The sequence below is a fragment of the Chelonia mydas genome, chromosome 2, assembly GCF_015237465.2.
Source record: "Chelonia mydas isolate rCheMyd1 chromosome 2, rCheMyd1.pri.v2, whole genome shotgun sequence".
Lineage (NCBI taxonomy): Eukaryota > Metazoa > Chordata > Testudines > Cheloniidae > Chelonia > Chelonia mydas.
Genome location: NC_057850.1, coordinates 92579904 through 92724082, shown reverse-complemented (window position 1 = coordinate 92724082; position 144179 = coordinate 92579904). Strand labels below are relative to the sequence as shown.

At 42.9% G+C, this 144179-nt stretch overlaps 1 long non-coding RNA gene across 2 annotated transcripts; it reads left to right on the top strand.

Annotated features, from left to right (window-relative positions):
• The first annotated feature begins 30013 nt into the window (after positions 1 to 30013).
• Positions 30014 to 107853, top strand: LOC122464505. 2 transcript variants are annotated; one of them, XR_006288597.1, is made up of 4 exons: positions 30014 to 30218; positions 67684 to 67878; positions 103276 to 103383; positions 107727 to 107853. It is a non-coding gene; the product is annotated as an uncharacterized LOC122464505 (long non-coding RNA). The 2 variants fall into 2 exon arrangements; XR_006288598.1 differs by lacking the exons at positions 103276 to 103383; positions 107727 to 107853 and adding an exon at positions 68651 to 68744.
• The last annotated feature ends 36326 nt before the right edge of the window (positions 107854 to 144179 follow it).

Below are 144179 nucleotides of genomic sequence, written 5' to 3'. Positions count from 1 at the left end.
CCGTGGCCTCGTCATCGACCGCGGCGCCCCTCCCCGTAGTTCCCTCCACCAGCTCTGCGAGTGCCCCTCCCCCGGGCCCCAGGACGTATGCCCGGGCGGTGGCGGGTTCCCCCTTGCCTGCCGCCTCGTCATCTCGCCCACCCACTGCCTCCGCTACCATCACCAGCAGCTGGGGCCCCTTCCCCGCCTTGACCAGGAAGCACGGTGTCCGTTGCCTCCTGGTGCCCACCTCGCCCCACGTGGAGACATACGTGCAGGCGTTGGCGAAGGTGGTGGGACCCACGGCTATCGTGGCGGCCTCCAAGATGTATGGGATGGTCGTTTTTTTCTTAGCTTCAGAGGCTGCCGCCCAGGAGGCGGTGGAGAGGGGCCTGGTGGTGGTGGGGGGGGGGGGTTTGTCCCCCTAGAGCCGCTAGAAGACCTGGGCGTTCGCCTCGTCCTCACCTCCGTTCCTCCCTTTTTACCCAATGCTGCCCTGTTACCCGCTCTCTCCACCCTGGGGAAACTTGTCTCTGTCATCAGCCCTCTCCCGTTGGGCTGCAAGGACCCCACCCTCCGTCACGTCCTTTCGTTCCGCTGGCAAGTGCAGCTTCTACCGCCGGCAGCGGTGCGTGACAGAGAGGCGCTTGAGGGGTCCTTCCTAGTCCCCTACCAGGGAGCCCGCTATCGGGTCTTTTACTCCACCGGAAAGGCCCGGTGCTACCTCTGCCGCTCAGCGGGGCATGTCCGCAGAGACTGCCTTTTGGCCCGGGGGGAGGGGCACCCGAGACCCCCGAGACCCGGCAGGACACCGGCCCCGTCGTTGCCAACGCCCCTGGCCACCCGGCACCTGAAACCAACCCTCCTCCTGCTCGACCCACCGCTGCTCCTGTCTGGGCCCAAGAAACACCCTCCCTACAACGCCCAGGCAAGCAAGGGAGTCCCACCCTTGCTATTACCAATCCGGCAGAGCCTATGGAGGAGGGTGTGGCAAAGATATTACCGGGTATAGGAGAGGGCCCGCCCCAAGGAGAACCCCCTGCCCCTCATGCTGCCTCACCGTTACCCCCCCGAACCCCTGAACCATCGCCTCCGCCCCCCGACACGACCCCTGCTAACCAACCCCCAGACGACGCTATGGAGGGCTGGACCCTAGTCCAGGGGAAGCGAGGCAAGCGGAAGGCTCGAGCTCCACTGCACCCATCCGATGCGGAAGCCCCCCGGAAGACCAGGAAGGGAGACACTGATATTGAGCCTTCCGCTATGGCCACGAGTGAGATCCATCCGCTGGTGTCAGGAGGGGAAGACAGACTGGCTTTGGAGGGCAGGACCCCCCCTCCACGGGAGACCCTCCCCTCCGAGGCCCCTGAGGAATGCCCCTTCTGCCCGGATACCATCCGAACCCCCCGCGAATCCCTGAGGCGACCTGCTTGAAGCGGGCCCTAGAGGAGAGGCCCCCGGGGTAGCAGGCGTTGGCCTCTCCTCCGTGTACTGCGGAGATTGAGGCCCTAGATTTGACCCCGGTCACCTAGGGAGAGGATGATCTACTCCCAGGCTGGCCTCGGATCTGGGCAACCTTCACCCCAGCCCCCTTTTCCCCAGGCTCCCTCCCCCTGCTTGCCTTCCCGGGCGAGCACCATGCAGAAGGTGGTCCACCACCTGATGCCACTGGCCGCCAAGACCACCAGCGGAGTCCATGCCTAGCATTACTGGGAGCCCCCTCCCTTACCCCTTAACCCTCGACTCTGCTCAGGAGGCACCTTCTTTTAGCTGCTCGCCTCCTGAAGCCCAGAGCCTTACCTCTGCCCCTGCCCCCACCCCTGTCCCTGCCCAATTCACCTCCTCCTGCAATGCTATTGCCGCCCCTGGGGTTATTTTTTTCCCGCCTTTCGCAGATTCCCCCCAGGGAGCAGTCTTTGCACTTTCTAGTCGTGACCTATTAGGAGTTGCAATTTTTCCCCAGCCATCCCCTTCCACCCCAAGGCGTGAAATGGATTTAATAACCCCAGCCTGTCAGACGCCCCGTTGGTGGTCCGCACCCTACCTACTCGCCTTAGCAGACCACGAGGCTGCATTAAGAGCCCCATCAGGGAATACCCCGGAAATCATAACCCCACCCCCCCATGAGCTGCGGCATGCACTACAGAAGTTCCTAGAACACACCCGTGGCGCCCGCAATAGGGTACAGCTGGCTCTTCAGCTATGGGGGGACTTTGATCAAATTCTTCAGGCCACAAGGGCCCTTATACAGGAGGGCAGGGGGCAAGGAAAGTGCGGTGCTGCGGCCTACGAGCGGGCCTGCGGCTTCCGAAAAGATCTACTCATCCACGGGATGGGTCACGGGTTGCTGCGAAACCCGCCGGGGGCCACGAACACCCCCACCAATGAGAAACCCCCACCTCCCCAGCCCTCCTCATGACGCCTGTTATTATTGCAACCTTGAACACCAGGGGCTGTAGGATGGCTCTCCGCAGGTCCCAGGTGCTCTCTTACCTTCGGGAAGGGGGGTACTCTGTAGCTTTCCTGCAGGAGACCCATACGGACCCGACCGTCGAGGACAGGTGGCGGCTGGAGTGGGGGGACGGGGTATACTTTAGCCACTCCAGGACTTGGCAAGCTGGAGTGGCGACCCTGTTCCCCCCCACCCTACGGCCCGAGGTGCTAGGGGTCACTGAGGCCGTGCCGGGCCACCTGCTGCACCTTTGAGTCCATATGGAGGGGCTCGTGGTCAACCTTGTTAACATCTATGCCCCACAAACAAGCCCAAAGCGGCCACAATTCTATCAGTGGGTGTCTGACTTTCTCGGCACCCTAGATTCGCACGAGTGCCTGGTCCTGGGAGGGGACTTTAACACCACCCTCGAGGAACAGGACCACTTAGGGGCCGAGCCGAGCCCAGCCGCCGCAAACATTCTCCGAGGAATAGTCGAGCATCACTCCCTAGTGGACGTCTGGCGTGACCATCACCCAAATGACACTTCCACGTTCACTTTTGTCCGGGTGGAGGCCCATCGGTCACACCACTCTCAGTTGGACCGTATTTACTTATCCCATTTCCATCTTTCACAGGCCCACTCCTCCACCATTCGGCCAGCCCCATTCTCCGACCATCATTTAGCCACCATAATAGTCTCCCTCCGTGCAGAGAGACCGGGGCTGGCCTATTGGCACTTTAAGAACAGCCTGTTGGAGGACGAGAGCTTCGTGACATCCTTCCAGGAGTTTTGGCTGGCCTGGCAAGAGCAGTGGTGTGCCTTTCCCTCGGTGCGGCGATGGTGGGATCTAGGGAAGGTGCCAAGCTCTTCTGCCGTGACTACACTCGGGGCACCAGCCGACGGAGAAATGCGGTGACAGAGCAGTTGGAACAGGAGGTTTTAGAGATGGAGAGGCGCCTGGCCGCCAACCCCGAGGACCCATTCTTCTGCGGAGCATGCTGGGAGAAGCGGGAAGAGCTCCGGGCCCTTGAGGACCACCGAGCCCGAGGTGCCTTCGTTCGGTCCCGCATCCGCCTCCTTTGGGAGATGGACCGCGGCTCTCGCTTCTCCTATGCCCTGGAGAAAACGAGGGGGGCCAAGAAACACGTCACCTGCCTTCTAGCGGAAGACGGCACCCCCCTCACGGATCCGGAGGAGATGTGTGGGAGGGCCCGCGACTTCTACACAAGCCTTTTCTCCCCGGATCCGACCGATCCTGGCGCTTGCGGGGTGCTCTGGGAGGAACTCCCCACAGTCAGCGTGGGCGACCGAGACCGGCTAGAGCTGCCTCTCACCCTGGCCGAGTTCTCGGAAGCCCTCTGTCGCATGCCCACCAACAAATCTCCGGGCATGGACGGGCTGACCGTGGAGTTTTACCGCGCGTTCTGGGCCATCCTCGGCCCAAACCTAGTCACTGTCTGGGCTGAGTCCTTGTAGGGCGGAGTCCTCCCTCTGTCGTGCAGGTGAGCGGTGCTCGTCTTGTTGCCGAAGAAGGGGGACCTCCGCGATTTACGAAACTGGCGTCCCGTCTCACTCCTTAGCATGGATTACAAAATCATAGCAAAAGCAATCTCGCTGCGGCTAGGGTCTGTGATGGCGGACGTGATCCACCCAGACCAGACCTATACTGTCCTGGGTCGCAGCATTTTTGACAACCTATTTCTATTCCGAGACCTTTTGGAACTCGGGTGGAGAGATGGTCTGTCGTTTGCCCTCCTGTCTCTTGATCAGGAGAAGGCGTTCGATAGAGTAGACCATGGGTACCTCCTGAGCACTCTGCAGGCGTTTGGATTCGGACCTCAGTTTGTGAGTTTTCTCCGGGTGCTGTATGCCTCCGCGGAGTGTTTGGTTAGGCTCAACTGGACCCTGACTGAACCGGTCAGCTTCGGGCGAGGAGTGTGGCAGGGGTGCCCCCTCACGGGCCAGCTGTACGCTCTAGCGATCAAGCCTTTCCTCTGTCTCCTCCGCAGGAGGTTGACAGGGTTGGTGCTGCGGGAGCTGGAGCTGCAGCTGGTCCTGTCGGCGTACGCCGATGACGTACTCCTCATGGTCCAGGACCCAGGCGACTTGGCGCGAGTGGAGGCATGCCAGGCCATCTATTCGGCAGCCTCCTCCGCCCGAGTCAACTGGGTCAAGAGCTCTGGCTTGGCGGTGGGGGACTGGTGGCAGGTAAGCTCCCTCCCACCCGCGCTTCAGACCATCCGGTGGAGCGCGGGTCCACTGCTCTATCTCGGCGTTTACCTTTCCACCACGCACCCTTCCCCGCCGGAGAACTGGCAAAATTTAGAGGGCGGGGTGATAGAGCGGATCCGGAAATGGACGAGGCTACTCCGATGTCTCTCCCTCCGAGGGAGAGCACTGGTGCTTAACCAACTAGTCCTGTCCACGCTCTGGTACTGGCTCAACACCCTGGCCCCGGCCCCGGGTTTCCTGACCCACCTCCGGAGATTGATTCTGGAGTTCTTTTGGTCAGGAATGCACTGGGCCCCTGTTGGAGTTCTTCATTTACCCCTGAAGGAAGGAGGGCAGGGCCTGAAGTGTCTGTACACTCAGGTCCGTGTCTTCCACCTCCAGGCCCTGTAGAGGCTCCTTTATAGTGCAGGTAGTTCGACGTGGAGCATATTGGCGCACGCCTTCCTGCGCCACTTCCAAGGGCTCCGATACGACCGGCAGCTCTTTTATCTTTGTCCGAGAGGTTTTCCGCGAGATCTCTCCAGGCTGCCGGTCTTCTACCAGGACCTCCTCCGGACCTGGAAACTGTTTCTAACGACCAGGTCCGTGGCGGCCACTGTGGGAGCAGATCTCCTCACGGAGCCCCTGCTACACAATCCCCAACTCCATGTGCAGGTGGCGGAGTCCCGCTCGGTGTGCCAGAGGTTGGTCCTGGCGGAAGTCACGAGGGTAGGAGACCTCGTGGACTACGACCGGAGAGACTGGCTGGATCCCCTGACGCTCGCTTGGCGCATGGGGCTCTCCAGCCCTCGTACCCCCCGGTGCGTACTTCAGGAGGTGAAGGCCGCCTTGACCCCCGCTGCTCGGGCTTATGTCAACCGAGCCTTGCGCAAGGGCGCACCCCGCCCATCCTCTACCCCAGGCCTGCCGGACCTTTCCATTGGGCCCCTACCCTGCCAATCCTCACCCTTTCACTGCAAGCCAGCTGCATGAACTGCAGCCGGTCAGTTTTCGAATTGCACCACCGAAATATTTATACACACTCATGCTTCACACCCTTCATGCCCACACCCTGGTATCCCGCCCCGATACAAAGTGGCAGGACCTCCTGCCACCTTTGGAGGGTGAGCAACCTCGGTGGGCCAGTCTGTATTCCACCTTGGTCCCGAGGCCAGTCGGGGACATCAGTTGGCGGCTCCTTCACGGAGCTGTGAGCACGGGCGTGTTTTTGACACGGTTTACCCCCATCCCGGATACTTGCCCTTTTTGTAATGTGAGGGAAACCCTGGGGCACGTATATTTAGAGTGTGCCAGATTGCAGCCCCTTTTCCGGCTCCTCACAAATATTCTATTGTGCTTTTGGCTTCATTTCTCCCCTCACCTTTTTATTTATACACTCCCCATCCGTGGCCCCACAAAATCGTGAGATCTCCTGGTTAACTTCCTCCTAGCCTTGGCTAAAACAGTCATTTATAAAACCAGAGAGGGGAGGTTGGCCCATGAAGCATCCTGCGATTGTAGGGCCTTTTTCCGATCCTCAGTACATTCACGTATCCGGGCAGAGTTCCTCTGGGCGGCGTCCACCGATTCCCTTGACGCCTTCGAGGAGCGGTGGGCGCTGTCCGGGGTTCTCTGCTCGGTGACCCCGTCCGGTTCCCTCCGTCTGACCCTTTGATTGAGGGGAAGAGCGGGAGACGCCAGCCTCAGCCATTGCCGCTGTGGATACCATCATTACTGTCATCTAGGAGGGGTCCTATAATACGTGGGTGTCTACCCCCCCCACCCCCAAACCGCCCACCCGCAGCCGTGCCCATTTTGTTGGGCACTCTCAGAAGAGGGATAATCGGTGACACTGGGCGTGGCACTAGGTAACTCGAGGGGGTGGAAGACCACAAGTGTCGAGGAAGCCCCCCCTCTCTGGGCCCAGGCTAGTCTGAACACTTCTCCCTCCTGAAAGCTGCTGTGTTATATCTTCTGTTTGCGTTGTTTTGTTGCATAGTTTGTTTTGTTTTCCTTGGTAACTCTTTGCAAGTGTTACACAATAAAATTCTTTTCTGTTTAAAAAAAAAAAAACCTTCCCTGTTCCCTGACCCCGGGAAAAGGGACCTGCTTTACTTGGAACCTATAGCTCTCTTCCTTCAATCACTCTCCCGTAGCCCTCTGGCCTGGAGGGAGAAGGAGGGAGAGGACTGCTGCTCCTAGGCCCTGGGTTCTTCCTGTAGCTACTGCTGCTCTAGCTGCTCCCCTGGCTGGGCCAGATACTACCCCCTCTCCTTCTCTGCTGCTACCTGGTTGCTGGACGGCTGCTGGACCCCCCACCTTTGGGTGCTGCTACTGCTCCAACTGCAGCCCTGGGGGGGGCTGCTGGCCTGCTCCCCAGAAGGGAGGAGTGAGGGACCCCAGCCTCAGCTGTTGCTGCTGTGGACACCACCACCACCACCTGAGAGGGGTCCTTTCTGCCTGCCTGGACCACCACCTGGAGTTCCTGGAGCTGCTGCTGCGGAGGTTACTGCCTGGAGCTGCTGAAGCCCCGAGGAGGAGAAGAGGACCATCTACCAGTGGGGAAGCATCTACAGACTTTGCAGAGCACCGTGGAGGGGGCCTTTGGAACTGAGTAACTTTCAAACTGTGCTCTTTTGGTAGGGGTCTTGACTGTGTTTGTAGGGACACAGGGGGTGTGGCATGGAGCTGCCCCCCGATCCATCTGTTTGTCCCCCCCCAACCTCCACCACTACCACCACCGCTTCCACCACCACCCCCACTGGCTGTTTACCATCTGCCTCAGCTCCTGCCTCTGGACTCAGCTGCTTGCTTGGCTTGCCACGCCCTGATTCCACCCTTTGGGCCAGAAGCAGCAGCCAGCCTAAACAGACTTTGTGCATGTTGGCGCACGTGCCCCCCCCCCCGCCGCACTGCCCACCCCAAAGCTTTGCCCTTTGCTACTGCCCCATTTGCCACTTGCAGCCTTTTGCGCCCCCCTTTGCCCCAGCCCTCCCTTACTAGCTTCACTTTGTTTGCCTGCCCCACCCATTTCCCTCTACAGCCTTTGTTTGTTTGCCCCGCCCCAGCCTCTGAAGCTAGCCCCTTGGTTTCCCTGCCCTAACTCCAGCCCGCTTAGCCCCTTGCTCCGTGCGCCCATGCCCCCTCCCATGTGCTTGTGCCACTCCCCATTTTAGTTTCAACCCTCTTCACTGCACCTGCAATGTTGTTGTATCCCCCCCGCAACCCCTAGTGCCGCTAGAGGAGCTGGAATTCCACCCCATGTTGGCGACTGCCCCCTAACCCCTGTTTTGTCCCCGCGTCCACCCCTTTTGGCGCCCTCCGCCCCTGCCTGCAGCCTAGCAGGGAGGAGTGGTCAACCTACTTCCCCTTTCCCCTTCCCCTTCCCCTTCTCCTTTTGGTGTCTCCCCTTCCCTCTCTGCTCACGATGGCGGGGGACGAGACAGGTGCGGCCCCTCCAGCAGCCCCAGCTACCCCTCCCACGCCTGCCCCTCCGTCACCCCCCGCCCAAGCCTCTACCTCCGCTGCCACTGTCGAACCACCTGTTACCACACCCGCGGTGACCTCCACTGCTGCCGCATCCCTCCCCAGCCAGCGGGAAAGGCCAGGGTAAGAAGAAGGGGAAGGGCCCCACTAAAAAGACCAGACCCTACATGGCAGGGGCTGCCCCCACTGCCGAGGCCCCACCACCGGCTGCGGCGTCCCTCCCCACTGTTACCTCCACCAGCTCTGCGGGTGACCCTCCCCCGGAACCCAGAGCATGCCCCCAGAGCATACACCCAGGTGGCGGCAGCCCCCCTGCCTGCCGCTACGTCATCTCTCCCGCCCACCACCTCCGCTACCATCTATAGTGTCTGGGGCCCCTTTCCCACCATGACCAGGAAGCATGGCGTCCGTTGCCTCCTGGTGGCTGCCTCGCCCCACGTGGAGACCTACGTGCGGGCATTGGCAAGGGTGGTGGGGCCCACGGCCATTGTGGTGGCCTCCAAAATGTCCAGAAAGGTCGTCGTCTTCTTAGCATCGGAGGCCGCCGCCCAGGAGGTGGTGGAGAAGGGCCTGGGAGTGTGGGGGGTGTTCGTCCCCCTGGAGCCGCTAGAGGACCTGGGCGTCCACCTGGTCCTGACCTCCGTCCCTCCCTTTCTTCCCAATGCTGCCCTGTTACCCACCCTCTCCACCCTGGGGAAACCCATCTCTGTCATCAGCCCTCTCCCGTTGGGCTGCAAAGACCCCGCCCTCCGTCACATCCTCTCGTTCCACCGGCAAGTGCAGCTTCAACTGCCGCCAGCGGCACTTGACGGAGAGGCGTTCGAGGGGTCCTTCCTGGTCCCCTACCAGGGGGCCTATTACCGGGTGCATTACTCTACGGGGGCGGCCCGGTGCTACCTCTGCCAGGCGATGGGGCACATCTGGAGGGACTGCCCCTTGCCCCAGCAAGGAGGGGCATCCGGGACCCCTGAGCCCCGGCAGGGCACTGGCCCCATCATCGCCTGCGCCCCTAGTTGCCCGGCCCCTAAAGCCACCCCTCCTCCTTCCCAGTCTACACTGCTCCCGCTCAGGCCCAAGGGGCACCTCCCCCACTATGCCCAGACAAGCAGGAGAGCCCCGCCCCTGCTGCTTGCAATCTGGCGGGGCCTGTGGAGAAGGGTGCGGCAGGGACACCGCCGGGCATGGGAGAGGGCCCACACCAGGGGGAATCCTCTCTCCCTCATGCTGCCCCACCTTTACCCCCCCCGAGTCCCTGAGCCATCGCCTCTGCCCCCTGACACGACCCCTGCTAGCCAGCCCCCAGATGATGCCATGGAGGGCTGGGCCTCAGTGCAGGGGAAGCGGGGCAAGTGGAAGGCTCGAGCTCCGCTCCTCCCATCTGATGCGGAGGCACCCCGGAAGACCAGGAAGGGGGGCACTGATGCTGAGCCTTCTGTTTGCCCACGGGTGTATTCCATCCACCAGTGCTGGCTGGGGAAGACGTGGCAGCACCAGAAGGCAGTATCTTCCCTCCACGGGAGTTCCTCCCCTCCGAGACCCCTGGGGGAGCCCCTTCTGCCCTGGTACCATCTGAAGCCTCTATTAGCCCTGAGGCGACCGTCACGTCGGGTGCCAGCGGGGAGAACCCCGGGGTGGCAGAAAGCGATCTCCCCTCCATATATGAGGAGATCGACGCCCTGGGTCTGACCCCGGTCACCCAGGGGGAGGACGACCCTATGCCAGTGGGCCTCGATCTGGGCAACCTCACTTCAGCCCCCCTTTTCCCATGCTCCCTTCCCCTAACCATTGCTTCCGCTGCCACCTCCGAGGAGCCCCTGGACTCCTCCATCAACCCGGCCACAGATGGCACCCCACCGACGGCCACTGAGCCTGTTCAGGCGACAGCCAGGGCCACGTGGCCGGGACCCAAGCCACCGCGGCACCCCTCGGTGTGGAGCAATCAACTTCCTTCCCAGGCGGGGGCCCTACAGAAGATAGACCACCTGCTGATGCCGTGGCTGCCAAACCCATCATAGAGCCTGCGCCCAGCATCGCTGAGAGCCCCCTCCCCACCCCCTTAACCCTTAAGCCTGATTGGGAGGTGCCATCATCCAGCTACTTGGCTCCCGAAGCCCAGAATCTAGTCTCTGACCCTGACCCTGTCCCTATCCCGTTCATCTCCCGCGATGTTATTGCCGCCCCTGGGGCTATCTCCTTCCCTTTTCCAGGAGATGACCCCCAGGGAGCGGCCTTTGTGTTCCCCTGTCCTGACCCACTAGGGGCTGCTATCCTCCCTCCGCTGCCCCCTACTGCCCCAGGATTCGAGGTGGGCCTAGTGGCACCAGCCCATCAGACACCCTGTAAGGGGTCCGCACCCTGTCTGCCCATCTCGGTGGGCCACGGGGCTGTACCAAGGGCCCCGTCAGGGGATAAGCAGGAGACCATAACCCCACCCCCCCATGTGCTGCGAGAGGAGTTGCGGGAGTTTTTAGAAGACATCTGTGGCTCCCGCAACAAGGTACAGCTTGCTCTCCAGCGATGGGGGGACATTCATCAAATCCTCCGGGCCGCGAGGGCCCTCATGGGGGAGGGTAAAAGGACCGTGAAGCAAGGCACCGCAGCCTAGTGGTGGGTCTGCGTCTTCTGTGACTCCTTACTCACTTACGGGGTAGGTCACGGACTGTTGTGCGGCCCGTCGGGAGCCGCAAACGTCTCTGCCAGCGAGGATTCCCCCCAGTCCTCCTCATGGCACCTCTCACCATTGCAACATTGAACACTCGGGCTGTAGGATGGGTCTCCACAGGTCCCAGGTGCTCTTCTTCCTTCGGGAGCGGGGGGTACTCTGTGGTTTTCCTGCTGGAGATCCATATGGATCCGACAGCTGAAGACAGCTGGCAGCTGGACTGGGGGGACAGGGTCTACTCCAGCCATATGAACTGTGATATGACTAAAGTGGCGACCCTGTTCTCCCCCGACCTACGGCCCGAAGTGCTGGGGGTCGCCGAGGCTGTGCCGGGCCACCTGCTGCACCTCTGGGTCCGTATGGAGCGGCTCATGGTCAACTTCGTTAACATCTATGCCCCAACATTGGGCTCTGAGCGGCTGCAATTCTATCAACAGGTGGTCCGCCTTCTTCGGCACCTTGGATCCTCATGAGTGCCTGGTCCTGGGTGGGGACTTTAACACCACCCTTGAGGAGTGGGACTGCTCGGGGACTGAGCAGTGCCCAGCCGCAGTGGACGTCCTCCGGGATATAGTCGAACACCACTCCCTGGTGGACTTCTGGCGTGACCACCACCCGGATGACATTTCCACGTTCACCTTTGTCCGTGTGGAGGCCCATCGGTCGCACCACTCCCAGTTGGACCGCATTTATTTATGACGTTTCCACCTTTCACGAGCCCACTCCTCCAGCATCCGGCCAGCCCCATTTTCTGACCATCATTTAGCCACCGTGACAGCCTCCCTCTGCGCGGAGAGGCCGGGGCCGGCCAATTGGCATTTTAACAACAGCCTGTTGGAGGATGTGGGCTTCGTGATGTCCTTCCAGGAGTTCTGGCTGGCCTCGCGAGGGCAGCAGCGTGCCTTTCCCTCGGCACAGCGGTGGTGGGACCTAGGGAAGGTGCACACCCAGCTCTTCTGCCGTGACTATGCCCGGGGCGCCAGCCGATGGAGGGATGCGGCGATAGAGCAGTTGGAACGGGAGGTCTTAGAGCTGGAGAGGCGTCTGGCCGCCACCCCTGAGAATCCGCCCCTCTGCGGACCATCGGGCCCGGGGTGCCTTTGTTCGATCTTGCATCTGTCTCCTTCGGAAGATGGATCACGGCTCCCGCTTCTTCTATGCCCTGGAGAAAAGGAGGGGGGCCAAGAAACATGTCACCTGCCTTCTGACAGAAGATGGCACCCCCCTCACGGATCTGGTGGAGATGTGTGGGAGGGCGAGAGCTTTCTACGCAAGCCTTTTCTCCCCGGATCCGACCGATCCTAACGCTTACAGAGTGGTCTGGGAGGAGCTCCCTATGGTCAGCGTGGGTGACCGAGACCAGCTAGAGCTGCCTCTCACTCTGGCCAAGTTCTTGGAAGCCCTCCATCGCATGCCCACCAATAAATCTCCGGGAATGGATGGGCTGACCGTGGAGTTCTACCGCATGTTCTGGGACGTCCTCGGCCCAGACCTAGTCACCGTCTGCACTGAGTCTTTGCAGAGTGGGGTCCTCCCTCTTTTGTGCAGGCGAGCCGTGTTCGCCTTATTCCTGAAGAAGGGGGACATCCGTGATTTACGAAATTGGCATCCCATCTTGCTCCTCAGCACAGAATACAAAGTCATGGCAAAAGCAATCTCTCTGCGGCTAGGGTCCGTGCTGGCGGATGTGGTCCACCCAGACCAGACCTACACCGTCCCTGGCCGCAGCATCTTTGACAACCTGTATCTGGTTCGGGACCTTTTGGAACTTGAGTGTAGGGATGGTCTGTCATTCGCCCTCCTGTCCTTGGATCAGGAGAAGGCATTTGACAGGGTGGATCACGGGTTTCTCCTGAACACTCTGCAGGCGCTTGGCTTCGGACCCCAGTTTGTGGGTTTTCTCCGGGTGCTGTACACCTCCACAGAGTGTCTGGTCAGGCTCAACTGGACTCTGACCAAACCAGTCAGCTTCGGGCGAGGAGTACAGCAGGGGTGCCCCCTCTCGGGCCAGCTGTATGCTCTGGTGATTGAGCCCTTCCTCTGTCTCCTCCGAAGGAGGTTGACAGGATTGGTGCTGCGGGAACTGGAGCTGCGGCTGGTCCTGTCGGAGTATGCTGATGACCTGCTCCTCGTGGTTCAGGAAAACTTGGCATGGGTGGAGGCTTGCCAGGCCATCTATTCGGCAGCCTCCTCCGCCTGGGTCAACTGGGTCAAGAGCTCTGGCCTGGTGGTCGGGGACGGCTGCAGGCAAGCTCCCTCCCACCCGCGCTTCAGGCCATCTGGTGGAGTGCGGGTCCGTTGCTCTATGTCAGCATTTACCTTTCTGCCATGCATCCCTCTCCGCTGGAGAACTGGCAAAATTTAGAGAGTGGGGTGATAGAGTGGCTCTGGAAATGGACAGGACTACTCCGGTGCCTCTCCCTTCGAGGGAGAGTGCTGGTGCTCAATCAACTCGTCCTGTCCATGCTCTGGTACCGGCTCAACACCCTGGTCCCAGCCCCGGGTTTCCTGGCTAACCTCCGGACATCGATTCTGGAGTTCTTTTGGTCAGGACTGCACTGGGTCCCTGCAGGGGTTCTCCATCTACCCCTGGAGGAGGGAGGGCAGGGCCTGAAATGTCTGCACACTCAGGTCCATGTCTTCCGCCTCCAGGCCCTGCAGAGGCTCCTTTATGGTGCAAGTAGTCCGGCGTGGAGCATACTGGCACACGCCTTCATGCGCCACTTCTGAGGGCTCCGATACGACCGGCAGCTCCTTTATCTTCATCCGAGAGGTCTTCCGTGAGACCTCTTTGGGCTGCCGGTCTTCTACCAGGACCTCCTCCGGACCTGGAAACTGCTTTCAACGACCAGGTCTGTGGCAGCCACCGAGGGGGCAGATCTCCTTGCGGAGCCCCTGCTACACAACCCCCAGCTTCACGTGCAGGTGGCGGAGTCCCCCTCGGTGCTCCAGAGGTTGGTCCTGGCAGAAGTCACAAGAGTCGGAGACCTCCTGGACTATGACCGGGGAGACTGGCTGGATCCCCTGAAGCTCGCTCAGCGCATGGGGCTCTCCAGACCTCGTACTCCCTGGCGCATACTTCAGGAAGTGAGGGCTGCTTTGCCACCCGTTGCTCGGGTTTACCTCGACCGGGTCCTGCACGAGGTTACCTCCTGCCCACCCTCCACCCCAGGCCTGCCGGACCTTTTCATTGGGCCCCTGCCCCGTGGAACCAACTGTCCCCCCCCTACACCTTCACTGTGAGCCGGCTGCATGAGCTGCGGCCGGTCCACTTCCAGACCGTGCCAAGGAAACATCTATACATGCTCGTGCTCCATACCCTTCATGCCCTCACCCTCCTGTCCTGCCCCAATACAAAATGGTGGGACCTTCTGCCACCTTTGGAGAGTGAGGAGCCGCGGTGGGCCAGCCTATATTCCACCTTGGTCCCAAGGCCTGCCGGGGATATCAGTTAGCGACTCTTTCACGGAGCTGTGAGCATGGGCATGTACTTGGCGCGGTTCACCTCTATCCCAGACACCTGCCCCTTTTGCGGCATGAGGGAAACCCTGGCACACACACATTTGGAGTGTGCCAGGCTGCAGCCCCTATTCCGGTTCCTCACGAATATTTTATTATGCTTTGGTTGCACTTTTCCCCTCACATTCTTATTTATACACTCCCCGTGACTTTGTGGGGCGCGGATAGGATCTCCTGGTCAAGCTCCTCCTGGCCCTAGCTAAAGCGGCCATCTATAAAACCAGAGTGAGGAGGTTGGCCGATGGAGTCTCCTGTGACTGTGGGGCCTATTTCCGATCCTCGGTCCGTTCACGTATCCGGGCATAGTTCCTCTGGGCGGCATCCACTGACTCCCTTGACGCCATTGAGGAGCAGTGGGCACAGTCCCCATCTGGTTCCCTTCATTTGACCCTTTGACCACACTCCTGTCTCTGTTTCATTAGTTGTCCCCCGTATTTATTTGGTGTCCAGGTCCTGTGGATCCCACTCTTGGGCTGGGGGGGATCCTTTAGCACTTCCCGGATCCCAATAGGATTACTCTCCTATAGCCATCTGGCCCGACCCTGTCACAATATATAATAAATCACCAGTGTTGACGGATTGCCTGTCCTGTTTCTTGAAGTCTGCCATGAATGTAGCATTCTCAGTGTGGCCCATACTAGGCACCAGTCACAGCTGGTTTTCAAGTGATTTACTTAGTTTGTCAAAATATTTCTGACTGAATATTTTTTCCATTGAAATGCTGATTCAACTAAATTGAAACAGTTTTTGAGACCACATCGATTTTGTCAACAGTTACTATGGCAAATCATCAAAACATCTTGTCTTAAGGTAGAAATGTTTAGTTAAGATTTTTGACATAGTTGAAATAATAATGTCAAAGCAAAATGTTTCAGCAAGGTTGAAATTATACATTTTGTAATATTTCATTTCATGAAAAATTCATAATAAATCACCAGTGTTGACGGATTGCCTGTCCTGTTTCTTGAAGTCTGCCATGAATGTAGCATTCTCAGTGTGGCCCATACTAGGCACCAGTCACAGCTGGTTTTCAAGTGATTTACTTAGTTTGTCAAAATATTTCTGACTGAATATTTTTTCCATTGAAATGCTGATTCAACTAAATTGAAACAGTTTTTGAGACCACATCGATTTTGTCAACAGTTACTATGGCAAATCATCAAAACATCTTGTCTTAAGGTAGAAATGTTTAGTTAAGATTTTTGACATAGTTGAAATAATAATGTCAAAGCAAAATGTTTCAGCAAGGTTGAAATTATACATTTTGTAATATTTCATTTCATGAAAAATTCCAAGAGTTCAAGGTTTCGTCCTGATTTAAGATGAAATGATATTTTGAAATCTTGGAATTTCCTATGGGACAGAAATGCCGTTTTTTGGCCAGCTCTACTTTGACCGTTTACAGCTCCCTTTGACTTCAATAGGAGCTGAGGGAGCTCAGCACTTCCAAAAATCAGACCCCGAAATCTCTGCTCCTCCCTGCCCACACTGTTCCTTCCCACTAAGACCCCAGTATAGCAAAGTACACAAGCACATGCTTAACTTTAGTTTTGTGTGTGAGACGTTCACTGCAAATATGGCTTATACAAATGCTCAAAGACTTAGACTAAGAAGCTTGTTTAAAATGTTGCTTGCTCAGAAAGTCACAACATGGTCCTAATTCAGCAAAATATGTCCATAAATCCTACTGACTTTAGTGGGACTTAAAGTTAAGCATATGTTTAAGTGATTTGCTGAATTGGGACCTGTAATATATACGAGAAACTCAAACAACAAAATTAAGTATCTAACTCTCCACTTCATTATGTTCAGTATTACACCAGTGTAACTCCATTGACATATATGAAAATAAACAGGCATAAAACTGGTTCAAAGGAATTGTGAATGAAACCTCATTCAAAATTGTATTCAGAATGCTATCTGAATGACTATGGGGCATATCATTATGTTTCAGTGAATATACTTTATGCATCTGAAGGGCAGACAATTAAAAGCTTTCTCATTGCTTGAGGATTTGAATGGCCTTTCAGGTTTGGGGGAAAATGAATCAAATTCTGACAAATGAAAAAAAAATCCAAACAAGAGCGAGAATAGTTTTGCCACTGGGTGCCTCATTTCTGTTCATGGATGTGGATAAGTCAATTAACTTATTTTTAGTAGAACAGGATGCATTCAGAGGGAAAGGAAGAAGCACTGATGCACTACTGTGCTGGTATGGAGGCAATCACCCTGATAGGGAATAAAAAAATATTCCCAGTCCATTCTGTGAATTATACAGACTTGTTGATGGTCACCTTTTCCCATAGTGTAGGAGGAGCTGGTCATTAAAGAGAATTTTTTTAAAAAATGGAAGCAACACTATGTTACACCAGTGAAAGAAAATGAGATGGAAGTTACTAATGCTTGAAAGTATAAGATCAGAGATACTGACAATTGGCATGACCTATTGCCAGGAGAGATAAGAGATGGACAGATTCAATCTGAAAGGAAGTACACAGTAGAGACAGGGACATGAAAAAATATTTTGTGTGTCAAGGGGCAAGCCTTGACTATATCAGGAAAAAAAAGTGGATAAAATTAAAGTTGCGCATGTGGATGAGTAAATCAAAGATTTACACACACAAAAATCTAAACTTCTACATCTGCTTATCGCTTTCATTGTTCCCCTTAGAAACCTCTTAAGACAAAGCTATTTTTCTTCTCTTGTATGCACAAGTCAGAGCTTGATTTCCAGGTTCCATAACCAGAGGATAGCCTGTGTATCAAGGGAGGCTAGGAGTTGTAAACTGCCCACCAGATATCAAGTTGGGCACTCTTCCACCAAAAGTCACAGCATCGGGAGGAAACTAGGCCAAGCCAGTGCATAGTTGCAGCAAGTCTGGAGGAGCCAGAGAGTACCTTCCTTGAACCTAGTTCAGAATCTGTGATCAAGAAGACAAGGAAGCAGGTGCAGCAGTGGACTCATGAATTTACTTAGTGTGTTAGACTGTCTTTCCCACCAATGCTTTCACTCTGTAACGATGTAGTTTTCCATTTCCTAAAAGTCCTGATTGTCTGCAACTTGAAGTCTTTAAATCAAGATTTGAAGACTTCAGTAACTCAGCCAGAGGTTATGAGCCTACTACTGGAATGGGTGTGTGGAATTCTAGGGCCTATGATGTGCAGTAGATCAGTGGTCCCCAAATTGTGGGGCATGCCCTCCCTAAGGGGGTTGTGGAGGAACATTCGGGACCAAGCCAGCTCCCACACTGTCCAGCCCCGTTCCACTCCCACCTCTGCCGCAGCTCCGGCTGCATCTCCACTCCCAGCCCCAGCCTTGGCCCCCAAATTCCTCTCCTGCCTCGAGCCTCAGCCTTCAGATGGCTCCAGGCCCCAGCCCCACTCCTGCCCCCAGCCATCAGCCCCTGGCTTCAGTTCCATTCCCAGCCCCAGACCCGCCCCTAGCTGTGGCCCCAGCCTCTGACTCCTTACCCCTGTCTGAGTGCCCCCTGGGGGCATGGACAGAGATGGGGGGCGGTGACCATGAAAAGTTTGGGGACCCCTGGACTAAATGATTGTGATGGTCTCTTCTGGCTTTAAAGTTTGAGTCTATGAGTCTGTGCATGGTAAAGGCCAGTAGCACTAGTGTCCAAAAGTTCATGAGCTGCCATAGTAAAGGGGCACCCAGAGATCAGCCGTGGTGTCATACCCTGGTCAACAAGAGTGGGATTCCTCTCTGTGGGTGGTGATCTACACCAAATGTACTCACACTCTTTATTTAATGTAAGTAATTTATTTTAAAATTTGTAAAATATCAGTTGTTCAGCCATCTTGATGGATTCAATAGCTGCATAGAAATGGGAGCAATTCTTTCTGTCTTGACTATTTAGATTGTAAGATCTCTGGGGCAGGGATTGTCTCTTACAATAAGGCGCTAATTTCAGGTGTGAGGGAGAAACTGGATAGCTATTAAAGCCCCAGTGTTTTCAGATACTTCATATAATGGCCTCCATTGTTATTTAGGGTAAACATACCTCTCCATACCTCAGAACAGGACTCACTGGTGGCCTCTGACAAGATCAGCCCATGACAAGTTTGAGCGGGATCTACGAAATTATCTCCAGGCTGCACATAAAAGGCGCTACAGAGCTGCATCATCAAACATCATAGATACGGACTTCCCATGCCCTCAGTGCGACCTGCTCTGTGCATCAGGATTCAGACTGTGGAGTTGTCATAAATATCAAGGGAAGGGTAAACACCTTTAAATCCCTCCTGGCCAGAGGAAAAACCCTTTCACCTGTAAAGGGTTAAGAAGCTAAAATAACCTCGCTGGCACTGACCAAAATGACCAATGAGGAGACAAGACACTTTCAAAGCTGGAGGGGGAGAAAACAAAGGGTCCTCTCTGTCTGTGTGATGCTTTTGCTGGGACCAGAGCAGGAATGCAGGTCAGAACTCCTGTAAAGAGTTAGTAAGCAATCTAGTTAGATATGTGTTAGATTCTGTTTTGTTTAAATGGCTGATAAAATAAGTTGTGCTGAACGGGATGTAGATTCCTGTTTTTGTGTCTTTTTGTAACTTAAGGTTTTGCCTCGAGGGATTCTCTATGTTTTGAATCTGACTACGCTGTAAGGTATTTCCCTTCCTGATTTTACAGATTTTCTTTTACTTTTTCTTTAATTAAAATTCTCTTTTAAGAACCTGATTGCTTTTTCTTTGTTCTTGAGATCCAAGGGTTTGGGTCTGTGTTCAACTATGCAAATTGGTGAGGATTTTTATCAAGCCTTCCCCGGGAAAGGGGGTGTAGTGCTTGGAGGGATATTTTGCAGGGGAGATGTTTCCAAGTGGGCACTTCCCCTGTTGTTTTTGTTAGACACTTTGGTGGTGTCAGCATAAGGTCCAGGGACAAAAGGTAAAACAGTTTGTACCTTGGGGAAGTTTTAACCTAAGCTGGTAAAAATAAGCTTAGGGGGTCTTTCGTGTAGGTCCCCACATCTGTACCCTAGAGTTCAGAGTGGGGAAGGAACCTTGACAGGAGTCATATGCGTAGCCATATATGAGAACTGTGACATAGCAGCAGCAGCAGCGATGGACTACCAATAATAATAATACCTCTCCATAGTTCTGAAGTCATCTCATAAGTTCATACTCAACTTTCAGTCAATGATCATCATACTAAAGCTACTATGAAAACGTAGGAAATGAAATGCATCTTAATCAAAAGTAGATATTCTGGGTCTAGTACTGCATGCAGTTTTCTAGGGTTCCATATGCTACTTCCATTTAGCCCACAGGTCTTGGTAGCTCACCTTGCCCTTTACCTGGTTTCAGGAAAAAGGCAGGTTGTGCTGATCACAGCAATGGTCTACATGCTCTCTCATATGCATGAGGCAGTGCAGGAAGCACTGAGCAAATGAACTGGTGCCTTCCATCCACAGGGAGTGTGGGATGGGGGGGTGGGGGAGGGGTGAAGACAAACCAATGGGATCACTCCTTCCCTTCAAAAAAGCCAAAGGAGAGGACAAGGAGAGAGAGAAATAAAAACTCCCATCCCATCCACTGTGAGTGAAGAGGTGGAAAGACACACAGGTGGTGGTATATGAAATGACACTGTCATGTATCAATGCACACATCAGAGTGTAATATTTGAATGCTATGCCTTCCTTTTTGGTGGCCAATTTTGCCTCCATTGAGGGATGAAGTGACTTTCCAGCTTTTCTCAGTTAAGAATGTAAGAATGATCCTACTTGGTCAGACCAATGATCGAAACAGCTCAGTTTCCTGCGCTTCCAACAGTGGCCAGTGGTAAATGCCTCAGAGGGAATGAACAGAACAGGGCAATTCATCAAGAGATCCCTCCTCTGTCATCCAGGCCCAGCTTCTGCCAGTCAGAAGTTTAGGGATGCTCACAGCATGGAATTGCATCCCTGACTATCTTGGCTAATTGCCATTGATGGACCTATCCTCCATTAAAGTATCTAATTCTTTTTTGAAGCCAGTTATACTTTTGGCCTTCACAACATCCCCTTGCTGCAAGTTCCATAGTTTGACTTTGCAGTTTGTGAAGAAGTAAATCGGCTGCCTATTAATATCATAGGGTGTCATCTGATTCTTGTGTTATATAAAGGGATAAATAACACTACCTTATTCACTTTCGCCATACCATTCATGATTTTATAGACTTCTATCATATCCCTCCTTACTTGTGTTGTTTCTAAGATGAACAGTCCTAGTCTTTTTAATCTCTCCTCATGTGGAAGCTATTTCATACCCCTAATCATTTTTGTTTCCCTTCTCCAATTCTAATATATTTTTTGGAAATGGAGCAACCAGAACTGCATGCAGTATTCAAGTTGTGGGTGTACTAGGGATTTCTATAGTGGTATTATATCATCTACTGTCTTATTATCGGTCTCTTTCCTAATGGTTCCTAACATTCTGTTAGCTTTTCTGACTGCACATTGAGCAGATGTTTTCAGAGAACTATCCATCACTCCAAGATCCCTTCCTTGAGTGGTAACATTTAATTTAGACCCTCATCATTTTGTAGGTATATTTGGGACTAACTTTTCCAATGTGCATTATCTTTCATTTATCAACATTGAATTTCATCTGCTATTTTGTTGCCCAGTCACCCAGTTTTTTGAGATCTTTTTGTAACTCTTCACAGTCTGCTTTGGACTTAACCGTCTTGAATAATTTTGTATCATCTGAAAACTTTGCTGCCTCACTGTTTACCCCCTTTTCCAGATCATTTATAAATATGCTGAACAGTACTGGTCCTGGTACAGATTGTTGGGGGACCCTGCTGTTTAGCTTTCTCCACAGTGAAAACTAACCTGTTATACCTACTCTTTGTTTCCTATCTTTTAATCAGTTACCGATCCATGAGAGGACCTTCCCTTTTATCCCATGACTGCCTACATTATTTAAGAGCCTTTGGTGAGGGTCTTTGTCAAAGGCTTTCTGAAAATCCAAGTATATTATATCCACTGGATCACACTTGTCCAGATGTTTGTTGACACCCTTAAGAATTCAAATAGATTGGCGTGGCATGATTTCCCTTTACCAAGGATGTGTTGACTGTTTCCCAACATTGTGTTCATCAATGTGTCAGATAATTCTGTTCTTGTCTATAGTTTTAATCAATTTACCTGGTACTGAAGGTTTACCAGCCTGTAATTGCCATGGTTGCTTTTGTAGCTTTTTTAAAAAAAATGGCATTACAATAGCTATCTGTCAGTCATCTGGTACAGAGGCTGATTTAAGTGTTAAGTTATATACCACTATTGGTAATTCTGTAATTTCATATTTGAGTTCCTTCAGAGCTCTTGGATAAATACCATCTGGTGACTTATTACTGTTTAATTTATTAATTTGTTCCAAAGACTCCTTTTTTGACACCTCAGTCTGGAATAGGTCCTCATATTTGTCACCTAAAAAGAATGGCTCAAATGTGGGAATCTCCCTTACAACTTCCGCAGTGAAGACTGATGCAAAGAATTGATTTAGCTTCTCTGAAACGGCCTTGTCTTCCTTGAGTGCTTGAATACCTTGAGCTTGAACACCACTGTTTTAATCAGATGCACAGAGACCTATTGGGAGGAATGTATTATGGATACTGTCTTCACAATCTTCACAGTCACATTTTCACCACACGAGCAAGTGAAATGTGTGTGTGTGTGAGTGTGAGAGAGAGAGAAGCTACAAAGTGATATCTAAGCCAGAACTGTTCTCCTTGTTTGAGCGTTGTGAAATATTGTAATTTAGAGAACAAGTTATGTGGTAAACAAAGCAGAAGAAATGAGGGCTTGCATTCAGCCAATGATTTATTAATTTTGTCTAGGTCTGTGCAGTCAGATATCAGACAGAATCACTTGCTCCACATAGTGGATCCTGTGATCATCTTCTATCAGTGCTCCAAATAAAAATAAAAAGGAAATGCAACATTCCCCACTCCATATCAAATCAAAGACAAACAGTTTTACCTTGAAACTAAGTAAGGACAAAAACATTGTTTAATACGATGGTTGAGTTTTTCTTCGTGTTATGAAAAAAATATTATTGTTATTGTTTTTGTCATGGTAATGTCTGGAGATCCTAATCAGGGATAAGATACCCGTTCTGGTAGGTGCTGTACCAACATGTAACAATATAACTGATTTGGGGCAGACACTATCTAGTGTGTAATGATAGAAAATAGCTGGATATAACACACAAATTGCTAAAGGGACAAGGAAACAGAGACTACTATAATTAGTAGTGGCCACAGCACACCAACAACTCAACCATGCTCTTAAAGTTAAATAAATTTTAGAATTTTTGTTCTGAGTATATTTTCAGTAAAAAAAACTTTAACAGAATTGGGCCAAATATGCCCAGTTGGATCAGGCTCTATGTGAAAATTTGTTTCCAAAGGCAAGAACTATTTCTCATTTAACACATCACATCAGAGATGACAGAATTGAAGGTCAAAGAGTAAATTCCAATTGCTTGGAAACAGGGGGTACATCTACACTGCAATAAATAAAACCCCAACACCAAGTCTGAGTCCGGGTCAATTAACTTGGGCTCAGGCTGCAGGGCTAAAAATTTCAGTGTAGACACTTGGGCTGAAGCCTGGGCTCTCAGCTCCTCCCCCATCATGGGAACTCAGACCCTGGACACCAGTCTGACCCTGAACATTGACAGTGCAATTTCTAGCCCCATGGTCCCCAGTCAGAAGGTGTAGGCCAGGTATAGCTGTTCTATGGATCTTTTATTGGAGCATTGATCTACCCATGCTGTCTATCTGAATCTTAACCCTATTGTGATGAGCATCTTACAATGTTTTTTTGAGAGGTGACTTTTGAGGTTTGAACAACAGAGCTTGCAATACTCTGCTGGTGTCCAGTAATACCCTCCTGATCTTGATTTTACTGCAGTTAAGTAGTGGAGGAAAATGTATGCACTGGTCAAGATATAATTGGAAATGCTTTCTACTTCCTCATCACATGAAGGGAATCCTCTAAACTCAGGATTTGTCTAAATGAACACTTAGTTTGCAATAAGCTTGGGTGTAAATCTACCCCGACCTAGCCTGCCACAATTCTAAGTGCACACTAAGTGCATGTATGGACCCTGCTGCTGCCCACTAGAAGTTCCCTAGTGCAGTTTGATCTACTCTGCTTTGAAATGGGAGTAGATCAAAGTGCACTAGCAAATTTTCAGTGTGTGACAGCAGGGTCCCCAGAGACAGTTAGTGTGTGACATACAGGTGTGTGGAAAATTCACACCCCACCTTGCTGCAAACTAAGTGTTTGCCCTCAGACAAAACCCTTATACTAAGGCTGCCTGGCAACATTCCGCCACATCTGTTTCCCTGAATTTCATTTTCAAGGTCACAAATGCCCTGTGTTTCTCTGTTGTCATATCTTAAATAAAACGAAGATTAGAAAATCAAGCCTTAAACTTCCTGTGCTATAAGAGCACAGTGCAATATTTGAACCCCATTGGGTTCATACAGTATTGCTACGTACGTAGGTAACACTTCAGAAAGTAGCCAGGCTGTGTGGGATTCTTCTGGAATTATGCATCACAGCAGCCTTAAAAATGAAAAGGGTTCATCATGATCAATGATAGTTTGATGAAAATGACTTAATAATCAATCTCACCCTCTCTCTCTCTTTCTGTCTCCCCTGCCCCAGTCCAAAGCCCAGGATCTGATCCAAAGCCCATTGAAGTCACTATGAGTGTGTTCATTAACTTCACTGGAGCAGAAGCAGGCTTATTCGGGGCAGAATGACTGGGATAATTAAGAAAAATGGCTGTGTATATCCACAGTGGAGTAAACCTCCCACAGGTTTTGTTTTGTGCATAATATACAGTCTGTTTTGTTAGAAAGGAGGCTATTGCCAAAATCATTTCAGCTATATCAACAATGAAACATATGTTTGGTTTCCCTTTAATAAGTGCAAGGTTGCTCCTTATAATTTAGTTATTTTTTTTACCTTGACTCCCCCTTTTTCCCCACCCTTTTTCAAGGTTTGTAGTCTTAACAAAAGATTTGTTGCTTGTGTTAGAATTCTGCCACATCTCCCCTTGAATTAATGCCTGACTATTACTCCCATATTACTGTGGCCTTGTATGTTTAATTTGCTGACCTCGCTCTCAGTAAATGTTTGTTTCTGACCCTAATGTAATTCCATAACTTTTGTTTAATTAGCACAGGCTGAGAGATCAGTGCTATCCAGTGGAAAGATTGCAAAGGCTGAAAAGAATTGTTAACTGCGAAACTAGTCACTCTGATGACATAATTGCCACTAAATCCCTAGCACTGTGGATGATTAAATTAAGGTGATTCTATTTGTTTTTGGCAGCTGGAGCAGATTACATTTGCTATGTTTTTCCTTATTTGTGCAATTTTCCTGATTTCTGTATAAAATGATGCCAGCATAGTAAGTAGAATTTCAACTGTCGAGTTGATTTTGTCATGAACTAAACCAATGTGGCAAAACTTAGTTAAGCAGATTTCAAACCTGAAATTGAAATGAAGATGATGTCACTAATGGCAAGATTACCTTCCAAGTAAATAAATCAGAACTATGAAAAATGACATCCTAGTCAAATCACCAAAACCTAAAGACTCTGAGAAGCATATAACATGTAGAGCTAAATGTACCAAAAATATGGAAAATTTAACATGTCCTAATGAGTGTAATGACCAGTGATTAGAGCACTCAGTTGAGAAGAAGGAACCTTGAGCTTAAATCCTGCTCTGAATCAGTGTTCTAACCACTCGGCAATTGGGTACAAGGAGGGCACTACCTCCTTGTCTGCTGTGCCTCGTGCAGGGTCTGATCCAGCTGGTGTGCTCTTAGATGTTCTATGAGAATGTCTACCAGATCTGCCCCCTCCCCACGCCTGGCAAGATAGGTTAGGGGATGCTTAGTTTTAGGATCCTGCCAGGGCTTAGGTATTGAGCAGCTTGGCAGTCAGGACTGAGGTGGCTATGTGCATGCTTACCAGTGGAAATTTAGGCACGTAGGAACTTTAGTCACATATAGGGTTTGGTAGAAGCAGAGCAGGGATTTTGAGTACCTAAATATCAGACTTAGATACCTGAAGTGGCAGTTAGGCACATAAATCCTCTTGTGAATCTAGCCCTCTGTGTTTGATCCCATAAAGCATTCAGCACCTGTTTCCTGAGCTGAATACCTTCAGCTCCCATTGATTTCGCTCAAAGCCCAGTGGCATTTATGAGATATTGATTTCCTAAAGAGAACTAATAGTTTAAATCACTAACTTCTACATCTATAAATTCTATTTTTTCCCTAGCCCTATCGAAGATTCTACTCAGATCTGAGAGAGCATGTAGCAGTCAATATATCACCGGCTACAGTAGAAGAATATCTTCAAAAACTAGGGAGGCGTGAATCACTTTATTTAAAATAAGCATAAAGTCAAACCTAAACTATTTTTGGACTTTCAGAATTGTTCATTTTAATGATGTATATCGGATTATCTTGTTTTTATGAATGGGCAAATTGAGACACAGAGAAGCTGTGCTTGTCCAGCTGGTGTTGTAGTCCAGCCTATTAGGCAAGTATCTGCAAAATATGAAGCCTCGGACACAATTTTAAAAAAGTGACACCTAAAGATAGACTTCAAACTCCATAATGAAGCACCTGAGTAGGTAGCCTAATTTTCAAAAGCACTGAGCACACAACAGCTCCTATAATTCAATCTCCTGGGTGATCATTTTCTGCTGGAAATCTGGCCACCTGCTTAGGTGTCTATAGACTTGAGCCTGATTATTTTTTAAACTCCTGGCTCTGAGTACTAATTCTGGTTCTGGCATGAATTTGTGAAACCTCAGTTTCCTCATCGCTAAAATAAGAATAATGTTTACTTATTCCACCAGGGTGTTATGAGACCTAACAAAATAATAGTGTAATTCTCTAGTATACAACTGCTATAGGGCGGTCAATGGCAGAGGTGGGTAATATACCATACCCATATATTTCTCTTAGTCTCTAAGGAGAAAAGGAAGTAAAGAAAATGTAAAAAATCGTATTTTACAAAAGCAAAAAAAGAAATACCTATATTATGCTTATTTCTGGAGCTGCTTTAAGATTCTTACTGAGACAACGACATTGCCAAAGGGCCAGTTCATCTGCAGTTTATGAAACATTATAAAAGCATCTTAAAATTTCAATTATTTGAAGTTAAATGCTTTTGATCTGAACCCCTGGGAAGATATTCAGACTAGGTATCTTCCCTCAGTGCTATTTTTAAAATTCAGCATAAACCTGTCTGAATAACAATATCTCCCTCCCTTGCCCCCCCGTATGCTTTCTTTCTGTGAAGAATTGCTTAAAGGAGAAGATCATGAAAGGAGTTGAGTGGCCTCTGTGAAGAAGCCTCACTTCCCATTAAAAGCAATTTCTGAGTAAGAATTCAATAAGAGCTGCTAAATGCTCAGCTTCTGACAGGATTAACTTCACAGTTGTTATAATTCCTGTTAATAATGGGAATTACATGCTTTCAGGCTTTTGCCTTAACGTTCCTGGGGGGGGGGGGGAATGTTTTCTTTATAGTTTCATGTGGACAAAGGACCTGATTTTGACCTGTTAGTTTAATATGGACAAAGGATCTGATGAAATGGCAGATTAAATTCAATATTGATAAATCTAAAGTAATATACATTGGAAAACATAATCCCACCTACACATACAAAATGATGGGGTCTAAATTAGCTGTTACCACTCAAGAAAGAGATCTTGGAGTCACTGCGGATAGTTCCCTGAAAATATCCACTCAGTCATAAAAGTGAACAGAATATTGGGAATCATTAAGAAATGGATAGATTATAAGACAGAAAATATCATATTGCCTGTATATAAATCCATGGTACGCCCACACCTTGAATACTGCATGCAGATGTGGTCACCCCATCTCAAAAAAGATAGATCAGAATTGGAAAAGGTTCAGAAAATGGCAACAAAAATGCTTAGGGGTATGAAATGGCTGCCGTATGAGGAGACTTTAATAAGACTTGGACTTCACAGCTTGGAAAAGAGATGACTAAGGGGTGATATGATAGAGGTCTATAAAATCATGACTGATGTGGAGAAAGTAAATAAGGTTATTTACTCCTTTTCATAACATAAGACCTAGGGGCCACTAAATGAAATTAATAGGCATCTGGTTTAAAACAAACAAATGCAAATATTTTTTCACACAACGCACAGTCAACCTGTGGAACTCCTTGCCAGAGGATGTTGTGAAGGCCAAGACTATAACAGAGTTCAAAAAAGAACTAGATAAATTCATGGATGATAGGTCCATCAATGGCTAGTAGCCAGGATGGGCAGGGATGGTGTCCCAAGTCTCTGTTTGCCAGAAGCTGGTAATGGGTGACAGTGGATGGATCACTTGATTACCTGTTCTGTTCATTCCCTCTTGGGCACCTGGGATTGGCCAGTGTCGGAAGACAGGATATTAGGCTTTGGTCTGACCCAGTATGGCCATTCTTATGTTCTTATTAATTGTTGTACTTTTTGTGATCTCTGGCCCCAATCCTCTGAATATCAGAGTTGAAAATTGTTTTCTCTCTATCTCTTCACTGGCATCTGCACCAGCAAAGCAGGGATTTTCCTGTAAAAGTCTTGACTATTAATGTTATAGCTTTTGTCAAGGTTCCTTCCCCACTCTGAACTCTAGGGTACAGATGTGGGGACCTGCATGAAAACCCCCCAAGCTTACTTTTACCAGCTTAGGTTAAAACTTCCCCAAGGTACAAACTATTTTACCCTTTGCCCTTGGACTTCCACTGCCACCACCAAACGTTTATCTGGGTTACTGGGAAAACGTGGTTTGGAAACGTCTTTCCCCCCAAAATCCTCCCAATCCTTGCCCCCTGCTTCCTGGGGAAGGTTTGGGAAAAAAAAAAAACCCTCACTAATTTGCATAGGTGAACACAGACCCAAACTCTTGGATCTTAAGGACAATGAAAAAGCATTCAGTTTTCTTACAAGAAGACTTTTAATAGAAGTAAAAAAGAATCACCTCTGTAACATCAGGATGGTAAATACCTTACAGGGTAATTAGATTCAAAACATAGAGAATCCCTCTAGGCAAAACCTTAGGTTACAAAAAGACACACAGACAGGAATATTCATTCTATTCAGCACAGCTATTTTCTCAGCCATTTAAAGAAATCATAATCTAACACATATCTAGCTAGATTACTTACTAAGTTCTAAGACTCCATTCCTGTTCTGTCCCCCGCAAAAGCATCACACAGACAGACTCTTTGTTTTTCCCTCCCCCCAGCTTTTGAAAGTATCTTGTCTCCTCATTGGTCATTTTGGTCAGGTACCAGTGAGGTTATCCTAGCTTCTTAACCCTTTACAGGTGAGAGGATTTTTCCTCTGGCCAGGAGGGATTTTAAAGGGGTTTACCCTTCCCTTTATATTTATGACAGCTTTCCTCTTAGTTAAAACACAATGATGCTTTTTGTATCCTAGCACATCTAAAACAATGTTACAAGTTTGAACTGTTTGCAAACAAAATAATTTGTTTTAAAATAATTTTGCAATAGGGAATTAAAATCTCTATTTTCCTAGTACACATTTTGCCACTAGGAAGGCAGTTGTCAGTAGAAAATAACTGCTCTGAGTGTGTAGTAGGTTTTACAGGGACAGCATCAAGTAGTTTAGATTCCTTGTCCCTGTAGATTTGCTTAGTAAAACTGTCCCTGATCCCGCAAACACTGTAATTTCGGTTGTTAAAATAATAAAGTACTGATCTCATGGTAGTAAAGGTAAGCATGTGCATAAGAGTAAGCAGGAATGGGACCTAACATTATAGAAAGCCCAATGTGAACAGAAATTTTGACATTCCTCTTGTAGAAAGTCCTCTAGAAGTTAGTAGTACATTTCTATAAAGATTCTAAACCGACCAGGGGTTGAATAGAGGAGGAAGGATGAGGTTAACAGTCATAGGAACAAGTGGTTACATTGTTGCTCATATATGTCTTGCTTGGAGTCAGATTCTCACATTACGGTGCTGGAGATGTTGTACCCTTCTGAGGGTTAGCTGGATCCATAATTGACTACTGTCACACTGAAATGTTGCAATTTAGAGGAAAAAAATAAATTGCTCTAGCTTTGGAATTTGTTTGAGAATTGGATATGCTGCATTTGGTAATTTTTGGTTTGTATGTACAGAAGTATAGGTACCAAAATAGAGATGTGAAAACGTTCCAACTTTGGACAGGAAGAGGTTCTTTAATATCAGAATGAAAAGATGGTAATGTACAGTCCTGTATTCAGATCTGGGTGGAACATACTTGTGCCTGTGTGACTTACATTTGTTGCAAAATGTGATTACAGCATGTATGTGAGTGTGAATAAAAATAATTACTCTGACAATGACAGAGTATATAAACACAAGAGACAATGAATTTCCACAGGGTTAAGGAAAGTAACCTGGAGCATTACAGGTTTCTCTCTCCTTCAGAAGTAATCTCAACTGATTGCTGTTAGAAATAACAGAATTCCTTCACTTCAGGTGAACTTCACTACTCTGTTGGGGGGCAGCAAAAGTCCTGTAGCTTCTACATTAATTACTTTGTGCTTACCCTCTGACCGGGTGGTAAATTTTACCATATGCATTTCCCTGCCCCCCATTTATCAAAACACTACTTGTGGGAGGAGCTTCCTCTATAAATGGATTGTCCTTCATTTTGGATTCTCTTCTCAAACAGTCCTAGCTGAAGAAAGAAGACACCACCCACTGAAGGCAAAATAAGGAGAAAGAACAGAGAAAAGAGTTGGTAAATACTGTACTGTATCCTCTCCAGGAAGAAAGAAGGGAAGAAAACCTTCCTACCTGGAATCTGGGATGCCACATTTCTCCAGCTTACCAGAAAACCAGCACAAAGTGAATATTACTGATCAGTAAGTTTTCTCCTTGATATTCTTGGGTTTAACCATGTACACAAACATCTTCCTTAAAAAGTGGTTACACCAAACAAAATACTGTGGTGTTCACAACAGTTATATGATTGCATTATCAGAAATTATGCTGCCATTCAAAGGAAAGATTACAACAGCTCTTATGTACTTCCCAGTAAATTTACAGTGACAAAATTATATGAACCCTAAAATGCAAAGATCAAATTACACAGTCTGCCTCACAAAACAAGTGCATAAAACAACAAAAAATCTTTATGAAAGAGGAAGAAATAAAAGGTAGGCACTTACGCTATCTGAGTAAAGAGGTGAAACTGAACTGTGAGAGGGTTTTTTTTTTTTGTTTGTCTGTTTTTGTGGAATAGCACAGAGCTTTATCTAAACAGCAGCTCTGGAGCTGGCTATGTGAAAAAGCAAGTTGGTGAACTTTAATGTCTCCTTTGGTTACTGTTTCATGTTCATCTGGCATTTTATATTTTGAGAAATTTGCATACCATCCTTCATCTGCTTGCTGACTGTAAGATATTGTCAAGATCCTATGATGGTGTATTCTGTCATTTGGAGATCCTTTTTTTTTTGTCCCTTAAATTGCATTTGCCTTCTGATTCTCGTGTATATTTTCTGTTTCGTGTGGTGTGAATTTGGTAGCAGAGGAGCGTGAAAGGTAGTGAACCATTCTTTTCTTGTTTTCTTTCTAAGTCATTGCCCTGTCCTATTTTTTATCCCACTAGAACTAGGAAATAAACTCATATGTATGTGTACAGAGCCCTGTGTAGGGATCTAGTGGTTGTCTAGAAGAGCCTTATTAGCCCATTCTTGATTAAATCACATGTGCAGCAAATTGGTAATCCTCCAGAACCTTGAGCACAGGACTCTGTAGGAATATAATGAGGAAACATAGGAGGTTTGTAGCCAGGAAAGTTCTGAAGAGTGGACTTAAAAACAGGTTCAGAGCTGGTTAGTAACTACCTACCATTTCTGGGCTAACTACTTTATGGTAATTGTGATATGTTTGTGATTGTTGCTTTGGATTTTTCCACAGAGTTGGGAAGTTAACACATTTTGTTTTATTTCTGTCTTGAGTATCATTTCTTTTCTTTTGTTTAAAGTGAACCCAGACTTTGTGACAGAACTGCCTTTGCCTCCTCTTCATAATTGTTGTTTAACATTCATATTGCATTAGCACTAACAGGACCGGTTCGGAGCCACATAGTGCCAGACACTGTGGAAATGTACAGAAAATTACAGTCCCTGCCCCCAAACAGCTAAGAGTCTGAAAGGCTCCTAAAAGGTTATCAGTCTCTTTTGGTATCAATTTAGTCTCAAGGTGTTATGTTGGGGTTTTTTGGGGTGGGGGTGTTTTCCATTATGCTGAAGCACTTACATCTAAGTTCACTTGAGTAGGCAATTTGATTGTAAATGAGCTGTGAACAACATAGTCTGATCTGCATATTACAACTGCATAATTTTTAAGATGTCTGCAGGCAGTAAATCTATTTTAAAAATAGTTACAACATGAATTCTTGAGTACAATATACTTATTTAAGTTTTTACAGTAAGAACTTAATTATTAGTAGAAAAATAATTTGCAACAAGAGAATAGATATTAGATTTGTGTAAATAAATGACAGGTGACACCTTCCTCATGCAAACACTTCTAACCTGTAGATAATTTACTTTGCAGTAGGTACGGTATGTTAGTATTATTTCCAGACAACACCAGCTTCCAATACATGGATTCATCAACTGTAGAGATGTACGCTTACTGAGCAACAAGCATAGTGAAATATAAGGGGATCAAAAATGTGAACAATTTTAAATGAATTGCCCATCTATATTAGGAATTGTAGGTCTGGCTATTGCCTTTGTTATAAACTGACAGATAGTTTCAGGGGCTTCAGAATAAAATCAGAACTGTGTTTCTGAGGAATGTGTGTCACACAGAGTTGCCATTTGGTTTCCAGTCTAAAGCCAAGCATTTCTCCATTACAGACTTCCGTTGGAATGGCTATGTCAGACATAGTTCCTAGTGTAGATGCAGTTATTCTGGCAAAAATGTGCCTTTACTGGTTTAGCTTGTTTTGCTCTAGAGTGGGAGACAGGGCTGGAATAAGATTATACTGGCAAAATAGCAACTACCTTAGGAGTACTGTACTAGGTTAGTATATAGTATACCAATATAGATACACTGGCAAAGTGCTCCTAGTGTAGACATGGCCTAACATAGTGTTTGAAATCCTTAACATCCATGTAGTTTGTGTGTCTCCTACCATGTCACTGGCATTTGCATTGCTATCATGTGAATCATGGAAACAAATCAAATAATGTCATCACCACTGTCAGCAGATGATAGCTCAAGTGAGTGTCATTGAGCTTTCATTGTGTTGGAATGAATGGCTGTGGATGGCACGTTCAGGAGACAGAGAGGATGAGAAGTAATGGGCCACGCAGTAGGTGCCATTAAAAAGTCAACATTTACCGTGTTGGAATATTTAACATTACTGCTAATACTTTAACTGCAATATTGCAGTGGGGCTTCATACCATACTAGAGTAAACGATAACTTTTAAGGGTGCTTGTTGTAAGCTCCCTTCTGTTGCACAGCAAGGAATGGAGCAAACATATGGAAGAGGGGCCAATAGGAACAGGCAGAGGCCAGTGGCTGTGAGATGCTTGCAACCCCTCTAAAGCAGTGTCAAGGTTCCTCCCCGACTCTGAACTCTAGGGTACAGATGTGGGGACCTGCATGAAAAAAACCTCCTAAGCTTATCTTTACCAGCTTAGGTCAAAACTTCCCCAAGGTACAAAATATTCCACCCTTTGTCCTTGGATTGGCCGCTACCACCACCAAACAAATACTGGTTACTGGGGAAGAGCTGTTTGGACACGTCTTTCCCCCCAAAATACTTCCCAAAACCTTGCACCCCACTTCCTGGACAAGGTTTGGTAAAAAGCCTCACCAATTTGCCTAGGTGACTACAGACCCAGACCCTTGGATCTTAAGAACAATGAACAATCCTCCCAACACTTGCACCCCCCCTTTCCAGGGAAATGTTGGATAAAAAGCCTCACCAATTTGCATAGGTGACCACAGACCCAAACCCTTGGATCTGAGAACAAGGAAAAAGCATTCAGTTTTCTTACAAGAAGACTTTTAATAGAAATAGAAGTAAATAGAAATAAAAAAAAATCCCCCCTGTAAAATCAGGATGGTAAATACTTTACAGGGTAATTAGATTCAAAACATAGAGAACCCCTCTAGGCAAAACCTTAAGTTACAAAAAGATACACAGACAGAAATAGTTATTCTATTCAGCACAATTCTTTTCTCAGCCATTTAAAGAAATCATAATCTAACACGTACCTAGCTAGATTACTTACTAAAAGTTCTAAGGCTTCATTCCTGGTCTATCCCCGGCAAAGACAAAATATAGACAGACACACATACCCTTTGTTTCTCTCCCTCCTCCCAGCTTTTGAAATTATCTTGTCTCCTCATTGGTCATTTTGGTCAGGTGCCAGCGAGGTTACCTTTAGCTTCTTAACCCTTTACAGGTGAGAGGAGATTTCCTCTGGCCAGGAGGGATTTTACAGGGGTTTACCCTTCCCTTTATATTTATGACACGCCCCCCAAATCTCAGCTAGGGTGAAACACTGGCTGGGATTTCTTCCTGGAGCTCTAGGAAAAACAGAGTTAATAAGACACATGCATCTCTAAATATACTACCAAGTACATAAAGACTAACAATATTTTCTACATCTCAAGGACGATTTTAACCAGTTGATTCTGGGAAACTTTCACGGGAGAGTGCATCAGCCACTTTGTTAGAAGCTCCTGAGATGTGTTGGATGTCAAAATCAAAATCTTGGAGAGCTAAACTCCACCGAAGAAGTTTTTTGCTATTTTCTTTGACCGTGTGAAGCCACTTCAGTGCAGCATGGTCGGTTTGCAGGTGGAAACGCCGTCCCCAAACATATGGGCGTAGCTTTTCCAGAGCGTAGACAATGGCGTAACATTCTTTTTCAGTGACTGACCAGTGGCTTTCCCTCTCAGACAGTTTTTTGCTGAGAAACACTACAGGGTGGAATTCTTGATCAGGTCCTTTCTGCATTAAAACTGCTCCCACACCACGCTCGGACGCATCTGTGGTTACTAGGAACGGTTTGTCAAAGTCTGGGGCCCTTAGTACAGGGTCAGACATGAGTGTCGCTTTAAGCTTGTTAAAGGCCTTCTGACACTTTTCGGTCCACTGAACCGCATTTGGCTGTTTCTTTTTGGTTAGGTCTGTCAGTGGGGCGGCGATTTGGCTGTAGTGCGGTACAAATCGTCTGTAATAACCGGCCAAGCCTAAGAAGGATTGAACCTGTTTCTTTGACTTTGGGACAGGCCACTTTTGGATAGCATCCACTTTGGCCTGTAGGGGGCTGATAGTTCCTTGACCCACCTGGTGTCCAAGGTAAGTCACTCTGTTTAGGCCTATTTGACACTTCTTAGCCTTAACAGTTAGTCCTGCCTCCCTTATGCGCTCAAGGACTTTTTGTAGATGTTCCAGGTGGTCTGCCCAGGAATCCGAAAATATGGCCACATCGTCAAGGTAGGCGACTGCATATTCTCCTAATCCTGCTAGGAGACCATCTACAAGTCTTTGGAAGGTGGCGGGTGCATTTCGCAGCCCGAAAGGGAGTACATTAAATTCATACAGCCCGAGATGTGTGGTGAAGGCTGACCTTTCCTTGGCAGATTCATCTAGCGGTACCTGCCAGTACCCCTTGGTTAAGTCCAAGGTAGAGATGAACTGGGCCCGTCCCAGTTTCTCTAATAGTTCATCTGTGCGTGGCATTGGATAGTTGTCTGGGCGAGTTACAGCATTTAGCTTACGGTAGTCCACGCAAAAACGTATTTCCCCATCTGGTTTGGGAACTAGAACCACTGGAGATGCCCATGCACTTTCAGAGGGGCGGATTACACCCATCTGTAACATATCCCGGATCTCCCGTTCTATAGCAGTTTTAGCTTGAGGAGACACCCGGTAAGGTTGGACTCTAATTGGGCGAGCATTACCTGTGTCAATGGAGTGGTATGCCCGTTCAGTCAGTCCTGGGGTGGCTGAGAACGTTGGCGCGTAGCTAGTGCACAGCTCCTGGATCTGCTGTCGCTGCATACGCCCAAGGGTCATGGAGAGGTTCACCTCTTCCACACCACCAGCACATTTCCCTTCGTAGTAGACACCTTCAGGCCACTCAGCGTCGTCTCCTCCCTGGGCTGTAAACTGACAAACCTTTAATTCTCTGGAATAAAAGGGCTTTAGAGAATTAATATGGTACACCTTAGGCTTTCGATTGGAGGTGGGGAATGCTATGAGATAATTAACAGCTCCCAGGCGCTCCTGGACCGTGAATGGCCCTTCCCACGATGCTTCCATTTTATGGGCCTGGAGCGCCTTTAAGACCATGACCTGGTCCCCTACTTTGAAGGAACGCTCTCTGGCATGTTTATCATACCAGGCTTTTTGTTCTTTTTGAGTATCCTGTAAGTTTTCTTTAGCAAGGGCTAAAGAGGTTCGGAGGGTGTTTTGTAGGTTGGTTACAAAGTCCAGAATGTTAGTTCCTGGAGAAGGTGTAAATCCCTCCCATTGCTGCTTCACCAACTGCAATGGCCCCTTAACCTCACGGCCATATACAAGTTCAAATGGGGAAAACCCTAAACTGGGGTGTGGTACAGCTCTGTAGGCAAAGAGCAACTGCTGCAACACTAGGTCCCAATCATTGGAGTGCTCATTTACGAATTTACGTATCATGGCCCCCAAAGTTCCATTAAACTTCTCCACCATGCCATTTGTTTGATGGTGGTAAGGAGTGGCAACCAAGTGATTTACCCCATGAGCTTCCCAAAGGTTTTTCATAGTTCCTGCCAGGAAATTAGTCCCTGCATCTGTGAGGATGTCGGAGGGCCAACCTACCCTGGCAAAAATGTCTGCTAGTGCCTGGCACACACTTTTAGCCCTGGTGTTGCTTAGAGCTACTGCTTCCGGCCATCGGGTGGCAAAATCCATGAAAGTCAGTATGTACTGCTTTCCTCTGGGTGTCTTTTTCGGAAAAGGACCCAGAATATCCACAGCTACTCGCTGAAATGGAACTTCAATGATGGGGAGTGGCTGGAGAGGGGCTTTGACCTGGTCTTGGGGCTTTCCCACTCTTTGGCACACCTCACAAGACTGGACATAGGTAGAAACATCCTTGCCCATTCCCTCCCAGTGGAATGACCCCCCCAAACGGTCTTTGGTCCTGTTCACCCCAGCATGGCCACTAGGGTGATCATGGGCTAAGCTCAAGAGCTTGGCCCGGTATTTAGTTGGAACTACCAACTGTCTCTGAGGATGCCAGTCTTCCTGGTGTCCACCAGAAAGAGTTTCCTTGTATAAAAGTCCTCTTTCTACAACAAACCTGGATCGATTAGAAGAGCTGAGAGGCGGTGGGTTGCTCCGTGCCGCCGTCCAAGCTCTCTGGAGGCTTTCATCTGCTTCCTGTTCGGTCCGGAACTGTTCCCTTGATGCTGGAGACATCAGTTCCTTATTGGATTGTGGACCTAGGCTTGGTCCCTCTGGAAGCGATATAGGGGATGGGGCTGTTTCTGTTGACTGTGAACCGCTCTCCGCTGGTGAACTATGTTGGGATTCAGGCTCCGGCTGAGCCTCTTGTGTCGGGTTATCGGCTGCTGTCGGTTCAGGGTCGGTGGGGCCCTCTGGTGTTGAGGTTGCAAGTACTGGATTCAGTGCTGGCAATGGGTCTGGTGTTGGTTGTTCGGCTGGTTCCGGTTCTGGGACTGGTTCCGTCTGGGTCTCTGGGACTGGATCCACTACTGCTGTTGCAGACATTGGTCTGGGGTCCGGATCCATCACCTCTGACCGGGTCCTGATAGACGTTTCCGGAACACAGCTAGGCCTCACGGCTTGGTTAGCCTGGCTGCGGGTGACCGTTCCCACCCTCTTGGCCTGCTTCACATGATTGGCCAAGTCTTCCCCCAACAGCATGGGGATGGGATAATCATCATAGACTGCAAAAGTCCACGTTCCGGACCAGCCCTTGTACTGGACAGGCAACTTGGCTGTAGGCAAATCGAAAGAGTTGGACTTGAAGGGTTGAATCGTCACTTGGATCTCTGGGTTGATTAAATTGGGGTCCACTAAGGAAGCATGGATAGCTGATACTTGTGCTCCGGTGTCCCTCCACGCGGTGACCTTCTTCCCGCCCACACTCACAGTTTCCCTCCGCTCCAAGGGTATCTGGGAGGTATCTGGGCCTGTGGACCTCTGGTGCGATTCCGGTGCAATGAACTGTAATCTGTTGGGGTTCTTGGGGCAGTTGGCCTTTACATGCCCCAGCTCGTTACATTTAAAACATCGTCCAGCTGACTGGTCACTGGGGCGAGGAGGGTTGCTGGAGAACGGGGTGGAGGGACGATAAGGGGTCTGGAGGGTTCTTTGGGAGGTAGGTGGGGCTTTGGGCGGCCCCCGGTAATAGGGTGTGGTCTGGGGTTGTCCCTTCTGGTCTCCGCTCCAACTGCGACCAGTTTTCTTCTTCTCTGCCACCTCCACCCATCTGGCTCCAATCTCTCCTGCCTCGATTACAGTTTTGGGCTTCCCATCTAGGATGTACCTTTCTATTTCTTCAGGAACACCCTCTAAGAATTGTTCCATTTGCATTAGGAAGGGCAAATTTACTGGAGATTCAACACTTGCTCCGGATATCCAGGCATCCCAATGTTTCACAATGTGGTAGGCATGTCGGGTAAATGACACGTCTGGTTTCCACCTTAGGGCTCTGAACCTCCGACGAGACTGCTCGGGTGTTATCCCCATTCTGACTCTCGCCTTGGATTTAAACAGTTCATACTTGTTCATGTGTTCTTTAGGCATTTCAGCCGCCACCTCAGCTAAGGGTCCACTGAGCTGCGGCCTCAGCTCTACCATGTATTGGTCAGTAGAGATGTTGTACCCAAGGCAGGCCCTTTCGAAGTTTTCTAAGAAGGCCTCAGTATCATCACCTGCCTTGTAGGTGGGGAACTTTCTGGGATGGGAAGTGGTACCTGGAGAAGGATTGCTAGGGTTTGTTGGTATATTCTGCTGAGCCTTTATCTTCTCCACCTCCTCCACATGCTTCCTCTCTTTTTCCTTCTCCTCCTCCACATGCTTCCTCTCTTTTTCCTTCTCCTCCTCCACATGCTTCCTCTCTTGTTCCTTCTCCTCCTTCTTCAGCCGCATGAGTTCTATCTGTCTTTCATGTTCCCTTTGTCTTTCCTCAGCCTGAAATCTGGCTAATTCCAGCTGTAGTCGAGCTGCAGATTTTGTCATTCTAACCTCTCTGTTTTTAACTAACTTTACACCCGAGGTTTAGAATAAACAAACAAAACTTGGCTGTAAAATTTTGCTGTGCTGGAATAGAATACCTATTCTCTGATAGTGATTGTCAGCCTACAGAAAAAGACAATTCCCTTGTCTCTGCTCTGGGCCCAAATCAAAGCAAAAACTTCCAGCTACTTTGAAACCTGTTTACCCAGCCCAAAGAAAAAACAAGTTTCCTTTTTAAACTTGTGCTCCTTGTAAAAAATCAAAATCCAAAAAAAAAAAAAACCCTGCCACTTTTGTCTCCAGGCAAATGGGTAGAACACCCCCCCTTCTATTTACTTTTAGGAAAAAAAAAAAAAACTCTGGGTTGGAAGACTGTGAATTTCCCTGCAGGAGTTAAGTACCCTGCCTCCAGGCAAAGAAAACCTGCAATTCACAAAGATAATCTCCTTTTGTCTCTGCTTGGCCACAAAGCAGAGAAAAAACAAGCTGCTTTCAGTTTCAGCTGCTTCTGGACTTCCTTTCCAAAGGAAAGACAATTTCCTTTTTAAAATCTGTATTTCTAGTTCAAAAAATCTCAACTGGATCTCAAAATGATTTCAGGTTAATCCCACCGCTATGCCACCATGTCAAGGTTCCTCCCCCACTCTGAACTCTAGGGTACAGATGTGGGGACCTGCATGAAAAAAACCTCCTAAGCTTATCTTTACCAGCTTAGGTCAAAACTTCCCCAAGGTACAAAATATTCCACCCTTTGTCCTTGGATTGGCCGCTACCACCACCAAACAAATACTGGTTACTGGGGAAGAGCTGTTTGGACACGTCTTTCCCCCCAAAATACTTCCCAAAACCTTGCACCCCACTTCCTGGACAAGGTTTGGTAAAAAGCCTCACCAATTTGCCTAGGTGACTACAGACCCAGACCCTTGGATCTTAAGAACAATGAACAATCCTCCCAACACTTGCACCCCCCCTTTCCAGGGAAATGTTGGATAAAAAGCCTCACCAATTTGCATAGGTGACCACAGACCCAAACCCTTGGATCTGAGAACAAGGAAAAAGCATTCAGTTTTCTTACAAGAAGACTTTTAATAGAAATAGAAGTAAATAGAAATAAAAAAAAATCCCCCCTGTAAAATCAGGATGGTAAATACTTTACAGGGTAATTAGATTCAAAACATAGAGAACCCCTCTAGGCAAAACCTTAAGTTACAAAAAAGATACACAGACAGAAATAGTTATTCTATTCAGCACAATTCTTTTCTCAGCCATTTAAAGAAATCATAATCTAACACGTACCTAGCTAGATTACTTACTAAAAGTTCTAAGGCTTCATTCCTGGTCTATCCCCGGCAAAGACAAAATATAGACAGACACACATACCCTTTGTTTCTCTCCCTCCTCCCAGCTTTTGAAATTATCTTGTCTCCTCATTGGTCATTTTGGTCAGGTGCCAGCGAGGTTACCTTTAGCTTCTTAACCCTTTACAGGTGAGAGGAGATTTCCTCTGGCCAGGAGGGATTTTACAGGGGTTTACCCTTCCCTTTATATTTATGACAAGCAGCAATTCATGTAATCACAAGCACAGCTGGCAAGGCTTTAAAGAGAGGGTAGATCTTGGGAGCAATTGCTCTACCCCACCTGCTCTGTGTGCAATGGGCCCTAATTTATACAGCAAAGTATGGTGTATGTTAATGGTCTTAAAATCCTCATTAGGTCTATATCTGTAGCTTTCATCCCCTTTCTCGGGGATAGTTGTGCAGATACGACAGGGGAGCCAATATGTACCAACAGAGTCATGCTGCCAGGCTTGGAAACTCAGGGAGGAGTAGGCACTCCAGTTGAATCTCCCAAGAACTGCAGAGCTAAGGCCCATGGTCCTTGATGATACAGATTTATTTTTATATAAAGGTTTGTTTGTTTAGTGTCGTCAACACACACTCACTCCACCCCGTCCCAAGAAGACTGGCAAACCCTGTCCCTACCTTTTCCACCTCATCGCTGTGCCAACCCATAGAGAAAACAAAACAGCATGGGTTCCTTTTTCTGATGCACAGCTTTTGGAAGAAGCTCTCTTTCCTTTGAGCAGAAAGAAATGTTTCAACTCTATATGATTATATAGAAACTTCATTTTATACAGTAGAACCTCAAAGATGATACCACCAGAGTTACGGACTTACCGGTCAATCAGACGCCAGGTGGAACTGGAAGTAATCAATCAGGCAGCAGAGGAGGGAAAAAAAAACAACAAACAACCTTGGGCTCAGGTCTTTAGCCATAGCGGTTTGGGGCTGCAGCCGCAGGGTGGGAAGGTATCAGGGTTCTGGGGCTGGAGGGGGGCTTGGGGCTTCTCACCCTTGGGAGCACTGGGTCTCAGGCCTTTAGAACCGGGGCTTTAGTCCTGTGGCTCCGTTCCCAGCATCAGCTCCACAGGAAGCTCTGGGACTTGGGGCTTTAGCTACAAGCGGAGTGCCAGTTTCAGTCCCAGCACTCTTCCTGTAGCTAAAGACCCAAGCCCTGGTGCCGCCCGACAGGGCAGAAGCTGGGAACAGGGCTGCAGAGTTGAAGCACCAAGTCCCAGCACCCCCTGCAAGACTGAAACTGAGAGCGGAGCCCCAGGGCTGAAGCCCTGAGCCCTGGCACTCCCCACATGTCTAAAGCCCTGAGCCCCGGTGCTCCCATGGGGCACAAGCCCTGAGGCCCCTCCCCCCTGGAGCCCTGGTGCTCAACGGTTAGAAGCCCTGACAGCCCCCGTTCCGACCTGGAGCGCTCACTCTCTCCACCCTGTGGCTGCAGCCCCAACCCCCCGCCCGTGGCTGAAGTCCGTAAGGTCTTGTTCAGAGTTACAGAACATTTCAGAGTTACGAACAACTGACATTCCTGAGGTGTCTGCAACTCTGAGGTTCCACTGTACCAACATAACAGACTTTTTTCTTTTTCAGCTACATAGAGGGACTGAAAAAAGACGCTGCCTATTCTTTTATTTGCTTTATATTCAAGACCCCTTTTATTCTGCAGCCTCCTTGTCCTAAATTCTGTGCCCAGAGCCTCTAATTTCTGTGGTATTTCTGTCCAAAAAGCACTGGATTCTGTCCCACAGCAGTATTGAGAAATGGATGAAAAAACATAAAGGGGAAAATCCCTGAAATTAAGGACAAGCCAAAGAAGTTATGAACACAATTTATAAAGTATCTGACTTTCTTGATTTTTCTTCAGGGTTTTTTTCATTTTTCAGCTCTGTGCCACATCAGAGGTCTGGCCAAATAATTTATTTCCCATTACTCTGCCTCTCTTTTGGTTCTGAGCTCTGCTGATCCTGCAATCTGATCTGTGAGGATGGACTCCTACATCTGTATTACTGACTTAAATAGGATTCCACACAGGTATACGGGCCCATCCACACAGATCATATTGAAGGGCTGGGACCTAAGACCTTATGTTCTTTTAAGAGGAGATTGCTCTCTTTTGGGTGTGAGGGAGAGGTGAACACAGCCTGAACTCAGGAGAGGATCTGTCTCTTGAGAGGCATTCCACAGTAGTGGAATTGTGGAAATCCCAACGCCTTGGTTATATTGTATATAGTGCCACTGGTTCAGTTTATTTTAGGGGTAGAGCTAGTTGGTAGGATGTCAGCACAAGCCCTGTAAATTGTGTTTTCTTTCTGCTGGCATATTGTAACTTTCCTATCAGAATTTAGAAAATCCATCCCAACATTAATGGAGATTATTAACAAGCCTGGGCAACATCCAGGTTTCAGACTTGTAGATCATTCAAATTGTATGATCTTAAATGCAAAAGCCAAGCATTTGAACTCCTTAATGGCTCATTTTGTTTTTTTGGTATTTAAATCTCTTTAGAAGACCTTTTATATAATGATTTATATTCCATTATTGCATAAAAATAACTAAGAGAGGAAATAGCTTCTCTTTTCTATATTTCAATAAGAGATTGCATTAACCTTATTAAAAATAATTTTGCCACAGTGTTTGTTTACATTTCACTCCCTTCTAAAAGAAGCTTCTTCTAACATTTGTAATCAATTGAATCTTGAGCAGAACTTCTTTCTGTGGGCACATACATTTTTTTTTTTGGATTAGCGGGGAGAATATTTTAGACAAGTATAAAAAGGTGCATTATATCAACTGTCTTTTCTCTTACTAGTCTATGTCTCTTGCATTCTTGAAGCAATTCTAAATATTCAAAATCCATCACTTGTTTTTTGCTTTTTTTTCTGAAATCAGTATATTTAGCAATTTCAATATCAAAAATTGTATAGTAAAATCTACTTTGAAACTATTTAGAAATGATTGCATCTAATACAGAAAGTCATCACTCATGCATTGTTTATAAAGGACATGGTCCTCCGACTGAATCCTTGCAGGCACATTGGTCCGCCTATACGGAGCTCACTGCAAGAATGAAGCCTAAGATATTTTACATGTTGCTTTCTCTGAGTGGATATTCAGCTCAGCCTACAGAAGCAACAAAATGTGCGGCCTTCTAGTCTATGAGCCTTCTCTGTTTTAAAAAAAAACAAAAACCTTTATTCATGTTGATACCGTATTTGCCATTATTGTGCCAAATGATGTAGCTTAAAGAAGTGAAAAAAGAAAAGGAGGACTTGTGGCACCTTAGAGCCTAACCAATTTATTTGAGCATAAGCTTTCGTGAGCTACAGCTCACTTCATCACTTGCATCCGATGAAGTGAGCTGTAGCTCACGAAAGCTTATGCTCAAATAAATTGGTTAGTCTCTAAGGTGCCACAAGTCCTCCTTTTCTTTTTGCGAATACAGACTAACGCGGCTGCTACTCTTAAAGAAGTGAGCATTTTGGTCAATCATTTAGCCCTAACCAGCCGTGTACTACGCTGATAAAGTTAGCAGATGACACAGATTGGGGGAGTGGTAAATAATGAAGAAGACAGGTCAGGTTATTGATTCAGAGGTATCTGGATCACTCAGGAAGCTGGGCCCAAGCCGTGCCTTCCCGTCTACATTGCTGTTTTTAGCTGTGTAGTGTTCTGCTGCTGGAGCCTTTCCCCATTGCAGGAAATAATTCTGTCAGTGGAGAAAGGCTCTGATGGGAGAAGAGCGGAGGGGGAAGGAAACGGAAATTACTTGCTGCAGTGGAAATCTCTGGCGGCAACAGCAAGGTGCTGAAGCCTTTCCATGTTACCTCCCCTGCCTTTCACTGACAGACGTAGCTATGTACTTCAGTGTGGACGAAACTTGCTTTTCACTGCAGCGCACACACCCTACATGCTGCTGAAAGTGTTATGGAGTGTAAGAGGAAAATGAAAAGCCCCTTGCCTGCATACCCACCCCCCAAAAATAAAATTTAAAAAGACAGCGGAGAAAATCTGACAATAAACTTGTTGAACAAGGGGAAAGCTGTGGAAAAAATACCCACTTAGGGTAATTCAGGGCTGCTTTTTAATTTTTGAGTGCTCAGATACTGTGGGCACTGGTGCCTTGTGAAAGAATTAAGATAGTTACATAGTGGTTATTTTCTTTAAATAGTATTTAAACGAAATAGTTTTTTAGCTGAACATGGGGAGATTGTGAGATATTTTGTTAAGACATCATCTTCTATTGAGGATATTTTTGATGGAAAATTTATAAAGAAAAAATATTTGTGTCACAGGTTGGGCTGGCCCCTTTAAATGAAGCAGATTCAACTCCTTTGTGCCAGAATAAGTGCCTCAGCTTAGCTAATTGGGATGGCATGGCACCACCTTGACTATAAAGGATCAGGGAGAATCAAAAAGGGAGGAGGTCACTGAAGGAAGCTGAGGAGTTTCCTGTAGGATGGGGAAGGCAGGAGATCAGCAAAGGCATTTGCTGGGTGCCATCCCTATGCCAAAGAGCCAGGACTTGAGAAGACTGAAGGAAGGAGAGCAGCAGAGGGAGTTGCCCACTGACTTCTAGGCCCGAGCTGACAGCCTGAAGAGGGCTGAGGGCAGGGAGCAGCGGAGAGGCTTCCCCAGCGACATCTCCATGCTGGGTTGAGTGCCAGGGGAACAGTGGAAGGGTCTACCTGCTGGTCTGTCTGAGAGATTAATAAACAGGGGGAGTGATGAATGCCTTCCAGGTGAGGATGAACTCCAGCAGAGAGGGTGAGGGAGGGGGGTTCTGCTGGGAAGATTGGCGTTGCACTCCCCATGGAATGACACAAGTGGCCTTCCTGGCAGAACCACAGAAGAGGACCGAAGAAGAGTCTGGATGTGATGGAAGATGCTAGATGTGATCCAGGGAGTCTCTCAGGGCCAAATGGCAGAGGGGCCACTATGCTATAACTCACATCAGGTCTGACACTTTCTGAACACCCTGTTGTCATAATGTGTATCTAAAAGATGTCATGTAAGGTATCCTACACAAACCAATAATGTGTTGAGCATTAATATTATTGGGTGATGTGTATATATAGGTGGTGTATAAAGAATTATTAATATGTGCTGGAAATACGTTCTTTAAAGGATTTTGTGAGCAGTGCATAAGACCAGCCCGTCCTACATAAAGGAATGTTGTTTCACCTGTCTCCAATGTAAACCGAACCAAGTAATGCCTCAGAGGACAGTGTAAAAGTTCCTCTACATATCAGGAAAACAAAGCCATCAATCTAAACAATCAAGGGGAAGATCGCTTAACAGTCATGACAGGAGATGTAGCCCGCATTCCCAGGATTGGTGTGGATTCCTTAGAGCAGGGGTGTGCAAACTTTTCCAACCACGCCCCCCCCCTTGCAATTAAGAGAATTTGTCCGTGCCCCCACTTCATTACTGCACAGCCAAGACTTCCTCAACAGCAGAGATTGGGCTGAAGGTGGAGCTGTGGGAGGAGCTGGGGCTAGAGGCGAAGCCAGGCTGGGGGCAGAGCAGGGGATGGAGTGGAGCTGGAGCTAGGGGTGGATTGGGCCTAGAGGTGGAGCAGGACTGGGGGCTGAACGGGGTTGGGGATGGAGCTGGTCTGAGGTCAGAACAGTATTGGAAGCCTGGTGCTCCCTCCCTGCACCCCCATAGGGGCTGACCTGAGCCCTGCCGCAGCCCCCTTCCCAAACATTCCTCTGCCCCGCCCCCAAGGCGGTGCACCCCACAGTTTGGGGACCATTGCCTTAGAGGCACAAAAAGGGGCAAGGAGAGGAGTGTGCAGGAGTGGCCTATGCCATTATTGAAAGTCAATGGGACTTAGGCTGCTAAATCACTTAGGCACTTGTGGACATTTTACTCCAAGGCTCCTGGGGTGTAACCTTAATGCCAAGTGTGTGGTTTAGCTGGCAGCTGTGCTATCCATTGTTGGTGATGTGTAAAACTATGTATGTGCTCTACTGTTAAGTAACATAAGCCATAAGAATCAAGGCCAGCAAATCCTTTTCATTTTTTAGAATTTTTATCTAGCAGGAGATTTAAGACCTCCCTTGGTTCACAAACAAGATATTTTTAAGTAGTTTCTAGGTCATGTCATTATCACTGTTTTCATATGAATCATGTGCTCTATTCTTCCCTCAGTAGGTGTACTTAACTGAAATTAACCTTAATGGGATTTACATCCATGTTCAGAGGACAGTGGATTACTAGACAGACTTTTTTCAGCAATAAACTCAGTGGGAGCATTTAAAAAACATTGTATAACAAAATATTAAACTGGCTATTTTTTAGTGGATAATCTCTTTACTCTTTTAGCCCATAATAATTGCCTTTGGCTTTATCTTGTAAGTTCTTCAGTATACTTTTTTTTATTTTTCATTTATTATCCCACTAATTTTTGTAATGTTTTATCTTTGCCCTTCTGGCCAAAGAGGTAATGGAGTAGAGTTTGGGAATGAAATGAGGCCAGGCAGTTTATCCACCTATCTGTTCATCCACTGATCTGTTTGGCATCTGTGTCTTTATTTCCCCCCTCTCCCCAACTGCTATTAGTGCCACATGTTAATTACCCTGCGTATGACGAGTTTTATCCTGAACTCCCTTGCTGCCCAGTCTTTCCTTAGCCTCAGTTCATGCCCTCTTGTTTTTCAGCCCATTACCCTGTTGAATAATTTCAAAGCATCCACCTTCTATGTGTCCTTTAAAACTGTGTATCTTAATCATTGTTGCCTGTTAATCGCTACTTTCCTAATTAATATAAATTATCCTTAACCTCTCCTCTGAGCCTTTGCCCCATATTACTATCTTTATCACTCACTTTGTTTCTGTGTTCCCCCATATAATGGGACTCATCAGATTGCTCTCACTAGACCTCTGTACTGTACATTTTAATACTGTGCAGTACAGTTTCTTTGCTTTGTGCTCTTCTACATAATTATGTATCCCAGTTGTCTATTTTTCTAATTGCTCCCAGGTTGATATCAAACTGATGCCTTTAAGTTTCTGTCCACTATCTCTTTTGCTGAACCCTATGCTGAACTAAAATCTTTACTCTCTCTAAAGTTGCAGGAAGATCATATTAACTCATAATGATGCTGTCAGGTTGGAATGGAATGGAATCAAATAAGTGATATAAACAGTTGATTAACAAATTTTAGAGCTTCTGGGAGGTTATAAAATCATTTTGGTAACTGACCAAATTGTGTTTAAGATGCAAAATAGTTTACATATATAGACCATCACAAGTGTGCTTGGGTAGTCAAGTTTGTTGGGACAAGTTTGCCATGCATTTTGGCTATTTCTTTTCTGGAGAGCCGTTGGCTGCAAGCTGTGTGGCAGTGAAAGTGGAATATTCTCATCATGCATATCACCATAGTCTGGGAGAGGGGAATTTATAATTGCACTCTTAGGCCTTTGTTTTTAAATATGCTTTGTCCAGATGACATCACCATCTCTGGGATTTTTTTTTTAATAAAAGAAATTGACTTTTTTTTCCAACCATCTGTAAAACTAGTTTTAAAAAAATCATAATTTGAAATTTCATACTGGGGGCGAGGGACAGTTTTCTAGAAAACATCCCATTTTTCAATTAGTTCTAGCTTTTTAAGTTAAATATTTTGAAGTTTTCTTTGTGTTTAATAAATATTCAGTTGTTTTGTTTGGTGTATATGAGTGAAACCAAGACCCTAATGACAAAGCCATGAGTGTGGTAGCAACAAATAGGGTAACTGAAAATTTTAAATAGTAAAATTCTTCTTATCCCCAGAGTTTCATTCCCCCAGTTTTTAATGATTAGGTACAAGGGAAAAAAGGTGTTTAAAAACTTGGATTTTCTATATTGTACAAACAAATGTCAACCAATTTGTCCTCTCTAATGCTCTGAAGTCTGATGAAGCCTTCTGATGGTTAGAAACTTGATGTATACTTCCTAAACAGGAATCCTTCTAGTCTTTCAGGCAAATACCAGCAGCAGACAGAGCCATGAAGGTGAGAGTACGAGCCATGTAAAAGGCAAGTACCTCACTGACCTCCTTATTTCTTTAAAAAACAAAAACCCTCATCATCTAGGGCTTGGTACTTCTGACCTAAGATCCCCCCAGCAATGAGCACTTTAAAGGGCAGACTCAGACTCTTAACCTTGAAAAGAAGAGGTGAGTGGTTTTCAAGGTCTGAAAGTCTTTGTTATTTTTTTCCATTGTCATGTGAGAGGAGTGTGCTGTGGAAGTGGAGTAGGTTGCCTCTGAATAATGTGAGGCTGTTGAATGAAGGAATGGGTTGCAGTGTCACCTAGCACTGTGCCAGCTGTGCATTGAAGAATCTGTTTGAATGGACCTGACCAGTACAGTTGATTGGATTACCCAGTGCCTTGTAGGGATCAGGGCTGAGGTCAAGCTGTGTGGGACTCAATCTCAGGGTTTTTTTTTTTTTTTTTTTTCTGGGTTATGCAGGTAAACTAGGAGAATCAGGTGGAAGAAATGGAAGTTGCTCATTTGATTTGGGGAGTTGGCGTACCTACTGTGACTTAGGTGTGAAACTTGACGTCCTGTTTGATCATTAGCTATTTCTGTAGGACTAGATAATGGCAGTGGCCCAGAGCTCTTCTTATAATTTGTATTTAACTTGAAGTTTGTGTCCTCTTGGACGTGTCCTCACTGCAGTGATCCATGCCTTTCACACCTGGAGCCTGGATTAATACAGTGCACAACACTAATTAATGCAAAATTGAATTAATGAATGGAGCAATAGTTCAATTCCAACCAGAAACTTCAGCAGGGCAGAATGAAGAGGCCTGTTAAAGTTTTTTTTCACTGTGGGAACATTATACTTGTGTTGCTGGTTAATATCTCAATGCAATTTAAGGTATTTTCTTTACTCAGTAAAACCTTATGGGGGCTGGGTCCTGCTAACCTTGGAGATCACCCGCATCCTTGCATGATACCATGAAATTTGAAATCATTAGAGGCTGTCAAGTTAAAATTTCCATGGTGTAGTCAGGGCGTTCACAATGCAAATTTTATGAATATCTCTAGTCATCTATTCTATTCTTTTTTAAAATTATTTGAGTTAGTGATAGCAAGATTCAGAGTTTCTAGCCATAAGCCTTTACTTTTCAGCTCTTTGAGTGTTAGTTGTTCTGGGCAGACACATTTATCTTCTGGCTCCATTTACTACTTCATCTACAGTGTTTCTCTTGGGGATACAGTTTTTTTTTTTTTTAATCTGACCCATGTGCCACTGTCTTATTTACCCACAGGAATCTCCCTTGCTATATTGCATATTTATAGGGATTTAAAACACAGACAGACTGTGCCTCTATCAAGACTCAGATGATAAATATTTAACAAGGAAAACTTCAGCTTTATTCCCTTTCTCTGTGCAAGTGCATTCAACTGACCTTTTAAAAAAGAGGATTTTGGCTTCATTTGAACCACCACCCCTTTAGTTCAAACCTTGCATGTCTTTCACCGTAATACTAAAAAACTCATCTCAGAAATCTGATATGGGCAAATAACCTACGCTGACTAAGGATTTGGGGTATTAAACTTGTATGAATACTGATTCATTTTGCTTGTATGAATACTGATTTATTTCTAGGATTTAAAAGGTTTCATAAAAGCTTTGTTACAAAATGTCAAAACATGGCTTTAATTTGTATTCAGTTCATTATATGGACTTTGAATCTGTCATCATTTTATGTAGGAGTTGTAGCAGAGATTAAGAGTCAATTCTTTGCTGATTAGGTCTTTTGTGGATTGCATTAGAGTAAGATCTAATATCAGAAGGAAGATCTCTCTGGCCACAATGGCCTGAACAAAAAATTATGTCTTGCATTACAAGTAGCAAGGGGTGTGTGTGTGTGTCCTAATATTTGGCCATAGGGAGTTTCATAGCTAAGTGTCCTTCACTTAAAAGTTATGCTTAGTCCATCACCAGAGACTTCTTTCATGACTTTCTTTAACCAGGCCGTCTATGTGGATTGATTAATTCTAGATATGGAGCACAAAGTCTATTATAATAGTCAGGTCCTTGTCTATTAATAACTCTGTACACTAATTAATAACATTGTTAATGTGTTAATAATTAATACATTAATAACTTGGTAATTAATACATTAATAACTTGGTACCTCAGAGCAGATCTTGCATCATGAGGGAGCCAGTGGAAAGTTTGGGCACCAAGGTGCTACATTCTCTCCCATTTGTTCCACACGGGATAAGCTGGTGAATGCTGGACCATCTGAATCTTTTGCATGACAGCCACTTTACTTCCTGGTTAGAGAATATTGCAGTTCTCCAGATTTGAGGTGAGAGAGGCATGGAAGACTGTCATAGATCTATTTCCGTCTACCACTGATATTTGGGTGCCTAGAGATAAGTCAAGAAAGTCCCCAAAACTGAGGACCATATTGATTGCTGAAAGGCAAATACAAAGAGGAAAGTCGCTGTCTCAGTCAATTATTGGATCGCTTTCCTGTTCTTACCAGTATCCTCTTGGTCTTACCTGGATTACACTTCAGCTACTTTTAATCAAAGAGCTTATTTATTTCAGACAATGTATCAGATGGTTGACAGCACTGCCTAGTGAGGTGGGTGAGGTAATATCTTTTATTGGACCAAACTTCTGTTGGTGAGAGAGACAAGCTTTCGAGCTTACACAGAGCCCTCCTTCAGGTCTGAGAAAGGTACTCACACATTCTAAATACAATGTGCAACAGATTGCTTAGCATAAGTAGTTAACACACATTTCAAGGGACCTTTCAAGGTGAAGTGATCTCTGAATGCCTTTCCAGTCATAGGAGAAAAGGAATAATAAAAAGTTGGAGATGGGAGGATAAGAGGGTTATAGCTTGTTATAATAATCTTCATGGACCACTCAAAGAAAAAATTCTGGACAGATGCACCACAAAACCAACGATATACCAGAGATACATAGATGATATTTACATCCTTTGGACAGATGACCTAAATTCCCTTATAGATATTGAAATATGAGTTATTTCTGGGACTCTGTATGAGAAAAGAAACAGTTTTCAAGCATGATCCTCAGGAATCTGTCTGCAAAATATGAATGGAGCCAGGTATTCTCCATGTATTGTATACATAGGTGGTATAGGCAGGCTACTGTGTCAAAGGCCACATATATACATAGAAAAGTAGGTCAGTTAGTATCAGCATAAATTATCTTTCTTTTGTCCAGGGGTATGAGTTCATTCATTAGTGTTGTATCTCAGTCTCTGGGGCTGACTTAGAGGGGTCCAATCATTGTGTACGGGTGCTGCTGGGGCTGGTTTTCTATGACATCCTCCAAGCAGAAAAGACTGGGGATAGCAGAGTTAAAAGGTATAAAATGTTCATGGGTGAATCTGAAACCATATGAAACCAGAATGTTATGAACCAACAGTACAAAGCAGATTGGGTTTTTCCACTCCTCTCCTCCTTTTATTTGCTTGTGCTGGAGAGTTGAATCATATTAGGGTTAGTTGCATTATCAGAGTCTCCATTTCTAGTTTAAATCTAATATTCTGCAGATTTACAGTTGGAACATTTCAAGATGTTTTGGGAAATAAAAATAATGATTGGCCTGTTCTGAATTATAATAGAATAACTTGTGATTTGGAAGGAAAATGGGTTCTAAGTATACTTTCTCAAAAAGAAAAGGAGTACTTGTGGCACCTTAGAGACTAACAAATTTATTTGAGCATAAACTTTCGTTGGTCTCTAAGGTGCCACAAGTACTCCTTTTCTTTTTGCGGATACAGACTAACACGGCTGCTACTCTGAAATTTCTCAAAATGGTTAGGCTTCCTTAGTCAGAAGAATGCTCCTCTAGTTATGTCCAAACTGCAGTTACAAGATGAACATACTGGAAAAGGCAGTGCAAACCTAACTGCGGGTTTGTACATGAGAAGGGAAAGCAAAAAAAAAAATTATACTTAAGCTCCCGAAAATGGAACATATGAACTGGCTCTATAAATAGGAGGAAATCTTTGGAAATGAACAGATGGATTTATTAATTGCATCAATTATAGGGACATGTTGATGTAATAAAGATGTTATTGCCATTAACCATTTCAGAAGAGCCCACACCCTCTGTTTTTCTCTGGACTGTATTAATCACTTGGCAGACACACTTACGCATTTTTACTCTCTGAACAATATTAAGCCAAGCCAAAGTAAAGCTCAGTACAGCTGTCACTGGAAATGGAGCCATGAGCTCCCTTCTGACCTATAACCCTGGCTTGTCTCTGTGTGAGATGTATACACCCACAAAATTAACTTTTACTTTTTCATTGTCTATTCATGCCATCTACATCCCTTCAGTAATCCGTGACTAAAAGTTAATAGCAAAATGCTGACTATTAAGGGTAAAGTTTCACCCAGGCCACTGTCCAGCCTCCATATATGTGGGCGTAAGCCATCATGAGCACCTTCTTGTGCCTGCAATTATCAGGCACATACTTAAAAGAAACTAATACTTGTGTATGGTCTTTAGTATTATTTATTGTTTGTATTACCATAGCACCTAGAAGTCCCAGTCATGGCCCAGGACTCTGCTGTGTTAGGCACCGTACAACAACAGAACAAAAAGACAGGTCCCCCAAGGAGTTCACAAATTAAGTAGGAGACAACAGATGGATACAGGCAGGCCACCAGGGAGTACAAAGAAAGAGTGACACAATATTTTTCAGCATAACCAGAAAGTGGTATCCAGCAGCCTGACTATTATCAAGTAGTTTCAGAGTAGCAGCCGTGTTAGTCTGTATTTGGAAAAAGAAAAGGAGTACTTGTGGCACCTTAGAGACTAACAAATTTATTTGAGCACAAGCTTTCGTGAGCTATAGCTCACTTCATCAGATGCATTCAGTGGAAAATACAGTGGGGCGATTTATGTACATAGAGACCATGAAACAATGGGTGTTACCATACACACTGTAACGAGAGTGATCACTTAAGGTGAGCTATTACCAGCAGGAGAGTGGGGGGCTGGGGGGGAAGACTTTTTGTAGTGATAATCAAGGTGGGCCATTTCTAGCTGTTAACAAGAATGTCTGAGGAACAGTGGGGGAGGGGGGAACACACCATCATAGGGCCTAATAACAACAGCCACACTATCAGAGGCTCGTTCACCTGCACATCTACTGATGTGATATGTGCCAGTAATGCCCCTCTGCCATGTATATTGGTCAAACTGGACAGTCTCTACGTAAAAGAATAAATGGACACAAATCAGACGTCAAGAATTATAACATTCAGAAACCAGTTGGAGAACACTTCAATCTCATTGGTCACTTGATTACAGACCTAAAAGTTGTAATTCTTCAACAAAAAAACTTCAAAAACAGACTCCAACGAGAGACTGCTGAATTGGAATGAATTTGCAAACTGGATACAATTAACTTAGGATTGAATAGAGACTGGGAGTGGATGGGTCATTACACAAAGTAAAACTATTTCCCCATGTTTATTTCCACCCCCCCACCCTCCACTGTTCCTCAGACATTCTCGTCAACTGCTGGAAATGGCCCACCTTGATTATCACTACAAAAAGTGTCTCCCCCCTCCTCCCCGCCCAGCTTTCCTGCTGGCAATAGCTCACCTTAAGTGATCACTCTCGTTACAGTGTGTATGGTAACACCCATTGTTTCATGTTCTCTATGTATATAAATCTCCCCACTGTATTTTCCACTGCATGCATCCGATGAAGTGAGCTGTAGCTCACGAAAGCTTATGCTCAAATAAATTGGTTAGTCTCTAAGGTGCCACAAGTATTCCTTTTCTATTATCAACTAGTGTAATAGACTGTAACTAGTCTAACAGCTGTGTGCATGTCATTTTAGAATTTGTACACATGCAAACCATTGGCACAAAAGGGTGTTTTGTGGACACATTCTAACAATTGCATATGCACAGGTTTTTGCACTGCAGACTGACAGCATGAGCTTGTGCCTTCAATCTGAAAATCTAGCTCCAAAATTTAACTTTATTAGAATTCAACGAATATAATAAACATTTTAAAAGGCTCTCAGCAGAGAGGGCCTTAATACTTTAGGCTCTGTTTGTGAAGCAATTTTTTGCCCTCCACAAAAGTAGCCAGCTGTCTACTGTAATCCCTTCACTGTACACAGCACTAGCTAGAAGGAATAGTGAAAAGATTTTGGAGGGCACCCCTACCCGTAATCTTCAATGTTGTTGTTTTCCATGCTAACTCGAATTAAGCTAGCTTGGGTAGGCTAGCCCATACACCATACATATAGATTACAGATCTTTTCAAGTATAGCCTGTAGTCACATGTAGATAAGTTGGGTGAGCCACTTTGGCCAGCAAGCTGAAAAATGTATGTATAAAATATTCTGTTTGATTCTGAAAATGTTCAGAATTGTCACCAAATCAGAAAAGTCTGTTCCACACCAGTAAGATGTGTGTGTCTATTACTCTCTGTATAACGTTTAGTCCAGTGGTTAGGGCACTTGCCCAAGATGTAGGAGACCAAGGTTTGAATCCCTTCACTGGAGCAGCAACTTGAATTCAGGTTTTCCCCCTCCCTCCCAGGAGCAATATTAGGCTATTCAGGGGGTGAATTACTCTCTCTCTCCTGATGAAGCTGTTCCATCTTGTAAAAATACATGAATATCCATTGGGTCAGAGAGTGAGCATGTGAGAACCACTCTATAGTCTAATGATTAAGGCAGTGGGGGAGATACGTGGTTTCAATCCCTCCTCTGAATCAGGCAGAGGAATAGACTATTCATCTGAAAAATTTTGCCGAGCTCTAGATAGAGAGACGATACCAGAGTAAAAAGAGAGAGGTCAGTTTTGGCAGAGTAACCGCACAAAAGCTCTGAAAGGAAAATAGGCAAGGTCCTGGGATGAGTAGGTGTGAAAACAGCATCAGCAGAAGTCTTAAATGGAAGAGGATTCAAAAGTGCGAGAGGAGACATGGGAAAGCAAAGCAGCATGGATTTATGTTGAATGTACATTGGAATATAACTTACCCTGGACACCCATGTATATATGTATATACATAAGGTATTGTATAATTCCATCATGAACTGACAACACTTCCACTGTTACTTTCTTGGGGCTTTGAGCAAATATATGCATTTAATCTCTAGACTGAAATACTGATCTAAAGGAAATTAATACTTATTGGAAACAACAAATGCAAATCCTTGGTAGCTATTTGTTAGGTAGAATGTTTTCATTTCAACTTGAAAACAAAATAAACAAAACCAATCATTGTTCTTTAAAGATAAATTGTTTTCAGAGTACTGTGCATCAAAATTAAACCTCTCTCATTTAGTGGTAGGCAGGAAGAAATTCAAATTTGCAAGATGGAATGATGAAGTGTTTGCCAAAATATAAGCCCATCTGTTTGGGATCAGCAGATTTAGCAACTGAAAAAGATGGAGAACATGGAGTTTATCTAATGAAAAAAATTATGGACTTGAACCATCCTAGTACATTACAGAAATACAACCCTCTCCTCCCCCAGCAGTGAGCACTAAGGAATTTCTGTAAAGGGGGTAACAACTGACACACAAAAATATAAACCTCCACAAACTAACAAAATGTTGAAAGTCACAGTACTCTAATATTTTATGGAAACCCTATCAAACTGTTGTGTCCTGTCTTTTTCCTTTCCCACTCATTCACTTTCTCTGCCTCATGTCTGATTGAGTCATTAAAAATTCCAGAATCCTGGGTTTGTAGCATCCTGATATTTTCCGAGAAAAGAATTTCAGCTGTAGCAGAGATTAGCTGTGGCCTCACTAAATGATTTGGCGAGGAAGACGAGATTCAGAGGAAAGGAGCCAGTATCAAATAGTTGAAGGGAAAGAAATTGTATTGATTATGATCAGGGTCCAGTGTATTCTGGGATTCCAAAGCCATGGAATTTGCAACCGACCACCTTTCTTGTCAGAAAATTGTATTCTGGAAACTCTGCTTTCATTATGTCAGAACTCCATAGCTAAGGTTGAGTTGAAAATTGTCTCTAGCCCTCATGGTAGTGAATATAATCTCAGATAATGAGCTGAGCTATTAGACTTCTGATTTTGCAAGGTGGCTGGAAAAAATAGCTCTGCGAGGAGTGAACGGCCCCATTCATCTTAATGAGATTTTTATCGTGCAAAGATTGGGATCTGTGACATGATGAAAACTGAAAATTGGGGAGGAGGGGCATCATAAAAGAAATTGAATTTTAATATAAAAATGGGATGAATGTGTTTTATTTAAATCCATTTTAATATATCCTCTATTTGTAAAACATGTCCAAAGCCACTGTCCAACTTCAAGAATTGCCATTGGAATTTCACTCTTGCTCTTCACAGAATGCATGCAGACTTGATGCGACATATCAAGTATCTGCCCTGGTGCTACATACAATCGATACATGAATATGACACTATATATGAGAAACTGCAGGTACAATAATATGGTTTTTATGAACAATTAAAAAAAATAAACAATTCCACATTTGATCTTTTTAACCATGTGTGCCCAGCGCATTCTTGGAGACTGGGATTCTCCTGCACTGGGCAAATCAACCGGTCACTCCAGATTACTCCAACAGGGGATCAATGATCCCTAAGCCCCCCTCGTCCCCAAAGTGGAGAGAAAGGGGCTTAGAAGCAAGGTCGGGGGAGCACACCTTTAGAGGGTTGCTGGCTTTAGACTTTAGAAACTACTTCACCCTGGGGGAAGGATTAAAATGGGTCCTAGCTGGGACCCTCCCTGCCCCTAGCAGCCCCTTGGATCCAGAGCTCTTCAAGGGAGATCCCACACCCACACGTTCATCGGGCACTAGAACTCAGCTGACGTTGCCCCTTCTTCCCCTTCTGTTGCCACATGATCTGTGGGAAAACTGTAGAGAGGAGCCAGTGAGTGACTCCAGCCAACAGGGCAGAAGCAGGGACCTCTGGACAGTCAGGCATTGGTGGCAGCGTGTAGGGTACATGCTCTCTACATGTCCAAGCAGTGCCTCACAATTTACACCTCTATTTATACTTATGCTGGGGGAGGGGCGGGGGGCATGCCATGCCTGTACTCTACACTCTGTTGTAAGTATAGACATAGCGTCCGAGAACTTTCTACAGTCTTGACTGGATGTTCTTTGCTCTGTGCTTATTGGCTGATTGACTGAAGTCTCTGCCTCACAGTCTCTTCACTTTAGTTTCACCCACACCTGCTCCTCATACCCTCTTCTCCCCTGCCCTGCTCCTTCCCTTTTCTCTCCATTCAGCTGATCCTCTTCTAAATAAGCACTTCCGCCAACCCCCCCAAAAATATAGGTATCCAGTTTTTCAGGGTGAAATGCTTTTGCCAAATCACTATGTTCCAACTAAAAACATTTGACTCATAAATTACTGACCATCTCTGTTAAGTGTGTGGTTAACTCTAAAGTCCATGCGGCTTAAAGCATATGTGTAAGTGTTTGCAGGACTTTGATTTATAACTCTTGTTCTGTTCTGTTGTATTTCAAAGTTGCCCAGAGTCTTGGATGGACACCCTTTAGTCTGGCAATTTGAGATGGCACTCGCAATAAAATGATAAAAATGAATATCTTTTTGGTACTAGAGTAATACATATACAATTACATCTGTACCTAACTAGTGCAACTTGTTAATTGCTCGAGTATACATTTGAGACTGCAAAAAGATTGACTTTTTTTTTTGCCTTTTTCATATGCTTTTGCATTCAAAAGACTCACGTACTTCCTGCTGTTTTTCCAGACAGCATTGTACTGTACATTTAACATTTATGATAGACATACTGTTTGAAAACAGCATATCTATTTATCTCTCTGTGTAGTGCATTGGAAAATTTGCGGAAGAACAATTCATCCTTGTGAAAATATTACCCAGTAAGCTGGAAAAATAAATGTCAGCTTTGATATTTGCTGTATAAATGTCATTTGTAAAACAGAGGTCTTTCCAGGGGCTATAATCTAAATTGTCTACCTGACTTTTCAGGAAATTGAAAACATGTATAATGTGGTAATTTATCTTGAAAAAAATATTTTTTTTATATTGAAAAGTATAGCTGTAAGATAGGAGAAGGATATGTATTATTTTAGTTCACTATTTTTGAGATTTTTGTAAATACAAAAGCATATAGTAATCATTATTCAGTAAACCTGCATGAAAACAGAGAAAAAAAACCTTTTAAAATATGAAGTCCACATTTGTTACAAAATTATCAAGTACCCTAGGGCCAAGATCTGTATACATTTACATTCTGGGAGTCATCAGGGCTGTAGTAAGCACTGCACCTTGTCAATTTTTGCAAAATCATGCTCAATATGTTGACATGTTTATGTACTTTATGTAGCTGTGAAAGGAGAACATATGGTATGTTATTGGTAGTGTTTAAATCTGTTCCAAGCCACTGGTCTGAATGAGCTCTCCCCTGCTATTTGTTGATAAACTGGGGGAAGAGACCTTAGGAGCAGACCATATTTGCATAGACATAACTAGTCTATTTTGCCTAGGTGATTAGCAGACCTATGCTCTGCGAAAGTGATCAATTTGGGCTGTTGTGGATTAAAATTCACTTAAGTCTTGAATGCACAAATAATGAAATGTTGCTATCCTTATTGCATGACTAAAGAGCAGCACAACTATACTTAATATGCCCTAATTGATTGGGGGGGGGGGGGCGGGCTACAGGGGTGGCATCACTCAATCCCATCCCCTGGGTGTGGGAGATTAATCTACCTGAATGCACCCTGGACTCTGGGACTTCGCTGGACAACAAATTGTGGGTGGGGTGAAGTGGAGGGAAAAGCAAGTGGTATGTGAAAAGGACATCTGACTGTTGAACTTTCACACTGCAAGATGGGGAACTTAGGAAAACTGATAAACTGGGGTACACTATACCTTTGGTGCAGTGGATCTGGAATTTCTGTGAGTAGCCAGAGTCAGGGGCTGGATAACACAAGGGAATAATTCAAAGGGTCTTGGGAATGTGGGGTGCACCTATTGTTAGCCTGCAAGGTAAAGTTAAGACTGACATAGCCAGGAGGGAGTGCTTGAGAAGCTGAAAGGCTGGTGGGCGGGGGGAGAGCTGACACCCAGTTACCACAAAAAAGACTCCCTCTTGCTGGAGGCAGGAGGTAACAAGGTGACTTTCAGTCCTGGATGCCCCAAGAACCATTACAGTGGAATGAGAAGGATTTTTTCTCTCTCTCTCTCTCTCTCACACACACACACACTCACTCACACACACACACGGCAGCTGGTTATTTGCATTTTTGAGAGGTTTTGACATGTATGAACTTCCTGTACTGACTGCTGCCAAAGGGAGAATGCTGAGCTACATGGGCCAGTAATCTCATTTAGTGTGGCAAATACTGTGTGTCAGTATCATTGCGAATACATTGCAGTCCTAGGTCACCAAAGATCTTTTTGTGCACCATTAAAATCAATGACATCTAGATTAATTTCCCAAGACATCATCTCTCTGTTAAAGCCCTGATACTTTTTTGACGCCTGCAAGAAATGAGTTTATAACTAAAAACAAAACAAAAAACAAGCACTTGGGAGCAGGGACCACATATTTGTAGGCATTTGTAAAAAGTTTAACACAATGGTGCTTTGATCCTGTTTGGGGATATGGGGTGCTACTCTAATATATGCATTTGTAGTATCCAGGATTTCCTATCTTCCAGGTATCTGTCTTTTTGTCTGTACTTTACTTGGCCACTGACTGTCTTTAGTGTTTTCTGTCACATAGTTTCAAGCACATTGTTCTAAACAAATAGTAATTCTTCCAAGGGACAGATTGATTTATGTATCATTGGGAACCAGGAACGTGTGTAACTTCTTTAGGGAGAGATGTGAGAGTTGTGAGACTTGGGGGTTCAGAGGACTGTACTGAACAATGTTCCAGACAAGAATGGACTCCGGGACTAGGACATGTTAAGTGCTTTTCCTGGGAAATACCTAGGGGGAAGTGAATGAAAATTCCCCACCTTTAGTTACACAAAATCCCATTCTTTTGAAGCTATGCCCTGAAGACAAGGCCAAGATCAAAGGCCCACGCTGCATTAAAGAAAGACTGAACTATTCCTGTTAGTTCTAATTCTCTCTCTAAGACAGCCATGAACTTCTAACCATGGGGAAAACCCAGATGTGAGTTTTGAAGGACTGACACTTACCAGAGCCCGAGGTTGGAGTTTTTTATAAGTGTATGTTCTTTTATTATTTTTAATGTTTTATCTGTAATGTTTTCACCTTAAGAACAAATGGGATTGCTTATAAAAAGCTGTGTGATAACTTATAGCTGTGAGAAATATACTGGGCGTAGCCTCTGGAGAGAAAGAAAAGATGGCCTGTTAGGCAGTCTGGCTTGCTGGGAATATCACGGTGTATGCAGGGAACTGTGCAGCTTGGAAAAATCCCAGTCAGGAGGGAGAGACCCTGGCCTCTACCCAAGAGAGGTGATGGCTGAGGAGTCAGAAGCTACAGTGAATACATTGGCCATGGAGAGTTTGTGGGTTAGGGAAGTAATATTAAAAATGTTGAGGCACTTAGATATTAGGTGATATATATAAGATAAATTGTAAAGGGATTTAAAAGGCCAAATCTTATCTAACTCTGTTTTAAAGGCAAAACAGTGACCTATTAGTTTTCTTGAGCTAAACCCATTCCAATTACACTCTTTGAGAACTGTAGCAAACTCTAGCTGATGGGTATTGCTCGATTGGTCTGATAGAGACTGACAGTGAATAATTGTACCATCAGCAGAGGATGGGACTGACTGATGGCACAAATGTTGAGCAGATTACTAATGCACAGCGAAAACAGAAATGCTGAAAGTACTGAATCTTTTGAGGTGCTATTAAGAGGAGATATTTTAAAATACATTTATTCTTAAATTACAGAACACAATTGTTCCTTTACATATAGCTTAAACCCTATTAATACCTCCCTATCCAAACCCATTGTTTTGCTCAGTAAAGAGAGAGTAGAGCAGTAGATCAAAACCAGGTCGTCCAGAATAAATTCAGCTGAAAAGCAAAGAAAAATCATTTGTAAATTTTAAAATTGCAGTAGAAAAAAACCCAGACACTTAAGATGAAGCTCAGACTAATGTATAAAAATAGTTCTATGTATATATTGTCTCATCTTGTTTTGAATCAGTTTCTCCAAATAGTAATAAAAAGAGATCAAACTAAATGGATCCGTAACTGCTCATCTGTCACAGGCTACTGCATTTTCAGATAATGGTTATTAAAATATGCTCTCAGTCATCTTCTAATTCTCCAGATACCCATTATAGTTTTAAAACTTTTATAATTGAATCCACAGTTATGCTTAATACCAGTTTAAGGGGTTTGCTAAGCCATGTTTCTTCTTTTCATTTTGTAAGATTTGTGAATAATGTACAAACTTTCACTGGAGGTTTCAAGTGTGAGTTGTCTTTTGTGGCTGCCAAGGTCTTGACATCAACTGGCTTAAAAACATGAATCAATCTTGATAAAGGAGGAATTATATCATATTGCCAAGGATAAACCTCAAAATTTCAGTGTGTGAATTCAAGTAATCATCCACAACCCGAACTAGCTCACCCGAACTAGTCAGCTACAGAACTTCTCATGAGCTGAGTAACTGTTCCTTTCCATACCTCCATCTCTTCTCAGCTCACTGCTGAAACTGCTCTTATTATGGAGCCGGGAGGGCCTATGTCCTTCAATCCTATCCATGGCCTTCTGGTGGCAATCATTAAGCCTATCTCCTACTCCTTATTCCCCTGTGTTGGCAACTAACAGTAGTGTAAGAAAAGACTTCTCATTGCATTTTGACCTTTCTATTTCCAACCAGATGCAGGAAATATAAAATGGTTTGAACTGCAGTAGGGACTATATTTAAAGGATTATGAATTGAAATATGAGAGCAGGGATGAAATATTTAGTTGTGGACTGATAACTGAAAGATTGGACATGAAAGAGTGTGAGCCTTCCAGCCATAGGAAGCATCAATGAAACATCATGGAACTGCAAATAAAATGGAGTGTTTGATGATTCAGAAGGGATTGGCAGAATACAAGAAAGGGTACAGAAGAAGATGAAAGCTGATATATATAGGGGCAGAACTATGCAGAGTCTTGGAATTTTGGACAAAGATGTCAAATTATATACAAAGCTTGAGAGGGATTTTAATTGGGCAACGAGAGCAAAGAAGATAGCTTTTGCTGAAGTCTGTTGAATAGGCTTGTGGGGACTTTTGTTGTATAGGTGAAAGGAAAAGAGGCTGGAGAGCAGAGAGTTACAGTTATCTAAACAAGAAATGAGGTAGAAATGGACTGTTTTAGAGAGTTTAGAGCTGACCCAACCAGCTTTGCAATAGCTGCTCTAACAAGTTTTCAGCTGTTTTCAGCTGCTTTAGCCCTGTGAGGGAAGGATAGGTGCAGTGGCCAATGCTGAAGTTATCCCCCTAAATCCCTACCACAAACAAAAAAGGCAAGGTAACCACCCATCACTTCTCGCTCCCTGAGGGAAAAGGAGCCAAGTGACCACCGTATTCTGAGAAGGAACAAGCCTCTGCGTCTTCCACCCCGCCCCCCCAAACCACAAAATATAAGGGGTTCCCTGTGTGTCTGGAGGGACAGTAGTGTTGAAGCACATCTGTAGTTTGAATCCAAGAATCAGTGGGATTGAGCACACTGCCAGTGTGTAGGGATCTGCAGTGAAGATTAGGACGCAGTTAGGTAGGGCAGGCCGTGGAGCCAGGAATGACAAGAACCCTCTGTTTAGTTGTGGGAAGCCTTTGGTTTGTTGAGGAAACTCTTTGATTGGATTAGATGCAGGCCCATGGTAGACTTAATCCACGACTATTTGCCAACAAAGGTTCACAGTCTTATGTTCACGGACAGAACAGGAGAAACAAAACATTTCAGGTGCATTCTGGTCTCAATGATAATTTTACAAAGCCTTTGCTTTACCTTCTTAATTATTTTCTTCCATAGAGAAGATTTTGTTCCTTTCAAGATTCATGACACTGAAAATGATGTTTTAGAGAGTTTATTTTCCTAATGACATGATTGCTGCTAGTAAATTTATCCCTGAGAACAGCATATTTCTTTCCTCCTGCTTTAATTCTCTTCCACTGAATCACTAATCTTCAATGACAGGACGAGTGTAGTATCTTGAGCCAGATCAAGACTTTCTTTTCTTTCCCTTCCATTCACCTAGTGTTGTTTTGACAAAATCCAGTAACCACATTTGCTCTGTCTTCTCTGAAATAGTTATAATAAATGCAGAATTGTGACAATAAGCATAAGCATAATTGATCCTTTCAGTTTTTTTCCCAAGACTTGATATCAGTATTATACATTATTTCACTACTTCCTTTGCTTGCATCAGTGAAATCGAGGATCAGAGAAGCATGCAAAAATAAATTACCTAGAAAAAATATTTGGTGTGAGTTTTAATTAAACTTCAAGTTAACTTTAAGTTTTTTCTTTTACCTTGTCACAAACACTGGATTGCATAATAACTAGGGGACAAATCGTGTTCTTAGCTGCACACTGTGTATACACATATGCAAAAATTAAAAGCTCATTGATATCCTTGGTTATTTGGCATGGCAGTGGTAGGAATGGCAAGGTATTACAACTGTGACTTAAAGCTGAAACACAATCTTTCACTTTCAATTACCCACATAGCCCTCCATAAATTTGTGTGACAGCCTTAATATAATTTAAGTAGAATTTTTCTTTTATAGCTTATGTAAATATTGTTTCTCTGGAAGGAAGGAAGGATCTATTTATCCACCTGAGTCAGTAATGTCAGAATTAATTTCTCACTTGGACACATCTGCAATGCCAAATCTGCACACAAAACCAACTTTTATTTTTATGTCACAATCATTGCGAGGTCATGAAGTTTAATCATATAGTTAGACAGAAAATAAAAACGTGTAGATCCTTGAGCTATAAATTAACTTCAGTAAAGCTTAGGGATAAATGTTAATGTTTCGCTGTCTCTTGGTATTCAAACAAAACTCCACATTGTAGACACAAGAAAAATTGCACAGCTTTGGACACACAACAAAAATGTTTGGTCGCAGCTGACAGGATGCCATTTGGTCCCAAACTAAAAGTAGCAAATGGAAAATGCATTAGGATCAAGTTTTATCTTGCCCTCAAAGAGGTGAGCAGGAGCAAATGGAAGGAGCCTTCCCCATGGGAGCCAAACACAATCACAGACTCTCTTGCCCCTTGAATTCTCCTGGGGGGAACTCTGCGACAATTTTTTTTTTAAATTCTACAACAAAAAAATTAAATATTTTGTGCACAACGTTTTAAAATTCTGCACATTTTATTTGTCAAAACAACACAACATACATACCAATTTCAATTATTTTGGGTCATTTATTTCAAAATACCTGTCAGCAAGTATGTCTGTAACAATACAGACAATAAAAAAAGATTCAGGAAATGTTTTGGGGGTTTTTGGGTTTTTTTGGACAAATAGAATCCTTACGAGGCATATTAATACAGAACTCTGAGTAATAACTCATTTAAACTACAACACAAACTTTTTTTCCACACACCCCTCAGAAGCAGTGCAAAGGCTTGTTGGAGTCAGGGGTAATGGAGGAGCTGAGGGAGAGGGAAGTAAATTGCTGGAAAGGAGCCTGGGTGTGAACTTGGAGGGTTGTTGGGTGGGGAAAGTATGGAAGAGCTTTTTGGGGGCTGGGAAGGATTGTTAGGGAGCTTCTCCCATGCAGACCCAGGATGACCCATAGCCTCTCCCATTCAGTCAGGCACATGTGCCCTGTCCCCATATGTTCCTGCACCCCTCTGTGTCCTTGCACTCCCTGTCCACATGTGTCCCCCCACCCCCACTCAGATACCCCCATCCCCATGAGTCTCTGTGCCCCCACTCAGACACCCACTCCCCCCCCATCCCCATGTGGTCCTGCACCCCCTCCCTCTGTCCCTATGTGGCTCTGTACATCCTCCCCCATCCCCATGTGACCCTGAACCTCCCTCCCCCCTGTGGCCCTGTGCCTCGACTCCTATTCAGCCCCTGCCCCAGGCTGTCCTCTGCCACTATCCCTTATGAGGCCCTGTCTGACCCCCCCCCCCTCCCCCCCGCAGCACCCCACGCTGTCTGTCTCCCCATAGCCCCTGTCTCTTAACCTGGCCTGCTGCGATGAAGGCAGAACTCTTCTTTCCTCGCTGGCAGGGAGCTGCTGTTTTGTTCTATTGTCACAGTGCCCTCTGGTGGGCAAAAGGCAGAACTGCAGCAACATTTCTGCAGAAACTTTTCTGTGCAAAAATTAAAACTCTGCAGGGCTCATTAATTATGCATGCATGCAGTAGCACAGAATTCCCCCAGGAGTACTGAATGCAGGAACTTCTCCCTACTAGTGCACACCCCAAAATTAATGGGCAGAGGCAGGAAGGAAGCAGGAGTCCTTATACACCAGCCAGTGAAAGGAGGCACATGGTGCATTCTCTGAAGTGATGATGACCTAGCGATAGCACTCTCTGGGAGACATCCTGTCTACTCAAGATACAATGCCCCTTGCACAGGCACCGACTTTCCATTGTGTTGGGGGGTGCTCGAAAAGTGTTCAAAGACTTGGACTAAAAAACTACTTTAAAATCTTTCTCATTTGCAGGGTCTCATTGTGACCTGAATTTAGCAAACTACTGAAGCATGCATTTAAGTCCCAATAAAATTTAAAGCTAAGCATCAGTTTAAGTGCTTTGCTGAATTGGGGCCTATGTTTTTGAGAAAGTTCCACTGGGACAGATGGCATGTAATTTTATCTGAGTATATTTCAGCATAACAGAAGCTGATCTACTAGCATGTAAGTTCTTTGAGGCTACGAAAGTCAACTAGTATGTGTTTGCACAGTGTCTAGTACAAAGGGACTGCTCTTGAGTGAAGCCACCCAGTAAGTACAATACAAACAACAATGATAATACTCAGCATCAGTATAGCTCAGAGCACTTTTCATCTGTAGATCACAAAGCACTCTTGAAACAGGAACAGATTTATCATAAGGATTCTCATAGCACGGAGTGTGCTGTAAACCGGTAATTATACTTAATTATAAATCAGGGCACTCTAAAGTAGCAGAGGCCATGGAACAGTAATTTAAATTTCTTCTGTGCAATAAAAAGGCTCTTTCAGAAGAAGAATTTAGATGTTTTTAAAAATTCAAACAATTCCTCTTTCAAAGAAACAACTACATTAATTCTAATCTTGAGGGGTTGCTATCCCCAAAACCTCCCCTCATACATACTGTAGTATGTTTTAGCTTGAGGAACTTATACCTGGGTAGATTTGTTAGAGACTAGAGGTTTTCATAGGTTTTTGAGTAAGGAGGGTGTGGGTATATTTTGGTTTTCACACTTTTTCTGGTGCGTGGGGGTTATACATACCCCAAAACCTATGAAAACCTGGTAAATGTAAAAAGCAAGCTCTAAAATTCTATTGTTCTCCTTTTCTTCAGTTCAGTGGTTAATAAACTTTGTAGCATTGCTTTAATTAAGGGGGTGAGGAGAGATGTGGATGAAGATTCTCATCTACAGTTTTCCCATTTCCTATCTCTCTGGGAATAAAAGGATTCCTTAATTGTCAATCATTATCTTTTTGAGAACAAAAAACCACAAAAAACCCCCAACAACCCAGCTATATCTCCCTTTATCTGAGTGGCAGCAAAGAAATTCTCTAGTCTTGTCTTTGAGCTAAGGGAAGGGGGGAAAAGGAGAAATGTTCAATCTATTTATTTTATTTTTGTACTGTAGAAGCCACAATGGCACAGAATAGATTCAGGTGATTTGTTTGTAAGGTCAATCTGCAGTGATCTCTTTACCACAGAGTGTGCAACCCTAGAGGCTCATTACAAACAGATTTTTGTTCAGGCTTGACACAGGTGCTTTGTTGTGAAAATTCAGACGGTTTTACTTTTAACACGTTCATGATAAGAAAACATAACAAATGCACATACCCAAAAAAAGTATGAATTTTTAATCATATTAGCTGACGTTTGTCTTTGCAATACTGTGTATGCCAATTCCTAGAGTGTCTGAGTCAGCCCTAGAGAGCCTATCATTCCCACTTGTTGTTTTTCTTTTGTTGGCATCTTTTATTAAAAGCAAAAGTTATGCTAATCTAGTTAGGGAACCAGGGGGAAAAAAAATGATTTCTGAAGATTTCAAGGGAGTGCAATACAACTCCAGGGTCCGGCCCTGGAAACACTTGACTATTTTATGTAATCTACTACTAGCAGAACTTTCTACTTGGAGTAAAGTATCACAGATGAGGCTCTAGTTATCAGTGCACTGGTGCTTTATAAAGGAAGGATGTAATGAATTCCCAATACATGTTGGATTTACACACACATCCCTGCAAAGAGAAGGCATTCAGATTCACTCAGTGTTTTGAGAACAAGATGGATACTGGGATAAACATGCAATGACATTTTAGAAATTATCATCTTGATTCAGAGCTCATGGCCCAGACTCCACTGTAAGTATTTAGGGGCAGCTCTTCAGAACCACAATGTAGCTGTGTGCCGTTGAATGCACAGAGGTCAGATTCAGTGAGTGCATTGTTGCACCATCAATTTTTGTTTTAAAATGGGCTGAAAATATTTTAAAATTAGGAATTGTATTTGTCTGAAGTTGTTGCTGAAAACCCAGGAGATGGATAAAAAAGCAAGTGCACCAAGGACTGCACAACTGCTTGCACCTGCAGCCCATATTTTCATTCATCCAGATTTGCAGATAGCCTGTCTACAACAGGAGAAATCAGAAAATAGTGGAGAACGGGAAACCCAGGCTGGAATCAGCAATGACTTCTCATGGAAGACTAAGCCGTTTGGCTGCAGAAGAACCAGGAAGCAAGGTCATACATGGCCTAGGAACATTTTCTCCTGTGTGTGGCCAGGAGGAGAAATGTGCATGGACACAGGTGAGAGAATCCCCAGTGTAATTAATAACAGAATTTGGGTCTCATTGTATTAAATTAGCGGATTTTTACAGTCAAATTGACATAGAAGGTCCTTGATCTGGCTGTCTATATAAGGAGGCTGACTTAATGATATGTTGGGAAGAAGACCCAAAAGGAAATGCATGGGATACAGCACCTAATAAATGTATGCATTAGTTTGCCTTTAAAAAAAAAAAAAGAAGAAAGGAAAGATGAAAAACTTATTTTCCCACTATTTCCCTTGCTGCCTCCTCCTTTCACAGTGGCTCATTATTTCCTCTCCCCTTCCTCTTATCTGTTCAGAAATTTTTGCCAAAATCAAAAAAATTCAGATGGGGAAAAAAAAGACAGTTTTAATATTTTTCAGGATTTTTTCCCTTTTATTGCAAAATTTATTTATTTATAGCAAAAACATTTTACAGTAAGCTATATTGGAAAATAGCACCTACAATTACCTTAAAAGTTAGTTGGTGAGATTTCATGCACCATGCAAAGATGGTCACTGAAAACAGACCATCTTTGGGTTCTCTCATATTTGACAATTGACCATAACTCTTCAGTTCACATTTTGTTGAAACTGAAGAGTTGAAGGAAAATGCATCATGAAATAACACAATTGTGAGGCTGAAGGGGCCCCTTTTCAGAAAAGCCCTTAAGTGCACACTTCAACACATCCCTGCTCAGCAAAGGGCTCAGTGGAATGTAACCACATGATTAACTTCAAGTTTGTGTTTAAAGTGTCTTGCTCTTTCAGGGCCTTAAAAAGTCTGGAACAGAAATTTCTAAGATCTTACCTTGAAGAATGGATATACAGCTTATCTCTTACAGATTAAACTACTTGAGTGAGACTGGGATGAAAAATATTATTATTATATTAAATTTTACCTTTTATTAAACAAAGTGTATAGTCATTTTCAGTTCTGTGTGTAGGGAATTAGGTGCTTAGCTTCCATAGATTTACATGCCTTTACTCTGTACTTAGCTGAGAATGTACCCCAAATGTCCAATATATTATATGCAAGCACATATGCATATTCATATATTTGAGGCTTTTCAATTGTTTGCTAATCAGCATATTAATTTTACATACTAAAGCCGAAAAACAAATCTAGGGAGATTTAGCAAATAAAGTTACCAGATACAATTAGAAAAGAAAAGGTTACTTTTGTTTAAAAGAGTCATTATGCAAATCTGTCACATAAATATGCCAGAAGCATCAGGTACCATGAGATACAGTTAAATGGCTTCTGTGTTTCATCTATTAAGTTAGCACTGAAATTACACATCAGTGATTCCACACATCATAAACAGTAATTACAATATTAATCAAACTGATCCTATGATTGTATCAATTTTATAAAAAGGAGGGTGATGGTTGTATTTACAATATTATTTTTAAAGAGGGAATTTGACCTTGTTATATTCCCTGTGGGAATTGTATCTGGCTACTCTTAAAATTAAGCACATCTATGCAATTATTTCCATAAAAACTCTTAGCCTTGATAATTTTATTCAAATTTTGGTCATTTAATTGATTCACCATAATCAAAATACATCAAGTGTTTTTCAAATTCAAATGTAGTGAGGTTTCATTTACCAAAAAAACCCATCACCTTTATTCTGAGGTTCACATCACAGGAGGCACACTCTGTAGCTTTTAGGATCTGTACTAATAAGTTTCCACCTAAGGAAGTGCATCAGCCCCCCACCCCCACCCCCACCCCCAAAGCCTTGGATGTGGACACAGCAGTGAAATGAGGACAGATGTGGGTGGATTTTAAGCAGCAGGTTGCAACTTTTATTATTTTAACACAGGGGAGGGATGAACCTGCCTATCACCCATACTCTATACCAGCTCTTCCAATGGAAGAGATACAGGGCTCCTACCATATTACCCAGGGCAAGGTCTCCTCAGCCTATCCCCAGGATTCAGCTTCCTCTTAGTCCTCCACCTTCCACGCCTTGAGGGGAGGAGAAGATACAGAAAGGTGGGGACCTCAGCTTCCTATGGCCCTGAGGTCAGACCTTGGCCTGCAAAGATCACAAGGTCTCATCCTATCCCATGAGCACAAGGTTTATTGGCAAAATCCCAGGTCTTTTAACCTGTGGAAACTGCACTGGAAACTGGCCATAGGGTGTTCTATAGAATAGCTTTGTGCTCCCTATCTGCCCTCCTCAACCCTGCCCAACCATGCTGCCTGATATCACAACTCCGGCTCTATCCATGCCCTCACATTCTGTCGCCATGTGTCAGCGTCTCCATCTGGCGTGTATGCCATCATCCTGGAAAAATTTCAGGCCGCTTGTAATAGATGTTCTTATGCTGTACCATTGAACTCTTTGACTCCATGAATATCCTGGTGACTTCCCTATTCACTTTCTTCCTAGCCTTGTCCACACAGCCTGGGTCCGTGGCTCCCTGCCAAAGTCACCCTGTGAGCATTTCCAACTATACTAAGCTACCCTCCGGCCATGATTGCCTAAACAAGCTAACATCCCCCTGGATTCTGTCCCATAAGATGACTCCCACGCAGCCCCTGAGATCATTCTCCCCAAGGTACATCAAAATATTAACCAGTCCTGTTTGAGGTAGCATAGCTGGAAGAGAATGATTTACATAGTGTAATCAATGGAAAGAGTAGCAGCCGTGTTAGTCTGTATTCGCAAAAAGAAAAGGAGGACTTGTGGCACCTTAGAGACTAACAAATTTATTTGAGCATAAGCTTTCGTGAGCTACAGTGAAGTGAGCTGTAGCTCACGAAAGCTTATGCTCAAATAAATTTGTTAGTCTCTAAGGTGCCACAAGTCCTCCTTTTCTTAATGGAAAGAGCGTGAGCACTTTGCTGGTTTATGAGCTGGTAAATTCTAGGACTAATAACATTTCATATTGTACCATGCTGCCATCAGTGTGGATGTCTAAATTTCCCTAGCCCCACCAGTGCAGAGTCATCATTGATGGAAGTATCAACTGCTCTCAGGATCAGGAAGTATCTGCATCCATGAAATCTCATCCTATCAGAGAGTTGGAAAGAATCTTGGCAATAGATTTTTCTTTGCTATTATTTCAAGAATATTGAGAGAGGGTGATGGGCAAGTAGACTATATTAATCCTCCTCATGTGTATGACTCCTGCAGAAACACTGTCTATTTTGTGGCCCAGCCAGTAACAAAAAATGGGGTGTTAGAAGTTAATATTTATTACAGCCAAAACTTAGGGTGAAGTTTTCAAAAGTGCCTAAGTGATTTATGAGCAAAAGTCCCATTTTTCAAAGGTGACTAAGACACTTAGGAGACTAAGTCACAGTGACTTTCAAGGAAACTAGTCTAAGCCACTTAGTTTCTTTTGAAAATTTGATTTGTCAATGAAAATTATCACGAACTGCTGTACAAAAAAGGCATGTGCCACTTCATAATAGAAAGAGAAATTATATTTGTCTTTCTATTTTAGATACTTTTGAACTGTCTACGTTGGTGACCCAGAAAAATTTTCCACAGTTAAGTAAATACCCATACATTAGTGTAGATAAGGGCATAATTCAGTGGTTCTCAAACTTTTGTACTCGTGACCCCTTTCACACAGCAAGCCTCTGAGTGCAACCCCCTCCTTATAAATTAAAACCACATTTTTATATATTTAACACCATTATAAATGCTGGAGGCAAAGTGGAGTTTGGGGTACAGGCTGACAGCTCGTGACCCCTCATATAATAACCTCACGAGCCCCTGAAGGGTCCCAACCTCCAGTTTGAGAACTCATGGCATAACTCCACTGAAATCAATGGGGCTGCCTTGGCATAAATCTAGTATAAGTGACAGTAGAATCAGATCATAAACCTAGGCTTTCCATTGCATCTGCTGATAATGTCACAGCATTGTGTGTGTTCTCATGTGGCTGTGTAGCCAAGCACTGTATAGGTAGTTACCTGTCCGATCTGTGAGGATCACAAACTGATGTTGCACAGGAACGTGCAGCTCCCGTGAACACTTGACATGACACTGATTTTTAAAATCAGGTCTTTGTGTCTGTCTTCCTCAAAGTATTTGCAGCCTTTATTGATAGTTGCTTTTTATGTAGGTATATCTTTGGCTATGTCTTCAAATTTATCAATATTTATACTGCATGAGGTGAGACTTTGCTTAAGGGTGTATCTGAAATATTTTGATCATAAGTATCTGCAATTAGATACCTTGTGTAATCCAAATTATGAAATTATTTCCTGTATTTAGTGTGAAGAAGCAAAAAGAAATACTTCAGGTACTTACGTAACATACTATAATCATCTTTGTTAAAACTAGCAAATTTTAGGGTCTTCTACTTTTATCACCATGGTAACTATATAAACTGTAACAAGATCTCTTCAGTGAATAGAATGAATTGTTAAAAAGAGAGGGAAGAAGAATAAACTAATATCTAATTCAATAGCTCATTTTTAAACACATCCAGAAGTGGGTTCTTATGAAGGCAATGTTATGCTCCACAAGGGCACCCAGGGTTATGAACATTCATACCACTACCTAAAGATGTCTTATCTGAGCTTTCTGTGGTTCAGCTCCTTGAAACCAGCATCCCCTGGCAGCCTAAGCACTGCCTTCCAGGCCTCTGCAGGCCTTTCTCCTTCTCTGAAGGTTAGAGAATAGCATTCACCACCCCTGGAGTCCAGTACTGTCCAGCCCAGTGCTTAATTTATGCCAGGTCTGAACCCTGGGATTTCTAGGCTTTGCAGTTCATAGCTCTGGCACCTCTGAGCATGCTGCATCAGTTACGAATGTAAAAATTTGCTTGAGCCCCAGCATCTCTTTCATTACAAATTAAACACTGGTCCAGCCCCTTAATCACTAAACACTCACAGAAATACCAGGCCTGCTGTTCCCAAGAAACAGTATACACACCAGCTTGTCAGATTCAGTTCAGGACCAACACTTTGCTTAACACTGCAGCACTGAAATGTATTTATAGTGAAAACAAGAATACATTTATTATCAAAGACTAAAGTTCCATGAGATAGTGAGAATGGATATTGGAAACAAATGGTTACAGAGTAATAACTCAAATGTGGGGAATAAAGAATCTTTAAAGACTACAGTCAAATTTCCAAATGTGGGTGTCCTCAGCTAGGCATCAAATTGTGCATTTTTGTGTTGTGGATTGACATAGTGTAATGTATTGGCATAATTCTATATTGAAGCTTTCTTTGTCTAATTCACCTTAACTTACCCTGAGTATGTGACTGTCAAGGTTCCTTCCCCACTCTGAACTCCAGGGTACAGATGTGGGGACCTGCATGAAAACCCCCTAAGCTTATTTTTACCAGGTTAGGTTAAAACTTCCCCAAGGAACAAACTATTTTACCTTTTGCCCTTGGACTTTATTGCTGCCACCACCAAGAGTCTAACAAATATATAACCAGGAAAGAGACCTCTTGGAAATGTCTTTCCCCCCCAAATCCTCCCAAACTCTACACCCCCTTTTCTGGGGAAGGCTTGATAAAAATCCTCACCAATTTGCATAGGTGAATACAGACCCAAATCCTTGGATCTTAAGAACAATGAAAAAGCAATCAGGTTCTTAAAAGAAGAATTTTAATTGAAGAAAAAAAGTAAAAGAATCACCTCTGTAAAATCAGGATGGTAAATACCTTACAGGGTAGTCAGATTCAAAACATAGAGAATCCCTCTAGGCAAAACCTTAAGTTACAAAAAGACATAAAAACAGGAATATACATTCCATTCAGCACAGCTTATTTTATCAGCCATTTAAACAAAACAGAATCTAATGCATATCTAGCTAGATTACTTACTAAGTTCGAAGACTCCATACCTTTTCTGTTCCCAGCAAAAGCATCACACAGACAGAGAGAACCTTTGTTTCTCCCCCCCCACCCCGCTCCAGCTTTGAAAGTATCTTGTCTCCTCATTGGTCATTTTGGTCACGTGCCAGCGAGGTTATCCTAGCTTCTTAACCCTTTACAGGTGAAAGGGTTTTTCCTCTGGCCAGGAGGGATTTAAAGGTGTTTACCCTTCCCTTTATATTTATGACAGTGACCAAAAAACAAACAAACAAAAAAACCCACCCAAACCTTGTATATAAAGTAAAGATAGATAGGAAATGGTTTTGAAATGAGTTTTTAAAGTCCAGAGAAAACTATGCAGCTGCTGCAGCTTTGTTTGAAAAATCAACCAAGACTACAGGTTTCACTGTGAAAATGTGGGAGATCTGAGTAGAGACCAGGTGTATTGCAAGAGTGGCAAACCTAAAGGGCAATTTAATTGCTGAAGGGATTAATTAGAGGAAAAAAAGCAACGTGGGAGTACAGAAGAAGAAATATGTAACAAGATCACCTTACTGTGTAGTCAACTTCCTACAGCTGATTAATTTGAATGTGTGAATATAGAGTTCTTGTAGACTTTAAAATGTACCAGCTTAAACAGACACAGATCCTTCATGTAAGAAAAAACTCAACAGATTCAACAGATTGTGGTCAAAAATCAAACAACCAATTGATGAGAAAGCTGTTAAAGAAGATACCCTTTGTGAAGTCTCTCCCCCTCCCCACCCCCCACTTAGCTAATATAGTTGAATATATTGTCTGCAAAAAAATTCCCATACCTATTTTTAAAAAACCTATCCAGTTGAAGTAACCCCTGGCATTTCAGACACATTGCAAAGATATATTTGTAGATAGTATGTTGTTTGGATAAGCACAGTAAAGTACAGATCTTTTATGTTCATTGAGAAAAATGTATTGTCTGATCTTTCAGAGGCTGCCTCTTTCTTTCGGGTGTGAATGGTCCCTTTTGACCTTAAAATTTCAACAAAATCAACAGTCCCGCTGTGGCATTAATGTATGTCTGCGTTATTGTTTAATCATTCTGTTGGTGCAGTTATTTCAGGTAGCGAGATCTTTCTTCTGGCTCCCCAGAAAAGATAATATGCATCTGCTGAATATACATGGAATCATTTGATTTATATCAAGCCTGGATATATTCATGTATCAAGGACACATATTAATTCCAAGTGGGAGCTATGAAAATTCATGTTAATGAGCCTCCTGGTGACCATAAGTTTTCCTAGGAGTAAATAAACTGATCTCAGTTAAACATGAACTTTTGTATCCTTAGCTGTGTAAATTTGATTTACCACAATATACTTAGAGAGTGCTAACATTTCACCTATCACCAATATGTTCTGAAACAAATCTCTACTGGTTTCGTTATCTCTCCTTTCATTCCGCTTTCTGCATTCCTAAGCATCGTGTTCTGCTTCCATGGCAACTGCTATTGTTACTATCTCTGCATGTATTCAGAAGGCACCTTGGTTTATGCATACCCTGCAGAGTAGGCAGTGGAAAAGACACTCGATGTTTTAAAGTCCATTGGAAGAATGAAACAAGGCTCCTGGGAATGTAAACAAAGGGGCCAAGGCCAGGTAGAGGGGTTTATTTCCTTCAGTCTAGTTAGAAATCTGGCAATAACCAACTGAAACCAAAGCCAAAGAAACCTGGACTCACTCTAACAAGTTCTTTCGGTTTGAAATGAATGAGAGATGTGACCCCTGAATTTGAGGTAATGCCTGGATTTCAAGAAAGTCCTCTGTGCTTTCTGCTTAGCCTCTCCCTCATTAAATACATTGCCTCACATTCTGGTGCCAGCTTGCATTCTTATGCAAAAGGACTTTAAGTAGAGAGTTACCCTTACAGTTAACAGGTTAGGTGATGAATCCTGGTGTGTAAAACAGCTGGGTTGGATAAACTTTAAAGCATTTTGGTGAAAAAAATAAACAAACAAAATGTTACCTACTATTTTTTTCAGTTTCTTAAAATCACTTTACATATGAGGAATTTTCACTGTGAGTTTTGCTTTCAGATTTTTTTATTATTTATTATTCAACACAAACTTTAAAATAAGTTGGAAAGGAATTAACTGACAGGACAGAAGATAGTATTCACAAGGAAAGGAATTCCAGAAGTGTGGAGTAATGCAGAGTAGGTGCTTTGTATAAAGATTCCTATGTGCACAATCTGTAATTGCAGCAGAAAAAGAAGAACAAGTGTCCTGCAAGATGACCCAGAGAATCCTGTGGAAGAAACCCAATGCCCTTTTGCTTTGAGTTTACCCTTTCTCTGCTCCATGGTCTTTCAACATAAAATTATCAAAGCAGCCATTGGTTTTATGCTTTGGGACAAATCTTCAATTATGATTTTCAAAAGTTATGCATATCTTCATTTGGACACGTTAGGGTTGTCAGTTTTCTAATTGCAGAACACCAAACACCCTTGCCTCACCCTCTGTCCTGAGGCCCCGCTCCTTCTCTGAGGGCCAAACCCCCACTCACTCCATCCATCACTCATCTCCCTCTGTCACTTGCTTTTCCCCACCCTCACTCATTCATTTCCACCGGGCTGTGGTAGGGAGTTGGAGTGTGTGTGTGTGTCGGGGGGTGAGTACTCCAGGCTGGGGGTGCGGGCTTGGGGTGGAGCTGGGGATGAGGGGTTTAGGATGCAGGAGTGGGCACCGGGCTGAGGCCAAGGGGTACGGAGTGTGGGAGGGGACAATGGGAGATGTGGAGCCAGTGTTCGGGGCAGTGCCTGTGGGTGGGGGCAGCACGCTTAGCCACCCCCCGCCCGGCCGCCCCTCCACCTAGAAGCCATAGGGATATGCCGGCTGCTTCCTGGGAGCTGTGTGGAGCTGGGCACGAAGGATGCCTACCCCTCTGTGGCCAACCGGAATTTTAGTGGCCCAGTCAGCTGCTCTGACCAGAGCTGCCAGAGTCTCTTTTTTGACGGGGCGTTCCAGTCGAAAACCGGAAGCCTGGCAACCCTAACACATGCATATGTCCAGTTATCTGTTTATGGGCACAACAGTGGGGTCTGTGCATACAAATGCATGTATAAATAATCCCCTTTTATAAAGGGGGGGAAAAGAACAGGGTGCTGGAGGGAGGAAATTAAAGGATGGCTACAGTGCTGTGAGTTAGGCAGTTCTTTTGGAAATATGAAAGCCATTTACGTAAGGGTCCAATCTAGGGGCTTTATTTCCTAAAACACCCAACTATCGAAGCACACATTGTACAGAAAGCTCACATCTTAAGAAAAGGCTTGCTCACAGAGAAAAGTTGCTATAATATAATAATTAACCAATACACCATATAGGCATGTTACTTTAAAGACAGATGTGATTCCACTGTATAACACCCTCTGCCTATCAGCTGAGCTGTAGAGGGAAGGGCTTGGAAGACTCATTCTGTCGTGTGTGTGCTCTGGAAAGCCAGATGCTCTGTTGAATGGGATTGTGATTCCATGCTGGTTGGAGACAGGGAGAAACTGTTAATTGTGGAAACAATGAGGAGACCTTGTGGCACCTTAGAGACTAACACATTTATTTGGGCATGAGCTTTCGTGCACTTGAACCCACTTCATCAGATGCATGGAGTGAAAAATACAGTAAGCAGGTATAAATATGCAGCCCATGAAAAGATGGGAGTTGCCTTACCAAGTGTGTGGGGGGGCAGTCCTAATGAGGCCAATTCAATTAGGGTGGATGTGGCTCATTCCCAACAGTTGACAAGAAGGGGTGAATAGCAACAGAGGGAAAATTACTTTTTGTAGTGTTAACGAGGCCAATTCAATCATGGTGGATGTGGCCCATTCCCAACAGTTGACAAGAAGGTATGAGTATCAACAGAGGGAAAATTATTTTTTGTAGTGACCCAGCCACTCCCAGTCTTTATTCAGGCCTAATTTGATGGTGTCAAGTTTGCAGATTAATTCCAGTTCAGCAGTTTCTCACTGAAGTCTGTTTTTTTGTTGAAATATGGCCACTTTTAAGTCTGTTATTCAGTGTCTAGGGAGATTGAAGTGCTCTCCTACTGGTTTTTGAATGTTACAATTCTTGATGTCAGATTTGTGTCCATTTATTCTTTTGTGTAGAGACTGTCCGGTTTGGCCAATGTACATGGCAGAGGGGCATTGCTGGCACATATCACATTGGTAGATGTGCATGTGAATAAGCCCCTGATGGTGTGGCTGATGTCGTTAGGTCCACAGAAGAGATCCACTTCCTGGACACTACAGTGCAAATAAGCGATGCTCACATAAACACCACCCTATACTGGAAACCTACTGACCGCTATACTTACCTACATGCCTCCAGCTTTCATCCAGACCACATCACAGAGTCCATTGTCTACAGCCAAGCCCTAAGATACAACCGCATTTGCTCCAATCCCTCAGACAGAGACTAACACCTACAGGATCTCTATCAAGCATTCTTAAAACAACAATATCTACCTGGGGAAGTGACGAAACAGATTGACAGAGCCAGAAGGGTACCTAGAAATCACCTACTACAGGACAGGCCTAACGAAGAAAGTAACAGAACACCACTAGCCATCACCTTCAGCCCCCAACTAAAACCTCTCTAGCATATCATCAAGGATCTTCAACCTATCAAGGATGATCCCTCACTCTCACAGACTTTGGGAGGCAGTCCTCACTTACAGACAGCCCCACAACCTGAAGCAAGTAGTCACCAGCAACTACACACTACAGAACAGAAACACTAACCCAGGAAACAATCCCTGCAACAAAACCTATTGCCAGCTTTGTCTTCATATCTATTCAAGGGACACCATTATAGGACCTAACCACATCAGCCACACCATCAGGGGCTCGTTCATCTGCACATCTACCAAAGTTTTCTTTTCATCTTCACATCTTTTCATGTGCTGTATGTTTATACCTGCTTTATTGTATTTTTCAGTCCATGCATCTGATGAAGTGGGCTCTAGCCCACAAAAGCTTATGCCCAAATAAATGTGTTACTCTCTAAGGTGCCACAAGGACTCCTCGTTGTTTTTTACCGATACAGACTAACACGGCTACCCCTCTGAAACCTGTTAATTGTGGGGAACTCTCCTGGGCTGTGTGTGAACTGTGAAGTGAATGTCTCAGTTGACACTGGCTCTGGGGAAATGGGATTTTAGTATATGGTTTGTTTTTCCCTTCTCCCTTCACACCGCCCATCGCCTCACTTTGTGACTTCCTGATACTGCTATTGTTGATGCCATAGATGACTCAGGTCTCTCTTGATTTGAGATGCTTGGTGAAACCTGTGTTGCTATGATAGTCATAAGGATTGTGGAAGAAGAGTTTTTGTTTGATTGTGCATATGTTTTATTCTTTTGGGACAATGTCTTTTTTGTTGCCCCACAATAGACTCTAAAGGTTGAAACGTGATAATTTGAGAGCACTTTTTTCTTTTGTTGGAAACCTATATCTTTTTTTTTTTACTACAAAGATGTTATCTTTTTTTTTTGTATTAAAGAGTTAATTTATCCTGTGGGCTCATTATCCTTATTAATTGCAGATGCAGAAAGGATTTGCTCCATAGCTGAGGCAAATGGCTCGCTTATATATTGAATGGACAAACCTTGTTGTGGATAACAACTTGTACCTCCACTTTAACTGCACTGAGGAGGTTCCACTCATTCATAGATCACAAAAGCTGTCAGGACTCAAGAGCTCTGGTAGTTGGGAATCTCACAGTCTAGGACCTTCTGCTGAGAACACCCTTCCTTCACCCCCAAAATGGTTTCAAGTTCTCCAGTGAACATAGCCACTTGTTTACACTAGTCAATATATGCTCAAAGCTATGAGACACATGCCACAAGTACTCCTCGTTTTTATAGGTGAAACTGAAGCCATAATTAGGGCTGAACCTTTATTACTAGTGATGAGGCATAGGAAGGAAAGAACCCAGCTTGATTTTCAAATCCAGGTTGAGCTTGCAGCGAGAGTTGCACTTAGTTTCTTTGACTTTTACTTTGCAAACGGAGCATATTTAATCTGCTAATCACTGAAGGACAATATATGTGGAAGCCCCTAAATTCCATTTTCTCACTCACTTTCCAGAACAGACCCACGCTGTATGTTGCTACCCTTGTTTATTTATATTTTGGTATATTTTTTTATAGTATCCCTTGTAGTACAGATCCAGAAATGAGATCTATTTATCTGAGTTTGCTGAAAGCGCCTGTCCATTGTTACAGCTGCTGATTCACAGGCATTCTGCAACCATTACCAGAAGCATTGTGCTTTTAACAGATAGTGTTGTCCTTATCACTTAAAAGCCCACTGGCCCAGCAGGATGAAATTTCAATTAAAAAAAAAAAAAAAGAGAGAGACAGGCAGGCTTTAAGACCTGTCTATACAAAGAAATTGTACCAATTGAATTCTAAATCAAACTGAGGTGATCTATATATTAGCCACTCTTTTGCCCATTGAAGAGTGTCCATACAAGAGATTGCACCAATTTAACAAAATCAATTTAGAAGCTGATTTGGCTAAATTGGTGCAATTTCTCTGCCTCTGTAGAGGGTAAGTGAAATAGATCTCTGTTTTGGACAGATCCCTGCACCCCTGGAGAGTACCCCTGAAGTCAATTGATGTTGATGCAGGTGTCTGCCAGCAGTGGGCTCCTTGCAGGATAGGGGTCATTGGATAGGCTGTAATTTTGGACTAACAAAGCACAGTAATGAGGCAGTAGACATTGAGGCAGGCACAGAGGTACAGTTGTAGGCATTGCTTAGCACCTATACAGATCTAGGATCATGGAATCTATCATTTCATTTCCAGGCATGGTATTATGTAGTGGCTAGTAGGTAGGAAGTAAATTTAGTGTATGTAAAAGGTGTCAGATAGGCAGCTCGGGCACCAGATTCCTCTTTTTTTATAACACACGTATGGATAGCAGACATGCAAGCTTTTTGCACATGCTCCTGAGGTGCCCCCATCCTTCCTTGTACAGATCACCATATATGGCAAGGGTAATTCAGTCTCCATAGCCTATGTAGTCTTTTTTCCCTCTGCTGAGGATGCCAGCAAGGGTGCCAATTTATTTTACTTTTGACAGTGGCTTTTGGGATTATAGATAGCTATTCACGAGGAACTGGCCTGAGAACACCTGTTAATCAGAGATTGGATGGCAACAATTTTTAACTGCTATTAGCATGGGATAGATTTGTATTGATATTTGAGTTGCTCAGAGTGGGCAGATCCTCACTGACATCAGTGGCACTGATGAGAGCATGAGTCCACTTGCATAAAGCACTTTGCAGGTTCGGGGCCTTGGCGTGTAGTGGTTGTATATCCCATTACCAATCCCCTAACCTATCCAGTCAACCCAGTTTTTTCCTTCGTAAAATTAGCAGAAAAGCTATCCCTATAAGATGATTTCTAATATTCTTTTGTTTTATGTTTTCAAATTAATTTTTAAATTAACACAATTTTTGGGAAACTAATTTGTCATAAAATTAATTAGGCATTTTAACAGCTGGTCATTAAAATGAAGACAGATGTCTGAAATATAAAAGTTCATTGTAGGGCATTAGTGAAAATTAATATTAAAATAATCTGGGTAAAAGTAGATGGAATACAAAATAAATCTCTTTTGAGGTTACCTTAGGTTTGATTTTTCCCAATGGAAAATTCTGCCAAAATTGGAAAACCCATGGAAAACTTTGATTTTGATGAAAACCCATTTTCTGATGGGGAGGGAGAATGTTTTTGTTTTTTTTTTGTTTCTTTTTTTAACAGTCCTTATTATAACCAATGTGTGAAAGGTTACTTTAATCATTTGGTATTGTTTCTGTTTTGTGACTGGATGAGTGTAACTAAAAAATGAAGCTGGAGAATGCGATCAAGTCACTGGTCCTTTAAATTTCTTAAGCAGAGGATGCAACAGTTTCTGGAATTAGAAACAGCTAAGCTGGCAGGGTTAGAGAATTTTTAGGACAGTTTAAAACTTTTATTTGCCAGACCATTTGAGTTAGACTTTGTGTGAGATACTGTTGCGAAAAGAAAATTAACTGTTGTAATATAATATGGAGACAGTTTTGAAATTATTTTTCATCGCATTCCCACAAAGTTATTTTGCACATGCAAAGCCAGCTACAAAGGGTATAAGCAGATTATTGTATGACTTATTTAATTGTTTCATAACCAGGACTGGGTTCTGGGTGTTCCTAGCCACTAAGGATGCAGGCACCTAAGGAGGAAAATATGAGTGCACTCTATGAGCACTCCTGAAATTGGAGCAGATTTTTATTTGGTATATAGCAGCATAGCTGCCTTGACATCAGTGGAGTTACACCAGTATATACCAGTTGAGGAACTGCCCCATTCACTCTGTAATGCACTCTATTCAGAATGATCTTGTTTGACCCACACTGAGGCTTGGTCTACACTACAAATTTCTGTCAGTCTGACTGCGTCACTCAGGGGTGTGGACAGCGCTATGTTGATGGGTGGGCTTCTCCAGTTGACATAGCTACTGCCGCTCAGGGAGGTGGAGCACCTACACTGATGGGAGGAGCTCTCCCTTTGGTGTAAGTAGTGCCTTCACTAAGAGCTACAGCAGGAAGCTGTATCGTTTTAGTGCTGTAAGCGTAGACAAGCCCTGAGAAAACTTGCTCCGTGAAAACAGTGGAAGTGTCAGGCAGAATTTTGTAGTGTACATCCTCGTATCTTTTAATAATATAATAGTTCCTAGCTCTCATAGATAGACTCATAGATATTAAGGTCAGAAGGGACCACTGTAATCATCTTGTCTGACCTCCTGCACAATGCAGGCCACAGAATCTCACCCACCCACTCACACAATAAACCTCTCACCTATGTCTGAGCTATTGAAGTCCTCAAATCATAGTTTAAAGACTTCAAGGTGCAGAGAATCCTCCAGCAAGTGCATACTGCAGAGGAAGGCGAAAACCCCCCAGGGCCTCTTCCAATCTGCCCTGGAGGAAAAATCCTTCCTGACCCCAAATATGGCGATCAGCTGAACCCTGAGCATGTGGGCGAGATTCACCAGCCAGATACCCAGGAAAGAATTCTCTGTAGTAACTCAGATCCCACCCCATCTAACATCCCATCACAGGCCATTGGGCCTATTTATCATGAACAGTTAACATGATTTTGGCAGTTAATTGATCTTTATCCCATCATACCATCTCCTCCATAAACTTATCAAGTTTAATCTTGAAGCCAGATAGGTCTTTTGCCCCCACTGCTTCCCTTAGAAGGCTGTTCCAGAACTTCACTCCTCTGATGGTTAGAAACCTTCCTCTAATTTCAAGTCTAAACTTCCTGCTGGCCAGTTTATATCCATTTGTTCTTGTGTCCACATTGGTACTGAGTTTAAATAATTCCTCTTCCCCTCTGGTATTTATCCCTCTGATATATTTATAGAGAGTAATCCTATCTCCCCTCAGCCTTCTTTTGGTTAGGCTAAACAAGTCAAGCTCCTTGAGTCTCCTTTCCTAAGACAGGTTTCCCATTCCTTGGATCATCCTAGTAGCCCTTCTCTGTACCTGTTCCAGTTTGAATTCATCTTTCTTAAACATGGGAGACCAGAACTGCACACAGTATTCCAGGTGAGGTCTCACCAGTGCCTTGTATAACGGTACTAAAACCTCCTTATCTCTACTGGAAATACCTCCCCTGATGAATCCCAAGACCGTATTAGCTTTTTTCACGGCCACATCACATTGGCAGCTCATAGTCATCCTGTGGTCAAGCAATACTCCAAGGTCCTTCTCCTCCTCCATTACTTCTAATTGATGTATCCCCAGTTTGTAACTAAAATTGTTGTTATTAATCTCTAAATGCATGACCTTACACTTCTCACTATTAAATTTCATCCTATTACTATTATTCTAGTTTACAAGGTCATCCAGATCCTCCTGTATGATATCCCGGTCCTTCTCTAAATTGGCAATACCTCCCAGCTTCGTATCATCCACAAACTTTATTAGCGCACACCCACTTTTTGTGCTGAGGTCAGTAATAAAAAGATTAAATAAGATTGGTCCCAAAATCGATCCTTGAGGAACTCCACTGGTAACCTCCCTCCAGCCTGACAGTTCACCTTTCAGTAGGACCTGCTATAGTCTTTCCTTTAACCAATTCCTTATCCACCTTTCAATTTTCATATTGATCCCCATCTTTTCCAATTTAACTAATAATTCCCCATGTGACACGGTATCAAACACCTTACTGAAATCTAGATAAATTAGATCCACTGTGTTTCCTTTGTCTAACAAATCTATTACTTTCTCAAAGAAGGAGATGAGGTTGGTTTGGCACAATCTACCTTTTGTAAAACCATGTTGTATTTTGTCCCATTTACCATTGACCTCAATGTCCTTAATTACTTTCTCCTTCAAATTTTTTTCCATGACCTTGCATACTACAGATGTCAAACTAACAGGCCTGTAGTTACCCAGATCGCTTTTTTTCCTTTCTTAAAAATAGGAACTATGTTAGCAATTCTCCAGTCGTATGGTACAACCCCTGAGTTTACAGATTCATTAAAAATTCTTGCTAATGGACTTGCAATTTCATGTGCCAATTCCTTTAATATTCTTGGATGAAGACTATCTGGGCCCCCCGATTTAGTCCTATTAAGCTGTTCGAGTTTTGCTTCTACTTCAGATATGGTAATATCTACCTCCATATCCTCATTCCCATTTGTCATGCTACCATTATCCCTAAGATCCTCATTAACCTCATTAAAGACTGAGGCAAAGTATTTGTTTAGATATTGCGCTATGTCTAGATTATCCTTAACCTCCACTCCATCCTCAGTGTTTAGCGGTCCCACTTCTTCTTTCTTTGTTTTCTTCTTATTTATATGGCTATAGAACCTTTTACTATTGGTTTTAATTCCCTTTGCAAGGTCCAACTCTACTTGACTTTTAGCCTCTCTCACTTTATCCCTACATGTTCTGACCTCAATAAGGTAGCTTTCCTTGCTGATCCCTCCCATTTTCCACTCCCTGTACGCTTTCTGCTTTTTCTTAATCACCTCTCTGAGATGCTTGCTCATCCAGCTTGGTCTACAACTCCTGAATTTTTTCCCCTTTCTTGGGATGCAGGTTTCCGATAGCTTCTGCAACATTGACTTTACATGATCCCAGACCTCCTCTGCCTTTAGATCCATAAATTCTTTAGTCCAATCCACTTCCCTAACTAATGTCCTTAATTTTTTGAAAGTCAGCCCTTTTGAAATCAAAAACCCTAGTCACTGATTTATTTTTGTTTATCCTTCCATTCATTTGTAGATTGCAGAGGAGTTTACAGAATGCAAGTATCATTAGCCCCATTTTACAAAGGGACAGGGAGGTGAAATTATTTGTTCAAGGTCACCGAACAGGACAGTGGCATAGCTGGGGATAGATACCAGTTCTCTTGAACCACAGTCAGGATTTAAAGATGCAGCTATTAAAATGAACAAGTAAAACAAGTTGTGAAATATGACATGTACTATGTCCAAAGAATTACATTGATGCTGATTTACTACATTAATGTCAAATCTCCTATAGCATAAAAGGAGGGTTTTTTTGGGCGGGTGGAGGAGGGGGAGAGATAAGGGTTAAGCCGTTGATGGTTTTGTCTCAGCTCAGTTATATGCTGCATAGCTTCCCTATATCAAATAATTCAATCTGTTTATAGCACTGAATAGTTTAAATCACAGTTGAGGCGAAGATCCAAACCTATAAATATGGTTATTCATTCCAAATATTTGACAAACTGGAATGATGGCAGTGTAGCGTGATTATATACTGTCTCAGTTATATTATCAAAAGTAAGTTAAAGAAGAACTCATTTAAAAAAAAGAGAGGAGTATATTTCAATCGCTAAAGTACTCACAAATAATTTTTATAGTCTGCTTGCAGCAAATACACAAACTAGTATAAAAACAAAACAAAAATACCCCCCCAGGAAATGTGTACTAGATGATTGCTTTCTATGTTGATGATAAATCTCATCCAATCTGTATATTGAATGTTCTTCTTTCATTACCTCAAGGTTGCTTTCTCTTACAACATGATTAGATATAAAACTATGTTACACATAACAATTCGGTGTAATTGAACACGTCTGGAAATAAACAATTATCCTATTCTTTTCCCCCATTTATTTTGACTAAACATGACCAAAATATCACAACTACAGCTTACTTTAAAAAAAAATCAGATTCACATTTTTTTTTATTGCAGACCTACTGATACAAAACACTCAAATTTCCTCTCACTTAAACCAGTGGAAATCAGGAGCAACTCCATGGAATTAATCTAATGAGAGGTAATTCAGGTTCTGTAATCTGGTTCTCTGGTAATGTTAAGGCTGTAAGACAGTGTGCATTGGAGGAATAAGCACAAGTTGAGGAGTCAGTTCTAACCCTGGCTCTCCCATTGACTCAATGCAGTTTTGGGCAAGTCATTTCACTTTTCTGCTTGTTGCTCCACCTGTAAATGGGAATAATTCTTACTAGAACCAGTTGGATTTTTTTTTGAGGAAAATGAAAAGAAAAAAAGGGAGACTCCCGTACCTCCGAAAAGCTGCGATTAAAAGAAAAGAAAGAAAGAAAGAAAACACAAACATGCATTGGATATAATTCATTCTGCTGCATTCAGTGGGGAAAAATAAAGGAGGGGGGAAAGGCAGAAAACAAAAACTTCCAAAATTTAATTTTTTTCAGTTGTGATGAATGTAAGAAAGAAAGGGTATAAAACAAACCTTATTTAAGCAACTGTTTAACTGATTACCCATACCACTTTTCTAAAGGCCTGTGACATGGTATACCAGACCCTCTGAGGCCCCTGCAGAAGTCCTCATGGCCCTGCCACACCCCACCCCAGAAAAGGTCAGTGGAGAGGGTCCTCCAAGCTGCCTAGAGTGGCTGTGTGGGACACAGCCAATCAGAAAGGGGCTGCAGGGAGCAGCTGGGTAGTATAAGAAGAGCTGCAGGGCTAGAGTGAGACCAGTTACTTGCTGGAGGTGGAGGATGTGTGGCAGGCAGGCAGGCAGGCAGGCAGGCAGGCAGAGGGAACTATGGGACCTTGAACAGAGCAATGGTGGTAGAAGCGAGAAAAAGCTTTGTGCTGGTTGCTGGGACTCTATCAGGACAAGGCCCTGAGGTAAGAGTGAAGAATGTGTGGAGTCATGGGGAAGTGGCCCAGGGAATCAGAGCAGTGGTGTAACTCAGATAAAGGGACACAGCAGAGAGCTGCTGTCTGTGTGGTCCCTGGCTGGGACCTGAAGTAGTTGGTGGGCCTGAGTCTGCCTCCACCCTCGTTAGCCACTGGGGGAAGTCTCAAATGGAAAAATCTCAAGACTACCCATTGATATTAACTTTCTGATCTGCACTGTAATTGCAGCATGGTATTTTTAATTCTCATGGTATGGCAAGAGCAACATACATAAGTTATTTGTGCTGAAAGGTTAAGGCATGAGGGAGGAATCCTGGATTTTTAAATCCATTTATATTAAGACAGGAAAAGGCCTTTCAGACAGAAAGCCAGAATCTTTAGCCAGAGTCTTTGAACATTAACCTGACCCTGGATAAGTAATATATGATGTTGTATGTTTTATTGTAACTTTGGCTTAATAAAAAGTGTTTTGTTTTGTTTTTTTAAAAGGCAGGAAATTTAACCTCCATCTTTTAACTTAACATTTTCTTGTGCCAAATACTATATCAGTTTCTTCCTATTTTTACATAAGATGAAATGTTTATATTTAGCTCTGAGAGATATTTCTATGTAGGTCATCTTTCATCTCTCTAACATGCATTCCTTCCCTGTCTATGCTATTGGATAATGATCTTAAAACATGTAAAACTTCAATTCTTCACATGGATCAGCTCCCAAAATATATATCTTCCCAATAGGATGCTGTTGTGATTGTTCTTATTTTAACAAATGCCTTCCTCCTACTTAAAAACAAGCAGTTTTAAGTTAAAGATACTGGATGTGATTGCTAACAAAACTGATTTTGAATGTCATGGGATTGTAAAGTAACACTCAACATGTCATAGAATGTTTAGAAGACTTCTTTAAGTTATTATAATTGGCACACAGTTCAGTGAGCATGGTACCTGAACTACATAATAAATAAAAGCATATTATGGTATCAAGGAAAAATAGATGTTAAAATTGTGAGTGTCTCAAATTCTAGAATTCTTTTTTAGAGCATTAATAACTATGTAAAGGAAAATCAAATATCTGCTACAACTATTTGAGACAAACATATCCAGACAAAGGAAGATACTACTATTCACCGCCAGTACCAACAGTAGCAATAAAGTCTATCCTTCATAATCTTAGCTTAACATTAGGAAATTGAATAATCCTACTATACTTTAGAATAAGGTTGTTTGAAAATTTTCCATTGATTTTTCTTTCATGTAATGGAAAAATCTGGGTGGTTTTTTTAAACTTTTTTTTGGGGGGGAGATGTGGGAGGGGGCAAAAAACCAACCTCCTGTAAAACAAATTTCAGCCAAAACACTAAATATTTGGACCATGGTGCTGCATGGAATTTTTAGTTTAGTTTACTCAAGTCCTCATTTTCCCCAATTAAACTACATGTGCCATCATTCAACTGCTTTCCCTGACCATGAGTGGAGAACATGGTGCATCACGGAAGAGGTAGTCTGACCATGGAGCCCAGCCAATGGAGTAAAATGGGAGCATGAGACATCTGAATTATAACTACCATCAGGCATCACAGCAGCTTTTCTTAAACAGAATATTTCAGTCTTCAATTTTTCACCAAAAAGTTGAACTTTGTGATGGAAATTTTTGACTCCCCCCCCCCCCCCCCCCAAAAAAAAAAAAAAAAAAACCCTTTCTCCTACCAACTTTACTTTGGAATCAAGGAAAACAGTAGAATTTTCCAACTGCTATGGAAAGACTATTTGAGTGAACTCATACAATGGTAGCAATAATATAATGTAAAAGGATAGTCCAGACCGTAGCCAGGTGGTTCTATAGATACTAATGAAATAAAGTCAAAATCTTTAGCAACTGCTATAAAGACATATGTCTGCCTTGCCTTGGAAGATAAACATCCAACCAATCTGAATACTCTGGTTTATCCACATTGCCATCTGGGTAATAACTGACTGTTGACAAATTTGATTGAATAAATGTCAGTTGTAATAGTAATGTATCTAGTTTCAAACTGTAATAAATGTTGGTGGTAATTCCTCATTTTAGTTATCTAGTTTCTGTTTTGACCCTTTTTAGTGTTTGATTCTATTCCCATTAAAATTAATACAATTTTGCCATCAACTTCACTAGGTATAGGATTAGCCTTACAGCTATTAACACTGTGCATCTCATTTCTTCTTTATATTATTCTCTCCTTTCTTTCCAGACGTGGAATCCCCTTTTTTTAATTCTGTTCATTTCCCTTCAACTTTCTGCCTTCATTTCTAATTCTTATCTCACTCCTTCCTCCCCATCCCACTGGCCTCCCCCACTCTCAGTCAATCCTTTCTTGAACCTGGTGTTCCCCATGTGTTGGCTCCATAACCTGCCTTCACCAGTTCAGTCCCTGCCTATGCGGCCTCTGTTTTACAACTCTCTGATTTCACCTTGTTCTGGGAACACCCAGTCTGATCTGAACACAACCTTTTGTGCTTTCCCTTCACATTCCCCAGTCATCAGCCTACTCCCCCGTTCCCTGTCAAGGTGACAAACTCAGCCATCTGCTCCCCTGGGGCCTGAACTAAAACTCATTGCAGTCACTGGAAAGTCACTGAATGGATACAAAAAGAAAAGGGGAGTACTTGTGGCACCTTAGAGACTAACAAATTTATTTGAGCGTAAGCTTTCGTGAGCTACAGCTCACTTCAATGGATACAGGGGCCTGATTCAAGTCATAGGCTTCAGTGGACCTTGAATCAATCCCTGGAATCAGAACTGCTCAGAAATTCAGTGGGTGCTTTGTTCTTTCTTCCCAATTTTAGGTTTAAAACTGTGGAGAGGAGTTAACTTGCTTCCCAGTGCTGAAATGTAAATATTAGATTTTGAATGAAATTATCTCTGTCTTCTATTAAAATTTAAATGCAGACATTATCTCTAGAACTTTTCATTAAAATTCAAAAAGATAAATCATGATTAGGAATGCCATTTATTTATTAAAATACAGCATTTCATAACAAGCTATTTCTCGGGTCTTTCATGATTTCAGCAAATGAGGAGAAAGATTATGAAACAGGTGCACCAAACAAAAGAAATGTGGTATGTGAAGCCTAAGAAGTTGCTGCAAAATAAATGAACAGCAAAAGGAAAAAAAAAATCTTGGATATCTTTTCAGCCTAACTGCTAACTCATCACCCTCAGTGGATGAAATTACCAACATTCACCTCCTTTGCCCTCCTGGCTACCTCAGCTCCATCTGCAAAGGATTTCAGATAACAAACCAGCAATATTCAGCACCACGCGGCTTCTACAAATATTTTCATCTAAAAGATGATGTTATCCAATTTACAAAGGCACCAATACTGATGTACAAAAGAACATTTCTAACTTTACGTCAGAATTTGTTCTTATTTCCTCATTTTTACAAATAAAAACATACCTAACTTTTGAAACCATCATTTTTTCATGCATCATATATAGAGTTACTGCTGTAAACTGCTCCAACATAATGGTTTCCAAGGTAACCTAGACACAGAGCCAGCAACAGAAATAGACTGCAGAAATTAGACAATTAAAAAAAATAAACACATACTTGATTCTAGATGTTGCCATTACTAAAATGTAACAAACACTATACCTAAATTATATTGTCGCCTAAAGAACAACAGGGTAAAGAGTAAATTCCTGACCTTTTCCTGCCACATCCTTCCTTTTTTCTCTATCACCTAAACTCGCAATCATAGCCTTGTCTTTAATTCCTCTCTTCCTCCTGTCTAGAACCTTGCCAAATCCTGCTATTGCTTTCTCTACATCTCCAAAATCCATCCTCTTTTCTATCCCAGTGTCTGAGATATTACTCCTACCTCTCAATCTCATCTCAGTTACTGCAGCCTTCTCCTTACTGATGTGACCCATTTTCCTATTACTCCATTCCAGTTAATTCAAATTTCAGTTATCAAAATACTTTTCCTTCCCTGACATTATGACCATTTATTTTCTGTCCTCTGCCTACTGCCCTCTCTTTATATATCCTTTTAAAACTACTTCTCACTTGCAAAACACACTAATCCTGACCTACCTATATCTTTGTCGTCTTCATGCCACTCCTTCACCTCATTCTCTTCCCAAGCTACCCTTACTAATGCCCATTGTGTTTCCTACTACTTCCAATTATTTACCATACACTACACTGCCCCAAATGGCTGGAATAACTTGAACTGGTTGGAACAATTCTGATGAAACATTGTTTTATTGGAATTCCCTGATTTAGTGAAATCTGAACATTGTGGAGATGGTACAATTTTGCCCAAATTCTGATATAACTCAGGCAGATGTCCATTGACAACTTCCTGGTTTCCTGCCAGCTCACTCCCTGGATCCTCAGCAGCCAGCTTGGCAAACTGCTACGGACTCTGGGATTTCTGGGTCCACAGCTTTGGGAGCTACAGCCATGCAAATTGTGCCTAGGCCAGGGACCCTAGGGCTTTAAAAGTCCATAGCTTTGGAGCAGCCAGCCATATGGCCTGCCCCAGAGCAGGGGATCCCAGGGCTTTCTGGGGTCCAGGGCTTCTGGGCAGCCAGCCATGCAAATGGTTCCCAGAGAAGGGCTCTCTTCCTTTTCCCAGAGAATTTGAACACTGCAAGATTCTCTCCCCTCTGAATGTGAGAGAAATTAAGATCACTCTTCCACTTTATAGGTTCTACATTCACCCAAGGACTTCCCCTTGTCTCTTTCTATAACCTGCTTTCCATTTTCTTTGGACTGTATACATTTTCAGGAAAAATGTAAAAAATACATTTTATTTTTTTTAAATAAAATATCCAGCTAAGCAAGACACAATTAAAGCTAACTGAGGCCATTTGAGAGGGAAGTGTTGTCAAGTGATTAAAGCAGAGTTAGGAAGCAGGAAATCTGAGTTTGCTTATGGCTCTGCCATTGACTTGCTGTGTGACCATGGGCAAGTCACTTCAGCTTGCTGTTCCTCTATTTCTTCATCTGTAAAAAGGGGATGATACTAATACTTCCCTACCTCACACAGAGTTGCTGCTAGACTTAATACATTCATCAATTAATAGGAGTTTTGCTATTAACCAGCTGTTTCTATAAACTATTAAACTGATGAACAGTAAAAAGTCAACATTTTCCCACAGTTACTGTATCTTGGTATGTGAAGGCCCAATCATGCCCTTCTGAAGTATTAATGAGCTATATAAAGGGCTATTTAGTCTGTTAAAATTACTAGTGGAACAATTCAAGAAGCACACTGATGAGAAACCTGACAGATTTTTCCCGCAATCCATTCCCATAGATTTTTCCACAGGATGGGTTGATCCCCTCTGAAGGTCCTAGAGTTATGTTCTCACACTAATAACCAATACCTCAGATACCTACACATGATAACGTTCTGTAAAAACTGTTGGTGAAAATGTTCAAAAGGTCCTAAATGACTCAGGCACTTTTGGAAAAGGATTTAAGACTCCTAAATTACTTAGGAGCTTTTGAAAAAAAAATTACCTGCATTTCTTAATGATGACAATTTAATGGCTGTCATTATGGTTATAAGGCAGACCTACAACTAGAAGCAAATAAGTGGCCACTATGGGGAAACAGGTGCTTGAGAAGTTTTTCTTAACTAGTCTTCAAAAAGTGTCTTTTTATAAATATTTTTCTTTGATCTGCTTGTGATGTCGTGAACCAAACAACACTGAGGCCCTACACAAACTCCATTTTCCTTTAAAATCCTAATCTTTGAGAGACTAAATAAGGTAGCAAGATTACAAGCAAAGAGCTACTGTCCAGATTCAAGTTGAAGCATTAGGCGATACTTCTTATTTATAACTGATAATACATATTTTGATTGATTTGAAGTAAAAGGGGGCATAAATTAAGTCATTGACTTTTGAGGATTATTAACTATTGCATCTGATAGGATGCAACTGACAGACAATCATTATAGTTTCAGAGGTACTGTGCAACCGTAGCTTCCACTGAAGTCAATTGGAGTTGCAGGTTCTCAGTATCCTTGAAAAATCAAACTATACATGAACAGAGTGGCATTCAAGAACTGTCAAATCTTGTTAAGCCTACAATGTGTAGTATCAATTCTGGGTTGCATCTACAAAGAATGCTGCTGTGAGCTATGTCAACAACGACTGTCTCCAGGGGTCAGCAAGTGCTGAGAGTTCTACGGCTTTTCTACATGGTGGAATGAACTCTACAAGAGTGTGATTTCTAAAGCACACTAACATATTGCACATAAAATTGGTCCATGTAGACAGTACTGTGTTAAAGCTCACTATGTTAGACCCTGCTGGTGCATAGACCAATGGGCAATACATTAGTGTGCTTTAGATCTCACACGCTGCAGACTGAATTACCTCACCATGTTCAGTAGCACCTGAAGTTCAGTGTGTCTATGTCTGTGTGGGTGGAACCATGTAGTCTTTGGCTGATTAATGCACAATGGTGACAAACTCAAAAATTCTGTCTAGTCCTCAGCCAGAAGAACTATGTTTTGCATAGAAAGGTAAAATGCCAGGAAACATTATGGGTTGGGACGTTGCTTAAGTCTCTAAGAATGGTGAAGGTGCAAAACTAAATTTCATGTTCCTGATATTCCTTGTGCCATTTTCCACCTTCCCACCTTTCATACTCTTGCTCTTCCCACCTCCTCTCTTTCTCTCTCATCCACTTCACTGAATTGGCACTTCAAGGAACACCTTCTCTCACTGAATATTAGTGACCACATGCTGTGAAAAGATGCTGCTTTCTGCCTTTTGAAGTGGCTGTTCAGAGAATAAGGAGGTAGCACCACAGTAAGAGGAGACATGGGACACAAGGAGAGATCCGCAGGAGGTAAGAGAAGGAAAAGATGAGGAAGATGAAGCAGGTAAAAGCAAAACAAAAAACAAAAACATAAAATCCAATATGTAGAGAGATAAAAATGAAAAGAAAAAAACAAAGGATCTATAATAGGAATGGAAAGAAGAGAACATAAAAAAGATTGGGGGGGAGAGGGAACTACATGAAATCTATTCAGTTCCCAGAGATAACTGAAAATTTTAATGATATGTTAAGTACCTAAATTCAAGGGAATAAACAAATGAAATTTTATTCTGTAATAAGGATTTCCAAAAAACAGACTTGCACCAAAATAACTAAAGATGTAAATTAAAACTGACTAAATTATCTCAGTTTCAGACTGTGAGTAGGGAAGCCTTTAAGCAGGAATAAGAATTTGGCCCTATATGTTTAGAACAACAGAATCGCCATACTGGGTCAGACCAATGATCTAGCCCATTGGTGGGCAAACTGCAGCCCATCAGGGTAATCCACTGGTGGGCCGCAAGGCAGTTTGTCGAGTGATCTTCCCCATGTTGTCCACTCCCAACTAGGGATGCTAAGAGCATAGGGTTACATCCCTGACCATCTTGGCCAATAGCCACTGATGGACCTATCCTCCATGAACTTATCATCTAGTTGTTTTTTGAACCCTGTTATAATTTTGGCCTTCACAACATCCCTGTGCAACAAGTTGCACAGCTAACTGTGAATTGCATGAAGAAGTACTTTCTTTTGCATGTTTTAAACCTGCTGCCTATTAATTTCACTGGGTGACCCTGGTTCTTGTGTTATATGAAGGAGTAAATAACACTTCCTTATTTTCTTTCTCCACACCAGTCAAGATTTTATAGACTTCTATCATATCCCTCTTAGTCATCTCATTTCCAAGCTGAAAAAGTACCAGTCTTTCATCTCTCCTCATATGGAAGCTATTCCACACCCATAATCATTTTTGTTGCCCTTCTCTGTACCTTTTATGTGTTTTTTTTAACACATTTTTATCTATGGCAGTCAAATTCCTGGTGAAGTTTCATTTGACACACTCATTCCAGAGCTGATTGCTCTCCTATATCATTCCAATAAAGATGATAAAATTTTGGAGCGAGAGAGACAGAGAGATTGCAAACTTTGCAAAACATTGTGAAGCATGTAGCCACAGCCAATCGGTAACGTAAACAAAGTCAAATGGAAAGAGTTTGAAATGGACAAACGTGTTAGGACTCTTTTTGCCCCATATCTCTATTTATTTAAAAAGTTAGGAAATGGCAAGGGGGAAGCATTAATCACGCCAAATACAGCTGTATGCAGGATAACAGAATTTTACTCCCTGTGGCAGGGCAGAGGTATAAACCCCTTGGATGCCCTGCTAACGGGTTCAGAGTAGCAGCCGTGTTAGTCTGTATTCGCAAAAAGAAAAGGAGGACTTGTGGCACCTTAGCGACTAACCAATTTATTTGAGCATAAGCTTTCGTGAGCTATTGCTCACTTCATCGGATGCATCACTAGGATGCTGGTCACTAGGAGGAGATATAAGCCCGAGGAAAGGCTCAGAGAGGAGGCTAGCCAGGGGGACTACAGCTCTGTCTCAACCAACTGCAGGAAGCCTCAGGGGCCAGAAGACCCAGGGAAGGGTCAGTGTAGGGATTGGTGTTGGGGGAATTGGAGCTGCACTAAGCACTGTAAATAAAGAGACACAGGTGAAACACCTGGAAGAGGCGTTGGGATCCTTTCTTTGACCAGCCTGAGCACAGTGACGAGAGGGCGGGAAGGTGTGTGCACCTTGTGACACTCCCCCTTAAGAAGACTGTTATATGAACAAGTTTTTATTGAAGCCTGCAGCTTATTTTTTTTTCTGGATGTTTGATCCAGCTCTGTATATTTGGTACATTCATTGCAGCAGAATTGCTAAGAGATCCCATGACAGAAAAGGAAACATTGAAAGGGTTGCATGGAAAATAGAATCAGAAGCACTACAAAAGAAATGCTACCATTTTGCAATTGCCATGTAACTGAAAGTAGAACACGAAAGGTCTGAGTCACCACTCTCTATTCACTCCTTGTTCAGGCAAAGGGGGATATGACTTTAGGAGAAATTTTGCCTGAGTAAGGAATATTAGAGTCCTAAGATAAAAGACTGCATGTTATGCATCTATGCTTACTTTTATTTTATAACCTCAGAACTCATCAGGGCAATGTGGTACACCTCACAGCATGTGTCTTTGTCACATTAAAAACCAGAGTAATTTTAGAAGCACAGTATTTAGCTGTTCAGACATATGGACAGACATGTCACAGGGGAACCAGAGTCTGTGTAGGCTGCAGTGGAAACAATGTTGGAATCCGAGTATTGATGTGCTCTTCCAATGGCACAGCAGATTTGCTATTAATTTTGCTGTCTACATGGGTCATGGCTGCTAAATTAACTGTCTTTAGTGATATATTAAGTTCTCAAAGTTCGTGACAGATTCTGTTCCTCATCTGTTCTGAAGCAGACAGCAGCCATTTCCACTGCCTCTGAAAATCACGCTGCAGTTACAGACTTTGAGTGTATGACTGTGACTTTAAGTCGTGTTATGGCGGACACACAGCATTTGCGCTTATTAAAAAAAAAGTCCATATCCTCAAGTGAGTTATCAGACTGTGGTAAGAGTGCTGATTGCAGCCGTTTAAAATCCTCTGTCTCTTAATGGAGGACATTCAAGATACCATTAGAATTGTTACAACATTGGTCTTATTTCTACCTGAACTGGGAGAACATTGATGCTGATGACCTTACATGGCTAAAGGAAATGAAAGCCCTTACCTGCTCTGAAGGTAACCTTAACAACCCCACATCACAAACAAAAAAGTCAAAACAGCAATCACACTTCATGAACCTCAGCAGCTCTTTAACCCACAATTACCTTTGCAAACAGCAGGAACTGTTAGCTTTGAAGAAACCATACACTTTTTTTTTGGTATGTGGCCTATGCTCTCCACAGCCCAAGAACCGAAAACCCTGGTCTCTGCTGTGCTGCACGGGAAGGGAATGAAAAATGATATGATATTTTAAACTCTGTCTCCAAAACATACTGCTGATAATAGTTGTTACCCTAAAGTTTACTAACCCATGCATTTACTAAGCCTTACACTTGTTTTATAGAATATAAAGAGTGTCGAGTGTACAAAAACACTTTGTGCTACCTACTGGTACCATTCTGGGGGATTTTTTCCTTTTCATTGTTAAATTTCACTCACATTAACAGACATTTCACCTTTCTAACAGAACAGTGCAGTCCTGGACTAAATCGATTTGTTTTCTTTTTTTTTAGGGATGGCTCTTAAAAATGAAAACTACTGATTAAAAAGCAACATTTATTTTTACACCTTTATAACATGCTTTATTAGGCAGTCAAAACACAGCACATCCTTAAAATAGATTGGTGAAATTAAGTAACACTACAATTTAAAATGAGGGGGAAAGTGTTGTTTACTCCAGTGTTTTCTCTTAACACGACACTTTCAAATGTGCAGAGATCAGCCTAAATGTAATGGATCAATTGACATTCACTGTCACTTATTTGTAATGCCAATAGTACTAATTGCAATGTCATTTTAAATTACTAGTGGTCTTTCAGAGTACTTCAAACCCACCATTTTGAACATTTACAAGCTGTAAATCTTAAATAATAAATACTTTAAAATCAAATTTTTATCTGTTTTACAACTGTTAAAATCTGTGAGGAGCATATTCTAAATAAACTTGACCAATGTGACACTATGAACCACTTGTAATATAAGCATAATATAATAGCTGAATTTTTGAGAAAATAATTTTTCTAGATTTTGAATTTGGATGAAAAATTGTCAATTTTTTCCATGAATATAGTCCCATTATTCAACTTGTAAAGCTGATTGAAAAACTTCAAAATTTGAGGAAAAAATACATCCATATTTCATTTTTATGGGGAAAAAAGGGTTGTGGTTTTCACACACACACACGCATGCATGCACACACACAGTTCCTTTTCTTTATCGGTTCTGTTGCCAATAGAAAATGTGACACTTTCAGGAACCTACAGTACTGTGTTTTTGTTCTTCTACAGCAAAGCCAAATGTATACTATCCTGTGAATTTGGTCCAGGTAGGATCCAGCCTCTTTCAACCCATTGCTGTATTTATTCAACTCCTCATCTCGTTTTCCTTCCCCTCAGATGAGTTCTGTTCAGAAAATGTGGGAAATGATCAGTGGATGGGGCCCGTGAAATGTGCAGACTCTAGCTCTACTCAATCTCCTCTCCAGCAATGCCCCAGAAAGCTATATGAAGAGCCCCAGAGATATCTACAGAGTTCTAGAGATGGAGGGAGAGCAGAGGATGAAGATATAGTAGAGATGGCATTCTCCCTAGACCTCTGCTCTTTGGGAACCTTCTGACTTATTGATACCAAGGGTGCTTGTGAGAGAAATCAATATTACCAACCTGTGAGGAACAAATCCAGTAAAGAAATAAGTGCTATTTTCTAGCTTCTGGGAGGGCATTTCAAACAATGAAATGCACAAATATGCAAGACATTTTTTTAAAGTAATTAACACTCAGTTCAAATACAGTTCTCAAAAATCTGTATTCTGGGACTGCTGACCACATACATTTTGTAGGCATATCAATTAATTTTATTACTGTATCCATTATTCCTCTGTGAATCTACCTGACAAATCACTCTGGAAAAAAAAGATACCAAGTTGTCCTGTTCCAGGAAAAGCCAAACTCTCTAAAGTACTGCATGTGGCTGTGAAGCAACTGAATAGCCATTTGAGTGTAAATGTACTGGAAATAGTTTGAATTATAAATATAATGTCAATTTCTGAATGTTATCTACCTTGGCTTCTGAGATGAACATGAAAAAGAAGTGTTAGCGAATATTGATAGTAATGTTACCAAGCATTATGTATTCTGAAGTTTCATATTATCAGCCAGTGACTATTATTGATTTAACACAAAGTTTGCTTCTCTAAAATAAATGTTTAGGGAAAACTGGCTGATCAGTTAAATTGACAATGGAAATAGAGGCCCATGTTTTCAGTCTAGGCACCTATATTTTGACGCCTAATTCCATGTTTAGACACATAAATCAAAATGGCCTCATTTACCAGTGTGCTGAGCACACCCTATAGTCATTCAGTTTTGTGGAAGCTATGAGTGCTCAGCACCTCTTAACACACACAAAAAAAAAAACATCACAGGCCACTTTACACATTTCCACAGTGTGTCCAGAGTGGAAATGTGTAATGCAAAGTTACCTTTCACTGTATAAAACTAAACAAGAAATGGGAAAATGGTTTGACAAAAAATAAGAACTAGTACCCATCTTCATGCAGAATTCAAACCAACATTCCTTGATGTTCAGTATTGCTAGTGAGGTGGGTGTGCAGCTATGAAACTGTGAAGCATTTATTTTCTGTGCACCTTGAAATTTCTACAAACTGCGTGCAAGCAGTAGTTTTCTTCTCAGACTTGCTGCAGAGGAGACACTTACAGACATCCCATGTGCTCTCTCATGGAAACTTTACTTTTGTTCTTTCCTTTTGTTTTCCTTAATCTAAAACAATCAATTTGGCAGTTCCACAATTTCAAGAAGAGTTCTAACAACCCTATGTCTTGTTAAGAAGCACAGGCCAAAGTCAAACCCTGGATGAGTTCAAGCTCTTTTGTGGTTCAAACAAAATATTTTTCACAACTGTAGTTACAACAGAATACAAATGTGTTAATAAAAATCCACACAACAATTTTAAATGACCCACATTTAAAAGTGGGTTTAACTTATCTATTGTCTAATTCTACTAAGGTTGATTTTATTGACAGCAATGCAAAGAGGAATTAAAGTGTAAAATCTGCGTAAGGAAGACTAAAATCTGACTTAATGAGATCAATTTAATTATACCAAGGATTAATTTGTCACATCTTTAACAGCAAATGGAAGTTCAGTTTTTGTGAATAATGTTAATTAGCATACAAAACCCCCCAAAGAAAATGTGGGTCCAGGACTTGATTCCCCACCACCACACACACTTACCCCTACAGACACATACACTCTCACCTTAGTAGTGCAAAGCGTCCAGAAAACATCAGATCGTAGATACCTGGGGACAGATTGCCCTGGTGTATGTGAATACTTGGATAATGCAGAGCTGGCTGTACTAACTATACTAGTACTCAACTTCTTCAGCACAGGAGCTTTGCCAAAGGAAAAGTATAACAAGAGTACTATTGTTCTCCAGCAATCCTTGGCTATGGAATGACTTATTGCGGGGATGTGACAGATGGCAGAACTTTGAGAAGCAACACACTACAAACTCTGATGACCATCTGAGGGAACATTGTGTTGAGTTTGCTGGTGGGAGATTTACCACCTATTATGTAGAAGCCTCAAATACTGTAAAATGTCATTTAGGAAAAAGACAGGAAGTGTTTAGATATCTATGTCACTTTTGAAACAGAGTCAGTGGAGCTACCCCAGCTGAGGGTCTGGCCTCTAGAGTGTTTTTGACAAAGAATATATCACATCTTATAAATGAAACTAGTAATTTACAGTTGGATCTGTATAGTTTGATTGGTTTTGGGAAAGAGGAAGAACATTGTTTCTCTGAAGTGTAAATGATGTTGTTGCTATGAAACATTTCAGAATACTGAAACTGGAATTACAGGAAGACATAGTGGACCAAATTCGGCTGTCAGTTATATTAGCATCAATGCAGAAAAATTCACTGAAATCTGTGGATTTAGTCTGAAATTAAACCAGTGCTAAATATGTGGATAGTAGCTTTCTTTGCTTAGTTTGTAATTTACAAGATGTTAATGCGTTATAATTCATGTATATGATGTATGGCGCATGTGATTACTCACATGAGGTGAATAGGATTTGGCTTTTATGAGTGTATCGTTCACAAGTGAAAATATTGATCACACTAAGAAACACAATTTCTTCCTGGTGCCCATAGTGCAAATCAAACTACATTTTCCTTGGGGTAGTCAGGTAAAGCCAACCAATAGATCTACCAAGAGATTTTAGAGAATGTGAGAGTCTAAATTAAGCAGAAGATGGGTTGTTACCCCTTCACATATCCAACAGCCAATACTGTGGTACTTAAATTGGTCATTTTTAAGAGCATAACACTGATGACTATTGAAGAGTCTATATTTTGCCACCAGTAATACTTTTTTTATAGCAGTGGCCTTGATTGTCCACTCTGTTACCCAATTTTCATGTTGGCATGAGAGTTCAATGGCATAAAACTGGTTTAATTGAATGAAGAATAAGACCCAAACACTGCAACTTCAGAATAATTACACCTAAACATGAAATCAAATGAATCAAACCTCAAACTGAAAAGAAACACACACACACACACAGATTCATATTATAACAGGCACTAGTGGAGATGCACAAATGAGAGGTTTGTATTTTCTATTCAAATGTTTTTAAAATCCTTATTGGAGAACAATTTTTAAAAGCCTATATTGAAGGGCAGTTACAGAGCCAAACTCAGTGTTTGATAAAAGGGTGAGTAACGGATGAGATATTTTTGGCAAAGGATATGCAGGCTTTGTCAGCAAAAGGGGTAGTTAGGTGAAAGACTATGAAACTAAAACTTCACATCTATGTTTGATGGGCAGGTATACTGTTGTGGCTTGAAAAAAAAGCACTTCAGATAACTGAACATAACTTTTGTTTGACTTAATTCTTGCAAGCACTGAGAAATGTAAAACAGAGTGTTACACTGGTGATATTTACCATTGTAAATGAGAAGCCACAGTGGTGATAAAACTCCAGAGGCAAAATTCACAAGTTACACCAATATGATAGAAGTTACAATGGAGTCCAACAGATAGCTTTTGTGATGTCTGGAACCATTTATATTGCCAAGGAGGCTGATGTATCACCAAAGGAACAGAAAAGAATGAGAGGGAGTCTTGTTCTATGGTAAAGGTGGGAGCTAGGAGCCAGAATAAGCAGCTTAATCTCCCAACTCTGACACCAATTTGCTGTGAGAGTTGGGTCGGTCACTAAAGTTCACTACGTCACATACTCTCAAATGTTGCTAAGGGGCGTATTTTTAAAGGTATAAGAAGCCTAAAAATGCAGATAATTACAAAAACAGATTCTTTATTCCCAATGATTAGGGGCCTAGGCACTTTTGGAAACTCCAGTAAATACCTATCTATTTCTTTAGGCAGATAAATATCTTGAAATATCTTGCTCTTAGGCTCCTCATTTCCCATTGACTTTCAATGAGACTTAGGCTTCCAAGTGCCTAACTCACTTTCAAAATGGGATGGAGGCACCTAAGTAACTTAGACACTTTTGAAAATTTTCACCTAAGGATGAAATTTCAAACACGGTCACTACTTTTGATTGCCTTGGTTTCAGCTGAAGAGAATGGAATCTGTGGGTCCTCAGCCCCTCTAAAAATCAAGCCATCCATTTCTGAAGGATGGTGCCCAAAAAAAGAGGTATCCAAAATTTGAAGAGCCTTAAGAATAAATAAAATAAATAAATAGGGCTTTAGCCTCTCTCAGCTTCTGTTTCTCCACCTGTAGAACAGGTTTAACATTTAGATACCTCACAAGGGTGCTAGAAGCTGTTTGTAAAAGAGCATGAGGTGCTTAAATGAAAAATCTCTCAGCATTTGAATTTTATTTATTATTATTATAACTTCAAGCTGCTCTTTCTTGAAGCAGCAAAACATAATTTTAGAAGTGTGGTACTGCCTTTTTTTCATAACATATTCACAAAAGTAATTTTGGTATGGAAGCTTCTAACCTGGGTCTGGTCTACATCTAAAATATAGATCATCCCACTGATGATCTGGGCTGTGAAAAATGTTGCACCCAGTGCAACGCAACTCTCACTGTGGACGCAGCTAGTTGATGGAAGAATTATTCCACTAAACTATCCACCACCTCTCAAAGAGGTGGCTTAACTACTTCAACAAGAAACCTTCCACCAGTGTTGGAAGCGTCTACACGATGGTGCTACGGTGTCACAGCTGTAGTGCTGTAGCTCTGCCATGGTAGTGTGACATAACTTAAGTGCGCTAATTTACCTGAACAATTTAACTACACATGCAATTTTATTTTTTCTTTTAGTACAAATGTTCCCATTATATCCTATTCCTGCTACATTCATGCAACTATGTGAACTTGATTCAGTGCCTGATTTTAACTCTATCATTATTTCTGTCCACTTCATAAAAATCTCATTAACTGATATTATAGATATCAAAAATTATTAACAAAATCCTGCTCTTTTATCAATAGATATAATAAGGAAATTTGCTGGGAGATGCTTTCTTCTCCAGTCTGAATGGAGGGTGATGGTGTTGCTTCTCTATTTTTCCACTGCTCCAAAAAACAAACACATCACTTACCAGAACAAGGAATGCCAGATGTTGGAAGTCTGAGGTGATGGTGGTCTATAAACAGGGGAACTGGGACAGAGAGAAAGTTTGGGAAGGAAGGCCCTAGACCAAGGTCAGAGGAGACAAGTTGTGAAGGAAGGCTCTGTCTTTCAGAAACCCAACCATGCTCTGCAGCCGAAGGATGTGGATGGTCCACAAAAGTCATACCCCAGCCCAAAGAACACTCTGGAGTGATGTAGAAACTCAGACAGGGAAGTGCAGGTAGGCTTTATTGCCTTGCATGGATCTGTACATTTCACATGCTGTTCAAGAGTATTAATATGTTAGAACCTGTGCAAAGTGTCTGTATGTTATATGCTACACTTAACATGTGCCTCCTGAGTGACTGAAACTGTAACCCAGAAGGATCACACCTTCAGTGGAATTTTAGGAGAGTGTTTGTTTAACCTAGAAGGGGAATCTGATAGGTCGGCACTAAGCACAGGGGGAGGCAGCTGGCCACCAGTTTCCAGATCTCAGTTTCCAGATCTCTAGGCAGAGGGACTGCACCCTGAGAATGTGTCTAAGGGTCAGGAACCCTAAGACCGACACAGTGGCTGTACTCCAGACTCCGTAGACTTAAAACGTGGAAAACTAGCATCTGGGTTCCTTCCCAGCCGTCTAAGGAGTGGCTGAGAGTGGGAGCTCAACTGCAATCTGTGACAATACAAAAAACAAACAGGTCAGTCATAAAAATGTGAGACCTGGTTCTGAGATTAGTTACATCAGTGTAAATCAGGAGTCATTCAAATTAGTAGATGGGGAAAAAAATCAAAATATCTCAGCAACTGGGGTAGAGAATGATGAAGCACTTACAATGGCACAATTAGGATTGGGGTCTTTGGAATTTTTTTAAATGCCATTTCAGACAGCGTATGAACACACATAATTTCAGCCAATATTAATGTTAAGGCAATTTAGCACATTCAGTTAAGTCAATGGAGATAACACTAGAACTTACCCCATGGTAAGAAAGATCAGGTCAGAATCAACCTAAGGTTATGTGGGGAAACATCTATATTGTTTGGGGTGGAGGGGATCTATAAGGCTGGATCCCTCATTTCTTACACATCCAAAATTCCTACTAAATTAGTGGAGTTTTAAATGGTTATGTCAAACAAAACAGAGTTTGGACAAAGTTAGTATATCCCTCTACAATTCAGAGATACTATCAATGTGTTTATAAACTCTAGGATGGAAGAACAAGCTGTCTTGTCCATCCTAGCCTAGTTATTTGAAAATCCACAAGGAGTGGTTCTGGGGTAGCCAGCCAGGGGGACTGCAGCCTCATATTCATCTGAAAGTTGGTGATGTTGGCTGGAGTGGAGGCATGGCTATGGTTAGCCAATGGTTGATCAGATTCAGCATATCTAAGCAACTTCTACTGAAAATCCTCCTATGGAGAACCCAGCAGGATGTAAAGCGGCTCAATTCCAGTTGAAATCCAAAAGGAATGATAAATAGCAATATTGTCACTTACACTTCTCTCTGGTGAATCCCACCAGGGCTGAAGCACATCACTCCAATATAGGGAGATGTAATTTGCATCTCTCTATCCCAGCAATGTGGGTATGACACCACATCTTACATCTAAAATGTTCCCCCTGCCCCCTTCTAATTTGTATTTTTAGTATATGTGAAGTGCTTAGGAACAGATGAGAACCAACCAACTGGTGATAACAGAGTAAATTAGCTTAAAATAAAAAAAAAATGCCCCAGATACTCCAGATTCATTCTTCAAGTTAATTGATTCAGAAGACTGAGCATTTTTAATGATTGACATCTGTGAAAAAAGAGCACCCCAACAGAAGAACTTTCTCAGCATTTGTATATGTAATGTATACTGTAGTACACAATCTGAAGCAGGTGAAAAGGTCATAAAGAATGTAGGATTTCAGACTTAGCAATACCAAGATATGTTTTTCTACACGAATAGCCCAAGGGATGTGTCTCATATACATTTGATTGTTTTATTTCACACATAAGAACTGCCATGCTTTGTCAGCAGTTTACTGTTCATACATTGTAGCTAAACAGGAAACATTTATTTCTGCATATAACCATGGCTAGGATTTACTTTTACCACTCTTAAAATATGTAACAAACACCACTTTACATGTACAACCCAGCAGCGTTTCCTAGAGGCTCTTACATGACAATACTATTCATTTAGGGGGTCTGAAGTTACAGCTAAGGATATAATAAATTGCTTTGACATAGATATTGGTTATATTTTTTTTAATAACTGCTGGAAACATTTATTTTTTTTCTTACAGACCTGAATCCTAATTGTGTTGTTGGAAACACTTCACTGTTTTCTCCAGATGCTGAGATTTTTTGAAGAATATTTTTTTCAGCCACTGAGGTCTTAGAAATAAGTATAATATTTTCAGTATATGAACAAATTGATATAAATAGTGTACATTATAGTACTTCCTGCTTTACAAGCTCAATAATGTCTAAATCAGTATTATCTGCAGAAATTTTGTCCTGTGACATAATTAGGAGAAGGAGTCCAATTGTTTATTTCTTTTTAAAGTTTAAGTGAGCATCTCATATCTACTACGTACACATACTTCATCCATTCTTGGAATGTAGGCGAATATAGGCATTGCCATACTGATCAAACGGAGGTTCACTAAGTCCAGTGTCTTGTCTTCAACCATGGCCAGCACCAGATACAGTCAATAAAAGATATAAGAACCCTGCGGAATGCAGAATAATTTTCCCCCCACATTAGGACTGATTTGGATATAGGCATAAGCCCTGAAGCAGGAGGTTTAATATCCCTTCCATATTTTGTCATCATTAATCATAACTCATTTTTTCCTAATATCCACATAATATCCACTCTTTTTTTAATCTTGCTATGTTTTCGGCTTCTACAACTTCCTGTGGCAATAAGTTCCACAGTCCAATTACATGTGTGAAAAAATATTTTGTTTTATTGAGATTGAATTTGTCATGTTTTAATTTAATTGAATATTGCCTTGTTCTTGTGTAATGAGATGGTGAACTGAAATTCCCAATCTACATTCTCCATCCATTCATTATTTTCTAGATTTTCTTCATTTCCCCTCTTGTCTTCTCCCAATCTTCTCTCTTCATAGGAGAGTTTTTTCAGACCTTGATCATTCTCATTCCTCTTCTGTGGATTCCCTCTAGTTCTTCAATATCCTCTGAGTTGGGGTGACTAGTACTGCACACAGTATTGCAGGCAGAGAGGAACACTACCTGCTGATAAGGGTGGCGGGGGGGAAGAGGGGGAGCAGCGGCTTCAGTAGATATTACTAAGCATGCTCAGTCCATGTGATCATGCTGGGTACAAGTCAAGCAGCCACTCTGGGCGGGGGAGGGGTGGAGGACGGACACAAACCTGATCCCCATGTGTCCTCCCCATGCGTCGCCTCTGATGGCCACACCACTGATCTATATGAAGTCCTTATGATATTCTCTGTATTAGTCACCATCCCATTCCTTATTCATCCTATATCTTAACTTTTTTGATCACAGCTGCATATTAAAAGTGTTCTCTTCAAGGACACCCAGCTCCTTTTCTTGATTAGATATGACTTGCATTGAGACTTCTATGCCATAGTTATTGAATATTTACCCACTAAAAATAATAAAACATTTATCCAACATCATTTAATTTTCTGCATTATTTAAAATGATCCCTCTTTCAAAACCTAAAACTTCTGTGAAAAATCTTTATTTTTTCCTGAAATTTTCCAGTTATTCACGTAGTAACTAAGGATCCAAAGTTATGAGTTGTTACTATTTAAGAATTGCCCAGGTATCAAGATAAGGTTGAACAAAGGGCTAAGAGAATAAAAACCTAAGGTCTAATGACTGAACGTCTTAAATAGTTTGAGGAAACAGAGTTGGTGCAGCCTTTCACAAGAGTGTACTTCTGGTTCATCTAAAGAAAGTTCTCTTTTTCCCTTGTCTATGAAAGAGTGAATTAATTAAAAATTACATTATGATCAAACACTGACATTCTAAGAACTGCCAGAGACCGTAGTAAAATAGGGAACTTGATGGAGTCTAATATAATGATTAAAGTGTGTATAAAAAGGAAGTTAACTATCAGTGATGCAATTTTGGGCAAAATACTGTAAACTTTAATGACAGGGTTTACCTTATGGGCAAGCTCATTAGGAAAGAAAATAATTCTGCTCATATTGATTTATTTTAGTTTAAGTAATAAAATGAAAGAGTAAAGGTAACATTTCCAATTAAGCAGCTTATGTCAAATACACCTGTGCTGAAAGAGGCAGTAAATACAAGGATCTGAAGCCAAACAGTGTGATTATAAGGACACTTGACCACAGAGTGGAATAATCAGAAACGTAACTGATTAATAAGGCACATAATCATTTCACACAATTGTTGTTACAACAAGGAGAACAGAAATGGAAAAATACATGAAGCTGCTCTGGCCTGCTGAAGAACAAACAGTGACTCTGTATTGTATAAGGGAATGTAAAAATAAGTTTAAAGAGAATCAAAGAATATGAAGGAACTTTGTCTAAATTATATGAACTTTAAACTTGATATTTTAGCAACTAGCAGCATGTTGATGGAGAAACTGCAACGTGAGCAAGTATACCTGCAAGACTGGCCAAGGGATGCACAGCAAAGAGGCAAACGTAAAGCAACTTGCAGAGGTAAGTTGCTGAACTGAGCAAATCAGCCAGTGTTCAAAGTATGTCCCGAGATAGTTATAACAGCCATTGCCTAACTTGTCTTACACAAGCTGGTCTGACAAGATGTGTTGCAAAAAGACTGAAAAATTCCAGTTTCGGATACAAAAACCCAAGTTGATGTGCGGTTCCCTGATTGGACTACTCATTTTGGCTGAACATTTCAAATCTTTGGAAGAGGTAAGGGTCACCATCTGCTGGATCCATGCCAGAACCTACTAGAAGAACTAAGTTGGACTACCCAGAAGTAATAGGATAAAACAAACAGCCTGTCTCTTTCAGCATATCACTTTGAGAAAGCCAAATCAGCTGGGAGTCCTCCTGGTGACATCATGTACCTCTCTCAGAGAGGCAGCTTTAACTGTCTTTCTATTTTTCGGCAGTTTGTGTTCCCCACTAGTACACTGGGAAAAGACTATAGTCATGTCTGTCCTTCCTTTCACCTGTGTTTAAAATGTCAGCTCTTGCTGTGAAGAATAATTGGGCTAAAAACTGATGGCTAAGCCAAAGATCTGGTAATAAGTAACACAGACTTTCTCTTAGGTGATGAGTTAATCAACTGCTTCCTGAAACTGGGTACCTTGATAAGGAAGTGTATGTGTTTGTGTATCTGCTTTAAAGACTGTCACAGAGTGTCCTTGTTTGTAAAAGGTTCCAGTCAAGATTATTGTAAAGTAGCTTTGAAACTGAACAAGTTACTGTTGTTGAATAAGATTGTAGAGCTACTGTACATGTCTCCTATAATTAATGGTTTAATACTGCCTTTTAAGTTCTAGGTGCATACAGATATAAAATGAGACCAAATACACAAGCGTCTTGAACTGCACTCAATCTATGTAATTGTCATAAATGTAGGAGTTTATGTTAGAGAGTTAGGAGCATTACTCAGATCCTGGGGCTAATATAATTTGAGGGAAAGCAGATTAAAAATGTTGTCTACTTTAGATCCATTAGCAAGGAGATCTTGGTGAATTGGCATGCAAGTAACTGACCAAGTTGCCTTGTGATTTATCTTTGGATTGTTTTTCCTCTGTGTCAGCAACACTGGAGTTACTAATCAGTCAAAAATCTAAACAAAGGCACCTTCCCACATGGTGATTGAGTATGAATGTTATTTTCTGTTGTGGCTGTGTGATTTGTTCTGAAAAACTTAAATGGTTATATCGACCAATTTTCTAGTTTGTTAGCCAAATCATAGATCAACACTACTTTTATCTTCTTAGATCCTACACTATCAGTTGCTGTTATTAAACTCACCAAAACTAAATTAAACTTTTGTATCCTTTTCTTTAGTTAAAGGATCAAAATTAAAAGGGCCCTATAGTGGCGTGCACTCACCTCACACAAGCGGCCCATTGTCAAGTGTGTGTAGCCCTCCTTGGGCTTCAGTCCTTAATTAGTCCCGGAGTCTAACAGTGGCCTCAGCCCTGGTATTGAGCCATACTCCAGGGCTTCCCCTGGAGCCAATGTCCTCACCCTGTCTGGGTGTTTCAGGCCCCAGCTCTCCTGCTGGGCCAATAAAAGAGTTCAGTTCCCATTCTGGGGTGCCTCAAAGTCTAGGGCACTTCCCCCAGTGGCTAAGGAGGGTGGAGGCAGACCCAGGTCCACCGACTACTTCAGGTCCCAACCAGGGACCTGACAGACAGCAGCTGTCTGCTGTGTCCCTTTATCTGAGTTACACCACTGCTCTGATTCCCTAGGCCACTTCCCCATGACTCCACACCTTCTTCACTCTTACTTTAGGGCCTTGTCCTGATGGAGTCCCAGCAACCAGCACAAAGCCCTTTCTCACTTCTACCACCATTGCTCTGTTCAAGGTCCCATAGCATCCTCTGCCTGCCTGCCTGCCACACACCCTCCACCTCCAGCAAGTAACTGGTCTCACTCTAGCCCTGCAGCTCTTCTTATACTAGCCTGCTGCTCCCTGCAGCCCCTTTCTGATTGGCTGTGTCCCACACAGCCACTCTAGGCAGCTTGGAGGACCCTCTCCACTGACCTTTTCTGGGGTGGGGTGTGGCAGGGCCATGAGGACTGCTGCAGGGGCCTCAGAGGATCTGGTATACCATTTATGGAATGATCTCAAGAACTATCACATTTATTTTTATTGTCCAGAATAATTTTTCTGCATCCTGTTTCTGAATACATAGTTTTGCTCCATTTTCTAATTCATAGTATATATTCAAACTTGTTTGGATAAGTGTTTTTCTATAAAACCAAAGCTCTCGGCCAGAAATTGGCAACCTTTGGCACATGGCCCATCAGGGAATTCCGCTGGTGGGCCGGGCCGGTTTGTCTACCTGCAGCATCTGCAGGTTCGGCTGATCGCAGCTCCGACTGGCCACAGTTCGCCGTTCCAGGCCAACGGGGCCTGCGGGAAGCAGCGACCGGCACATCCCTCAGCTCACGCTGCTTCCTACAGCCCCCATTGGCCTGGAACAGTGAACTGCGGCCAGTGGGAGCTGCGATCGGCGGAACCTGCATGTAAACAAACCGGCCTGGCCTGCCAGTGGATTTCCCTGATGGGCCCCGTGCCAAAGGTTGTCGATCCCTGCTCTAGGCACATGTACAATTTATCTTTACAAATATATAAAAGTTCAAATTCACTCATTGTTAACAGCTTTGCAACCCGACAAAAGTAAATGCTGTCCACCTACCTCAACCTGTTCTACCTTCTAGAACAAAGGAAAATATCTTCACAACATACCCTTTAGGTCAACAGATTTGAGTTATGTCAGACTAAGCAGAGAGCAAGTTCCAGATTCTAGAGCCCTCCAGTGAGAATGTACGTCTGGGAGGCAGTATCCTGAGCATCCTAATTGTTCTTGACTGCAGGGTAAGAAGATAAAGCAAGAGGTGATCTCTAAACTACATAAAGGGTTGGTTAATAGATCAAAACTAATATCTTGAATTGCACCTCAGAACTAGTCGGAAGGCATTGCAGATTCTGGATAGCAGGTGTAAATATGTAAGAAATGCTTCCAAGGAAACGGGCAGCTCCCATTCTGCACTGGCTGGAGTTTCTGAAGAAAACTCCTCAAGTGGAGTGTGTTATAGTAAAAGCATAGATAGCTTAAGTAAATGTCCACATTCAAATCAAAAGGTTATAGTCCTCTTTGACAAACAGCAATCTGGAAAGCAGAGTTTTCTGACTTTATTATTCTGCAGACTGCTTTGTGATAGAGTGCACCACTTGTCTTCCCAGTCTTTCAATCACCCATAATTTTTATGGCATTCTATGTTTGTTCTGGTGTGGACCACCAGAAATGGGTCCATGGTCGTTAGTTTGAGAACCAATTTAGTTTAGGGATAGAGCTTGTCAGAGAATGGAAAATATTTTTTCCTCCTCCTCTTTTTTTTTTTTTTTTTTTTTTTCAATTTTAATTGAAATGTTGCTTTGGTGCAATACTCCAGCAATTTCTATTTAAGAACCTAGTATTAGTACAAATCAAATGATATCCTTTTTTCTTGTGTGTGGTGTTTTTGTTTTGTTTTTTGTTTTTTGAATTTTTTTAGTGAGCATGGAAGCACTTGCAGATTTCTTAGGGGTAAATTTTCACAAATGTATTCTTGCTTTGATGTGCACAAATCTGAATAGTTGTACCCCTAACTGCCTAATTTTAGGAATAAAACAAGTAGCCTGAGGAACAAACACCTAGATTTCCCACCGCAATTCATTTTCATGCATAAAACATTGGGCACAAATTAACTCCTAGGCTTTTTAATTTTCTTCCTCTACTATGAATGTAAGATCAGAGGTGTGCAAGCCAGTTTAAGTTCTACGATTGTTTCTTGGCAGTTACTGTATAGTTAAAGTTGTTCAACGTTCAACAGAACCCACACAATATGACCTTTGGGGATTTTAATGAAGAAACCTTTTTCTTCCCTTTTAAGCCAGCCATTTTTTTCTCAGAAGGACACTGGACTACACATTTAAAAAAAAAAAGGCAGCAGAAAATGTTTACTGAAATGAAGTTAAAATAACGAGGAGTCCTTGTGGCACCTTAAAGACTAACAAATGTATTTGGGCATAAGCTTTCATGCGTTAGAACCCACTTCATCAACCCCCTGATGAAGTGGGTTCTAACCCACAAAAGCTTATGCCCAAATACATTTGTTAGTCTTTAAGGTGCCACAAGGACTCCTCGTTATTTTTGTTGATACAGACTAACACGGCTACCACTCTGAAACCTGAAATGAAGTAGTGTTTTATACTTCTTTTATGTCGGATAAAAGCACAAGGATACAGAAAATTGCTGTTTTTAACATACTAAAATTTCTGAAACAGCTTGCAAGCCCTTGCATACAATTTGCTTTACTGATTCAAATACTTTTATTATTATTATTTATTATTATTGCATCTTGAAACATACAACTTTGTTAAGGAGATGCAGTTTTTGCTGCATTGAAATTTACTGTAACTTATACCTTTTGGAGATGTTTTAATAAGGCTGTAGATTTGCAGCCCTGTGTACATGAAAGAAGAATGTTACAGTATTGTCTTTTCTATTTCTTTTGGGCAATCAGTTCTTTCCCTTGAATTACACAGCTTCACTCTTCAGGGTGTTATCATACACATTGTAAGGAGAGTGATCACTTTACATAAGCTATTACCAGCAGGAGAGTGGGGTGGGGGGAGAGAAAACCTTTTGTAGTGATAAACACCCATTTTTTCATGATTTGTGTGTATGAAAACAAACATCTTCTGTATTTTCCACAGTATGCATCCGATGAAGTGAGCTGTAGCTCACAAAAGCTTATGCTCAAATAAATTGGTTAGTCTCTAAGGTGCCACAAGTACTCCTTTTCTTTTTGCGAATACAGACTAACACGGCTGTTACTCTGAAACCTCTTCAGGATGAGTTAGCAGTAGTGAGAAAAAATGTGCACAGGAGACACATAAACCAGGAGATTACTGTGATTGAAAATGTTCAGTAAAAGAAGAATTTGAAAAATATAGTTTAAAAAAACAACTTTTCTTCCAATAATGGAGAAAAGTGTTGCTAGTTATTAGGAGTTTATGTTCAGTTGCAGAATTTCTGAAAGCAGCTTTAGATTGTGTTGGTTGGTAATAAATATGTGTCAAAATTACAAATGAAGAACTTACGCCCTGATGCAGTTAAACATATCTGTTCGAGGTTACACAAGCCCCATAAGGCTATGGATACTGGCTTGTACTGTGGGACAGCCAATTCAAGGGAAAACTATCCATCCATGGAAAACTAAATCTTTTCCTCACCAAGATAGAGAAAAGATTGGTGGTTAGAGTACCACCATTTTGAAATTGAGGAGACACTTTCACTTGCATTAGCCAACAAGGACGGGGAGCGGTGGGAAAGTGTTTCTTAAGAAAGACAGGGAGAGAAGGGAGAATTCATCTTTACTTTTAACCCCTGATAAATAGAATTCATTCAGCTGATCTCCCTACTTTCACATTTCCTGATTCTTGAGACAGTCATTTCCAAGGTGGGATGGGCAGCCTATTGGGGCAGGTTCAGCTTTATAATTTTTGAGAGAACCAATGAGGCAATTCTTTTTTCCCCCATCAAAATTGAAAGACTAGTTGCCCACTCCCACCCCCATTTTGTAGATATAGACTGGGCCTCCCTAGCTTTCACAAAAGTTATGAGCTGAACTTGTTACAGTAGAGGGGTATGTGTGTGTGTAGATGGATGTATAGTCAGCATACCAATAAGAAGCCAGTACCGGCCCGTAGGAGCCGATGTTAAAGAGCTGCTGCAGCACTTTAATCTCGCTGCCCCTTTTCCCACCCCCTCAACCTCTCCCGTGTCAGTAGCCCTGCTGGTAGGGTCCCTGCCGGCAGAGCCGCCGATGGGGTGGGGTGGGCAAAAGGGGCAGCGACATTAAAGCGCTGCCACGGCCAAGGACCCTCCTTAAAGCGCTTCCATGGCAGCGCTTTGACATCACTGACCTTCTCTTCCCCTCCCCCCCCCCCGGGGCTGCTGACGGGGGCAAAGGGGGCAGCTGCCTTGGGGCCGGCGATTTAAATCGCCAGAGCCCTGGTGGCATGGGCCAGGCAGCGCAGATTGGCTGGCTGTGAGAGGCTGAGACCGAGGCCCTGTCCTTTCCGCCTGAGGCCCCACCCCTTCTGGAGGCCCAGAACCAGCCCCTGTACCAGTAAGTATTTAATATTACTTTCACCTCTGCTGACAGGGATGATGTAGGTTTACTTGGTCCTGCCTCTCGAGGTCCCTTCCAGTCCTACATTTCTATAATTGTATACTAAAGGAAATTTTTAAAAAAAATATTCCTTATGTTTTTGAAAATTGTAGTTAGGAAACTATTAGTTCACCACAAAAACACTGTTTTTAAACTATGAATATCCCAACATTTCTGTGCCAAAATTGTGAATGTGCACCTGTTGCAAATTCTCATGGCATTTCATGGTGGATATGCTAATTTTTTGTTTTAGATTACATATATAGGGGGGAAATAACGAAGAACAGCATTTTTGGCAAATCGCTGTTTAGAAAAGAAAACTTGTGACTTTTCATTCTTCTACAACAAATATCTCAGATGTCCCTACAAGCAGGATTTTATAATTCCTGAAGTTTGCAGATAATTCATTCCTTGCACATTTCTATTTTCATACCATTGCATTTTTGGTATAGCTGGCAAACAAATCACTTAATATTGTACAAAGAAGTGAAGTTTGTCTACCTTATAACTAAATCTGTACATTCATATGTAGAGGGGGAGGATTTGTTAGGGTTTATGCAGCCTCAGGTCTTCAAATGACCGAGATAATGCCTCCCCCCCTCTCTTTCACGCACAGATGTGGTAGATCTTTTCATTTAATGTTCTTATGTGTCTTTTTGTGAAATATTGCATCATTTTAGGGAGAGAATTCTTTCTCCATCAAACTCTCATGGGACAGTGTTATATCTTTTAAAGAGGTTTTGTTTCATTCAAAGTTGTGACATTAAGCTGATGCAGACACTATTTTATAAAATAGTATCCACATCCTAGAAGGGGGAAGGTGGAATAAAAAACAAGCCACAACAACAACTCAAAAAACAGTCTGTAGAAATACTGCCCTGCAGTCCTGCCTGGGTTTATCTCACAGTACAATTGCAGAATCAGCAATGTATGTTCAATACAGTATGAAAGGCCTGAGATGTGCAATTCCCATTAGCAGCACTCTTGCTGGAAATGTAACCCTTCCGTCTTTTTGCAAGGACAAGGTATTTTAAACATCACAAGACAAAGCAACCAATGAAGTTTCCACTGTGCAAAATTACGGCACAAAAAACAGACCAGTCGGATCCAAAAGAGGTGCAGTCTGGAAAGTAACTTGGATTGTGGACACATTTGTATTTTTGTGATCATATGAGTAAATAAACACAAAGACTGTGGTATTGGGGAAGATCCCAAGTAAAGCCAAAAATCTGAGTGTTGGTGTTTGGGACTCAGTGAGCATAGAAACAGCTGCCTGAGGATCTCACTAGGAGCAGAAAGTTCTCACTACCTCCACAATAGCAGGGAGAGCTGCTGCCTATTGCTCATCTTCTCCCTTCATATACCCTCCAGCTTATTTCCTCACTGTTCCCTGCCACTGCTGGTGAGTGCCTGCTTCCTCTCCTGTGCACTGCTTCCTTTCCCAGCCTCACTGTCCTTCCCAACCTGCACACTACTTCTGGTCCGGTCCTATATTGAGGTACCTAACTCTCACTGAAATCAATGGGAGTTAGGCACCTAAATAGTTTTAAAAGTCTCGATCTGGTCTGTTCCTCAGTTGTAAAATGGGGATAGCAATACTTCTCCATCATTGGCTCTCAACTTTTCCAGACTGCTGTACTCCTTTCAAGAGTCTGATTTGTCCTGTGTTCTCCCCAATTACACCTCACTTAAAAAAAATTACTTGCTTAAAAAATCAGGCATAAAAATACCAAAGTGTCTCAGCACTCTAATATTGCTGACTTTCTCATTTTTACCATATAATTATAAAATAAATCAATTGGAATATAGATATTGTACTAACATTTCAGTGTATAGTATAGAGAGCAATATAAACAAGCCAATGTATGACATTTTAGTTTGTACTGACTTCGCTAGTGCTTTTTATGTAGCCTGTTGTAAAACAAAGCAAATATCTAGAGGAGTTGATGTTCCTCCTGGAAGATCACTACATACCCCCAGAGGTACATGTACCCTTGGTTGAGAACCACTGCTCTAGTCACGGCATGTTCTGGGGATAAAAACAATAAAGATTGTGAGGTATTCAGCTATTACAGTGAAGGGGTCATAGAAAAAGCCATATGCCAACATATGCAGTTAGCCTGGGGAGAAGGGGGGTGTTATCAGCTGTTATTACTCAAGGGAATTGGCCAGCAGAGTGAGATTGCTGGCTTCTACTGTGCCATGGAATAGCCTGACAAAAAGGTCAAAGAAGTAGTTTCAACAGAGAATAAAACAAATGTCTTAAAAGCTCCAGCTTTACAAAAATGCCTGTTTATTAGCAATAAATTCCACTAACAACTTGACGAAAATGTGGAAGTAAGAAGCAGCATCCTTTCTCAGACAATTTTGTAGTACAGAAAATTGCCCACTGAAAAAGCTTCCAACTATACAGGTTAAATTTTTAATGTAACATTGTCTGGTACATAATGGCACTGATACAAATTCAGCTGGATTCTGGTAGTCTTGCATATTCAGATAGATTTCGTAAAGAAAAATAGTAAAATAGTGTCATGAATAGGGCTGGTCACTAAATGTTTGAATTTTTATTTTTATTTTTTTTTGTTCTTAAATGCCAATTTAATGAAACAATTGTTTTGTGTGGGAGAAACGGTCAGTGTGATAGATAGTGCAACCCTGTGTAATATCTTAATGGATAATGTAAGGTAAGAAGTATTAAAATCGAGTTTACATTGACAGTGTGACACAGGCTTTCAGTACTGAGGGATCATGGTACCTCCGGGCACAAATGGCCAAATAGATATTTCACTTTATTGCAATTGGTTATTTGCAATCTAAGTCTCCAGTCCTGCAAACACTTACTTGTGCGTAACTTTATGAACATCAATAGTCCATCTGAGTTGCTGGATTTTGGGTCCGCTATTTATTATTTATTTCATTACTACTATTACACATTGATTTTGTATTAGTATCTACAGGCATCAACCAGGTTTGGACCCACTGTTCTAAGCACTGCACAAATATATTTTTATGGTAGAAGTCACAAGTTATACAGGGTTTTACAAGTTCTTAGTGAGTGAGTAGGTCTTTGTGAAAGCTTGCTCTCTGCCTTAATCTCTCTAACCTCAGGTAATTTTTAGTGCTGTGTTGCTTCATGGGAACTGGCCGTTGTTGTTTGGGCTGAGATTTCTGAAAAAGGGATTTGCTTATGTGCTTCTTTTGACCACCACTGTTCAAAGGCTGGTGTATATAACATAAGTAAACAAATTGCACGTAGAAAATACCCAGATTCCGTGTCACGGATTTCTCCTCCAAAAGAAACTGATCTGCAAGGCCAGAATTTCTGCTACTACCTGGCATAGGGACAACAATGTAATAAATTTCAATAATTTCCCAAGAGCTTTTAATTTAACAAAGTTTTCATGGCTACAAACAAGTGGGAAGGAATGGGGTGAAGGAGTCAGAGGACAGTAGGATGCATATGATTTTTTGCAAGTCAATATTAGCACTCTCTGTGGTTAGCTGGTTGCAGTTTTCTGTATGAATTATAGATGACATGAGTTTTTAAGTGACTTTTGATGGTAACTTTACTGGTTTTGACTGGAAGCTTTTTCCATGTATAAAGATTGGCATGGAAGAAAGCACAGACATTTCTTATGATCTTGTGGAAATCACTTATTCTTTTAGTGCCTCAGTTTACCAAGCTTGTAAAATCAGTAAAACACTATCTCACAGGTTTGTAATTGGGTTTAATTAATTTCTTTAACATCATTAAATGACAGTTATATGTAAATTCCAGATATTAAGTTGGTAGTCTGTCTCTCTTGGTTAAACAACACAAGGCTAGACTGAGAGCTTAATAGAAAGAAACTGAGATTCAGGGAATCACACAATCTCCTGGTGGGGGAAACAGTTTATTGTATCCCTGAAAGGGGTGCTGCTTCCTTCATAGAATATCAGAGTTGGAAGTGACCTCAGGAGATAATCTAGTCCAACCCTCTGCTCAAACCAGGACCAATCCCCAATTTTCCGCCCCAAGATCCCTAAATGGTCCCCTCAGGGATTGAACTCACAACTCTGGGTTTAGCAGGCCAACGTTCAAACCACTTAGCTATCCCTTCCCTCCTTGGTGCAAGTCCAGCTCCACTGGTTGGTGAGAGGAAAGATGATTCCACCTATCTTCACCCCCCTCTCTGCTCTCTACCAGCCCACTTGCCTGAGGGGAAGAGTATTGAGCATGCAGCATCTGTTCTGTCTTGCCGTTTCATTGCATCAGAACCCAACATGTAGGAAGGCCCTACAGGGCTGCACAGGAGGATGTGGGAGTGGAGATAGGGTGACCAGATGTCCTGTTTTTAATGGGAAAGTCCCGTATTTAAGCCCTCTTCCAGGTGTCCCGACTTTTTGTTAAATACAGGCAAACTGTCCCGTGCTTTCTGCCTCCCCTGATTTCAGTACTGATGGGTCCTGCTTCTGGCCAGATCCCTGCTCGTCACCGGCCCGCCCACCAGTGGTGAGTGGAGTGGGGGGATCGACTGGTGGCAGAAGCTGCAGCATGTGGGGCTAGGGGGCTCCCCTTGCTGGTTCGTCAGCACAGTCCCCGCATTGTGCCAGCTTTCGGCCAGCAGGGCCCTGCCCCACGTCTTATTTCCCGCCAGGGCTAGCTGCGTGCTGCAGCAGCCGGTGAGTGGGAACAGGCGGAAGTCTCTGGCTGGGAAGACACAATGCCAGGTACTGGGAGAGGCAGGCCTAGGAAGGCGGAGAGTGCCGGGCAGGGAGGGTTTGATTGGTCGGTCACCCCCCAGCCTTCATGTGTGTGAGAGAGAGGTAGGGGTGTGGCAGGGTTGCCAGGTGTCCATATCAAAACATTAGAAGATAAACTCTAGCACCTGCTATTGGTAATTTTTACCAAATCATATTCTGCCTGTAGGTGTTACAACTCCTAGCAAAAAAACCCACCATTTCAAAGGCCTGATCCTGTCATCCTTTCACATACCAGCTTCCACATGTTTGGTTTCTAATACTATGATGACAAGAGGTACAAATCTCAATCTCTCTTGTAACAGAGTTAGGCTGCATTTTGTTGAGGGAATGAGTTCTGAATTGTGTATGAGAGAGTAGGTTGTGTGGAATGTTAAAGTTTTTACCATATGGAGCACAAGAGAGCACTAAGTGTCAGTGGCCAGCTGCCAATGGATAACTCAATAAGCTTGCCAACAGCAAACCAGATGTTTGCCCTTAAAACAGCCTCTTTTCTCTACTTGAAAAGAACTAAACAGTAAGATAGCCTTTGTTCTAAACACAGGCACAACATTTCTTTGGACTAAGATTTTTTTAAAAGCGTGGAAACACTTAAAAAACAACAACAAAGGTGCTCTACTTCCAACAAAGTATCACCTTTTTTATACTATAGCACCCATAACCATTCTCTGGAGCAAAACCAAAACAAAAAAAAAACCCTTTTTTTTGTTTGCCAATATGCCAGAAGTAAACTGGCATGATTAGAACTTGTGTTTGTTCGTATGTTTCTTTGGAGATAGCACTTAAAGCCCCACAGCAAGCAGGTCCATTTCCAAAACCAAAGGAAACACCACACTAATGCCATTCAAAGAGTTATGTAAATTCTTTCAAAAAGAACTGAAGAGAAGTGGCTGTCTTTGTTCTTGGAAAGGGTATTCTATAGAGTGCAATTACTGTTTAATTCCAGGGTTGCTGCAGAGATATACAGGTTGATATAATTGCTGGAGCTGATAGGAAAGAAAAAACAAAATTTTTGACTAAAAGTTTTAATCTAGAAACAATTTTTTGCCAGATGTTTCGTTTTGACATTTTCTAACCAGTGCTGATGTTAACCCATTAAAGGCCAAAATCGTATTGCTTTATTCATGTGAGTTAGCCTATTGAAGTCAATGGGACTATATGCATGCATAAGGCTAATAGACATTGGCCCTACCCCTTCTCTCTTGCCCTTTTAAAAAATCCTACATTACCTTAATTAATGGCTGAGCAAATAAAGAGTCCCGGCAAGGATAGCTTTGTAGCAATAAAGTAGAACTTGAGCAATCTGAGCTTTATTCTCACTTCTGCAACATATATACTGTGTGAACTCTGGTGAGTCACTTTAAACTCTCTTTGTTTCAGATCCCTATCTGTTAAATGAGGAATAAAATGTTCCTACCTCACCGAAGAATTGAGAGGATAAATTCATGAACTTAAGTGAGATATTCTGCCATTACAGTGATGGGGACCATATAAGAACCTAGGTCTGTGCTGAAAGCACAAAGAGAAAATCATATTAATATGAAAGAAACCATGATGGCCACTTTAGGAAAGGAGCATATCTACCTGAGCAGTTATGCTTGACTTCTCCTATGGGATTCAGTCCAGCATGGGGTGATATGGGCTTCTTGTGGATCTGCCAGCTTTTTGAGGAAAGGTTGTTGATTTTTCATCCCATTGGAATGTTGTGTTTGGGATCTCCATGCTGGGGTCCTTATGGAGATATCCTCCCCCATAGCTGTCTCTCATAGTTTCCATCACTGGAGGAGATGCTATGGTGCTTGGATTGGAGCCTAAGGGAGTCTGTTGATGTAATTTACATTTTCCAGCATCCTCCTCAGCATGTAAGTCGCATCAACTCAGATTCCATTATATGCATACTCATTTACAAGTATGTAATTTACATCCTACTATGTCACCTCTGCATTTTTATCACTTAGGCTAAGGGGGCGGACAAAACTGACACTTCGAAGTCCATGAAAGTATAATTGGGGGGGGGGGGAATAAACAATTAACAGGAGGTCATAAGAAGCTGTAAATTAAGGAGGCCATCTCACAGTTCTTAAAATATATTTGTTTTAAATCGTCTAATACCAAAACAATCAGTGTATCTGCTGAAAATGTAAATGGCTGAGCCATCCCTATGACACACAAACCAAGCATTGGTCAACAGGACAGATTTGTCGAGAAGCTCAATCAAGCACCCAATGGAAACAAGTGTGACTTACTTTCTCATATGTCGCAGCCCACACTTCCTGGGCCTTACCTCAATACAGGCGCATTAACTTTCTAAGGGCACAGAAACGGTTGTACCAGAGTAGCCTTCCTCCTCATTTTCAGAATTTTAGCAACTGTAAAGTCCACTGTGCCTGTGTGTTTGTGCTTCTTGACCTGCCTTACTGTTTAAATGGTTTCTGTTCAGTGCTAATACCAATACCAGTTCATTTGCTGTTGGCGGTGCTTTGGTTTTGGAGGAACAAGTTGAAAGAACTGAGATAGTAAACATGTGATATTAAAACCCCCCACTATTAGTGAAGAGTTCAATAGAAAAAAAAATGGAACATTGACCATTGAAAGACCATGTAATTAAATTAGATTCAGTAAATTCAGCAATTAATTGGGGATACTGTAAGGTTCAATGGAAGATGGGTTTTGACCAAAAAAAAACCTGTCAAAATAGAGCAACTCTGTCAATGGATGTATAAATTCATGGGTGGTAGTGCCATCAAAATGTGCAATAACGGGAAAGGATGGTAGTATTTTTCTCATGCAGATAAAGAGGAAGAAACACGTACAAATTAAATTAAGGGAAAACTCACTTTTGAAATATGCAATACTACAAAGTCACTGTTAGCACTAGCATAAAAAGCTGGGCAGACATGATAACACCACCTGATCAACTGCTTGCCTTAGTAATCCAGGCATAAATGTGTAGCTACAGGTCAGCTTATCACTGTCAGGGGCTGCATGGAACATGCAAAAGGACCAAGACCACCATTTAGAGATCCCAGGAAAAATATCATAAAGTAGTTCTATTGGTTAAAGCAGAATAAACAGAAAGGTAGATGAACCCAGTTATCGCAAAAATTGATCTGAGGAGGAACGGACATAATAATGATAGTGTGCCCACGCTATTTTCAATTTTTAATTTCTGTTTATGAATTTAGGACACCAATATTTCTGTTCATTCTCTTAGAATTTTAACTGCTGTGGCTTTTGAAGATAAAATTGTGAATCTTTTTTGTGCAAGAATTGTGAGAGGTCCCTGGATGTCTGTCTCTTGTTGATTTCTGCTGCATGAGTGCCTTGAAGAATTATTTCTGCTCTCTTTTGCTTGAAGTATATTAAAACCTTGAGCCTTATTGTAACTAAAATCTTTTTTATTCCAAGATACAAAATAGAGATTAAAATAATAAATTATCAAAATAAATAATTTATGTTATATAAATAATTTTGGAGTATAAATAAATATTAAATATATATTGAAGGACCCTTTATTATAAACGCTTTGGGTCATAGATCATATTTTTCTGTGTCTTCTATGAATTACTGAGCACACTATTGGGCATTCAGAAATAAGTGATATAGTGCATAGTGATATACATATAGTTTAAAACACACATCGTACTAAACAGTTACTTTGTGTGAATGGATCTTGGAAACTTCCATTCCTCTTTTATTTTTCCTTGAAACCGTGTTTGTTTCTTACATAGTCTGCCTTATTTTAATATTCCATTGTTTAAATAGGAATTTTTCCCCCAGTTGACTGTGGATGTCCTATATAGTACAGGTTTATTTCTAAACATTATTATTTATATTATGGTAGTGCTTAGAGGCCACAATTAGATTTCATATGTAAATGTAAAGATGGTCCCTGCCCCAGTGGACATACAGTGTGGTGTAGGACTGACCTACCTAAGAGTATGTGTCTCTTTCTCCATAACATAGTGTCACAGCTGAGATCAGCAGAGGTGCTTGACCTGTAGTCATGTTAACAAAAATAGTACAGTGTTTAGCTAGGGCTCTTAAGTGCTATGGTAATACAAGTAATAAATAACAATAATGAACTGTTGGCTAGGAATTCCCTGAAAGAGCTCCTTGGCTTTGGAATTTGCTCTGCACTTTGGTCCAGGGTAACTCTGAAATTTGTTGACCTTTAGGGCACACTGATGGGCATTTGAAAATAGTGGAGAATTGTGAGGTGGTGGATTATTGGAGGGAGAGTTTGACTTTAGCTTTTAATTTTTGTGGCTTTTTTTTATTGCAGGTCATATTGGATGGTATTGCTGCAGTCCAGTTAAGTTGGTGGTCTCACTTTTGTGGGTTTTTTTTAACATTGCTTCAGTACTTCTGCTAATGCTTAGCTAATGGTGACCTACTGAAAAGAAACATCAATTCTTTGGGGGACAAACTGGGGAATGAGCAAGTCTGCTACTTCAGATTCTTTCTGAAATGAGTTATTCTTGACAACTAAAAAAATGTTGATTGTGGATCTAGAATTTCCTGTCAACACATACAGACAATTTTTTGTTCATACTTACATTTGAGAAATGTGACGGACCCTGAGACTGACCCTGTTTAAACTGCCTGAAAATAGTGCAATGTCATAATCAGTTGTGACAATAATGTCAGACTATTCCAGAGCGGCCATGCAGATGAGTGAATAAATCAACCACCCTCAGGCTTGGCAAGAATGATCCCTAAGGTAGTGACAGCACACCTTATGCAGTTAAAGGCTTTTTGACTTACAAAAGTAATAGGAGGTCCAAATCAGAGGATTTCACTTCAAACCCTGGAGCAGTTTTAATCCACATCTGAACCCTTATGCCCATTTTATTTGTAATTGTTTTTGTTGACCAGGTTACCAACCATTTTTTCCTGTAATATAAAATCATGTTTTGATCAATTTTTTTTTAAAAAAAAGTGAAGGGTTTCTACTTAGAACATCTGTTCCTACAACAAAATCAAGGCCTGTGCAAGCGTTTTATGTATATGTACAGTATCTATATTGGTCATCATCAGTTCTTCTCACTCTCCTGCTGTTTCCCTCCCCCAACACACACACACACACACACACACACATCTTCTGTCTAGTATAAGAACTTAATTTCAATTAAAGTTTTCAAACTGACAGTGTCTCTGTGTGTTTGGAAACAGGCTAAAAAAACCCTCATTCTGCAAAGAATTATGGGGAAGATTGAGTGTTTAGAATTGCAATCAAGCTTAAGCAATCACATCAGATACCACTATGGAAAAATCTGCAGAAGCTTTGGAAATTCAGTTTTTCAGAAGCACAAAGAATTCTCACTGCCCCAGTTGAGCTGATAGCAGCCAATGACCAACCGGTATCTATTGTAGAGGATTCGTAGAGCTGCTCAGAAAACTTCTAGTGTCTTGTTAACAGCTCCCCGAGGAAGGCTAGCAAGATTTTTGGTAACAATTATTCCCCATATTGGATTTATGAATGTGTTCAGAAGCAAGAAATAATTTGGGGACTTTCTGGCAGGGCTTTTTTAAAATTAAATGGTTATTAAATTTTAGAATGAAAAAGGAGAGAGATTTAAATAACCTCAAAAAATGGCTTCCCAAAAATATCACTTTAAAAAAAAAAGGGAAAGAAAGCCCCTGATTTATACAGAGAGTATGGGATAAATTGACTTTATAAATCCGATTATCACTACATTACAATTGTAATTATGCCAGCAAAGAGGGAACTTGCAGGAGTCTGCAACGGGGTGCTCAGATAACATAGCACAACAACAAAGCAAAGCAAATTAAAGCAAAAATGAAAGCCAGAGGAAGGAGGGAGAAATGAGAGAATCATTCCAGATTACTCTCCCACTTCCAACCAACACTGATAACCACAGCTGCAGGCAAGTCCTAGGCTGTTTAATTTCAGTGCCTTACACTTGCAAAGTATTTCTAGGAATAGCTTCCAAATTATTAGTAAAATGTGCATGGTGCTTTAAAGACGTATGAAGATAAGAACCATGCTCAAAAAGTTTACAGTGTAAGGGCTTGATGTAACATTCACTGACTTAAGTGAGCATTGAGCTGACACCTAAATGGTTGCCCCTTTTTGGCCAGAGCAGTTACCCAGTATTTGGAACCTTGATGGGTTATTTCTGTTAGGAGGAGGAATGATTATACATATCTTTGGTGCAAACTTGTATATATACAAAAAATGTACACAAAGTCCTGTTCCCCTGAAGACAGTAGAAACAAAGAGGGGAGGCAGTTTCCTTGTTCAGAAATCTATGTCTGTCTTTCCAGTGAATAACTGTTCCCAACACAAACTCCTTTTTGGCTTCCTCACAGGGCCGTGTTCACCATTGCTTGTCTCTCTTTTTGCAGGCTTTCTCCTGGCTTTCCGCCTCTCACACATGCAGACCCACTCATCTGTGACCAATCAATCTCCTCCAACCACAGCATTTGCAATCATTCACGTGCCTCCCAAAGCATTAACCACGCAGGACTCTCACACTAATTTAATTCAATGATAAAAATGAGGAACCTCCGTCTCAAGGCTGAGGTAAAGATTGATTTAAGTGATTCTTGTTACTATATTTGTACTTTGTATCTGTACTTCTGCCTTCTTAAATACACAGAAGTTCAAAACAGACCCACAAGCACAGTCAGATGTCATTCCAGAAGAAGAAAATCAATAAAGTAATTCAGAAAAAAAGTATGCGGGCTATCATGGGAAAAAAAGCAGAGACAACTGTCTGCAAATTAAGAAAGCTGCATTCCGGCAATTGCTCTTCCTGTGCAGACTCAAAGACAGGTGTGGATGTATGAATTATATAGCAGAATACATTTAAAATCGATACTTTAAGATTTAACTACAGTGAAAACTTACAGTGAAGTAGTAATTAGCATTTCAAAATTAATTAAAATGAATAAGAAATTGCAGTCTAATTAATCAGGAGTGAAAAATACTGAAATTATTTCACAGATAGACAAAGATGAAATACCAAATCACTCATGGAGAATGATGGGGAATTACAGACATTCTGACTTAGAAAAGAAATGGAATTCTTCTCATGGAAGACTTAATCAATATTGTGATGATTGTATCTGAATTATTTGTACACTGCACACTGTGTGTGTACTAGGCACTTTTAAAATATATTTTGCAAAAGCAGTTTCATGGCACCAAAAACAGTACAGTAATTATCTAGACAAAGTCCATTTTAGCAAAGTCCTGAAAAAACTCTAGTTGTTTACAATTCCTAAGAATTTCTAAGATTTGTGCAGGACTGTGATACACAAGTACATAAATTCGTCCAGACAAATTTGGCTCATCAATCACTAAGACACAAAATAGTAAAATGAAATAATATGATTAGTGATGAGAATTGATTGTGACTAAATTGATAGATTTAATCTATCAATCATAGAAAGAAATATGTCTTCTTTTTTTAATAATCTGTTTTTTTTTAAAAAAGCTAATCCTTATAAAACCTGCTTGATTGACAGTTCTAGTGAACAGTCATTTGTTTATCCACATAAAAGATAACCCTGGACCCATGTCTGTGTGTCGCAACTCTTACCATGATGGACTACCTCTAAAAGTGAGAACTGCCTCTATGCCTATTTAGATCTCCTCCTCTCTGGTAAGAATGACAAATGGAGTTGGTCAAAAAACAAGGACAAAGATTCACAAAAACTTTGTCAATATTTGTAGGGGATTGGGGGGGTGGTAAAAATGTAAAAAAAAATTAAAACTTCAAAAAAGTCCCCCAGCTCTGACCATAACAGTGCCTATTATATTAAGGATCACTGTCCTGCAGGAACCAGATGGAGACTGGTCATTTATTCCATACAGATCAATGAACAGCCACACAATGGTAACAATTTTTTAATCACTGCTGAGGTTAATTTAAACTGGTAATCTAGAGGTGAGAATCTGAACTCTGTAACCAATTCTTTGATCTGTCTAGTCCTTCAAAAAATTATTCTTTTATTTCTCAAGAAGGGAGCTCTGTGGTTACCGTGTGAGATAGTGGAACTTGTCACTATCTGCCATGGAGGCCAAGTGGATTCTGAACCCTTCAGGGCTCCTTGGGCTGGGATTTGAACTGTTATGAACATATATTAAATATCATTTATCCAAATGCAGCATCTTTATTTAAAAAAAATATAGTATTTATTTGCTCAAGCTGTTTTTTCCTCAGTTTCATTGAAAAGATCAGGTGAGCACAGTGTGTGGCAGTTACTCTTCATTGTTTAAAGGTGACAGTCAATGGGTTTGATTTTCCTTTCAAAAGAAATTGTCACAGAATGTCTGGCCCTGGTAACTGAAGTATGTTCAGCTTCCCAGTGCCAAATCAGATGCCACCAGCTGGGCCAATTGAGGGGAAAGGGCTGCCTCTGGGACTATAAAGGGTGTGAGAGAAAGACCCAGTGAGGGGGAAGTGGGGAACTGGGAGAGAGAGAGAGAGAGAGAGAGAGAGAGAATGCATGCATGCATGCATGCATGCATGCTACAAAGCTGCAGGAAACAGGAGCAGCAGGATTGCTAGGGTACATCTTCACAGCAACTAAACACCCTCAGCTGGCCCGGGTCACCTGACTTGGGCTCCTGGGGCTGTAAAATTGCTGTGTAAGTATTCAGGCTCAGACTGGAACCTGAACTCTTGGACCCTGTGATGGGAGAGGGTCCCAGATCCCAGGCTGCAGCCCGAGCCCAAACATCTACCCTGCAATTTTTACGCCCCGCAAGACCGAATCAGCTGACCTGGGCCAGTTGCGGCTGTGCCACAGCTGTTTTATTCCAGGGTAGATGTGTACCTGGGAAAGGAGGCAGTGAGAGCCTGAGATGTAAAGGATGAGCTAAGGAACTGGTTGGTTTGTTTGTTTAAGTCTGGACAATAAACCTGCCTGAGACTGTGGGTGTGGCAGTGAGTCCTTGGCAAGTTGGGGAGAAGCTCTACCTTGTTAAGGCTTTACATTCCTCTGGGAGCATACATCTGTTTATAAGAGAAGTCCCACTGTCTACTCCATCAACCTGCTATTTATATTTCACACCATGACTTGCACTAGCACATTTGTTTCTCGAAAACTTAAAACTCCTATAAAATTGTTACCATTCGAACAATGTAGACTCTCAAAGCTGGTTTTGTTTTCCTGCTACCTTCTCAGAAATGTGCTCTTCTGAAAAATATTGACCTTGCAACTTCTGGCATATGTCTGATTAGCCTGATTAATGAGGTTTTTACATCTAGCAACCTACCATCATACTGCTTGTTTCCGAATACAAAAGATTTACAACACTGTCTTTCTCTTAGCTTTATCAGAATGAAAAAACAGTATTATCTGGTTTTAGAATAGAATCATGTAATTAAAATATATTTGGGGGAGGGGGAGGGGAAACAAACTTTATTACTCTGGAATTAAGGTTCAGAACAAATATTAGAAACTCAAGTGTTATAATAAACACAATATTTGTATAAGATTTTAAAACAACTAAAATTCAGATAATTTTTTAAAGTTAAGAATTGATATTCATACTTAGCCATCCAAACTACCTTAATCCTTCCAAACTTCATCTGGGCAATGTAAACCTGCCTGTGGTTTGTGGAAACCTCATTGAACCCAGTGTATTTTCATGAAACATTTTGGGTTTCACGAATCACTGTTTTCCAACTAAATCCTGTTTTGTTGGAAAAATTCCTGACCAGCTCGAATCTCATCAAAATAGGGCTGGTCAGAACCTACAAATTCCATGTGAAATTCTCAAATTAAAAAAAAAAAAATGTCATCAGAAAACTTGCAATTTTGCCATTTCCCATGGACTAGGGAGTGGGTGAGGGGTCAGGGAAAATTGAAATTTTCATTTTGAAAAATCCAAATGGAATTCTGTTTTGACTTTTTCACATGAGATTGGCTGAGCTGCCCAGAGCTCCAGCTGCCTGCTTGGCAAACTACTGCAAAGTCGGGAGCCTGGAAGCCTTGACAGCCCAGCTTTGAGCTGAGGATTTCAGGGCTGTCAGGCTCATGGCCGGTCATGGCTGTGCAGTGGCCTGAAAGGCTTGCTAGCTGGCAGAAAATCAGATTTTCCTTAGAGTCAGTGTAATTGACACGTCCCAGCAAAATGTTTAGATTTTGATGAATTGGCAGTTTTCTTCTCTGTTTATGTTTAAACAAATGCTTTATACAAGACACATTTTGCATTAATGTTGTTTTTAGTTTGTTTGTACATAGAAAGCAACATTTCATAAAACAAGTTAAAAACTCCCAGGGAGGCAGAGGGCTGGTATTCGTGGGTGGGTAGGTTACAATTTCAAATTTGATTTTACTTTTTTAGTTTTGGAGATCAGGTGGTACTGCTTGTTTTATTCTTGTTTGTATGATTGGTTTTTTTAAAACAAATCTCAAGAGTGCCAGGATCCTTGGACAGCTGTATTTTTATATATCCCCAATCAATATAAATCAAAATGCTGAAAGCAAATTTTTAGGGCCATTCAAGTTCATAGAAACTGTGGACACATAACCACCGGCAAAATTGTGTGTGTGTGTGTATGAGAGAGAGAGAGAGAGAGCTAGAGATCAGGTTTCACAGACTTCCTCTGTAACCTTAGACAAGTCATGCTGTCTCTCTTGCCTCTGTTCTCCCTATGGGTACTATGGGGACAATTGTACTTCCATACCTGACGGGGCTGTTGTGAGGATAAATATCTTACAGATTGCGACGCGAACACATACTTTGGTAATGGGTGCCATAGAAGTATCTTTGAGAGAAGGGAAACAGAAGCAAACTCCAGCAGGGCTGGCTATAACTTGAATATCCCCTCATGGCCCGGGGTGCCTTTTTGGTGCTCTGCTAATAATTACTCCCTCAAAGATCTCCTTATGCACACTCCACTCACTTTATCTGAGGTCAAAATATCACTCCTTGGGGCCTAGGTTTATTCACAGAAAATAACTCCAAGTCCCAAATTAAAGTCCCACAAACAACATTTCTCTTCCCACTCCCAGGTCTCTGCCATCAGAGCTTTTGCACTCTTTCCCTTGCTTGCCCAGAGTCTCTGCTGCCTTAACAGGCTACTCTCAGCCTTTCCTAGCTGGAGTCTTAAGGACTGTTGATGCTTAAAAGGCTACAGCTGCACCACCACAGCGCTGCAGTACAGACAATACCTATGCCGATGGGAGGGACTCTCCCATAGGCATAGGTAATCCATCTCCCTGAGAGGCAGAAGAATTCTTCCATCGACCTAGTGCTGTTGAAATGTGGAACTTAGATCAGCTTAACAATGCCAATCAGGACTGTGGATTTTTCACACCCCTGACAGATCTAAATTTTCCAGGGTAGACCAGGTCTTAGTTCCAAATCCCAGGACTCTGCTGGAGTCCCAGGGTGAAGAGAGCATCTCCCCTTCATTACAGCCACTCACTGTTGTCTTAGCCACAGGCTCCCCTGCCTTTGGGGCAAAGAACCATGTTACACAAACATGCAACCCCCAAAAGTCCCGTATTTCTTACTCTCCCTCTTCTCTGAGAGAGAAAACGATTGAAGTTATGATTCACGCTGTCTACTATAGCAACTACATTTGTGAAGTATTTAGCAAAAGCCAGCCACATATAGAGTCTTAACTATAAATATTAACAGTGTAAACTGAAAGCTCAAGCATTGTGTAATAGCTGGTCTCCAGACAGACAGCTTTTATAACTACATGATGTCATTTTCATGTTTTTGATTTCCTGATCGGTGCTGGAGCAACTTGTATAGTGGGGGTGCTGAGAGCTATTGAACCAAACTGTAACCCTTGTAGATGATGGAAACCAGTTCAAACCAGAGTGTGTGGCAGCACGGCACCCTTAGTTCCAGCACCTATGTATAGATGTGTAAAAGGGGTCTAATTTTCTCAGCCTCTTGAGTACAATTAGCTCCCATTGATGTCAATGGAAGTTACTCATATCCTGCAAGGGAAGATTCAGGGCCCAGGAGTCTCAGCTCTTGGTAGGTTTCTATAGGGCCACATTTTCAAATGGCATCCCTAACTTAACCTGCAAAGTTTGTGAGAGTGCCTGTTTGCAGGCACAAAACCCTGCATTAGAATCACAAACAGATTGCAATTTTTGTGGAGGAAGTTGTGGTGTTCTTCTCCGTCAGGCATGGAGAGCTTGTATTTAACACTTACACTCTTTTTAGTTGAAGCATTGTGTACCTCTACACAACAGCAGCTCTCTGGTGTCTAGAATCCTGCTTTCCAAAAGGGAACATCAACTTTGGTTTCAGAAGCCACACCCCCTGCAGAACAATAGCTGTTACTCCACTATGTCTGCGTGCACAGGGAGGGAAGGGAAATACATCTTAGTACACTCTTGCATCTGTCAAATTTTCACAAATTACTAATATACATTATACAATAAAAAACTCATTACTTTATGATAATAGGAGAAAAAAGGGGCAAAATTGGAAGCTAAGGAAAAGCCTTGTCTGTGTTCTGGAGCAAGTTCTTTTGATTGTACAAATCAGTTACACCAACAGTTCACACAAAGAGACTTTTACAAAGAGAGAACATGAATCCACGTTAGGGTGGGATAAAAACGTTTATTGTTTAGTAAAACTGAAGCTGGAATGATACCATATCAGTAAAATCTAAAATGGAATTATACTACATGAAAACAAAGCATCTGTTACTCTTGACAGGCAGGAAGTTCATGTGGACTTCTCTGGGGGAGAAAAGGAAATGTTTGACAAGGAGAGATGGGATCCCTCCCAAATATTTTTTATATTCTGCTTTTTTCATTGCTAAAACTTTCCACCCGGAGGTTGTTGCTTCAAAGAAGAAAAAAACTGTTTAGAGCAAGAGCTGAAAGAAACATTATTAAACACAAACAAAAGTGCCTCTTCTATGTCTGTGATTAAAGAGTCATCTCACAAAGACAGAATTAGTGGAGAGCTGTAGTAACAGATAACCCGGAAAAAATGTATGTGAGGAGTGCAGCTCAGAACAGTAATTATGAATGGAGGCATTACTTCCATGAAAGACTGTGTAGCAAAGCTGGTTTTGAATGGTGAGAGACAGCAGCTTAAGAGATTGTTAAAATAGTGCCAGAGAGTAGTCAGGATCTGTCTGAAAAAGTCAGGATAAGAAATCAGTAATTTAGTGGACAAACTGCACAACATCACAGCTATCACTACACAAGGTGACATGAACTAGAAGGAGTAGGTTTGAACGATCATGAGTTTGCTGTTCAGAAATGACACACAAATGTTTGTGTTTCTTTCTTGAACTGCTCTCTTTTTACAACTGGTGATTGACTGGAAAAACAATCTATTTCCCTTGTGTCAGTTTTTCTGTTCTGGTATTAAATTTACAAACAGAGCACTATTGATAACACATCCTGTATTTAAAGCATAGGCTCCCTTTGTGTGTCCATGCATGATTTTCTCTTTAAAGATTGTGATTAGATTTAACTGAAAACCTACCCTCCACCACAAATGTGCTAATTTTTTGTTCAGCATTCAGCATGTGGAAGGTTTCAAGTATTGGTCATAAACAGAAATGCATTTGAAAAGCATTTTTTAGCTCCAAATATTTTAGCTCGTTTTCTTGAGACATTTTAAAATGATAAATGACTACTTTTTTGGAGCTGCAGCACATGATGATTTGCTCTCTGCCACCAAACCACCTCCCCTCTTCCCTCCTCCCCCCCATTTTTTTGGATGACTTGGTGTTCCAAGTAATTTGAGTCTTTATGGATAGTCTGCCTCTGACTGTGGTTACTGTGCCAGAATGCTTGGGAAATCTTAGATTATTTTCCCCCTTTTTTGTTGATGTGAATTCCTGAAGCACTGCAAACAAGTTTTGCCTGTTTAATTTTTACCCTGTTACTTGCAAAATTAGAGTCCAACTTTCTTATCTTACGTTACCAGCTTTTATAGGTTTTATAGGATCAAGAGCCGATTTTCTTTTTCATCCCCCTGAATTCGAAGAAAGAGCACATTCTCATCCATTAAGCTTAGCAAGTAAGCAATTTTTTCCAGTGATGAATTACCTGATCATTTTATGTGTAAGCGGGGGAATAATCCCGCTATTGTGGGGAACTTTCCTGGCTTCTGCACTATCCCGGTGAAGTGGGCTAGCGAAAGGATCTGAGTCCTCTCTCCCACTTCCTTTACCCAGTGGCCTCCCTGCCCTTGAGGACTCCCCTTCCACTCTCCTGTCTGGCAGAGTCCTCGTAACCCCAACAAGGCTGGGCCCAGGCTCGACCCCCAACCCTGCTGGGGTCACCTAGGACAGGGGCTAGGGTGTCCCCACTCCAGGGTACTCTCTCTGCCCTGGGCACTTCTCTAACTTGTATGTAATGGTCAGTGGGTCAAAGCAAATGCAAGTTATTTAATCAACAATTAATTTAAAAATGAATAAGGAAAAATGGGAAAGGTTAAAGGAAACACATCAATCCGCTCTGTGGCAGGGAACATCACAAACAGTGTCTCTGGAATGTCAGGGCAGGTCACAGTCTGTTCCTTGTAAGTCCCAGGCCTTCTTCTCAGGCCCTGGCTGTGCTGCAGGGATGCTGTGGGTTGGACACTTGCTCTGGTGGTGGCTACACGCTCTCAGGCTCTAAGTGGTAGGACCCTTCTTCCCAGTGTTGCCCCCACCCTGTTGGGGTTACGATCCAAGCCTGGCCTGCAGAGCCTCTTGGCTGAGGCGTCTCCCTGTGCTGGGCCCGCTGCCCAGGGTCCCCCTCGCTCTCCCCAGCTGCTCACCACACCCAGCTCCGGACTACTCCAGCCCCAGCTCCACCACTCGGTCTCTGCGCTGCTGCTGCTCTGCCTCCAGCTCCCTGGGCTGCTTCTTTGGCCTCTCTGGCTCTGGTTGCTGCAGCTCTGCTCCCAGGACAGGTCTGCTCTGCAGGCTGCTTCTGTGACTCTGCTCCCAGCACTGACCTGCTTCGTGGGCTGCTTTTCTGGCCCCTCTGGCTCTGGTTGCTGCAGCTCTCCTCCCAGGGCAAGTCTGCTCTCTCTGGGCTGTGCCTCTGGCTTTGGGGCTGCAGCTCTGCTCCCAGGACAGGGTCTGCTCTCTCTGGGCTGCTTTTCTGGTCCCTCTGGATCTGGCACAGCTCTGCTCCCTAGCTTAGCTTGGGCCCCTGCTTTCTCCTTAGCTTGGCCCCACTCTGTCTGACCCAGGCAAATCCAGCTCACACGGAGGACGGGACCTCCGTGGCCCCCGACTCTCCGATTAGCCTACCCGCCCTGTCATTCAGGCTGACCTGGAGTATTGGCCTCTCCCCATTTTTCCTGGGGACTATCAGTCCCAGGGTCCTAGTTTCCCATAGACCCTTCCCCTTTCAGTACTGGGAGCTAGCCAACCAAAACACCCCCACTGAATGTTAGTAAGGGGGCAACAGTCCCCTTACATATGGCTAAAGCCTACAAGATGTCATTTTTTTACAGACCCCTTATATGTCTGTTAAGAATCTGTACTGTACCCCACACCTACCACACTCAGGTAGTTTCCAACCTCTTATGCCCTTCCTGGGGTTAGCCTTTTCTATTAGTATTTATTTATTTATTATTTATTAACTTAAGGCATTATATCAGCATTTTGTATTGTAAGGTTGGAGCTAGAGAGATGCACCTGGTGTGGCTGCCAATGTGAGTCAGTAGAAAAGCTCTACAAGGACCTGGTCACAAGGCATGATTTAATAGTAGTGACCTAGAGATGGGTCCTAACTACTTACAGGAAGGTCTGTACCAGACTTAAACTTTATAGTCGGCAGAACTAAAACCCTATCTCTGAACTGCGACCGACCCCAAACATTTGTCAAGTGACTTTTAACTCCAGAAACAGTATTTTAGCAGTTCCAAGTAAATCCCATGACTTTCTGAAGTTCTGGGGACCAGAAGGAGAAACAATGGTGTTACTGCTTTTCTCATACCATAAGTTTTGTCTCTAAATTGGAACATTTTGTTACCCTCTGCTCTGCATAGTGAAGGCAGTCTGTGGCCTCTGCCTAAGAATATTAACTCCCCTTCAACACTGACTGTACTCTAGTGTATTTATCTCCTCTTCTGTAGAAAAACAACTGCAACAGTCGATGCTTTTGCATTGCAGGTTTCAAAGATTTACTTTAAAATTAAAAAGAAAAGCTAGGGAACCTGATGAATGTGTGGACATTATTTGGGATTATTTTCCTATTTGTTCTAAGTGATTTAGTGAGTGAATCTAAAAAAGACTTGTGAAGAATGGGAAAGATGAGTGTTAGCAAACCAAAAGCCAAATGAAAATGTCTACATATACTATACAGAAGGGTTATTAGCAGAAAAAAATAAAGAATAGGCTAGATTTGAGAGAAACATGAAAACAAAGCAGGCACTGAGCTTCTGTAGATACTCACTGGTATGGTAATCTGTAAACAATATTAATAATGTGACCGAGATAAATATTGTATGTTCCTAGGAAACCAAAAGGCCAGAAGGCAAAGAAGCAACAGATTAATTGGTTTCAGAGAGAGAAATCACACCACTCTCATATTCAGCAAATGGAACATAATTACCTCTGAAAGTGGATGAGAGGGATTCATATAATAGGTGACAGCAGATGTTAGGCACATCGCTGAAGCATGTGACATTGACAAAGTCATCAAGGGCCAGTGACTTGTTAGTTTCCCTGAGGCTGAGGATCCATTTCTATCATCAGAGTCTGAAATGAGGCTGCTCTCTTGGGATGTCATAACCAAAGGATGGCAAAAATGAAACAGCTTGCTGAAGAATGACATTATCATGCATCCTTCCAATTGTGATGGGACAAGCCAAATTCTGCTCTCAGATGTGCATGAAGTTTTCACTGAAGTCAATGGGAAAGGACTGCCTTAGGTCTTATGGATACTTTATGATAAGAATGATCCAGAAAGCCAGGCCCTAAAAAACATAGGCCATAACCCTTAGCAAGAGAACAAAGCTCAGATAAGAGTACTTTGCTTGAAACTGAACTGTAAGCCAGTAGAGCAGAAGGAAGACCTGTTTAACTGACCTGGGACTGGTTACTGCTGAATATAGAGGTAGAGGTGTAGCAGGTAGGGGTCATTGTTCCAGCAGCACGGAGTTTAGGACATGTAGACTCTCTTGTTATGTTCCTCTTCCTTTCCCCTGTCCCCCTGTGAAGATAAGTTGGAAATTGCTTGCATGGTGCATAGAATTAGACAGTGTCCCTGCATGAGTTCTCCACAGACTATTTTCCAGTGGAAAACACATTCCACTGTGTCTGCATGGCAGTCTGTACCACTATGTTCACCCCTTTTATAGGACTATACATTTTGTACAAAGTTTGCCTCGTGAAGTATCATTTGAAAACTCATAATTTGCTGACCATTATTGTCCTGGTTAAAGATGTGTGGCAACATTGTCTGTGAAATTATAACATTCTACTTGATGATTTTACTAAGATATATTCTAAATTTGGAGAGCACACACAAATTGGTTTGCCAGGGATAAAAGGCTAGCTGACACCACAGACAGATGTCAGCAAAGTCAACTGGACCATCACCTGGTTAAGTGGCCACTCTTTTAACAACTTAAAATCTATCTTTTGAGAATTAATTTGTTTTATCTAAACAGGTTTGCTTGGATTGAAGTGTTTGGGAAACTCCATTTGGTATTTCAGGATTTGTGCATATCATTTTCTATTAATAAAATAACAGGCTTTCTATGAGCTTGTATTGTGCAACTGGGAAGTACAAGATGCGCATTGCTGGGGAAGAGTCTGGGACTGGGAATTTTCTGGTGTTACTCTGCAGTGTAATTCATGAGTGACTGACTAGAACGCTCATATACTAAAACTGGGGGAAACTTAAATGCTGGTGGCAGTGATGAGGACACCAAGAGTGGTTGCTTACACAGCGAAGCAGTGTAAAAAGCCATCCCAGGTTGGAGAATTGAGGGGACACAGCTGTGTAACAGTCCAGATTGTACCCTAGGTAATAGCACTGTCTGGTCCTGGGGTATCCATACTGCACACTTGAGTCTTGATCAAAGATTTAACTAATCCTTATAGCATTAATGTAAACAGAAAAAGAGTGTGAGGCAGGATATCTGGGAAGTTTTGACTTGCTGAATTTTCTATGAGTAGTTTTATGGGTGGGAGAAGGTTTCTCTTTTCTCCAAAGAACAGGTCAGCTCCCTATATTCGAGGAAGCATTAAGATTTATCTGTGCAGATCATGGAATACCCATGGATGACAGAAGCATCCACACTGGTCCATTGCTTCCTCCTACCCCAAGATAGTACAGCTGCTCCAAGAATAATGCTACTCCTGAGGAGTTCATTGTGTAGATGAGTTAGTGGTGGGTTCAACCAACAACTGTTTCTGGAACATTTCAATCAGCAATCTATGGTATGTGAGGGGAGTCTGATATGAGAAGGCCCACTTCTTGCTGTCAACTCTGACTCCTCAGAGATCTAGAGCACCTACCATACGGAGGAATTTCAATCGTGTCTGGAAGCTTATGTAAATGTGATATGGTGCTGTTATTTTCCTTGCACCCAGGGCCGTCCTTACCCATACGCAAAGCACACAGCTGAGTAGGGCACAAGGAAATGTGGGGTACCAAATTTCCTGGTGCCCTGCGCAGCTGTGTGCTGCTCCAGCCCCTGCTCTGGCTCTTCCCCAGGCCCCTGCCCCTGCTCTGGCTCTTCCCCAGGCCCCTGCTCAGCCCCAGCCCCGCCCCCATTCCCCTGAAGATTGCAGCCAGGCCAGACCCTGCATTCACTGCGTGGTTAGTGAACCATCCCGGCCCCAGCCTGCTGCACTCCCCTGGCTCCCAGCCGCGCCACCGGCGAGTGCTGGAGGGTGGTTCCCCCCTCTCCCCAAGCCTGGGAGCCAGGGGAGCAGAGCAGCCTGGAGCCCCAGGCCTCTGCGGGCGGGAGCAAGGGAATCGGAGCAGGCTGGGGCCAGGTCACTCCACTTCCTGCAGGAAGTGGCCAGCCAGCCCTTCTCCCCCCTCACACAGAGGCCTGGGGCCCCGTTGCATAGGGCACCAAAATAGCTAGGGACGGCCCTGCTCACACTATGAGGTTAGCCCCTCATCTGCTATATTCTTCTATCCTCAGCGTAACACATCTGAGGGAAGCATGTGATCCTAAATCATAACATGAGACCAGACTTACCGAAAACAACTGAAAATGAAAGTTATGGGGACCGATATTTAATTGAATCATTTTGATTTACCTTGTTAAATTTCTGTCTCATGCCCTGGGTGATTCTCTACTTTAAGTGTAGACGTAGTTATATACAGATTCATGAATTTAGGTGTAGTAGCTTAATCAACATTAAAACTGAGAGCAGCACAAGAGTCCTAATGTAGTATTTTGTCAGAGCAGTATGGATACTGCAGGGTTTTTTTTTTTCTACTTTTATTAAAATCATTTCTAGGGCAGGGAATGGAGAATGTTTCTTGAGCTTGTTTCAGTTGAGAGCTCAGCATGGAACACATGTGAATTGTTAAGTGGTATCTGTTCTGCCAGTCAGTGAGGTGTTGTGTGCTTTGTTTCATATTATGGGCAGAATAATGTACTTTAACATTGGATTACAGGATACAGTGTGTTAAACACGACTCCACCCACAATAGGGAATTGTAGGACACACAGTTACATACTAACGGTAAGGGTCAAGGTTAGATTAAGGCAATCTAGGGGCCACACAGGAGCATCAGAACACAGTGGCACTGCCCCCAGTTGCAGTGGTGATGCGATAGGGAGGACCCTCTGTTCTCACCCAAAGAGGCATAGGCAACAGCATCAGAGGACACCTCACTTTCCTTTGGAGCAGCTAGGGCAACAACAGAGATTCCTCTGGCCCCTGTGGAGGCAGGGTGGCAGAAGAGCTGTCTTAATATTTACCCCAGCAGTCAGGTTACAGGAGCGTGGGTGGGTGGGTGGTTGCTGCACCCTTTTTCTCCCGTCACACACACAGTCCTCCTCTATATGGTGTTGGTCAGTCCCCCAGAGCAGTAAGTCTTCATGTTAACATTCCATTGAGAGGAATGAAGCCACTCATCAAGCTATTGTTTCCGGAAGTCTGCACACTCGGGGACATTACTGCATTGATATCACACTCAGTTTCAAAATGTTCTTCACAGCCTTAAGGACTTATATTTAAAAACCTGAGATTGTGACATAATGGCATGACATGAGAAACTGGGGCCTTAGGCTCAAACCTGTGGTAGGCCTGTGCCTTGCTCCAGCCTTGGGTAAGGGAAACTTTGGAGTAATGGTTCTGATTCTGCTGTTGAAAGTTGTGGCTGTGGTGGAACTAGAAATCTATCTAAAAGAACAAACCAAACACAGTCCTCCATAGAGACACACAAATTTTATACCACTGGCAACTCTCTGCTGCTAGAAGTTGTCAAAACAGCTCACCAGCCCTGGAATTTTATTTATTATACTGTTGCACACAATTCATTTATTTGTCAAGCACCACAGACGCAGCAGACGAGCTATTGCAGTTGATGACACATGCTGTTTGAAGTGGTGAATATATCGTAAGAAATGTGTATGTGCCTTCTTGCACAAACTCTGGGTGTAGGCCTGTGATTTTTTTTCATTGCTTTACTATATTATAATTATTTCATATCAAAATTTGTAATTCACCTGAAGCCTGGGATAGGCACAAAATGATATGAATAAAAAAAATGCTTTTGGACAGCCTAAAGCAAACTCGGTGAAACTGTTTGTGATGAGTAAGCATATACTATGCCCCAAGCTCACCTTAAACCTGTCCACTGTAGAATATATATCTTGTATTCTGAAAATGGCACTTTACTGAGCACTGTCTTCAATCCACTTTCAAAACTTTTGATAGTGCTGAGCAAGTGAATGTTTAAAGCAAATTCTATTCAATTATACTCACCTTCATTCATTGTTCTGTACAATAGTTGATGCAAATTCATTAGCTAGAGGATATCACATATAAATTGGTCCATTGCAAATCAGTATTCTTATCTCGCACAAGCCCCTATATTTGATTAATAAAATATAATACCAGTGTATTATACAAACCAATTAATATGTTAAATATGCATGGACCAGTTTAGGTTATGGAATCTAATCTAATCAATTTCATTAAACTGGTTAATGTAGCTCTCGATGTGAGTTGTAAAATGTCTGAGAATTGTTGTTAAATATGCAACCTAAAATCTTTAGGAGGCTTGTGTAAAACAAAAGGAACTAAAAGAAACATTTGCAGGTTTGATTTTTGGCTGTTATATAGTAGTTTATGAACGGTAGAGACTTCTAAATATACAAAAAATCTTGCACAGAAATACAAAATACAAATACAAAATCTGATTCCATCTTTTGGAATATTCTGAGCTACTCGTTCAGCAGTTTTATTTGTTGAATTATCTTAGCTCTGGTCTACACTAGGAGTTGAGGTCAAATTTAGCAGTGTTAAATCAATTTAACCCTGCACCCATCCACATGACGAAGCCCTTTTTTTCGACTTAAAGGGCTCTTAAAATCGATTTCCTTACTCCACCCCCGACAAGGGGATTAGTGCTGAAATCGGCCTTGCCGGGTCGAATTTGGGGTACTGTGGACACAATTGGATGGTATTGGCCTCCGGGAGCTATCTCAGAGTGCTCCATTGTGACCGCTGTGGACAGCACTCTCAACTCAGATGCACTGGCCAGGTAGACAGGAAAAGGCTCGCGAACTTTTGAATTTCAATTTCCTGTTTGGCCAGTGTGGCAAGCTGCAGGTGACCATGCAGAGCTCATTAGCAGAGGTTACCATGCAGAGCTCATCAGCAGAGGTGACCACGATGGAGTCCCAGAATCGCAAAAGAGCTCCAGCATGGACCGAACGGGAGGTACGGTATCTGATCGCTGTATGGGGAGAGGAATCCGTGCTATCAGAACTACATTCCAGTTTTCGAAATGCCAAAACATTTGTCAAAATCTCCCAGGGCATGAAGGACAGAGGCCATAACAGGGACCCGAAGCAGTGCTGTGTGAAACTTAAGGAGCTGAGGCAAGCCCACCAGAAAACCAGAGAGGTGAACGGCCGCTCCGGGTCAGAGCCCTAAACATGCCGCTTCTATGATGAGCTGCATGCCATTTTAGGGGGTTCAGCCACCACTACTCCAGCCGTGTTGTTTGACTCCTTCAGTGGAGATGGAGGCAACATGGAAGCAGGTTTTGGGGATGAGGAAGATAGCTCACAGCAAGCAAGCAGAGAAACCGGTTTTCCCAACAGCCAGGAACTGTTTCTCACCCTGGACCTGGAGCCAGTACCCCCCGAACCCACCCAAGGCTGCCTCTCGGACCCGCCAGGCAGAGGAGGGACCTCTGGTGAGTGTACCTTTTAAAATACTATACATGGTTTAAAAGCAAGCATGTTTAATGATTAATTTTCCCTGGCATTTGCGGCTCTCCTGGATGTACTCCCAAAGCCTTTGCAAAAGATTTCTGGGGAGGGCAGCTTTATTGCGTCCACCATAGTAGGACACTTTACCACTCCAGGCCAGTAGCACGTAATCAGGAATCATTATAGAACACAGCATTGCAGTGTATGTTTGCTGGCGTTCAAACAACATTCGTTCTTCATCTCTCTGTGTTATCCTCAGGAGAGTGATAACATTCATGGTCACCTGGTTGAAATAGGGTGCTTTTCTTAAGGGGACGTTCAGAGGTGCCCGTTCCTGCTGGGCTGTTTGCCTGTGGCTGAACAGAAATGTTCCCCGCTGTTAGCCACGGGGAGGGGGAAGGGGAAAGGGCTAGCCACGCGCTGGGGGGAGGCAAAATGCGACCTTGGAACGAAAGCACATGTGCTATGTATATCATGTTAACAGCAAGGTTTACCGTGAACGAGTGTACCCATTGTTCTATAAAATGTGTCTTTTTAAATACCACTGTCCCTTTTTTTTTTTCTCCACCGGCTGCATGTGTTTCAAGGATCACAGGATCTTCTCCTTTCCAGAGGCTAGTGAAGATTAGAAGGTGAAAAAAACACACTCGCGATGAAATGTTCTCTGAGCTCATGCTATCCTCCCACACTGACAGAGCGCAGACGAATGCGTGGAGGCAGACAATGTCAGATTGCAGGAAAGCACAAAATGACCGGGAGGAGAGGTGGCGGGCTGAAGAGAGTAAGTGGCAGGCTGAAGAGAGGGCTGAAGCTGAAAGGTGGTGGCAGCGTGATGAGAGGAGGCAGGATTCAATGCTGAGGCTGCTGGAGGATCAAACTAATATGCTCCAGCGTATGATTGAGCTGCAGGAAAGGCAGCAGGAGCACAGACTGCCACTACAACCCCCTGTGTAACCAACCACCCTCCTCCCCAAGCTCCATAGTCTCCTCACCCAGACTCCCAAGAACACGGTGGGGTGGGCCTACGGCCACCCAGCCACTCCACCCCAGAGGATTGCCCAAACAACAGAAGGCTGGCATTCAATAAGTTTTAAAGTTTTAAACTTTTAAAGTGCTGTGTGGCCTTGTCTTTCCCTCCTCCACCACCCCTCCTGGTTCTTCTCTCCTCCACCACTCCTCCTGGGCTACCTTGGTAGTTATGCCCCTATTTGTGTGATGAATTAATAAAGAATGCATGAATGTGAAGTAACGATGACTTTATTGCCTCTGCAAGCGGTGATCGAAGGGAGGAGGGGCGGGTGGTTAGCTTACAGGGAAGTAGAGTGAACCAAGGGGTGCGGGGTTTCATCAAGGAGAAACAACGAGAACTTTCACACCGTAGCCTGGCCAGTCATGAAACTGGTTTTCAAAGCTTCTCTGATGTGCACCGCACCCTCCTGTGCTCTTCTAACTGCCCTGGTGTCTGGCTGTGCATAAGCAGTGGCCAGGTGATTTTCCTCAACCTCCCACCCCGCCATAAATGTCTCCCCCTTACTCTCACAGATATTGTGGAGTGCACAGCAAGCAGTAATAACAGTGGGAATATTGGTTTCGCTTAGGTATAACTGAGTCAGTAAACTGTGCCAGCGTACTTTTAAACCTCCAAATGCACATTCTACCACCATTCTGCACTTGCTCAGCCTGTAGTTGAACAGCTCCTGACTACCGTCCAGGCTGCCTGTATATGGCTTCATGAGCCATGGCATTAAGGGGTAGGCTGGGTCCCCAAGGATACACATAGGCATTTCAACATCCCCAACGGTTATATTCTGGTCTGGGAATAAAGTCCCTTCCTGCAGCTTTTGAAACAGACCAGAGTTCCCAAAGATGCGAGCGTCATGTACTTTTCCCGGCCATCCCACGTTGATGTTGGTGAAACATCCCTTGTGATCCACGAGTGCTTGCAGCACTATTGAAAAGTACCCCTTGCGGTTTATGTACTCGCTGGCTTGGTGCTCCGGTGCCAAGATAGGGATATGGGTTCCGTCTATGGCCCCACCACAGTTAGGAAATCCCATTGCAGCAAAGCCATCCACTATGACCTGCACATTTCCCAGGGTCACTACTCTTGATATCAGCAGATCTTTGATTGCATTGGCTACTTGCATCACTCCACAGTAGATTTGCCCACTCCAAATTGATTCCCAACTGACCGGTAGCTGTCTGGTGTTGCAAGCTTCCACAGGGCTATTGCCACTTGCTTCTCAACTGTGAGGCCTGCTGTCATCTTGGTATTCTTGTGCCTCAGAGCAGGGCAAAGCAAGTCACAAAGTTCCATGAAAGTGCCCTTACGCATGCGAAAGTTTTGCAGCCACTGGGAATCGTCCCAGACCTGCAACACTTTGTGGTCCCACCAGTCTGTGCTTGTTTCTCGAGCCCAGAATCGGCGTTCCACCGCATGAACCTGCCCCATTAGCACCATGATGCCCACATTGCCAGGGCCCGTGCTTTGAGAGAAGTCTGTGTCCATGTCCTCATCACTCCCGTCACCGCGCTGACGTCGCCTGCTCGCCCGGTTTTGCTTTGCCAGGTTCTGGTGCTGCATATACTGCTGGATAATGCATTGTGGTGTTTAATGTGCTCCTAATTGCCAAAGTGATCTGAGTGGGCTCCATGCTTGCCGTAGTATGGTGTCTGCACAGAAAAAAGGCGTGGAACGATTGTCTGCCATTGCCCTGACAGAGGGAGGGGCGACTGACGACATGGCTTACAGGGTTGGCTTACAGGGAATTAAAATCCACAAAGGGGGTTGCTTTGCAAGAAACAGAATGGCCCCCTCAAGGATAGAACTCAAACCTCAAGGATAGAACTCAAAACTGGGTTTAGCAGGCCGTTGATTTCACGGAGCGAGGGAGGAGAAAATGAATACAAAATAAATCTGGTCTATTTCTTGTTTTGATCCACTTCATCTATCTTTATACATCTTGCTGGCAGCAGACTGTGCAGTACGACCGCTAGCCATCATCATCTCCTGTGTGCTCGGCAGAAGACGGTGCAGTATGACTGCTAGCCATCATCTT